The sequence below is a fragment of the Xenopus tropicalis genome, chromosome 2 (assembly GCF_000004195.4).
Source record: "Xenopus tropicalis strain Nigerian chromosome 2, UCB_Xtro_10.0, whole genome shotgun sequence".
In the NCBI taxonomy this organism is placed as follows: domain Eukaryota; kingdom Metazoa; phylum Chordata; class Amphibia; order Anura; family Pipidae; genus Xenopus; species Xenopus tropicalis.
Genome location: NC_030678.2, coordinates 160,059,787 through 160,174,882, shown reverse-complemented (window position 1 = coordinate 160,174,882; position 115,096 = coordinate 160,059,787). Strand labels below are relative to the sequence as shown.

The window sequence follows — 115,096 nt, the reverse complement described above, 5'->3', positions numbered from 1 at the left end:
TATTTTTACATTTTGTAGGCAATAATGTATATAATGTACACATCCAACAATTAAACTAAGTCAAGTACAGGTATGGGATCTTTATGGGAATCCAGAAACCTGTTATCCAGAAAGCTCCAAATTATGGCAAGACCATTTCACATAGATTCCATTATAAGCTAATAATTATAATATTTAAAAGTGATTTCCATTTTCTTTGTAATAATAAAACAATATCTTGTACTTTATCCCAACTAAGATATAATTACCCCTTATTGGGGGCAGAACAGCCCTATTGGGTTTATTTAATGGTTAAATGATTCCCTTTTCTCTGTAATTATAAAACAGTACCTGTACTTGATCCCAACTAAGATATAATTACCCCTTATTGGGGGCAGAACAGCCCTATTGGGTTTATTTAATGGTTAAATGATTCCCTTTTCTCTGTAATAATAAAACAGTACCTGTACTTGATCCCAACTAAGATATAATTACCCCTTATTGGGGGCAAAACAGCCCTATTGGGTTTATTTAATGGTTAAATGATTCCCTTTTCTCTGTAATAATAAAACAGTACCTGTACTTGATCCCAACTAAGATATAATTACCCCTTATTGGGGGCAGAACAGCCCTATTGGGTTTATTTAATGGTTAAATGATTCCCTTTTCTCTGTAATAATAAAACAGTACCTGTACTTGATCCCAACTAAGATATAATTACCCCTTATTGGGGCAGAACAGCCCTATTGGGATTATTTAATGGTTAAATGATTCCCTTTTCTCTGTAATTATAAAACAGTACCTGTACTTGATCCCAACTAAGATATAATTACCCCTTATTGGGGCAGAACAGCCCTATTGGGATTATTTAATGGTTAAATGATTCCCTTTTCTCTGTAATAATAAAACAGTACCTGTACTTGATCCCAACTAAGATATAATTACCCCTTATTGGGGCAGAACAGCCCTATTGGGTTTATTTCATGTTTAAATGTTTTTTCAGCAGAAATAAGGTATTGAGATCTAAAGTACAAAAGGTCCATCATCCAGAAAACCCCAGGTCCCACGCATTCTGGATAACAGGTCCCAAACCTGTATTTATATGCTTATTATGTGGCTACTTTGTGTAACCAAATGTACAAGGAAACTTTTGATGGGGAAAAAATCTCCAATACCATCATTAAGGACTAGTCTTCTGCACTGGTCTTCCCTTTTCTTTGCGATTGCTTAATAAATACTTCTTGTGTATTTGAATTTTGTATGGAACAGGTAGGCATACAGGTTTGCCAGTGTGTGCTTTAGGCCCAAACATCGAATGGGCCGGTGGAACACATCATGTTGAGTTGCAGCTGTGTTCAGCACTTTACATATACCTGTGTCAGTTCAGGCCGGTAACAAAGAATAGGCTGTATTTTGTGAAATCCGCCGCAGGGAAAACGCCCTTGTGTATGAGCCCTAACTGACCTTTTCCACCCACAAGAATGTTGCTGCTAGTTGGGGCTCAGACAAGTAAATTGTACATTTTCCCAAGATTTTTGATGGAGCACTGGGTACTCTATATATCTCTGTTCAACCTAAGCCCAATAATTATGGTTTGTATTGAAAATGAAACATATCAGAAATGATACCATGCATCCCTCCAATATGGGTGTAGCTGCGTTATTTGTATTTTTTAGTTTTTTTTTTTTTTTAAACAAAATGATCTGTTACTTAAAAGTTTTAAACTCATTCAAAATACCAGTCCATATTTCAATCTAGAATATAGTTAGGACTCGAGAAAATATAGTTTTTAACACTTGCATATTTCGCCTTGTAAAGGCAAAGCTGAATTAGTGTTATTGATCAGTGTATTATGAATCACTGCAAGGATTCCGTCAAAAAGGGTCAGAAAAAAGAAGTTGGTTTGTTAACGTTTCTATGAACCATTTTATTACTTTCATTAAAGAGTATTTTGCAATTGATTGTCAGTTGTTATTGGTGCCCCAGACAGTTCATGCATCGGGTCACACAGTTATTAAAAAAAAAAACATTCTAGCAATTTCCCCTGGGCAGTAGATTATATTCTATATGTTATGGAGTTGTATTAGTTTGTTCCAGCACTTAAATCCTTATCTCCTCTGTGCAGGGATGCCTTCTTCATTTCTCTTGGAACTTCTTGTCGTATGGAATCTGGTCATTTCATTTCTTTGCCTTCTGTAAAGGTGCCAAGAACATCTTGCACTGTTAAATGTAATATAAAATGTGGTCGTTATTTTATTTCTGTTAGGGTCTTCCTGCCTTCTGTAATGCAGCTTGCACACTCGGCATAGTTCGGTAGCAGTTATTTTATTTTTTTTGTTGATACACAAAAGCTATGAATACCAGTAAAATATGTCTGTAGTAGTTGTAGTGCTTATTGGTGAAACTTTTGCCACAGGGTTTACTAAAATTTGGATATTCGGAATAGCTGGTGTTCCACATGTAAGATGTGTCTCTCCAAGGCATTTTATAGCCCCCCAGCCTGCTCATAAAATACACAGAATTTTTTTTGTGACATAATTTAAATGGATATAGACTTTACGTATGTGGTACGTCAGATGATCTGTACACAAAACAAAGAGAAATCACGAGTGCTTCGATAGCTAGCTGTTATTTTCACCAACTGAGGCATTAGTATTACATTTTGACCAAAATGTGTAAACCCACAAGCCATGTCAAGGCCCCTCATTTTATGTGAGTCCTACACTTCCTACTGTGTACTAAACATTGAAGTGCATTTAAAAACTTTAAACCCCTAGCAGCATGTGCATTATATGTGGCTAGTTAGTGTGATCGTGTTAATTTGCCTTTTATACTTGGAAACTATAGTCTGGGCCAGTGATCCCCAACCAGTGGCTCATGAGCAACATGTTGCTCCCCAACCCCTTGGATGTTGCTCCCTGTGGCCTCAAAGCAGGTGCTTATTTTTGAGTTTTTGGTAAGGAGGAAAGTTTTGGTTGTGTAAAAACCAAGTATAATGCCAAACAGAGACTCATGTAGGCTGCCAGTCCACAAAGGGGCTATTAAGTAGCCAAATAAAGCCCTTAATACTATCCCCAGGAATCTTTTTCATGCTCGTGTTCCTCCCCAACACTGAGTTGCGAGTATAAAAGGTTGGGGATCCCTGGTCTGTCAAATAATCTTCCTGCTGCATGATGGACAAAACTACTATTGAGGATATCAAAAATAAGTTCCAGGACTTCTATAAAAGCACTCAGTAGGCAGTGTGGTGCCTTGGTATGGTCATCGGTTTCCTTAATTTTTCAAAAGAGGAAAATAGTGCACATTGGCATGGGCAGTTATTTTAAAGGAGAAGGAAAGGTAAAAACTTAGTAAGCTTTATCAGAAAGGTCTATGTAAATACAGCCATAAGCACTCACAGAAACACTGCAGTCCTCTATCAAAAGAAACACAGGATTTCTTGTCTCCTTTTTTGGGAACATGTTCTTTGGTATCAGACTTCCTCTCTTTTAGGGCTCCTTCAGGTTTGGGGCTTGAGTCTGCTCAGTTCTCTCCTCTCTCCTGCTCCCCCTCCCATAAGAATGCATAAGAACTCATTCCCCCTCCCTTAGGAACGTGTGATCTGAGATTCCAACGGCTATACAGTGGCTTGCAAAAGTATTCGGCCCCCTTGAACTTTTCCACATTTTGTCACATTACAGCCACAAACATGAATCAATTTTATTGGAATTCCACGTGAAAGACCAATACAAAGTGGTGTAGACGTGAGAAGTGGAACGAAAATCATACATGATTCCAAACATTTTTTTACAAATAAATAACTGCAAAGTGGGGTGTGCGTAATTATTCAGCCCCCTGAGTCAATACTTTGTAGAACCACCTTTTGCTGCAATTACAGCTGCCAGGCTTTTAGGGTATGTCTCTACCAGCTTTGCCCATCTACAGACTGAAATCCTTGCCCATTCTTCTTTGCAAAACAGCTCCAGCTCAGTCAGATTAGATGGACAGCGTTTGGGAACAGCAGTTTTCAGATCTTGCCACAGATTCTCAATTGGATTTAGATCTGGACTTTGACTGGGCCATTCTAACACATGAATATGTTTTGTTTTAAACCATTCCATTGTTGCCCTGGCTTTATGTTTAGGGTCGTTGTCCTGCTGGAAGGTGAACCTTCGCCCCAGTCTCAAGTCTTTTGCAGACTCCAAGAGGTTTTCTTCCAAGATTGCCCTGTATTTGGCTCCATCCATCTTCCCATCAACTCTGACCAGCTTCCCTGTCCCTGCTGAAGAGAAGCCCCCCCAGAGCATGATGCTGCCACCACCATATGTGACAGTGGGGATGGTGTGTTCAGAGTGATGTGCAGTGTTACACATAGCGTTTTGCATTTTGGCCAAAAAGTTCCATTTTGGTCTCATCTGACCAGAGCACCTTCTTCCACACGTTTGCTGTGTCCCCCACATGGCTTGTGGCAAACTACAAACGGGACTTCTTATGGTTTTCTGTTAACAATGGCTTTCTTCTTGCCACTCTTCCATAAAGGCCAACTTTGTGCAGTGCACGACTAATAGTTGTCCTATGGACAGATTCCCCCACCTGAGCTGTAGATCTCTGCAGCTCCCCCAGAGTCACCATGGGCCTCTTGGCTGCATTTCTGATCAGCGCTCTCCTTGTTCGGCCTGTGAGTTTAGGGGGACGGCCTTGTCTTGGTAGGTTTACAGTTGTGCCATACTCCTTCCATTTCTGAATTGCTCCGTGGGATGTTCAAGGCTTTGGAAATCTTTTTGTAGCCTAAGCCTGCTTAAAATTTCTCAATAACTTTATCCCTGACCTGTCTGGTGTGTTCTTTGGACTTCATGGTGTTGTTGCTCCCAATATTCTCTTAGACAACCTCTGAGGCCGTCACAGAGCAGCTGTATTTGTACTGACATTAGATTACACACAAGGGCACTCTATTTAGTCATTAGCACTCATCAGGCAATGTCTATGGGCAACTGACTGCACTCAGACCAAAGGGGGCTGAATAATTACGCACACCCCACTTTGCAGTTATTTATTTGTAAAAAATGTTTGGAATCATGTATGATTTTCGTTCCACTTCTCACGTGTACCCCACTTTGTATTGGTCTTTCACGTGGAATTCCAATAAAATTGATTCATGTTTGTGGCTGTAATGTGACAAAATGTGGAAAAGTTCAAGGGGGCCACTCGGATGAGTGGTGAAACGTTTTCAAGAAAACTCAGAAAAGTCCAGTTGTTTTAGACTTAAAGGAAAAAGAAAGGTAAAGTCACTTGGGGGTGCCAAAATGTTAGGCACCCCCAAGTGACTTTAACCGCCTACCTTTTACCCCGGGCTGGTGCCGCTGTCAGGAGAAAACAGCACCAGCCCGGGGTAGCTGCCGGCGCTTCCTCCTTCCGGCTTCGCTGCGCGCGCATGCGCAGTAGAGTGAAAAGCCGAACTTAAACATTTAAGTCGGCTTTTTCGCTCTACTGTGCATGCCCGGCCACCGGCAGTTTAGGAAGTGGAAGGCGGAAGGAGGAAGTGCTGCGCTCCAGGTACCCCGGGCTGGTGCTATTTTCTCCTAACAGGGGCACCAGCCCGGGGTACAAGGTAAGCGATTAAAGTCACTTGGGGGTGCCTAACATTTTGGCACCCCCAAGTGACTTTGCCTTTCCTTCCCCTTTAATTCTACTAGATACTGTATATCATGACCTGGATGAATGAGAATCTTCATAGACATAAGGGGGCCGAATACTTTTGCAAGCCACTGTAACTGCAGCAGGAAGCTACCAAGACCAAGCTAAAATGGCAGCTGCTATCAGAGGGAGCTTCTAGGGCTCTTTACTCAGGTATAGTAATGCTTTCTGCAGAATAAATATAGGGTTCTAGGTGGCACTAATGTGGCAAATCTATTGGCAGTAAAATGCCAAAATGACTTTCCTTCTCCTTTAATGTTCAGCAGAAAGGAAAGTATCTGGTTTTGGTCTCCATACAGGAGCTTAGAACAAAAGTACAATTATGCTACAAACCTATTTATAAATTGGTGGAGCTGGCTTCCGTTGCAAAGACATGATGAGAAATAGCTTTCTCCTTAGGTCACATTATTTTTGAATACCAGAAGCTCCATATGGAACCAGCAACATCTCCCATATGCAATTTTGCCAAATCTATAAACAAGAACAATGTTATACAATTATATATAGCAAATAAATTGCTCTCTTGCATGAAAAAATGTACTACCTTTCGGGGATAACCATTTTGATCCCAGTTAAGGCCTCACCGTGAGTATGCAGTACAGGTTTTGGCTCCAATGCTTAAGAAACATTAATGAGCTGGAGAGAGTACAGAGACGTGCAACTAACTGGGGAAAGGAACAGAGCAGTTAAACTATGACAAAAGACTTTCAAGGTCCAGAGAAAACTTGCTTGTAAGGGGATATGATTACTCTGCACAATAAAGAACTTTATAGACAGGCAGAATCTTTTTTTCATATAGAAAATAAGCTAGAGGCCACCCCTTTGGACAGGAGGAACTGTACTTCCATTTTTAACAGTGAAAATGGTTCTTCACAGTGAGGGCAGTCAGGTTGTGAAATGCCTTGCCGTGTGGGGATCTGACAGCCATTAATGCCTTTAAAGGGAAACGATGAATATTTAACCAACAGATACTTTAAAATGTCACTTTATATCAAATAAACTATCTGGAATATATATTAGTAAATATTGCCCTTTTACTTTTATTGCCCTTGAGCTGCCATTTAGTGATGGGCTGGGTGCTCCCTCAGAGATCAGCTGACAGGAAATAATGCAGCTCTGACTGTAACAGGAAGTAGTGTGGGAGCAAAGGCAGAACTCTGTCCATTCATTGGCTGATGGGGCCTAGCATGTATGTGTGCCCTTGGCTTGTTTGTGTGCACTGTGAACTGTACGGTCCCAGGGGGCAGACATTAGTTTTTAAATTGGTGATTTTCTATTTAGGATTATCCAATGGCACATACTACTAAAAAGAAAGTATATTTTTATGAAAATGGTTTATTTAGAAAAAGCTATATTTTTATAGAGACCTACATTGTAGGGTGGGGGTATAGTTTTCCTTTAAAGGAGAAGGAAAGGCTAGTAAAGAGTTAATCTCAAGCTGCAGGCATATCCTCAGTTGTCTCAATAGTGCCCTTAAGTCTCCCCATATTTCTCCCGTTCAGATGATCAGAAGCCTCAAAGGATAAAAAAACGCTGAACTCTGGAAAGAAAGTTCCCATAATGCCTTGCTCCTGCACCAAGACCCCTGTACATGCCCAGTTTGTAAGACTATGAGTTCTTATCATTCTTGAGGGGGGGGGGCAGGAGAGAGCTGCGCAGACTCTGGCACAGGAAAATAAACAGAGAACAAATCCTGTTTCTTTTGACAGAGAAGTCAGTGCAGGGTTTCTGTAAGTGCTTATGGCTGTATTTACATAGACCTTTCTGATAAAGCTTACTTAGTTTTTACCTTCCCTTCTCCTTTAAGAGAGACTTGGACAATTATAATATCCAAGGCTATTGTGAACTCAAGATCAACAGTTAGTTTATTATAGGTAAAGGTGTGTATATATTTTTATGTATGTGAGAATTGGTGGGTCTGTATAGGTGTATATATACTGGATATATATGCATTGGATGGTCATTTGGTATTTTGTTAACCTAAATTAACTCTGTAACTGGATACCAGTCTAATACCTTACCCATGTTCAGCTAAGCAGAAAATTTTGTGACAATTGAATTTTATGAAATTCTTGAAAGTCATCTCAAAGTTTGCTATTTATCCCATAATATGCCCCACATTAAATAATGTACCCAGCTTAAAACATTCTATATATGAATGCCACGGGTCTACTGAACAGTTTGATGCCCAGTGTGCATACTGTACATTTAGCAAACCGTTTGGCACGTCACCTAAATGAAAATATAGCACACACAATTTTTTAATCAGCAGTCAGAATCTCAGTTTGAATAATTTCACTCAGCCAATAAGGTTTTACAGGCACAAACAAGCAATAAAATGGCTAAAAATACCACAAACGAACCATTATCTACACAATCTTTGCCAGCAGAACGCTCCTAGCCAGGAACTGGAAAAAATGTACACTACCAAATAATGAGGACATCCACACTAAAGTGGAAAGTATCATAGTAACATAGTAAGTTAGGTTGAAAAAAGTTAGAATGCTATATTTATTTTGTAGAAAGCTTTACCATACTTGAGTAAACAGACCTAGAAGCACTCTCTGTTTGTTTGAATTAGCAGCTGCCATTTTAGCTTGATCTGACTTCAATTTCCTGCCTGCACACACTGCTCCTGAAACAGCTCTAAGCTCAGATTACACAGCAGAGAGGGGAGGGGGAGAGAGGAGAGATGGGGTGAAGAGAAGGGAGGGGGAAAGAGAAGCAAACTGAGCAGACTTGTGCCGTGCTCTAATTTCTGAGAGCAGGAAGTCTGGCACAGAAGATCATGTGTACAGAATTGAAGGAAAGAAATGCGGTGTTTCTTTTCACCTAGGACAGCATTTCTGTAAGTGTTTATGGCTGTATTTACGTAACAGACTAATAGTTAACTTTAAAAAGGAAAAGTACAGAAACATTGGTGTCTAGTGGTCCTTTAAGTGCCACAAAAAGTGCAATAAGTGAATTGGAAGCAGTGGCTTAATAGGAAGATATTAGAACAGAGTTCCTCAACCTAATCTGGTAGCAACTGCTGCTTCTTCAGACCCACGCCAACGTTTGCATTCGGATGAAACTCTTCGACAATCTTTAATTCTGTTCCTAATATAGAACATTTCATTTCATTTTGGCAATGCTGTTTGTTTACCTTACATAAAACCTTGCTTCAGTGGATCCCACAAAGTGTGAGGCCCAGAGCATTCACCTGTTCTCGCTGTGAATGTAATAGCTGTAAGCCTAGTCAGCCTCCCGGAGTCCAGCAGTTGTTACATTGCTTAGACTACTACTGAATACTGAGAGCTTCCCGCACTGCTGGAATTATTGACAAAGTTGCTTGAAGGTGACTGCGCTAAAGGTGTCGATGTGCCGAGGAGGAACGAGGAGAAGAATAGATCACAGACATTATGATGCCAGACTGAAACAAGAACTGAAAGGTAATGAAATTCTCCCATAGAAAAATCACTGAGCTTGTTCATCAGGTCGTGATAAGCTCCATTTGTGAAGCTCACAATACCAGCCAGGTTTCATTGTGCTCCAACAGCTGTGGCGGAACATTGTACAATAACCTGAGATTTCCATTCCCCTCTGTAATGTTCTCATTAGCGGCACCGTAACAGGCCTGCTACATGTTGGATTAATTAGTATTCTTTGCAAAGCTGGGTCTCTCTATATTCCAAGCGTGTATAAGTACGATCAATGTCTCTATCTCTCAAGTGGGAATCTCATTATTGTCTTAAATACTCCATGAAATAGCCTCATGTAGCAAAACTCTTGACTTACTGGCCAGATGTTCCCTTAGTTATTAAATAACAGAATCAACAAAACTAAAGCTGGCTATAAACAGGTAAACAACAGAGAAGATATATTTGCATTGTACAATTTGTTTAACCCTTTCACTGACAGCCGTTTTGGACAAAGTGGAACTTCTACTGCCAGACAGTTTTTGACACTTTAGGGGCATTTCCTCGGGGGGACTTTTAGTTTACCCAGGAAAACAATATATTGTTTTTTTCACAGTGCTGGGCCAAGTAGAGAGGGTGCCCAAACGATTGACCTTAACCCCCCATTCACATAACATTTCCTGCACTCCACAGTCCTTTAGCTACTATTGGGTTATAGAGGGGCCCAAGCCAAAAAGTTCTAGGTAGACAACTACGTGCTTGGTGTGTCCCCACCATTCCGACCTAGGCACGTGCCTTTTCTGCCTACCCCTAGTTTTGACTCTGGGTAACCTAGATTTAGGCTCAACAAGTGGTGTGATTGTGCTATAAAGCACTTGTGTTTTTGTTCTTATGGACTTTTGAAGTAAGTAGGTTTTAGAATACCACTGTCTACATCATGGTTATCTAGCTGAGGTCCCCTAGCCTCCGCAGTGTTGGACTGGGATGCCAGGGGCCCATCAGAAAACCTTAGACCAGGGGTCCCCAACCTTTTTACTCATGAGCCACAGTCAAATGACATGGAGAGCAACACAAGCACCATAAAAGTTCATGGAGGAGCCAAATAAGGGCTGTGATTGGCTATTAGGGGCCTCTATGCACCCTATCAGCTTACAGGGGGCTTTATTTGGTAGGAAATCTTGTTTTTATTCAACCAAAACTTGCCCCCAAGTCAGGAATTCAAAAATAACTCCCTGCTTTGAGGCCACTGAGAGCAACATCCAAGGGGTTGGGGAGCAACATGTTGCCCCCGAGCCACTGGTTTGGGATCACTGCCTAAGACCATGGCCCCACTCTCCAAACTATTTTTCATTCACTTCTTACTCAACCTCTATATTTTCCTAGTTTTTTTCTTTACATACTATAATCTATTCTTCTTTATAGTTAGTCGATTTGTTCCCATAGAGAAATAGAGAATGACCATGAATTGAGCCAAATGGCTAGAAGCAGGAGGGCCCACTGACACCTGGGCCCACGGGAGTTTTCCTGGTATCCCTGTGGGCCAGTCCAACGCCGAGCCCCCGGAATACCCAACAGTGTATCTTAAGCTAAAGAATATGCCTTATATAGGTTTCTTCCAAATAGACTGTCTTCCTTTGAAAGTGATATGAACGTATTTTCTTCAAAAACCATTGGATTATATTTGTACCTCATTCCTTTTGCGCCTTGTTTTCCCTCTGTATAATTGAGCCATTTGTGCACCTTCTCGCCGAATCACAGCTGAAATACTATGTGCCCAGATAAAGGACATTTAGTCTTAATACATCACTTTTACGACTGCCTCTAAAATATGTCCCACACAATCAATAATGCCTTCACCCCTGAGAGACTCTTTATTCCACATGATATCACTCTCTGGTTTTCTTCTCCCTCTGGATATGTCTGACAGAAACCTATGAAAAGAAACTAAATGAAACAGTTGGGCAAAATTGTCTATTTCTTAAGCTATAATAGGTAACGTGGAGGATGCCATCCAGAAACATTGCCTTCACTCCATGGAGGCCATACAGAACTAGAGAAAATGACAGATGATAGGAACATTGTATTTTTATTATCCATTTAGATTGTTGATCTTTTAACCCTCCAGTGAAAAAGACACTCCTGGCTCCAAGAGGAATCTAATGGAGTGTGACGGACTTCTATGCAAAAAATAAATATTATAACACTTGTTGACCGGACTGCTAAGTAAATTACAACAAATTACAAATTACAAAGAGCCCCACACAACACAGAAACCCCAAATATAGCTATAACTGTAATCTGTTCCTTTAAACAGTAGGAATAAATACCATTTTTAAATGCTGAAATCCAGCTGCAAAACAGCTTTTTTGCCTTACAGATTAAACCCTACCAAATTTTACTGGGACATATCCATCTTCCTGCACATAAAAGCAGTGTTAGACTGGGGTGTTCTGGGCCCATTGGGCCAGCCTCCAACACCCTGTCCCCCCATACGCTGTACCTTATACCTCCTACCTGTGGCTGCTATCAGGGGTGGGGATGGAGCGGGGAGAGAGTCTGGGTTGGCCGGGTCCACAAAGGTGCCAGTGAGCCTAGGTTAATGGGGCACACAAGGGCCAGGGCCCAACAGGTTTTTTCCTGGTGTCCCACTGGCCCAGTCCGACCCTGTTTAGATGTTGATCCTGGAGGGAAGGATTATTCCTAAAGGTAAGTATTTAGGCACTTTTACTTCTGATAAACTTCTCTTATAAAAGAAAACTTCATTCCAGTGGTTAGATAGCTGTTGAAAACCATAGGAATGGGCCAATCTTCTGGTCAGTTATAGACTAAATTAAATTGCTAAAGTTGAATCAGCTATTGAAACCTTCTACTGCCTCATGCTCGTGTATCTCTTCTAAAGAGCAGATATGGAGAGGGCTGCCATCAGAAATCAGGGGGGCTCCATACTACAACATTTTATGGGATAGCACCCCCCAACCCTGCCCACTCCTCCCCCCACAGTGCCAAAGGTCACACAGACATGAGTGCTAAAAAAGTTGGCCAAAGGACTATTAAGCCTGCCACCACGTCAAGGTAGACTCTCTGACCAGGTACCTACTGTAACCTAAATCCCACGTAGTATTAGAATGTTTCTGCATTTCTAATATGTAAATAAAAGCCATTTGTGTAATCACTTGATCAAAATGTAAGCAGTTGTTATAAGTACGCTGGCAAATGAGGAATTGTGTTTCCCACAGTAAACCTGCACTACCTTCCCTTTCTCAGGGGCCCTAATACTGGTGTCCAATGGAGTTTACCTTTAAAGTCCAGAGAGCAAATTCCTTCTATGGCAGAAGGTTCTCTCCCTCTATCTCTGGGCAGCTCTCTTCCTTCATCGCTGGGTGGCTGCCATCCTCACTTGGTGGGCCGTTACTGCAGGCTCCTTCATTGGTGAGTGGCTCCTAACAGCGCCCGGCTCCCACAGTGGTTCACGGCCTTCTGCAGTCTTGTCAGGTTGTGTCTAGTGCCTACTGACATTATACATATGCACAGGACACAACCAATAGAATTAGCCACTGGCCACCAATAATCAACAGGCATATTAGCTAATCTGACGTGCAGCCCGGCGGGGCCCCTGTGAGAATCCCAATCCACCGGTCCCAGGACGACTGCTATTCTAAGCACTTTTGCAACTTACCATAATTCTGTCATGGGAAAACATGTTTTATTCAAACCCATCAGTTAATAGAGCTTCCTCAGCAGAATCCTGCATTGTATTCTGTTTTTCACATGGGGCTAGCCATATTCTTCATTTCTCAGGGTGTCACAGCCGAGTGACCTGTGCTCTGATAAACTTCAGTCACACTTTACTGTTGCGCTGCAAGTTGGAGTGATATCCCCCCCCCCTCCCAGCAGCGAATCAGCACAACAGTGGGAAGGGAGCAAGATAGCAGCTCCCACTAGGTATGAGATTAGCACTCAATAGTAAGAAATCCAAGTCCGGCTTGGGACTCCTCCAGTTACATGGGAGTAGGAGAAACAATAGGTTACCTGAAAGCAGTTCTAATGTGTAGTGCTGGCTCCTTCTGAAAGCTCAGACTCAGGCACAATGCACTGAGATGGCGCCTACTCACCAATATTACAGCTAGAAACAATACATCTGTTGGTTCAGGAATAACATTTTAAATGGTGAATTATGTGCTATGTAAACAGTGTCATTTAGAAATAAAAAGTACACTATAAAAGTCATGACAGAATCCCTTTAATACAAAGATACTAAGGGTTAAAATACTGTTACTGTTCGCCACTACGTCATGTTTGGAAAGTGACCAGCAGGCAGCGCTGTTGTAACAAAATGCATTCATATTATCAGTACTTTAACCCTTCATATCTTGGAATTAAAAGAAAATAAATAATGAATGTTAATTGCAAAAGCGCTTAGAATAGCACTCTCATCAATTTTACACCAACTTATTTTAAAGGTTTACTCTAAAGGTCCCCATACACCTTCAGACATCGCCAAGCAAGCGGATCTTCTCCTGATATCCCCACCTATGGGTGGGCGATATCGGGAGAATCCAGGCAATTATAATGGCGGGCATAGGCAAAGTCGGTCCGGGGACCGCATCAACGGCCAATGTGGTCCCCGATCCAACTAGATTTTCTAACCTGCCCGGTCGATATCTGCCCGATTTCAGGCCAGACATTGGTCGGCAGCCCGTTGGTAGTGCCCATACACAGGCTGATAGGCTGCCGAATCTGTCTAAGGGACCAATATCGGCAGCTACAATCGGCCCATGTATGGGGACCTTAGGGCAAGAGAATGTTCAGATGTTTTAGCTGTCACTGAATTATGGGGCAATAAAAATCATGGCTGGAACATAACTATTCCTGGGTATTAGGTCTTCAGAAAATGCAGAATTTAGGAAGGAAAGAGCCCCGATAGGTTGGGGCACTGTTTGCATCAGCTAATGAGTGACTGTTTACAGAAACTGCAGCCGGGGGATAGTATCTTTGGGAAAAACAAGCCAGCAAACACTAAGGGTGAAGACACACTGAGCTACTTGTAGCAGCTACTAAACACCAGAAAATCCCCTGCCATAAACAATACTGAGAATTGCCTCTGGTAAAACACATAGAGAGACAATTATCAGTAATTGATCAGAATTGTCTGTTTTAGTAGCCACGACAAGTAGCTGCTACTAGTAGCTCTGTGTGTCTTCACCCTTAGGGGCAGAAAAGTTCCAAAAATCATATACTATGTAGGCAAATGTGCGGGAATCACGTCTTTTATTTGTGCAAGGTTTGCTGCTCAGCAATTTGCAATTCAAGTTTCAAATTCTGCAATTTTTCGTGATTTAATAAACAACAAACTCAAAACGATTAGAACTTTCATCTCACCGGCTCTGATCTACTGAGATGCCATAGAAATCAGCGGGAAGTGGATATTATGAATTTTGGCATGAGGATGATAGAGGGAGTTTCTCTTGAAAACTGCTGTCTCCCAACTCATCAAATGGCTTAAAAAAATGCCCAGGAAGCATTTATTCATCAACATGACCAAGGCACTTGGGTCTGAACGGTATTAACCCATTGTTGAACACAATTTCAAGCAACTTTGCAATATACATCTGTTAAAAAATATGCAGCTTTCATGATGTTTAATGTAATAATATGGTTTGGAACAGTTCCCTAAGCCCCGCCCCCTTTTCCCCTGCTGATCTGGCTGACTACTTTGGGACTCAAATAAAATGTAACAGTAGTCACCTGTCCTCAGCTTGCCTTCAGCCTGCATCCTCCCAATCCCACAATTCCCTGCACACGTGATGTCAATAAGGAAAGGATCATAGTGCAATGCATTATGGGTTATATAGTTCCTGCATGATGTCTGTAAGCTGTGCAGAAATTGTTACAATTTGTAACATCAGTGTTTTAGTCGCTCCTCCCCTGCCAGGATTTCAAATGATGCAGAAAGAACTGTTTTGCAGCTGGATTTCAGCATATAAAAATGGTATTTATTCTTACGACTATGAAGATTTTCATACATCCAGGTCATGGTATAGCTAGTACAAATAAATCTAAAGCAACTGGACTGAACAAGCTGCTCGGATGAGTAGTGAAACGTCTTCAATGATATGTATTCTTACATTTTGAAGGAACAGTTTACAGTGATAGGTATATTAGGGGTTTCTGAGTTGTGTGGGTCAGATTTGCAGGAATGTTGGGTCATCATTGCCGTTGCCATGGAGGATAATTGTAGTTATTTCATTTTTGTGACTGTGTGATTTTTGCTAAATGTGCCCTTAGACACATGGTGCAGATCTCAGCAATGGCCTAGTCACAACTGCTGGGTAAATAGGTGCAACTTTACACCCCTCAGTGCTCAGCTGAGTCTTGGGTTCAATTCTCACCAGAGCACTATCTGTATTGGCTTTGGCTATTTTACATTGCTATACTGGTAGGTTCATTGGTTCTGTTAATACGGACATGTATGTGTTTGTGATAGGGACCCCAGACTACAAGCTCCCCTGGGCCAGGAACTGCTGAAGAGTCACGCTCTCGCCCTAATGTATACCAACTGCATTTAACCTCCTTACAAGAACTTTCCGCAGCAGGCAGGCCCATCGGCATTGCACGGCACAGCATTTGTCAGATCGGATGTGTGCATGGCCGTCAGCACCCAGTATGCTAAGCACATTGTCATGCGTGTGTCAGTCATGCCCAGTCACTTATAGGATATTTCATACTGCTGGCAACTCAGACATTGCAGTTGTCAGGAACCTGCTGATGCGTGACCGGAACCATCTCCCTTCTATCTTCCCTTCTGCACCATCACAGTGGCTGGAATGACATTTGGTCACACTGAATACAAACATTTGCATAACAATATATATTATATATATCACCTATACTCCTTGTATTCCCAATGAAACATGGCAGCTCTTGCAGTGACATATAGAGAATAGGGGAGGACTCTGGGCACCCTAAGCAGAAATCCGACGCTGGGCAAGAGGAGGAATGTCTAAGGATGTCACTGTTGTTTGGAGACTTAAAGGAAACTAAACACTAAAAAATGAATACGGCTAGAAATGCCATATTTTATAAACTGAACTTATTGAAGCAGCCTAAAGGTTCAGCATCTGTAGTAATAATGATCCAGGCCTTCAGAGTTGTCACAGGGGGTACTTGAATCTGTTAGAAGTGTCAGTGACACTCTGGGCTGAGCTTAGGGGTCCTCGCAAATTATTAAGCAGAAAATGGTTGTTCTGATGCAACGACTGATTATTTAATTCTGATGCTAATTGCACTGGTTTCATAGCTGCCATGTAGTAATTATCTATATTAATTACTAATCAGCCTTATATTGTGACATTTATATTCTATATATACAGTATAGTGTGCCATTTATATTCTATATATACAGTATAGTGTGCCATTTATACTCTATATATACAGTATAGTGTGCCATTTATACTCTATATATACAGTATAGTGTGCCATTTATATTCAATATATACAGTATAGTGTGCCATTTATATTCTATATATACAGTATAGTGTGCCATTTATATTCTGTATATACAGTATAGTGTGACATTTATACTCTATATATACAGTATAGTGTGACATTTATACTCTATATATACAGTATAGTGTGCCATTTATACTCTATATATACAGTATAGTGTGCCATTTATATTCAATATATACAGTATAGTGTGCCATTTATATTCTATATATACAGTATAGTGAGACATTTATATTCAATATATACAGTATAGTGTGCCATTTATACTCTATATATACAGTATAGTGTGACATTTATATTCTATATATACAGTATAGTGTGCCATTTATATTCTATATATACAGTATAGTGAGACATTTATATTCAATATATACAGTATAGTGTGCCATTTATATTCTATATATACAGTATAGTGTGACATTTATATTCTATATATACAGTATAGTGTGCCATTTATATTCTATATATACAGTATAGTGTGCCATTTATATTCTATATATACAGTATAGTGTGCCATTTATATTCTATATATACAGTATAGTGTGACATTTATATTCTATATATACAGTATAGTGAGACATTTATATTCTATATATACAGTATAGTGTGAGTGGGCCCCTAAGCTCAGGTAAGTGACAGCAGGCACAGAGCATGGGCAGGGAATCAGCAGAAAAGAAGATGGGGGGCTACTGGGGCATCTTTGGGGGCACAGACCTTCCCTGCTAAAGGGCTGTGGGTGCCTTGGGCTGGTACAGAAGCCCAAAACATAATGTACAGCATTTCTGCCCTACTTCTTAGTTTGGGTTTAGTTCTCCATTAATATGTAGCTATACAGCATGGCCCCAGCCGGCAGCATGCAATCCGAGCCTGCAGAGGTCACTCAGATCCCGGCAGCCTTCCCCCATCTTTGTATGACTTCACCAGAGAGAGAATGACAGGTTGTGCCAGTGGGTTTAGCAGGGAATTACATGAGATTACGCTGTGCTTGATATTGTACAGAGTCAAGTCCATTTAGATGTTAGAGAGGAGGGCGAGCGGGAGTTCCGGGGAAGATCAATAAATGGCGGAGGATTTCATATAGTGGACTCTTGTGGTGCTGGAAGAAGAAACACTGCTGTTTTTTTCGATATTTAATAATAATAAAATAATAGAAACCATTGATGTTTTAGCATGTGTCCAGCTGATGCGAGCTCCGTACAATTTGTGTTTGCAAGTCTTAATATCCAAATTGGGGTTTGGATTGAGTTTGGTAATCAAAAAAATGATGGATTCACTACATACCTAAAATAAACTGCCAAATGATACAGAATGGCTGCTTGTGGTTTCAGGTAAAGGTATGGGACCTGTTATCTGGAAATCCGTTATCCAGAAAGTTCAGAATTACAGAAAAACATCTCCCTTATATTCCATTTTAATCAAATAATGATTTTTTTTTTTTTTTTTAATGACTCCCTTATTTGCGGTGGAAGCCGCGACTCAGTCCTATTGTTCAATACACTTCCCTACCAGACCTGTCTCTATAGGAAAATGAAACATTTCTCTGGTTTGTGCTTCTCTCTAAGTGATTCCTCTCCAGAATTCCATGTTTCTGCAGTCACATGAAAGCCACTGGGGCAGCTCCGCCTACTGCGCCCTGCTTGGCATCTGTAACATAAGAGCCAATAAAGCTGGGCATACATATACAGGTATAGGACCCATTATCCAGAATGCTCGGGACCAAGGGTATTCCGGATAAGGGGTCTTTACATAATTTGGATCTCCATACCTTAAGTCTACTAAAAAATCAATAAAATATAAATTAAACCCAATATGATTATTTTGCATACAATAAGGATTAATTATATCTTAGTTGGGATCAAGTACAGGTACTGTTTTATTATTACAGAGAAAAGGGAATCATTTAACCATGAAATAAACCCAATAGGGCTGTTCTGCCCCAATAAGGGGTAATTATATCTTAGTTGTGATCATATACAAACCACTGTTTTATTTTTACAGAGAAAAAGGGAATCAATTGAAAAAATCTGAATTATTTGATTAAAATGGAGTCTATGGGAGACAGTCTTTCCGTAATTCGGAGCTTTCTAGATATCAGGTTTCCGGATAAGGGATCCCATACCTGTACCGATAAAATCGTACAAAACCTAGTTTGATACGATTTTCAGACCATGCGTGGGCTCAGAATTATCATTCCAATAATTTATGTACCATAGTGATCAGTGGTTTACTCGATCGGCCAGGTTACAAAATTTTGGTCGCATAACGATAAAATCTGCTTTCATACAACTGGTGTCCGCAACTATTTCATGTTCAGAGCATCCTCCGATTTGTATTTTTAGGGCTTTAGTATACAATTTCAGTCTGAATGTTAGTCTTAGATCGTTTCATTTAAAGGTACGACCGATATCCAAACATTTGTCGGAAGAAGACTAAAATCTGAACATGTATGGCCGGTTTGAGACTTCACAGGATCATGCCAGACCAAACTGGCATGGTTACAGCTTTTATATACGATAGATAGACAGATGTGAGATAGATGCCATAGATAGATATTAGATAGATACATAGATGACACATAGATAGGTTGATGACAGATTGATGATAGATATCTAACTATGGATTTTTTTTTTCTCTCCAGTGAAATCTTGCCACCTACTGTGCAAAATATACAGTACAATATGACAACAGCAATGTCCAACTCTGGCATTCAGATATACAAGCTCCATGATCATAAGCCAGCCTGATAGGGGCACCCCAGGTATCTGGTACCCCAGCTTTATTGAATAAGTGGTGTTCACTGCATTGCTGTAATGCTTTATTAATGGTGCAAGAACTGAAAAAAAGAGATCTAAACAAGATAAATTACTAAAACATTGCCAAACTTATCTAGGCCACCTGTCATTGACTATAAAGGGGGTTGTTCACCTCTGAATTAGCTTTCAGTATGATGTAGAGAGTAATATTCTGAGAACAATTACAACTGGTCTTCATTTTTTATTATTTTTGGTTTGTAATTATTTTACTTTTTGTTCATTAACTCTCCAGTTTGGAGTTTCAGTTATCTGGTTGTTAGGGTTCAATCTACCTTAGAAACCAGGGAGTGGTTTGAATAATATATAAATAGGAAAATAAAGATAAGTAATAAAAAGTAACAATAACATTGTAGCCTCAGTAATAGTTTTTGGCTACTGGGATCAGTGACCCTCATTTGAAAGTTGAAAAGCATCAGAAGAAAAAGGCAAATAATTAAAAACCTATAAAAAATAAATAATAAAAACCAATTGTAAAGTTGCTTAGAATTGGCCATTTCATAACATACTAAAAGAGGGGGGGGTGTGGGGGCCCCTGGGGAAGCAGTCCCAATGGGTCTTGCACACCCCAGTCCGACCCTGCCTTGCTTTATTGCGATACATATCTCTGCTCTAACTGGGACTATAAACTCCCTATTTACTGCGCCTGAAAACACAGGCAGCACAGAGGAACCGGAAGATCTCCATTATACCACCTTGCACTGGGAGTACGATTATAAATAAGCTGCTACCTCTGCACCCGGTGACTCCCCACATTCACCAGTGAGGATGAAATTAAAAAAACAAATAGTTCATGCTCCATGACCAGTTAAAATAAATACCTACGGATCGGTGTTCATTAAAACAATGATCACTGTCAATGGATAACTGGGCCGCAATGGGATTTTAGAGCTTTTCCAGGATGACGCACCAGTTTCCCTGATCATGGTAACTGTGCTGGACCGCAACGTTGCTCAGTCGGTTGCACATAGCTTCCAGCTCCCCCTCACAGAAAACATGATAAAAGCGGTGATAGACAGAATCAGGTCCGTGTTCCTTCTCGTTCTGTTCCTTATTCTCAGGTGTGACTTTACTCTTATTGGTCGGTTTCAGGTGCCAGGGAACCAAGAGATCCTGGGAATGAAAGGACGTCCTGTTAGTGTGAATAGGCAAAGGGGCTTTCACTGCAAGATTAGTTCCCAGCGCATCAGAGCTCGGCCCTTGGCTGGTTTTGCTTTCCTTTAGGTACTTGGATTTGTTTTTCTTGTACTCCTGCTCCAGGGCCCAAACATAAATGAGCGCTTTGCCTCCTTTCCTGAGCAGCCGGATCAGTTCCTGCAGCGCAGCAATTCTTCTCTCCTTTGCAAAGAGAGGCAACAATTATACACATGAATCTCTATCCTCATATATACAATTTCATTCATTTCACAAGGCAAAGTTAATTGGGGTGCCAATTAGACAGTCACCCCCCAGTTACTATAATCACTGACCCCACTGCCCAGGCTGGAGCCAAGCTGAGATAGTTTATTGCAGGGTGGGAAGCTGCCACCTTCCTCTTCACTCCAAGCAATTGTCTTTAGCAGGTCAGGCTTCATGCGTGTAAAGACATGATCCAAGCCTTACCTGGTGCAGAGGATTGCTGAGAGTAAGGAGGAAGAAGATGGCAGCACCCCGGCCAGAGGCCTTTCCAATTTGTTAAAGAAGTGGTGTGCCAGCCCACGGTATGGGGTAAACAACTGAATTCACCAGGGGGTGGCAAAAAAATTTGCACCTCTCCAGTGACTAGATTGTTCCTTGTCCTCTAAATACAATTCACAGAAAGGACATATTTCCATCTAAATAAGAGCATATTCAGAATACCAGAGTGTTTCTGTGACTCCATTCCTCTTCCTTTCCACTGCCATGGCTATGTGATCATTTTTGGAACCAACAGGAGTTTTCAAGGCCTACACTACACAGAGCAATTGCAGGGCATTTTAAATGGTACAGTTCTGGTCACAAAGATGCAAAATTGGCCAGAGTGCACTTTTAAGCACTTTTCCACTTTGTATTCTAGTTTTCAAGATATTAACAGTTTTTACACTGCTAATATAATGTAAGTGAAACAACAGTGCCACCTGCTGTTCAATCCAGACAGCCGGGAGAAATTTTCAGAAGCAGAGGAATGTAATTCCATGTTGCTTTAGTATCTAAAAGTGTATAACTACAGGACTTGTTGAATAATCATAAAAACGTTTCTTCATTCACCTGAGTGAAGCCAGTAAATGCTGCATGTAATCACCTTGAGGAATGAAAACGTTTATGTTCATCCTTAAAACCTCTAATCCAAGTGGGGAAAGGTTACCAGGATGACTCCGAAGTCCAATTGCTTTAGACTAGATAGGTCCCATGGGAAATACTAATGGCTCTCCTAGGAAGCCACTATACAAAAGGAAAGAACTTACTTCTGTGGCAAAATGGTGAATGACAGCTATGGAAATACATGCGTCAAACGCGCCGGCGCGGAAAGGGACTGATAGAGCGTCACAGACAAAGGCTTCAAATGTTCTCTCTCTACAGATGTCCACAAGGTTCTTGCTGCGATCACAGCCAATCTGTCGGTGGGGTGAAATAAACAAGAAATGTCAGCCAGATATGCACAGTAGCACAGGTATCTGAACAGCATTTCATAGTGCAGTTTTGGACACAAATTGGAATTATTTTCTTTTTACCCACAAAGCAGCGTTCTTCCCCAAATTTCCAGTGCAAGAGATGCTAAGTTGAGTTGCCCCAGCTCGAGCATGATGCAGTAATTCTAATTCATTTATTTACACAACCTTTAAAGGACAAGTCAAGTCATATTCACTGGGGGGTTTCCAATGTGCTATGAACCCTCAATGTATATAACTGCTAACCTGCTGTCTGTTGAAAAGTGCACCGGCCTGCGGTACTATCCATGTGTGCTGCCATCATTCCTTGACGCCCAGAGATCCTCTTGATGTTCTGCTTGGGCACATATGGAGTAGAGTAAAAATAGCAGCGTGGCCCTCAAGAAATAGTACTCCAAGCTGAGTGCCGAGGTATAAAGTAAGCAATTAGATTGACTGGGGGGGGTTCCTAATACATTGGCACCCCCAGTGAATATGACCTGACATATTCCTTTATAACTCATGTCGATTGCAGGGCAAGTGGCCATATTAACAGAGTTTGCTATTTTCTGCTACATTAAAGGCTCAGATGTCAAATAGTTTCAAAACTCAAGTATTGCAAGTATTTAAAAAGACATCACTTTTACCTGTGATAAAATATTTTTTCAAGTGTGTACTACAGTATTAAACATTGTCCTCGACAAGCAATACTGTTGGGACCCAACTCAGGTAACCCATTTTAGAGACTTAGTATTGGACTGGGTTGTCCGGGGGCCCATCAAGGCTGCCACCTCGGCCCCACCTCAGCCGTAAAGTCAGCCGGCCCACCCCTCTTGTGCAGCCTATAGGTGGAATGCCAAAAATCTGGTACGGACTGGGTCTGCAGGCCCCACCGGGTTTTTGTTTTTTTTACCAGTGTCCCACCAGCCCAATCCTTGTATAGACCTTGTATAGACTTATTTATACTATTGCAAATGAAACAGCTGTAGCTGCCCTTCTCCAAACACACGTCTGCCTGGGCAATAATCATTTAAACTGTATGTTCATGAGGATGTCTTCGTTAAGCAAATCATAACCGTGTACAGCATTTACTTGAAACTCGTGTAGAAAATGTTCCTATTATGTGAGCCAAACAGAGGAAAAGGAATGACCTTGAGGCTGATCTTAACACACTGAGAAATGTTAATGAATTGTAAACTAATTGAAAGGTACAAAGCATATTAGCTTGTAATTTGCATCTAAATTGCATGGAATAAAATTCAGGCCAAGCAAGATTTCCGTTTCTTTTTTTTTTCTGTATTCGGATAGAGGCTAAAGAAATAAAGATAATGATACAACGGGAGGGGGGTGGAGTTATAGGCCTCAATTAGAGTTCACCGGAGCTGTTAATTATAGGTTAGTGGCTATCATTTCTCTGCCACTCACAAAAACACATGGCCCTCGCCCTTATTTATTCTGAAATTACATTCAAAATTATTCTGAAAAGGTGGCGAGGAAACGGATGGGGAAAAATACAGACGTTATTTGCGGCATAGTGAGCATGGTTTGTCTTAAAGGAGAAGGAACATAATTTTGGCATTTTACTGCCAATAGATTTGCCATTTTAGTGCCACTTAGAACAATATTTATTCTGCAGAAACCATTAAACAGCTTTAGAAGCTTTCTCCGTTTGCTTAAGATAGCAGCTGCCATTTTATGTAGCTTCCTGCCTGCAGTCTAGCCATAGCTCAGATCACACATTCCTAAGGGAGGGGGGAGGGAGTTTTTAGCACTCTCCTGGGGGGGGGGGGGGAGCTGCACAGACTCTGGACACGGGAATTAAGGATGTTTCTGGGAGAGGAAGTCATGTTTACAAAAAAAAGAGACAAGAAATCCTGTGTTTCTTCTGATAGAGGACTCAATGCAGCGTTTCTGTGAGTGCTTATGGCTGTATTTACATAGACCTTTCTGATAAAGCTTACTTAGTTTTTACCTTTCCTTCTCCTCTAATGGTAGATGGATAAGGTTATGTTTTGTTCATAAACTAGTACTGCTCTTCCGAACACTTTTGCAATTTACAATATTTTTCTAGTTTTCAAGATTTTTTTACACTGCTAATATAATGAACTTGAAACAATAGGGCCATCTGATGTTCATTTCAGGTTAGCATCAGTCAAAAGAAAATGAAGTTAGCGAGAAAAAGAAAGCCTTGCAATGACACTAGAGTCCTGCATTGGGTTAGGTACCCATGGGCACCGACAGAATTCCCTGCAAAATGGATCAGAAAGACCCCGGGTACCCTGCCTGGGTACTCAGCCAAATTGCAGGTTTGCATTTCCCCACCTCCCAAAGTTAAAAGGATTTTTTCCCCTATGACCTGGTTGATCCACCTCCAGAGTGATGTAATTTCCGCTCACCAGTGCCATCACTTCCGGTTTATGTGGGTCCCCAAGTTGGGATGAAGGTTCAGGTAGTGTGGGTAGGGTTGGGGAGCAGGGACAGGGGCATGTGCTAGCAAGTAAGATGACGCTCTGCACAGAAAATTAAGTCATCTGACGTGAAGATTAGAAAAGCGCTTTGAAAAGTGTGGGGTGAAGAGTGGCTGCACCTTCCAGGGTCCCCCCCAAAGTTTTTCTTTGCAGGGGAGCCCGGCACAAGTTATGGCACGGTTTCTAGCTCTACAAACAGACGGGTTAAGCAGGTTGCGGAGTCATTAGTACTTACCATGCACAGATCTTTGTTTACACCAAGGTACTTCCCATTGCCGCAGCCTACATCTGCCACTAGAGACCCTTTGGGCAGACTCGCGAGGAAGTCTCCAATTTTGGGCCAGGGTGTATGCCTGGTGCTGCTGAAATGGCCAGCGATATCATCATAGACCTTGTGTACGTATTCTCTTTCCAAGGTTGAAGCTCCCAACTCTCCCACCGTCGGAGGTGACTTTTCTTTCTGCGTTTGTTGGCTGTCGCATTCTGACGGGAAGGCTGAGGGTAGGTAAAAATTTAAACTTTCTGTAAATACTGCCCTACTGTATGGCAATTTACTACTGTATCCAACATATATATATAATAGCTTAATGCTCTAAATTTATTCTTTAATTAATGAATCAGGTGATCAGGGATGTCAACCCAGTTAAAAGGGTGGTTCATCTTTACATCAACTTTTAGTATGTTATAGAATGGCCAATTCTAAGCAAGTTTTCAATTGGTCTTCATTGTTTATTATTTCTAGTTTTTAACTAATTTGCCTTTTTCTTCGCTCTCCAACTTTTAAAAATGGAGGTCACTGACCCCGGCAGCCAAAAACTATTGCTCTGTGAGGCTACAATTTTCAGTTATTGTTAGTTTTTATTACTTATTTTTCTATTCTGTTTCTCTCCTATAAACATATTAGCCTCTCACTCAGACCACTCCCTGGTTGCTAATTTGAACTCTAGCAACCATATAACTTGTGATATTCCAAACTGGCTATTTGCTGAACAATAAGTGAAATAATGAAAGCACCACAAATAATAAAAAATGAAGACTAATTGCAAATTATCTCAGAATATTACACTCTACTGTACATTGTACAAAAAGCCAACTTAAAGATATACAACCACTTTAAGTTAAATAGCAGGTGCATGAATGGCCACTTTGCCCCTGACCACTCTCACATCTATGCCTAGACCACACCCCTGACTGTGCCCTTCGCTTTGCCTGTTTCTGAGAATTAGGGGTAAGCTGACACCTTTAACATAGAACACTCTATATTTAACTATAGCTAGAGACTTTATCCAAAACCACAAGTGGACTATCATCAGTGCCAGTAGGAGCCTACACGAAAGGGTGTTTGATCTGTTTTTCTCCATGGACTTCTAAAAATTGCCCACAAATTGCCAAATGTTTCAAATTGTCTTGCCCCCCCTAGGGCAGCAGATGTTTCATATAGAACAGTGTTTGTGCAATGACATAATGATATCCCCTTGAAAGAATTCAGTTGGCTTTGCGGCCAAGCACCTTGGGGCCATTACCTTAGATTTCTGTTCAACAACACAGTTTAGTGCAGACAATAACGTAAAGTTCTAAATACCCTGCAGTTGGTCACTTACCACAATCACACGGGCTATGCCTTACTTTCCTGAAGGTGAAGGATGTCCTTGTACTCCTCTTGCTCAACGTTAATTCCCCAGAATTTCCACTAATTGTTCCGACTGTCTGCCCTTCCGATACCTGAATCACATCGAACTTCCTTGGCGTGATCCTATGAAAAAATCCATTGCTTGGCATTTGGTACAAAGTGATATGGGGAAGGTTTGGGCTGTTGACCTTTAATACTGTATGATGGGAATTTCTAATTAAAGGGTTGTTCACATTTAAAGGAGAAGGAAAGGTAAAAACTAAGTAAGCTTTATCAGAAAGGTCTATGTAAATACCAGAATTCTCCTCCTCTCATCCAGGAGAATTCAGGCCCTTCCCCTGCTAAAGGCCTTATCATGGCTTCCTGTTAAACAAAGAATAGTTTACAAACTCCTTCTCTTAACCTTCAAAGCCCTCCATTCCTCTGCTCCTCACTACATCTCTTCCCTTGTGTCTCCGTACGTTCCTAGCCGACTCCTTCGTTCCTCGCAGAGCAACCGTTTGGTTGCGCCCCCCACTACTACTGCGGTTTCCCGCCTTAAACCTTTCTGCCTGGCTGCCCCTTACATTTGGAATTCCCTCCCTGATGTCCTCCGGAGAGAATCCTCCCTCAGTCTTTTTAAAAGTAAACTTAAAGACTACCTTATGGAGCACTCGCCCAGCACCTGATCTGGAAACTGGCACTTATACTGTAATGTCACCCACTGTGACCTATAGCACTTATATTTGCCTATTTGTGTCTGTTAGTTACCCCTCCCATATAGATTGTAAGCTCTACGGGGCAGGGACCTCCTTCATCTTGTGTTTCTGACTCTTATTGCAACTGCACTTTGTATTTATTGTATTTATTGTTGTACTTTGTATTTATCCATTATATTTAACCCCCTGTTTGTATTAATGAATTCTACTGTACAGCGCTGCGTACATAAGTAGAGCTTTATAAATAAAGATATACATACATACATACAGCCACAAGCACTCACAAGACAGAGTCCTCTATCAAAAGAAACATAGGATTTCTTGTCTACTTTTTTGTAAACATATTCCAAACCAATTAAATAAATAAATAAAATCCCGGGTGACCCAATGCTGACCTTACAACCTGAACCCTAAAATCTCTACCCTTTGACCTAGAAGGTAATCACCTGTGGATACTGTGTCATGGTCTATCTTGGTTACTGTAAAACAGAACTTTCCCTGTGATACATACCCATGTGTCCAGAGGTACCTAGATTCTCCGCTCATGATCAGTAGGCTCCTTTGAGGAAGCATCACGGGCACAACAGAACCATTGGGGTGTTTGAAATCCATCACAATCTGAAATATTTATTCAAAAAGAAACTGTTAAGAGATTTCCATGGCAATTCAAACTTACAAACTGCAACAAATCCAAAAGCAAAAATACTCCATCTAAAACCTGCTGAGATCATGTAGGAGCCAATGGCAGAGGGGCCTTGGATATAGGTCATCTCGTCAATTAGGTGCCGTTGAAGGTGCCTGAGCAAAAGCATGCATTTAGGGCTGAATGGTCCGATAGGGGTAGAATTCCCATTTTTTCTAGCCCCATATCAGACGATTCAGCTCTGAAGGTTAGTGGAGGGTAAGAGTGATGGTCGCAGCAAAAAAGATCCTAATTGTGTATGGCCACCTTTAATGTGATCCAAGTCTGTTGTTTTTCCCTAATCTAAAACACAATGTTCTATATCCAGTAAATGAAAGACAAATCAATTGTCGCACTCACTGAAACAGAATAAAAGCAATGGGTTTCTGGTAACAGTTGACTTTGATGTTATTTTCATTATGATGAGGAGAACTACTCCACTTTCCTTTAGCTGCTCTAACTGCTTTTTGAGATGTTAGAAAAAACACTAATTAGCCCTTACCCCTTTATGTAATAAAAGGCACTAAGTTTGCCCCCTTAATAGTCCTGCGCTTAAGGGCAAATGCCCATACCTGGTGCACTCTTACCTTACCCAATTTGTGCCTGTATGTTACCCAACCACTTAGACTGTAAGCTCTACGGGGCAGGTACCTCCTTCCTACTGTGTCTCATACCACATGGCACTTACTCCCTGTGCATTTATATATATTTATTGTATTTATTTATTTATTTATTATAGACTGTACAGCGCTGGGTACCCTTGTGGCGCTTTATAAATAAAGTTATACATACATATTATATATATATATATATATATATATATATATATATATATATATATATATATATATATATATATATATATATATATATATACTCTCTGTGAGAAATCCTTCCAAACTTCAGTCAATAGGGATTGAATTTAAAGGAAAAAATGCACTAACAGACTTGTGGGTTTTTTTTATTTCTTTAAACTGACAGTTATTTATGAAGGCCTGGCTTTGTGTACTCGTGACGTCTTTGCCTTTATACAAACTGTATAGGAGTGGGAACATAATATTTCCCTTGGCTCACACATTCTGTTTGAACAGCCTATTATGACCATTGAAAATCTGATCTGTAGATAACAGAAAATCAAACATTGTAAATTTACAGAACAATAGTTTTTTGGCTGCCAAAAAATGTAGACGAGGAAGGCAATGAAGACTAATTGCAAAGTGGCTAAGTATAGGACATCAGCTGACCATCCATATGGGCCAATGGAGGCACTAACCCAGCAGATTTACAGCAGCCTTAAAGGGGCAATGAACTTCTATCTGATTAGGCCTTCACATAAACATAACTATTGTTCTGATTACAAAACTATCACAATGATCCCCTAATTTATTTTCCATACTGTGGTTCCGTTACCTAATTCGAGACAAAGCCACTGCTATAAATTTGATTGCAAAGTCAATTAAAACAGTCATTATCACGACGAAGGTTTCCATGGCAGCTGCCGATGAATTCTCCGATTAGTTTTACTGCGAAGGGAAGAATTACCCAGGGGGTTAATGATTGCAGGTTTCATGGTGCCGGATACTGAGGGATTTGTATTATTAGGATTATCTGATAAGATGCAAATAATTAGTCTTGTGATGTCTGCTTGCAGAGAGCAACGAGGAAAACATCCATTAAATACAATGGGAAGCCATTTATATTTGGAGATTGAGATCATAATGGTAACATACCAATAAATTCCATACAATAATGGTCTGATAGGAGCAAACCTCCAGACTATTTAGAAAGTAACATCTCTTATTACTAAGGCAAAGTCAGGGTTGCACAAGGGCTCCCCCCAGTTCATGCCAAGCACTAACATTATTATACTCAAACAATCCTAATGGTGGGTGGCACAAGCAAGGCATAGACAATACTTTGCAAGCTTCTCTTAACTCTAAACAACACTCTATCCTACTCTCTGTATTTTCTCTTTCTCTTTTGTTTTCCTGCTTCTACATCTTCTGTACTTACCCCTGTCATACCCTATCCTTCCCAGTCACTGAAGCCTCATTAATTGCAGCCACTTGTACACTCTCTACTCTCTCTAACCCCATGAACTCTCTTTCTGCCCCCAACATCTGTGCTCTCTTCCTCCCTCTCAATTTTGCATGTCTAAAGCTGGCCATACACGCACCGATGATATCGTACGAAACACCGCTTTGTACGATATTCGGTGCATGTATGGCGGCTTGACGAGGCGACCGATATCGCAAAAGGCTGCGGATATCGGTCGAGTCATCAATCAGGTGGGTTAAAAGATTTTGATTGGGTGCCATTGAAGGCGCCCAAGCAAAATCTACGTTACATAGGGTTGAAAAAAGACCAGAGTCCATCAAGTTCAACCCTTCCAAGTAAACCCAGTACACACAACCTATACTATCAAAATACATAATCTATATATACACAACCACTAATACTAACTGTAGATATTAATATCACAATATCCTTGGATATTCTGATTGCTCAAGATCTCATCCAGGCCCCTCTTATAGGCATTAACAGAATCTGCCATTACCCCATCACTAGGAAGGGCATTCCCCAACCTCACTGCCCTCACCGTGAAAAACCCCCTACGCTGCTTGAAATGGAAGCTCCGTTCCTCTTATCTAAAGGGGGGGCCTCTGGTACATTGATTGCTTTTATGGGAAAACACATCACCCCCTATCTGCCTATAATCCCCTCTAATGTACTTGTACATAGTAATCATGTCCCCTCGCAAGCGCCTCGATCAGGGGCTGAATCAGCAGAAGGAGGTGGAATTCCTAATGTTTCTACCTCCATATCTGACAATTTAGCCCTGAACCTCTATGGAGGGTGGGAACGATCTTTCATGCAACCAATGGTCGCACAAAAGATCAAAAATCGCTACATGTATATACCACTTACCAGTTAAGTTTCCTACCACAGGCGCCCAAATACACATTTAGGTTTAGTAAGACAATGTCAAGTACCCTAAGAGGGGCTCAAAGGTAGAGTTTTTGCAGACATTCTAACTGCAGATAATGGAATAGAATTTACTAAAGAGAAAGCAGCCAAAGCCTCACAGTCATTGAAAAAAGCTTTGTGGTTACTTAAAATTTCAATCCCCAAATATAGAGGATATAACATTGTCAGGGTGGCCAAAACGTAGCTGGCTTATTAGCGAAGACTGTGTTTTTTTGGAAAACACTACCTCTGGGACAGAAAATAAACTGCCCGATTCTTCTTGGTGGCACTATTTATGTTATTATACTGGGAGTATATGTTAATATACTGGTCCCAAAAGCATAAGGCCACATAGCTAACAGAATTACAGCAGACATTGACGTCAAGGCTCATCTGAAATGAGATTTTATGATTGAATTCTCCTCGCTAAAGTCTGGCGGATCCCCTCAGAGCTGATTTGGATCCTTGCTATTTTCTGACAAGCACCAAACGCTGCATTGTGTTCAAACACGCACACTGGCCAAAGGGAACGGAGCTCCCTGAGAAGCAGGCCTCCATACGCAGCCCCCTGATAACTGACATCATCGGCACGCTTGGCCTGATTCATTCATGCTAAGTATTCAAGGAAGAAAGGCTCTCGGGGACGCTGAACAAAATTATACACGCTGTCAGTTCGGCTCCTTTTTTTAGAAACACTGAATTTTACATCAAAGAACCACATGGGTCATGTAAGTGAGCTATTTTAACTCGACAGAAAGCTCAAGAATATGTCCCAGCAATGATAATGGCAGAAGCTGTATAACCACCTGCAGCAAAACAAATCACCAGGACATCGAAAAGCCCTTTATATAAACAAACCCCTCGCTTCCCCCAGTTCCAACAGACAGAGGTCTTATCAGTGGACTGCTAATTTGTTCTGAATGTGCTCATACAAACCAGGAAGTAGAGCGTGAATTTAGTTTTTGCCCCTTTTTAGTTCAAGAAATAACAGATTCATAATTTAAAAAATAGGCAAAAAAGTATATTTAGCACAAGCACTATCATTTGAACAAATAAAGAAAAAGGGTGGTATACTGGTTTTAAGAAGAACTGTGATCTCTAGACTGGCACATATGTTGTAAAGAATAGGAGGAAAAGAATTTATATATAAATTAGTCCTAGTATGCCAGCACAAAATCCTCAAAATTCTGTGGTGCACAACCAAAATACATGTACAGGTATGGGATCCCTTATCCAGAAACCCATTATCCAGAAAGTTCCGAATTACGGGAAGGTCATCTCCCATAGACTCAATTTTAATCAAATAATTCAGATTTTTAAAAATGATTTGCTTTTTCTCTGTAATAATAAAACAGTACCTGTACTTGATCCCAACTAAGATATAATTACCCCTTATTGGGGGCAGAACAGCCCTATTGGGTTTATTTAATGGTTAAATGATTCCCTTTTCTCTGTAATAATAAAACAGTACCTGTACTTGATCCCAACTAAGATATAATTACCCCTTATTGGGGCAGAACAGCCCTATTGGGTTTATTTAATGGTTAAATGATTCCCTTTTCTCTGTAATAATAAAACAGTACCTGTACTTGATCCCAACTAAGATATAATTACCCCTTATTGGAGGCAAAACAATCCTATTGGGTTTATTAAATTTTTCAATTATTTTTTTAGTAGACTTAAGGTATGGAGATCCAAATTACGCAAAGACCCCTTATCCAGAAAACCACAGGTCCCAAGCATTCTGGATAACGGGTCCCATACCTGTAGTTAATTGCTATGAATTGTTGATCCATCACAATTAACTATATAAATATATATATATATTATATATTTGCTTTTCATGCATACATAATCACAGAACGACACAGCATTATTTAAACCTGTGCTTATGACTAAACAGACATAAAAAAAAGATTATTTTAGTAACAATGCTGATACACAGGATTTCTGCAGTACATCTAACCCAGTTATATAAATTAGCTAGTTAACGAAGCATTCATTTCCAATTCACATTTTGGCAATATACACAATGCACTTACCAGGGCATAACAATTGATTCAAGTGAAAAAGGGCACAGAGCAAAGAAAATCTTGTTGTCGATTCAACTCTATTTCATGCTAAGAAAATCATAAAAATGGCAACAACCCTAAATAAACAACATGTGTTTTACGGAGGCCAAAATACTGCCCCATGCTCATCTAAAAATGCACCCTTTCCCAAACTGTCTATAGGTCATCTTGTTAAAGGGCTTTTTTTTGTAGGGGGCTTCCTAATGCTTCTAATGGTAGTAAGCAAGTTGCGAGTTTCATAGATCTCTACGGTCCAGGGCTGTCCAAATGGAGGCCAGTGTGGCTGGATGTGGCCCTCCAAAGGATTTTATAGCCCCCAGTCTGCTCAAAGGCTACCAAGAATCTTAGAGCAGGGTGTAACCATCATTTGCATCCTACCTCTGCACCCAAGCTGAGGGATAGGATCTCATCTTCAAAGGCAGAATGGGTATCAACGTGAGGCGGGATTCCTGCAGAACACAAAGAAATGGAGAACAATTTTAATAATGTACAGTATAACCCCAAACAAATAAATAAAAAAGCAAAAGAATGGATATTACCATCTATTAAGAAGAACTACAAGATAGCACCTAGACCAGTAAAACAAAGACTGGGGTACATCCATAAAGAAAAATTGAATATGTGGGCTCCCTGGAAGTAAAGAGTCAAAGTAAGTAGAAATTACTTTATTAGGGCAAAGGTTAAGCCTAAAGCATTTTGAGCCTGCTGAGGCCCTTATTTATAGGCTAATGGACATGGGTTCAATATGGGTTCACTAAGTTACCCACAATCCAACCTGAATCCCGTCAAAGTGATGGGCCCAATAGATACCGAAAGATCGGATCAATCACCCACCTCACCGTGAGCATATCGGGGAAAGATCCGCTTGTCTGGTGACCTTGCCAAGTGAGCGGATCATTCAGTATACGGCCAGCTTAAGTTACAGCCCCATTAGGGGCGGGCCAAGCCGATCGGGCGCCCTAGGCAACTCGGTCGGCCACCTTGTCCCTGCACCTGTGCTATGCGCAGTTCGCGCAGGGGGGCGGGTGTTTGCGAAGCGATGGTTCATTGCCCCCGCCGAGTAATCACAAGCGGCGGGGGCCAATGAAAACGGAGTGCACAGACTAGGGGTAGGCAAGATAGGCTTCTACCTGGCGCCCCCTAATCGTTGCGCCCTAGGCAGCTGCCTCTGCTGCCTCTTCTGCCTACCCGTAGTTCCGGCCCTGAGCCCCATTCCATTTAAATGAACAGAATATGCTTTTTGCACATTGTTTCAATTAAGAAATATGCATGAATATTGTTTTATCTTGCATTTAACGGGGTGAAATCTCTAAGTAAAGCCTTTACACTATAAATTCTATGAATTTGAAACAAGAATACCATTTGCTGTTTAATTCAGCCGACTGGACACAGTTGGCTGAAAATTACGTTAATGAGAAAAGGAAAGTGAATGAGCATAAAAGAGTCATCTGACGTTTCTATGGTCAGTTGTAAGCAGAGTAATATCACAGGACTCACTTACAGATTGGTCAGCATCCAATTCTGTCACAAATCACCCACGTGAATGAGAAGGTAGCCAGCTTAGGCAAAATGGCCACATATGTTGATCACTAAAATGCACTGATCTATGTTGCAAAGCAAGGTGGGAAGCTAGAAATGATAGGATAGCCAATGAATTGAACTAAACTGTCCCTGCTCCTGTACACATACTGATATATTAACACTCCTTATAAAATATATGATTTAAGTACATTGTCTGTACATTTTTTGATACTTTTTACATTTAAAATCAAAGAATCTTGTCTCTATAGACACCAATGTAACAAAGCCCAATATGATACATACCTTGGCCAGGCTCATATTGGTTGATAGTCAGTTGATCAGGGTCGTGCTTTATGAGTCCTATCTGCACACATTTTCTTAGTGCTTCAGTACAAAAGTCAGGGAGACCTGTGTGCACCAACAGCAAATTGTGTTATGTGCAATTTTGACATTCAACCACGAGAGACCTCCATTCTGTCGGACCTGCCACTTCTGAGATATGTGGGAGAAGCGGTGGCACCACCAATGAAACCTACGGCTTTAGCTTTGGGTGTTACATAAAAGCTACCATCACTGTAATGGGAGTCTGTACCCCTTAATAAAATGTTTGAATCCACCAGGGAGTGGTCTGAATGAGAGACTGGTATATGTATAGGAGAGAAAGACAAAAATGGAGTGTGCAGTGCAGTGTGCAAGAGTGTAAATTCAACATGGGCCATTGGATTTGAGTTGCGCCTACTGACACTTGGCCCCGATTCATCAGAATAGACTGGACGGGCACAATGGTGCTTGCCATAAATATGCTCAAGTATAAGGAAACTGTTTAGTACATTTAATGAAATGTGTCAATAGGCACAATGATTACATCAATTTTTAGCAATAATGAGCTGATCTCTATTAACTGCTCTTTTCCTATACAAGGTAATTTCATCTATTAACAGAAGAGTAAATAGAAAATCACCAACCTCCTGGTAATGGTTTGTCCTTATCCACATTGTTGTTGTCATATCGGAACTCGTAGCCATAATGCTTCACTCGTCGGTGCTTTAATGATTTCTGACCTGCAAGGAAAACAGGTAAATTTGTTATTTATAGGCTTCCAGAAGCCATATTGCTGGGGAGTTTTAACAGCATGGTGCAGTGGTTGTTGGGCTTTTGCGGTTCAAGCCCACCGGTAGGATAATCTCAGTAAGGGCTTCCCATTGTTAATAACAAGGTTAGAGATATAGGGAAACATTAGTGTATCAGCCATAGCCTCAAAATGCCTAGGATAAGTTTTCACCCTAAATCTCATTAAATCTAATTTACCTTCAAGCTGGCCTTTCAGGGATATTCCAGAGAGCAAATTCCCCCAAAATATTACCCTAACTGGCCTTCAGGTTGAAACCCCCTTCTGTGTGTAAACAGATCTCAAGTAAGCCTATAGAGACTGAGCTCACATATTTTCAACCCCCTATTGGCTGATCTGAACATGATACCATATAATGTAATAAGAAACATGCTTCTGTATACAGATCTATATTTCAATGGTTTGTACAATCTGCTTCAGTTTTCACAAAAAAACACCTATTTTGTACATAAACATAGATTCAGCTTATGCTTTTGGCTTATGGAATATACTTACTGGATGTTTCAGAGTCCCAGTCAATGCTTTCTAGCATGGTTCTTTCCTGCTCAGGAGAGACAAAGTCTTCTACAATGATTAGCCCAGGGGGTAAAGAAGGTGACAGCACCTCTTTAACAACAACTGTGGAAACAAATGTACCATTAGCCCTTTGTGTTGGATGCTAAAGCAATTTCTATCTGTATGTAGCTGTATGTACGCTCCCCCAGCACTGCCTAGCTGTATGTACGCTCCCCCAGCACTGCCTAGCTGTATGTACGCTCCCCCAGCACTGCCTAGCTGTATGTACGCTCCCCCAGCACTGCCTAGCTGTATGTACGCTCCCCCAGCACTGCCTAGCTGTATGTACGCTCCCCCAGCACTGCCTAGCTGTATGTACGCTCCACCAGCACTGCCTAGCTGTATGTACGCTCCCCCAGCACTGCCTAGCTGTATGTACACTCCACCAGCACTGCCCAGTACTTTTTATACAATGTTTAGTGTGTGCTGAATACCTGTATAAATTATATATAGAATATGCCCAAAGAAACTGGCCAATCAAAGCATTCCAACTAGAAAGAGGTTATCATAATCATAAGTAAAAGTATTTATACATAATGAATGCCCCCTGGATATGCTTTAAACCAAGTCATTAGTCAGTGCCTGACAGCCTCAGTGAGAATATGCAAATGTCACCTTGGAGAAGACAAGTGAAAAATATGAGGGGAGGAAAAAAAATCGCACTTCTTAATTAAATTCAGCCCAAGTCGAGTGAACAGGTGTTTTGTGTTGGATGATTGAGGGAAGTTCAGCTTTTGTCTTGCTAAAAAGCAGCTAATTTTGCAGCTGACGGAACAGTTATTCCGTGCTGATTTAAACAGACCGTGCCTCGCTGTGCGTCTATTTCCTGCGGGAAGCCCCACAAAATGGCAATTGGCAGAATAGAAACAGCCACAAAAACATTAAAACTCTCTGCTATGAATAAAGTTGTCCTATGCCTTACAGTTACATATTAATGCAGTGATGTATTAGAGGGCATTGGCGGAGAACTAAATGGAGCAAAACCGTGCACTTTTTTTGGACTATTTGTGGCCCATATAAGGAAAAAATATGCACAAAATATATATAGATACATAAATATATAGGGGATGGAGAAATAAATATAGATAGTGTTTAAATACTGCTGTAGCCCCCAAGAAAGTAATACCTTTCTCAACAAAACTCAAGTAAAGAGTTATTGGCTGTTCTGCGTCTTCACCACAGAGCTCTTGCCCACTCAGTGAACTGTAAGCTTTGATGGCCTCCTCTGCACTGCTGTAAGTAACAAAAGCGTAGGGTTTGTTTGGGGGCATCAGAAGGGTTTCCACTTTCCCACACCTCTCTAGTACGGCCAGCAGCTGCTGCCTGCTCACTCCGTTCCCAAGTCCTCCATTGGCAACCACCAGGCTCTAAATGGAAACAACAGTTGGATATAGACTGGTCCAATTATAAAGGCTCTATTGGTGCAGAATGGACAACACTAGGGTTGGTTAGAACATCAGTGGGGGGGGGGCAAATGGACAAATAAAAGGTTACAGGGAGCTGGCACTCACATTGTATGAGTACAGGTAAATGGGGAGCCGGGGAGCACTCATCAGGCTGTCAGTGGTACAGAAAGGGTGCAGAGGGTGGGAAGCCCTGGTCTAGACTTGCCTGGGATAGATGCAACACAGTCTCAATTCCTTCATGTTTCAGCAGAATGTGCTTGGCCTTGGCTTGTTTCTTCAGAAGCTTTTTGTTGTCTTTGCTCAGCTTCGGCCTCGTTCCATCAATGCTGCCCATGTTCTGCCGGCACAAGAACATGTAACAAAAATTTAAATTTTGCATCCAGTCAATTAGAATGCATTTGTGGAATTAAAGATGGGAGGCTGGGCTGCTACTGGAAGATACCCCAGGAAAGCCCAATTGGGCCACTAACACAGCAGGAACAAAGCCCAACGTTCTGTATTTTCACTCAATCCTCAGTGCACCCTCAGGTGACACTACATAGAGCTGTATGTATCCACTATTGGCACTAGAGCTGCCTAACTCTGGGCAGGTAATATGATGGTGTGGCATCATAACCAGCTTTCTGTAGGCAGCATTAACAGTAACAACCTTCTCATTTTTATCTATAATCTATAAAGGAGATACTATGCCCAAAGCAAGGACCTAAGTAGACAAGAAAGCTTGCTTTTATTAAAGCAGGGTGCCTTATTTTTACTTAAGATTTTATTTAGTCAATCAAAATTATCACTAGAGAAAAACTAAACTTAGAAAAAAAATGAACTTGCTGCCACAGGGTGGTGCTACAGGACCAAAGAACACAAATCTGACTTCAAACCTGATAAATTTGCTTCTCTCTGCTACCGTATTTTATACAAGGGCAGGGGAGATATATAACTATATATATAATTAGTACGAGGCATATTTTGCACAGGCAAACTCTCTTCTTTTTATTTCATATTTTCATGCTGCCCAGAGTTTGATTCTGTCCTGGGAAAGGAGTCTGTATGTGTCCTGGTTATGCTGACTGCTGCTCAGAAGTCTAGGCAGGAATCACTACCCATATTGCCCCTCTTATATAAATGAAAGCCATCTGCAGACAGGAAAGGGGAGACTGACCAACCGGATTCTCTGTCTGTGCTGATCAGAACACCATGTGCTATAAGTATTGGAAATTAAGGCTGATGCCACACGTGGCGTTTTTACGCCGCGTATTTTCTAATTCTCTCGGCAGCTGAAAAACGCACGATATCATCATCCATAGAAATAACTTGAAAAGACTCGAAGCAAACCACACAAAGCGTAAATACGCTAGAAAACGCCTTAGCACGGATTTTTCAAGCGTTGGCTGAAATACGCCAGGATTCCTATGTATACACAAAGGCAGCTGCCAGACCTTGCGGAAATACGCAGCGTTTTTTACTATTTTGCACTATTAGCACCATGGAAACGGGATTTGCTACGTCACCAGTACTAGGCTGAAAAACTCCATAGTCAGGGGCTGTGTGGCTTGTGCGGCGTTTTGAGGCTGAGAAAATACACAGCGTAAGAACGCCACATGTGGCATCAGCCATAAACAAAGTAGAGGCAGCAGAAGGCAGAGCAGGGTGGTAAGGTGGGACTATGCCAGTTCCTTGTATAGCCAGTATGTTTGTAGCCTATAGCGCCCCCTAGGCCGCTGCCACCATCACTCATCTATAAATTCATATATATTAAAGCCCTGACTTATAAATGACATTTAGTCATTCAACAAACACTGTTAATGACCACTAGTGACCACTATAAAGAACTTGCCCTGTGCCCTCAGGCTTCTCCTCTGCTACTATTTTTTTGATATTTTATTCTACCTATGTTTCAGTTATGTATTAGTTTCCCATTAACCCCCCCAAACAAATATATCTTCACCTTATAGGTGCAGCTGCTGGTAATGACAACTCAGAGCCATGCATTAACCTACATATCCCAGCTGTAGCACAATGTGCATTGCTATTATACACAACGCGTCTAGCACTGCTCCCACCCACACCACACACTTGCACACACGTTACCTCACTGCAGGCAGCCATTACGAGGAAGTCGCCCCACGTACTACATTTCCCATAATGCGCTGCTCGCTAGTAGCGTTCCACTTCCGCCATTTCTCGCAGACGCCGAACTTGCCCACAAGAGGGCAGCATTAGACAGCGTTCCCGCCAATCCCAGTTGGTGTGAGGCGGTGTTTACCAATAATGAGCTTTCACCTAACTCGTTTGCCCTATTTCACTAAAAATATTGTAATAAAAAAGTGTCTTATAATGGGCCAGTACGGGAAAGTCTAGCTTGAGAGGCCAATAAAATATGTTGTGACAAAGTACTTATTTTCTCCAGCAACAACATGGAAAATGTTGATACTGCGGATTTATACATTTTTTTATTTTAGTAAATAAGGCCAGGGCTTAGCTACAGTGCAGAAAGGCACCATATTCCCCCACACTCACCCTCTCTTGGCCTTGAGCCTATGCTACCAACTACAGTACAAACCCTGAGCTGTATCTGATAGCACAGGCTCAAGGCCACCTTTTGTGGAAAGAGATACTGACCATCCTATATTTTTTATCTTTTATTTCCGTATTAATAACATTGGTCTCAGCCATTAATTTTATTCAGGGGTGGGTCTGCGCCCCTAACTGCCCTAAGCAGCGGACTTTCTGATTCCTTCCCCTCCACCCTCAACATCTACCACATACTGTACTTCCCAACATTTTGAAAATGGAAAGAGGGACAAAAACATATGGCGCGTGCAGCGCGGCAATTTTTTTTTTACTACGTCCATCATTTTTGCAACTACACCCCTAAATAAGACACCCATTTGACTAAATTTGGCAGGTTCTGTAAAATTTGAACACATTTCTGGGGGTTTTGGGGTCCTGTTTTATGTGTTATTACAGTTTTCCTGAAATTGCCCTTTACGCTGCTAGTTTCAGTTCCCCCAAGAGACCTGTTTAGCTTATTAGTTACAATGTATCTAAATACAGTGGGGCTTGTTAAGTTTTTCTGGGCTCTCTGCCAAAAGCTACTTATTTAATTAAATGTGAGAAACAATGTATTTAAGTGCAGGTGACGCTAGTTAAGACTTCTAAGCTACTTTTTAAGTAAATTTGTATCTTTTTTAGCATTCAGTGCAGGAGATCAAAGAGAAATGAAGGACTTTTCAGTAAGAATCCGGGACTGCGGGTTGAGATGTCAAAAGAGGGACTGTCCCGCGAAAATCAGGATAGTTGGGAGGTATGCTACCAGGGTGCTGCATTGCTAGCGGGGGGCCCGGCAAGTTACCAGGGACGCCAAAAACATTCCGCTCCTGCTAACTTAAAGAGCCGAAATTCCAATTTGTAGATTGGAATTTTGGCTCTTCTAGTGCAGAGAGTGCTGCAGCGCCCCTATTTTTACTAGGGTTGCCAGGTTTATGCCTGGCTGGGGGGATGTTTGCAAGGGGGCAGGCCATGAAGAACGTGTCATGAATGAAGGAAATGGCAGAGGATTTGGTCATACCTCCCAACATTTGAAAAATGTAAAGAGGGACAAAAAGAACTGGTTTAAAAATGTTTTGCCCACGCCCATTTTTGTTAGCACACCCCCTAAATACCACTCCCATTTTACAAAATTTGGCAGGTTATTTAAAATTTAAAGTTATGCTAACAAAGGGAAATTGCCATTTAAGCTGCAAGTCTCAGTTCCCCCAAGACACCTGTTTAGCTTATTAGTTACAATTGTATCTAAGTGCAGCTGTCGCTTGTTAATCTAGGCTCTCTGCCAAAAGGTATATTTTTATTTAAGTTTGAGAAACATTGTATCTAAGTGTAGGTGTTGCTTGTTAAGATTTCTGGGCTCTCTGCCAAAAGGATTTTTTTTATTTTAGTTTGAGAAACATTGTATCTAAGTGCAGGTGTAGTTTGTTGATTTCTGGGCTCTCTGCCAAAGGTTACCTATTTAATTAAGTTTGAGAAACATTGTGTCTTTTTTAGCATTCAGTGCAGGAGATCAAAGGCAAATGAGGGACTTTTCAGTAGAATACGGGACTGCGGGCAGAGCTGTTAAATGAGGGACTGTCCCGCGAAAATCAGGACAGTGGGGAGGTATGGATTTGGTAAGTATAGGAGCTAATATAAGAAAAAAGGGGTTAATCGGAGGTGGGCCAGGGGCAGAATAACTAGTTATTACAAATTTACCAGCCAGTACATTGCTGGTAAATTTGTAATACCGGTAATACTGATACTTTACCAGCAGGACTGGCAAAATACTGCCCACATATCTTCCAACACTGGGGGAAAAGGGGGCAAAATATTTAGTCCTGCCACTAAATACCACTTTTGTTTAACAAAAACATATCCTTTTGTTATATGGTTGTGACAGCAATATTACAAGTAAAGAAGCGCAAGGTGCACCAGCATTTTATGACAGACACTGTGGCCCTCACCATGAAGTTTTGTGCCTCCATCATTTCATGACACACTAAGTCCTCTGCATTTCATTAATAACACAATGTGTGGCCCAAACTATTATCACAGACACAGTATGGCACTGGCATTTCATGGCACAGTGTGGCACTGGCATTTCACGACAGACTCCCTTCACTCCCACCCCAGAGCTCACTCCACCCCATGCCAATAGCTGCTCATCTCCAGGCATCCGCAGGTTTTCAGCACTTTATATAAAATAAAATATGAAATAGCATCTCAATCTCATTCGATAAGACTCTCTGAGGAAGCTTGCAAGGAAGGGGAACTACTGAGACTGCAGGATGGTGGCTGAATATTGGGCACTGGGGTATTTTCCTAAAAAATGAAAAAAAATTGCCAATTTACTAAAAGGAGAGTATGACAAGTTTTGGTGAATAAACTTCACATGGGTCATCTTTTTTGCAAGTAATATTTCTCCAGTGATTATTTGCCAAGTTACCAAGAGTACAAGAATACATTTTTGCCAAGAGCAATTTCTCAGGTTCAGGCTGATTAGCTGCCATTAGAAAGATAGAGCAACCATTTTTGTGCATCTCATTATCTAATGCATCTCCTCCTGGCTAATATCCCACATACAGTACATTACTTCTTTGTGACGTAAATTCTCTAGCGAATTCTCCGCACTACAATTGTAGGGGGAAAATATACAGGTAAAGTTCCAAAGAATTCACATTTCTCTCTGAACAGCGTGCTTACGATTTTTAGTAAATATAAGATTTTGGTGAAAATACGCCAGAAAAATAGAAGTGACCTAAAGTAATAAATAGTGGGTTAAACATGGTGCCTATAAAACATGCCATATATTGTGATTCTAATTAGAACCCACTCCATTACAAGGCAATAAATAAAGCAGACAGTGGTTTAAAAATACAAAAAAGAATCCACTCTCCCATTGCCAAATCTCTATGGCTACAAAATGCTACAAATAAACATGTTGGATATAAACCCTGGGCCTAGATTTGGTTAGCAGCCAAATGTAACAACAGCGAGCCACTTTCACCCACATTTCTATTGCCCTTAACAATATATTATAGTGCGGAAGGAACCTGGCAGGTTATTATATATCCAAAACTTTAAATAACAATGCTAAAAAGATACATAAAGGAAGGCACAGATTGACTCACATTCCTTGGTTTGTTGGTAAGACTTTCTCTGTATATGAATATATCTTAAGGAACAGTGGTATTTATAGGCAAGTGTATGATTATAAATTGCCAAGCCACCATTCTCATCAAGGCAATGGTGCTATTTATCTTGGGCAATATGTTTCATAGGCTCTGAGCGGTTGCATTAATATAGAAAAAATGTGTGTTGCCAATGGATTGATCCTATAGGCTGACCCTTTCTCCTTGTGGCATTTTTTAAAGGTAAGAAACCACACACACAAAGTAAAAACATTTTAGGTCAATGGAACACAGAAAATGCTTCGGCATGAAATTGCCCCCAATGCCTGCTGTAGCAATTGACCAAAGGTGCCACCCCCACCTTCACAAAATCATAGGTCTCCAGTTACACGCTCAAAATTCATGATTTTGCTTGCATCATGGGTCACCCACAGCCCCCCCTACATAATTGGCCCCCTGTATAAAGAAAGCAGACTCAGTCCCCGCTTGGCCACAGGGTATGCCTCTTCTATAGTTACGCCACCATCTTCTGCCAAGTGCTTTCATGTGATTGCTACAGCAGGTATGGCGGCAATTTGGCATGTATTTACCTAAAAATCATTATTTCCAAAGTGCCCAGCACTCAGGAATTTGGGGCAGGATGGGAACAACAGGCCTGCAAATACATTGCTGGTAAATTTGTAATACCAGCCTTCTTAGCCCTGACCAGCTGGCAACCCTGCATGTACAACCAGACAGAATATAATTGAATCAATTAGTTGATGCATTTAGGTGTGTTTAAAACTGAAACACACATTAGTCGTACAACACCTATGACCTCATATTGTTTCACCACCAGAGGTGGAGGCCTAGAGCTGATGGGGTTATTTTTTTTCCAAGTTAAACTATTGTTTCCCCCAACTGGAGTGCAGGATAGGTGCCTTTTAAGAGCAAGAGAAAAAGACATCATAGCCAATTTGTTATTATATAGTGAAAATAAATGATTTATTATCTGACTGTTGGTAAGGTATTTGCATAGTATTGTACTACAGAGACCTTATCCGCACACCCTAGTACTCCAAAATTATATGCCCGGTGCACACTGCTGGAGGGATCGGCACCCTCCAAAACCAGTACAACCACAAAAAAAAAAAAGCAAATGGCACTCAGGGCTATAAACAAGGGAAAAACCCTTAGAATTTTATTGCGGAGGTGCACCTCCGCAATAAAATTCTAAAGGTATTTGCATAGACCATCTGGGCCTCAGCTTGTTGGCGAATTAATGTAATGGCAGGAATTGCCCATGGTAAGGAGAATAGCATATTTATATCCATCGTAGAAGGGGAGAGTTTACATATACACCTCATTAATAATGGGGAGCTGGATTGGGTTGCTTGAAACACTAGCCTGCGTTCTACCTGATAGGCACCTGGTCGGAACATGAGCCCTCAGTGAGTAATTATTTGCATTCGGTTTGGGGCATAGCAGAAGGGCAATGTGGCTCACAGGCAGCTCTTGTTAAATGACAAATACTTTTATCCTCTGACCCCAGATGATTTTACTCATAGCAGTATTTAAGAATTCATTGCTATTTTATCCCTTGTTGTTGCAATTTGGAGAAACACTGTTGCCTACGTATGAAGAACTGAAAAGTGATACTGAACTTCAGTAAAAAGGAAACGAAATGGCCCTGGGGTAATGTTACCCAATATTATTACTCTGCATCCGAGGATACAGCAGTGTGCGAGTGTGTGTTTGAGTATGCAAAAGATGCCTGCGCACACCAAAGGAGATAAACATTTCCATGCAGGATTCAACATTGTATGTAAATAAAAATATTTCTTATAGTGCTATTGTTTCTTTAAAGGGTATGTAAACCCTTAAAACAAATGAAAGTAAACCTAACTGCTCAGAGCTCTCTTCTAAGCACTTTTTGCAATGTACCTCCCCCCCGTAATTTCAAGTAGTTACACCACTTGCTGCTCATTTCGACCGACTGGCTAGAGTTGGCAAAAAATTAAAGGGGAACTCCACCCAAAATAACTCAACTTTGCAGTATACATTAGTTAAAAAAATATGCAGCCTTTTCATGATTTTTAAAGTAATAATATGGTTTGGAACAGTTACCTAAGCCCCGCCCCCTGTTTCTCTGCTGATCTGGCTAAATACTTTGTAACAGTAGGTGACTGTCAATGATGTCAATAAGGAAAGGAACATCACAGTGCAATGCATTGTGGGTTATGTAGTTCCTGCATGCTGTCTGTAAGCTGTGGGAAGAAGTTGTTACAATTTGTAACATCAATGTTTTAGTCCCTCCTCCCCTGCCAGGATTTCAGATGAAGCAGAAAGAAAATAGCTGTTTTGCAGCTGGATTTCAGCATATAAAAATTGCATTTATTCATAGTTTTTGAAGGAACAGATTACAGTGATAGTTATTAGCTATTTCTGTGTTGCCTGTGGCTCTTTTACAAATTTTGGTTCAGAAGCCAGAGTTCCCCATTAAGTTTATCAGAAAGGAAACATTGCTCTGCTTCCGTTCAGTTTCTAAGCACAGTAACATCACATATTTTTTTAATTGAATATTCACCAACTTTAGTGCCAGTTGTCCAAAATGAACAGCAGGTGGCTCTTGTTTCAGAATTTAATGTAAAAACTGGCAATATCATAATAATTAGGGCCTAGTCGAGAGCAATTTTACATTTATTTGTTATGAGAGTTTACATTGCCTTTAAATGCTATCAGTCTTGCTGAGGGTTTTGCTGTGCTGACACACACTACAGAAAGGCTTTGTGTCTGTTTGTTTGTTTGTTTTTACTGTGCTGTTGCCGGGTAAATAGTAACAAGGGTGACAGAATAAGACAATACTGAAGCTAGTAAGTAGTAATAGGCACATCAGCTGTGCCACAGATCGAAAAGTTCTCATTTTGCTAAGGGCAAGGTCACACGAGGCAGACTGTCAGCCTGCAGAAAAGCGCGGCCAACAATCTGCCCATATGCTTAAAAATTCTTCTAAGGGTTGTGACACACGGGGAGATTAGTTGCGCCGCGACAAATCTCCGTTGTCGAAGATGACTAATCTCCCTGCAATGCCATCCCACCAGCTAGAATGTAAATCGCCGGTGGGATGGTATACGCGGAAGTTGCCTTGAGAGGAAATTTTGGGTGACTTAGGCAAATCGCAATCCCACCGGCGATTTAAATTCTATCTGGTGGGATGGCATTGCAGGGAGATTTGTTGCGGTGCAACTAATCTCCCCGTGTGTCACAGCCCTTAGAAGAATCTCCCCATGTACCCCTGCCCTAAAATTCAATGCTTCCAGATGCACAAATAGAAGAATTTTTATGCTACTGGGGGTACCTGCTGAGGCCCAGATCTTCCGTGCAAAAAGGCTGTCGTGACTTTAGGTTGGTAAAAAAAAATCCCAAAACATAATGTTCAGTATTAAGAACCTACTTATTTATTTACTCAATATGACAGAAAAAGTTGAACTGGGGAACTAGGCCCACTGGCAAAACTAACCCCAAGAACCCCTGCCGTGGACCCCTTCATCACCACACAGAACCACCTGATGCTGGCAGACCTGCCTCCCCAGTTACAACTGCCACCTAATGCTTAACCCCCCCCCCCAAAAGCCACTACTCTGCACACCTACACAACCCCCCTCCTTACAATGGGCTCAGGGTGGTGGGGTCCAAAATAGGTCTTGAATTTCAAGTACACAGAGGCACAAACAGCCCCCACTAGTCCACTAAATAGTGCCTTAGTATGTCATGTTTACAGCAGCCCCCCTGGTATTTGCCAGATTCCCAGTCCAGGCCTGCCCACCAGAACCGAAGGGCAGACTGACTGCCTGAAAGGCCCAAATTGGATTTTGCACACTTTGCTTGTGTGTTTGCCTCTGAGTTATAAATTAAAGGAATAATCATTTCTCCTCGGATAAATCTGGGATGGCAGGACCCACAAAGTCCAGGGCTCATCTCCAGAATTTCTTTCTGTGTCCCAATCCAACCCTGGAAATACTGGGGGCAGAAGGCCTCATACACAGGATAGGTAGATCAATGCTGGACACACGTCTTTCTTCTGGTGATGGATAGTGAATAAATCACACACCAATTAATCTGGCCTCCTTGTGCGCCTCGTGTGATTGGTCATGAGAAAGCCTTGCTGTACTGTGCTGTTATTCATATTAAGACTTGCACCTAAATCACATGAATACATCATTTTAATGCTGTATGCTGAAAATGATATAATTCCCGCTGACAATTTCCAACACCATTGCATCTGATTCATCAACATTGCATGCCCTTTAACACATCATAATTCAGGTGGGGAGGAACTCTGCATTGCGGGAACAAATTTTTCGAATTGCATCCAAAATTGCACTTTCCCACACTGCATTTGGGTTCACAAATGAAACTATTATGTTACATAGTTACATAGGGTTGAAAAAAGACCAGTGTCCATCAAGTTCAACCCATCCAAGTAAACCCAGCACACTTAACCCACACCTACCAATCTATACACTCACATACATACACTATATATACAACCACTAGTACTAACTGTAGATATTAGTATCACAATAGCCTTGGATATTCTGATTGATCAAGAACTCATCCAGGCCCCTCTTAAAGGCATTAACAGAATCTGCCATTACCACATCACTAGGAAGGGCATTCCATAACCTCACTGCCCTCACCGTGAAAAACCACCTACGCTGCTTCAAATGGAAGTTCTGTTCCTCTAATCTAAAGGGGTGACCTCTGGTGCGCTGATTGTTTTTATGGGAAAAAAGAACATCCCCCAACTGCCTATAATCCCCTCTAATGTACTTGTACAGAGTAATCATGTCCCCTCGCAAGCGCCTCTTTTTCAGAGAAAACAACCCCAACCTCGACAGTCTCACCTCATAGTTTAAATCTTCCATCCCCTTAACCAGTTTAGTTGCACGTCTCTGCACTTTCTCCAGCTCATTAATATCCTTCTTAAGGACTGGAGCCCAAAACTGCACTGCATACTCAAGGTGAGGCCTTACCAGGGACCTATAAAGGGGCAAAATTATGTTCTCATCCCTTGAGTCAATGCCCTTTTTTATACAAGACAGCACGTTATTTGCTTTAGTAACCACAGAATGACACTGCCTGGCATTAGACAACTTGTTATCAACAAAAACCCCTAGATCATTCTCCATTAAGGATACCCCCAACACACTACCATTCAGTAGATAGTTTGCGTTTATATTATTTCTACCAAAGTGCATAACTTTGCACTTATCAACATTGAACCTCATTTTCCAGTTTGCTGCCCAGTTATCTAATTTTGTCAAATCGCTCTGCAAAGCAGCAGCATCCTGCATGGAACTTATAGTTTTGCACAATTTAGTGTCATCAGCAAAAATAGAAACAGTACTGTCTATGCCCACCTCCAGGTCATTAATAAACAAGTTAAAAAGCAAAGGCCCAAGGACTGACCCCTGCGGTACTCCACTAACCACATTGGTCCAATTAGAAAATGTTCCATTTACAACCACTCTTTGTACTCTATCCTTCAGCCAGTTCTCTATCCAATTACAAATATTATGTTCTAGGCCAATATTCCTTAATTTGATCATTAAGCTTCTGTGAGGTACTGTATCAAACGCTTTAGCAAAGTCCAAGTAGATGACATCAACTGCCATTCCAGCATCAAGGTTCCTGCTCACCTCCTCATAAAAGGCAACTAAATTAGTCTGGCAAGATCTGTTACGCATAAAACCATGCTGGCACAAACTAATAGTATTGTGAACTGTATTCAAGTACCCTATCCCTTATTACCCCTTCCAAAAGTTTTCCTACTACTGATGTCAGACTAACAGGCCTATAGTTTTCAGGCTGAGAACGAGATCCCTTTTTAAATAACGGCACCACATTAGCAATCCGCCAGTCTCTTGGCACCATGCCAGACCTCAATGAATCCTGAAAAATTAAGTGAAGAGGTTTGGCAATCACAGCGCTCAGTTCATTTAATACCCTGGGATGAATCCCATCCGGCCCTGGACCTTTGTTTACCTTTACATGTTCAAGTCTCTTTTGAATTTCCTCCCGAGTGACCCACGCGCCAGTAGCTAAATTACTAGAACTGGGCATATTACAAGGGAAGCCTTCATTATCTGGCTCCTCAGATGTATAGACAGATGAAAAATAAGAGTTCAAAATTTCAGCTTTTTCCCCATTCTCATCAACCAACTTACCCCCCCGTGATAATAAAGTTCCCACCCCTTCTTGCTTCATTTTTTTACTATTCACATAATTAAAAAATAATTTAGGATTCTTTTTACTCCTAGCAGCAATATCCCTTTCCATTTCTATTTTAGCTTGCTTGATAGCTTTTTTGCATGCTTTATTTGCTTCCTTGTACCTGATGAAAGTTTCCGCTGTCCCAGCTAACTTGAATGCCCTAAAAGCACGTTTTTTATTACCAACCTCGACAATAACACTTTTATTCAGCCATAAAGGTTTTGCTTTGCGATGCCTCTCCTTGCTTACAAGGGGGATATACTGTTGTGTATACCTACAAAGCAATGTTTTAAAGATGTTCCATTTTCCTTCTGTGTCTAACCCCATGAAAAGCCTTTCCCAGTTGACACATTGCAGAGATGCCCTTATACTGGCAAAGTCTGCACGTCTAAAATTGAGCGTATTAGTTACTCCCTTTAGTCTATTAAGGTGGCCAAAATAGCACAAAATATCAGCACAACAGGATTTGTTTTAGCGGGATAAACCCTGCTGATTTTAATAGTAGCAAACCATGTAACGTTTCGGGGCACGCCCCTTCGTCAGACATGCGTCATGTCTGACGAAGGGGCGTGCCCCGAAACGTTACATGGTTTGCTACTATTAAAATCAGCAGGGTTTATCCCGCTAAAACAAATCCTGTTGTGCCGGTATTTTGTGCTATTTTGGATCGTGGTGGAGAGTGCCGACGTCTCTAAAAGTACTGTGCACCAGGTGGAACAGAGTGGAAAGGTCAGGGTGTGCAGGTGAGTGTGGATTGGCATATATATTAAGGTGGCCATACACAGGCAGATTTTAGCTGCCGATTTGGCTCCTACAGTCTTTTCGGCAGGACTCAGATTCGGCTGAATCCACGCTCCTGGCCTGAACTGAATCCAAATCCTTAAAATCACATGACTTTTTGTCATGCCTATGATTAAGTGCGCATGCGCACAAAACGCATCAGGCGTTCTGGTTTTAGGAGATGAATAAAGGTTACGTTTTTATGATACCCCATGGCTGGTGTGCATTTGAAGCTGAGTATGATTGAATTGGGTTCGCTCCCTTAGGCTATGGGTTCGGGGCTTTAAGCACCCGGACCATGCATGAGTTTTCCCTCTCTAACAATTTGTTGCGGGTTGGCTGTGGACGTTAAAGCGACGGGCCCGGGGTATGCACACCTTAGGCCAACACAAACTTTAGGTATTGTGTTTTGGGCTTTACTTATTCATTGATCCCCCCTTTCTTTCTAACATTGATAGTATTTATGCCAACTCAGGAAGATAATACATGATTCTTTTTGGTTCCAATTGGGATTCATTTTGACTTTTTGTCATGTAAACATGGAAGTTGTAAATTTTTTGGCTGAATCCGATTCAGTGCATCCCTATGCGCCATCAGGAGGGCAGGGGGACAGTTGTCCCGGGCCCGGGCGTTTAAAGGGGACCCGGCAGTGCTAGAGTTTTTTTTTTTACCTCGGGCCCCCTTCACTCAACTCCGGGCCCTGTTACTTCCATTGCCGGCGTCCGCTGTTATGTCCCGAGCTCCCCGCTACATGTGTGCTTTTATAAAGTTGCGCCTTGTGCGTACTGACGTCACACGCACGGGGCGCAACCCTATAAAAGCGCACATGTAGCGGGGAGCTCGGGACATAGTGGAAGATACAAATGAAGCAGGAGCTGACACAGGTGAGGAGCAGAAGGGTGCTGGCGGCAGTAGAGGACTGGAGGATACTTGGGGGGGGCTCTGGGGAAGGTGGAGGATGCTTGGGGGGCCTTGGGGGAAGGTGGAGGATGCTTGGGGGGACCCTTTGGGAAGGTGGAGGATGCTTGGGGGGACCCTTTGGGAAGGTGGAGGATGCTTGGGGGGACCCTTTGGGAAGGTGGAGGATGTTTGGGGGGACCCTGGGGGAAGGTGGAGGATGCTTGGGGGGACCCTTTGGGAAGGTGGAGGATGCTTGGGGGGCCTTGGGGGAAGGTGGAGGATGCTTGGGGGGACCCTTTGGGAAGGTGGAGGATGCTTGGGGGACCCTTTGGGAAGGTGGAGGATGCTTGGGGGGACCCTGGGGGAAGGTGGAGGATGTTTGGGGGGACCCTGGGGGAAGGTGGAGGATGCTTGGGGGGACCCTTTGGGAAGGTGGAGGATGCTTGGGGGGACCCTGGGGGAAGGTGGAGGATGCTTGGGGGGCCCTGGGGGAAGGTGGAGGATGCTTGGGGGGCCCTGGGGGAAGGTGGAGGATGCTTGGGGGCCCTGTGGGAAGGTGGAGGATGCTTGGGGGGCCCTGGGGGAAGGTGGAGGATGCTTGGGGGGACCCTGGGGGAAGGTGGAGGATGCTTGGGGGCCCTGGGGGAAGGTGGAGGATGCTTGGGGGGGCCCTGGGGGAAGGTGGAGGATGCTTGGGGGGGGGCTTGGAAGAAGCAGCAGGATGTTGGGTGGGGGGAGCTGAAGGATGCTTAGGGGGCCCTGGAAGAAGCAGGAGGATTCTGGGGGGGGAGCGTCAAGAAGCAGCGGAGAGCGGGCCATTGTATGGGGACACTGGGGGAGGACCACAATGTTTTAGGGGGCCCTGGGCTGGCACTAATGCAAAACGTAACCCTTGGCCACAAATGTTTTAGGGGGGCCCTTGCTACCAATGCTTGTGTATCCCTTGTATTGATGGGAGGGCCGATGGGAGGGCCAGTGGGAGGGTGGGGCCCAGAAAATTTTGTTGTGAGGGGCCCCGTGATTTCTGATGGCAGCCCTGTCCCTATGTGCCATTCAGCTGGCCATGGTATGAGGGTGCAATGCATTTAGGTAATGGCCTGACAATGGCACCTGTAGCCGCTGCTCACTGTGCTTTTCACCCTCACATTAATGGGTGCAATGGGTGCACTCACACTTATTTGTGGCTAACGCTGTGCCCTCTAATAGTAAATTCACACATACATATATATACATATATCCCCTTAGAAAGGAAACCAAATAAGATGTATTGCCTTTTATAGCCCACCCCCCCTTAAATCATATATAAGTGCTTTATATATTGAGGTGATATAGTTGGGCGCTTAGAAATGCTACACAGAGCACCAGCTCTGCATCCCAGCACCCAGCCCTTGCCCTGAGCACCTTATTTACACCCAGCAGGAGAAGGTGCTGAGTGGGCGGGGCTTGGCAAGCGCTGTTAGATCGGCCGCAGGTCGCGGGAGCGCGCTTATGTTGTTCTACCAAAGGCGCGTCCCCGTGTAGCTGAGCCGCTCGGATGCAGTGACAGCAGCGATAGATTCACCATGGGACCCAGGGAGTGAGAGCGGAGCCCGGGCAACAAGGGTATCGCACCTCCTGCAGGTGAGATGGGGGGGGGGTACAGCTGTGCATTCCCCTGTATGTCGGCACACTGTAGCACAAAATCCTTACTGTAGGTACCAGGGGCTCCACTATAGTGGCCCTGCCATTCCATCAAGCTGCGTTACACTGCCAATTACACTGCCACATCGAGCGTATGGTGCTCAGGGCACGATGGGAGTTGTAGTGCGGCGGCTGCCATACTGAGATCCCTAGCCTGGGTACAGCGACCTCTAATCATTTCCATCGCTAGTTTAATAGATAGGGCTATCAGCTTCTATTACACACGCTGCTGTCATAGTCTCTGATTAATGGATGTAGTTAAAGGTTGTTAGAGGATCATGGGAGCTTAGGAGCCTGATGGCTACAGGCTGTGTATATTAATGGAACTGTATATTGTAATGATTTGCTTATTGGGCTGCTGCTGTGCTTGTCTGGCGCAAGGCTGGATGGGTAAATATTCAGGTAGGTGCCCAGGCCAGTGTGGGAATTTCTGCTTTTGCTCCGGGGGTGCATAGTAATGCCAAGTGCTGTTTATAAGGATAATGGCCAGTGCCAGATCTTGTTGGGCACTATCCCCTGCCTGGCCAGTATGTGTATTATACAGGACTCAGTACAGACTGGCAACATTCATATTCAGGTGTCACTAAACCCATAATAACATTATTGGCTGAGTGAATATGAATGTCTCAGAATGGCAGTGGTATATTGGCAGACATGGCAACAAGTAGCACTAGCATTGCCCTCTGGCTGTTTGTTTGTATAGAGTACATACCACTCTGTTGTGCTTAAAACCCTTCGGCCTGTATTCACTGGCTGGGAATCGTTCACTCTTTTATCATACGGAAACAAGACAAGGTAAAATGAAGTGCCATGAGTGCTGGGATGCCATGACACCCTTTGGATGCCCCTGAATACCAATGCCCCATTCGTTGTATCTTATTTAGAACATATGACACTAAGAACCCCGGGCTTTACATGGATTCTACCTGTCGCCATTTTAATGGGAAGCGGTTGGCACTCTAATGGCACATGATCCCTTTATTCACTTTAGCCCTTCTTTATTTCAGCAAATGTGATGGTTAGTAGGACATGTTCTCATGCCCCAGTGATTAAAATCAATGACTAGCCCACAACGGACCTGTGCTCCAATTCTGTTAAAATGCACTGACCCTGGATATTTTATTGCCATGGCTAAACTTGCCCAGGTATCCCTTGTCCTTATATAAGCTCGGTGCAGTACAGTGAAATCCAATAAAGTACAGTAATATGGATGCACCTATCCAAGGAGATGCAAGGGACAACTGGACAAGTCTCTACGAACCGGCCAGGCAGAATTGCCCTTGAGTCTCCTTTACCAGCCCAGTAAATTCCAGCCTTTTGCCATGATCTCACTAGTTAGACTGACTGACAGCGGTAGGGTTCCCCTCAGTCCCCATTTCCCGGGGACAGGCACTGTTTCAGGACCTTGGTCCCCATAAAAAGTTGTCCTCATATTGGCTCAAAAATGTCCTTGTTGTATTGGCTGATGCACCCCATTATTGTGCTGTAGGGAAGCTGCATTTTCGTTTACAGTAGTGGCAGTGTGACATTTTATTAAATGGAACTTTATTGCCGTGACCTGGAGTATGTGTGGTCAAAGTGGCGTAATCAAAAATAGTCTTGACCTAAGTAGAATTAATCACCACAGGCTTCATTTACAGGAATGGTGTAGGTGTCCCCAGACAAATCGGCTATTCACTGAAGTTCCTCGAGCTGGTGTGTTATATAAAGAGGAGCCCTTCGTTGGGAGGTTACTGCTTAGAGTCATAGGGGGACGCCCAACAAATTGTCACCCACAGTGATTCATTCTCCTTAAAAATCATGTGACTGGTAGCAGTTATGCAACCAAGGTGCTTGCTGTGCTATTATGAACCTGCTGAGCAGCCAAACAGCACTGGTTCTGTGTTCGGATTGGAGGTGATTTATGGGATTTTAGTTCAGTGACAACTAAGTAAGCACAAAATATATTCTGTGACACAGGCAGCCTCTAGGCCATGTGACCAGCGAGGTAGGAGGACATGAGCTGATATATCACAAAGCAATTCCCATGAGATTGGGAAGGCTGTCAGACACTGGAAGTCAGCTGCAAATAAGTTATTTTATTTTAGTTTTATTGTTTATTTTTTCTTCTGTACAAAATATGTCACGTTTTCATAAAATGTCACATTTGTGGTCTTATGCGGAGTTATTGGTGTTCCATTGCTAAGCTTCCTTATCTTAGCTTCTCTGCTAATTAGGTCTGTAATATGGGCACCCAGTACTGCCGTGATGCAGGTAGGATCTTTCAATGCTGTGTCATGCCGGGCTGGAACTAGGGGTAAGTAGAAGAGGCAGCTGCCTAGGGGGCAACCATTAGGGGGCACCAGGCAAGAGCCCATCCTGCCTACCCCTAGTCCTCCTTCTTTTCCATTGCCCCCCCCCCCCGCTTGTCATTAGCCCCCTGGTGCCCCCCCCCCCCCCCCGGTATCATGTATATACAGGCCACTAAAATCTCAGCCATAAAGCTTGGCAGAACAGCTGCTTTGTGAATGAAAAGAAGGAGGTGCGGGATTATAGCTGTCTTGTGATGTTGCTCTGCTTACAGCTGACTATGCCTGGCACCTCTTCTCTGCTCACTAACTTCATTTTGTGACCAGTGCAACATCACTTTCCTCTCTTCACAAACTGAATTTTCTGCTGACCGTGGCTGGCCAACTGGAAGTGCTGTTGTTTCAGATGCAGATTTATTTTGTTTATCTTGTACAAGCTGCTGAACTGCAGCTCTTTCACTGACTTCCTTGTCTAGCATGAAGCTCCGCCCTTTTGCTTTCTGAGCCCTCCTCTGTTTCCAACTATGACAACCTCAAAGAGGTGCCTACTCACCATGCTCACTGCCACTGCGCCAATTAGTCAAATCAGCATGCTCAGTAGGCACCGCTTTGAGGTCATTATAGTTGGAGAGAGAAGGAGTGCTCAGAAAGCAAAAGGGGGTAAAGCATTATACTAGACAAGGAAGTCAGTAAAAGAGCTGTAGTTGAACTGGCTGTAATAGAGAAATGAAATAAATATGGATGGAGGGAGAAAGGTATGTTATTCTGGGGCTGTGCAGAGTAATTTTAGAGATTTTTTTTTTTTTTTTGAAAAAAGGTTTACTTTTGCTTATAGAGATCTCTGAGCAATTTGACATTAATTTGTTTCGAGGGCTTATATACCCATTGTAAAAATCTACTAAACTTCAGAGAATGCTTAACGCATCTGTTAAACCATTAGGTATTATTACATTTTCTCACAGTTGTTTAAATGTTTAACAATTTCTGGGTGAGTTGCTCAGCCTAACCCTTATTCCTGGCTGCAGCCAAACACAGTGATGCTGTCAGTCACTGACAGATGTCTCCTCTTCTAATTGGATGATTTCCAGGCACGAAGCAGAAACTTGCAATGTGCTACTGACACAATGGTTGGGAGGTCTAAAGTGTGAAAAAAATATTTTGGGCTGAGACAAAATAATAGAAAATCATTTACTAATCAGTTTTTACAGTTTTTGTTTATTTATGCTAGTGTCCATCTTAATAAATATCTGTGTGGCAACCTTCTTTTCTGTGGTACACCCAGCCTGCGCTGCTACTGATCACACTCAGCGTGAGGTAGGATTCCAGGTAAATCAGCCAGGAATGAGCAGAAAGCTGGTAAGCACAGATGTTTATGGGATGTTAAATGAAATGGTGCGGGAAAGGAATGGCATGTATTCACTGATGCAGGAGCATTTGCAATAATACGTTCCACTGGTAATGGCTGATACTGCTCGCTCTTAAAGAGACAGGGAAATATACGGGTGTAGTGAGATTTTTCGACATACCTGCTTAATGCATAAAAGCTCACCCATGTTCGACACGTTCCTATGGGGTTTTTAGAAGCATATTTATCAATGAGTGAATGAGTTCACTATTTGATAAATACATTTCTAAAAATCTCATAGGAATGAATAGAATGTGGGTGAGTTTTTATGTATAAAACATAAAAATATTAAATATTGAACATTTTGACAAATCTGTCCCTTAGGGGCACATTTATCAAAGTACGATTGTTTCAGAATACGAAAAATTCATATTTTATTCTAATATATATATCAATTTTATTCTATTCTAAGTTTTCGTACTGTGCGTATTTTCTGTGGTTTTTTTTGTTAATTTGCGCAACTTTTTCATACTTTGCGTCAAATTTTATGCAACAAATTCATATTTTTCACAACGAGTATGAAAGTTTGGGATTCATTCAAGCATTGGTATCATGACTTTCCTTGGGCCAGGCTGGAGCTGCAGAGTGCCATTGAGCCCTATGGGAGACTTTCCTTGGGCCGGGTTGGAGCTGCAGAGTGCCATTGAGCCCTATGGGAGACTTTCCTTGGGCCGAGTTGGAGCTGCAGAGTGCCATTGAGCCCTATGGGAGACTTTCCTTGGGCCGGGTTGGAGCTGCAGAGTGCCATTGAGCCCTATGGGAGACATTCCTTGGGCCAGGTTGGAGCTGCAGAGTGCCATTGAGCCCTATGGGAGACTTTCCTTGGGCCGGGTTGGAGCTGCAGAGTGCCATTGAGCCCTATGGGAGACTTTCCTTGGGCCGGGTTGGAGCTGCAGAGTGCACTGAGCCCTATGGGAGACATTCCTTGGGCCAGGTTGGAGCTGCAGAGTGCCATTGAGCCCTATGGGAGACTTTCCTTGGGCCGGGTTGGAGCTGCAGAGTGCCATTGAGCCCTATGGGAGACTTTCCTTGGGCCAGGTTGGAGCTGCAGATTGCCATTGAGCCCTATGGGAGACTTTCCTTGGGCCGGTTGAGCTGCAGAGGCATGAGCCTATGGGAGACTTTCCTTGGGCCGTGTTGGAACTGCAGAGTGCCATTGAGCCCTATGGGAGACTTTCCTTGGGCCGGGTTGGAGCTGCAAGAGTGCCATTGAGTCCTATGGGAGACTTTCCTTGGGCTGGGGTTGGAGCTGCAGAGTGCCATTGGCCTATGGGAGACTTTCCTTGGGCCGGGTTGGAGCTGCAGAGTGCCATTGAGCCCTATGGGAGACTTTCCTTGGGCCGGGTTGGAGCTGCAGAGTGCCATTGAGCCCTATGGGAGACTTTCCTTGGGCCGGGTTGGAGCTGCAGAGTGCCATTGAGCCCTATGGGAGACTTTCCTTGGGCCAGGTTGGAGCTGCAGAGTGCCATTGAGCCCTATGGGAGACTTTCCTTGGGCCGGGTTGGAGCTGCAGAGTGCCATTGAGCCCTATGGGAGACTTTCCTTGGGCAGGGTTGGAGCTGCAGAGTGCCATTGAGCCCTATGGGAGACTTTCCTTGGGCCAGGTTGGAGCTGCAGAGTGCCATTGAGCCCTATGGGAGACTTTCCTTGGCCCGGGTTGGAGCTGTAGAGTGCCATTGAGCCCTATGGGAGACTTTCCTTGGGCCGGGTTGGAGCTGCAGAGTGCCATTGAGCCCTATGGGAGACTTTCCTTGGGCCGGGTTGGAGCTGCAGAGTGCCATTGAGCCCTATGGGAGACTTTCCTTGGGCCGGGTTGGAGCTGCAGAGTGCCATTGAGCCCTATGGGAGGCTTTCCTTGGGCCGGGTTGGAGCTGCAGAGTGCCATTGAGCCCTATGGGAGACTTTCCTTGGGCCGGGTTGGAGCTGTAGCGTGCCATTGAGCCCCATGGGAGACTTTCCTTGGGCCGGGTTGGAGCTGCAGAGTGCCATTGAGCCCTATGGGAGACTTTCCTTGGGCCGGGTTGGAGCTGCAGAGTGCCATTGAGTCCTATGGGAGGCTTCCAAAAACATGCACAGAAGGATCAAAGTCACAAAGGTTTTCCTGCCGTTTACGATCATTCGGATACTAAAATTTTGTGACTTTTGGATCGCCAATACCATATTATCGTGACTATTACGATTTTTTCATAAGCATTTTTGTGACATGTCTGATCATCAGAAATTATCATATCTAATCCGAATTTTACCTGTTTCGGTATTCAAACTCGTACTTTGATGAATTAAGTGTAAGAGATAGAATTGTTTAACTTATGGACCCTCCTTTGTTGTTGAAGTATTGTATCCAGAACCTGTTGGGGTCATTTATAAACACTGGGCAAATTTGCACCCATGGCAACCAATCAAAAGGCTGCTGTGTTATATCTGCAACTGGCTGGAAAAAAAGAGCATTTGCTTAGGGCAAGGGTGCTTGTCTTCTGCAATAAGTATATAAACCAGAATCTGGGATTTAGCTGTCAGAGGGGTGTATTTTATATTAAAATCTGCCATCTTATTGTATCTAGAAGAATTAAGTCTAAAACAACTGGACTTTTCTGAGTTTTTCTTGAAAATGTTTCACCACTCATCCAAGTGGCTTCTTCAGTTCAAATGACTGGTAGGGAATTCCCCGGCATTTAAACTCTTGATGGTAGTACAGTCACAGGCATCCAATCACAATGGTTCCACTGAACTTGTTCAGTTAGGTGTTAGCTGAAACTGACAGGTGTAAGAAGGTATGATCCAATCACAATGGTACCAAGATTCTCATTAGTGAAGGTGTTAATCCTTCAAAGTACATGACTGGAAGTTTGAACTGTTGTCAAACCGCTGGGGTAAGGATGTCAACGCGCCATTGTATGTTGGTTACAAGCGGTGACTCAGGCCCCCTCCTCTGTTCAGGGATGGTTTTGCCAGGCTGGCAAAACCATCCCTGAACAGAGGAGGGGGCCTGAGACTAAAGTTGTTTTAGACTTAATTCTTCTAGATACTGTATATCATGACCTTCATAGACATACTGCCATCTTATTGTAGAATTTTCTCTCCTGAGGTACCCCATGTAGAGGTGACTTGTGAGGTTCTTTTTGGAAGTTCCAGAGTTAAAAAGATCTGTTGAAGCCTCCAAGTTGTTTTTATTCTCCGTGCCAGGCCCAGACTGGGATTCAAAATAGGCCCTGGCATTTCAAGTACACAGAGGCGCACATAGCCCCCCAACAGCCTGTCAAGGAGTAACTGTCTATGGCACCTTACAGCAGCCCCTCTGGCATTTCCCAGAACCCACAGATTGCCAGTCCGGACCTGCCCCCTGCCTGTTGTATAATCTACAGAATTATGGGGCAACTGGGGTCTGATTGGAGTGACTGGTACAGTTCACACTTTTTTTTGCCAGTAAAACTGCCAGGTTAAGTCTGCTCTGGGTAATGCCTCAGCACAAGACAGACTAGGGAAATAGATCTTTCCTACCATATTTGTCAACTGCAATAAAAGGCAAATCATAGCGGCTGCTGCTTTATCAGTCTGCTAATAGAACTTAGATGCAGAGCTCATTTAGCGGTGAATCACTTCCCCGGGAGCTGCCAAGCGCGGCATTGCAGCAGAGCTGTGTGTGCCCGGGTCACTGGGTACAAAGCTTTAATGGAACAGCATTCCTAAAAGTACTTGGTGCCACCTTATGGCAGCCACTCTGCTGCATACCATATCCAGTGAAACAGAGGTATATGTGGGGGGCATACTGTAGTGCTGGGTACTGACTTCCCTTCAGGAAATCAGATCATAACCTCTTATAACTATGGTTGGCTGTTTAGTTGCTCTGGGTGGGTATCCTCATTCTAGTAACATTTATTGGGCACATGCAGAAAAGTTATTGGTACAGTGTTTTATTCTTCTGCCCTCCCCCTACCCCCCTTCTATGGTACTGGCTATACATATATGTCAGAAGTTGGGGGTCTGGGTTTGGTGGACTATGTTTTTCACCAGGGGGCCGTACATTTGGCATATCAAGGGTATGAGTGCAGTCATGTGGGTGCTTTGTGTATTGTGCTATATTGTATTAAAATATACTAGCTTAAAGCAATACTGTCATCGGAAAACACGTTTTTTTCAAAACCCATCAGTTAATAGAGCTTCTCCAGCAGAATCCTGCATTGTAATCTGTTTTTCAAAAGCACAAACAGATTGTTTTATATTTAATTTTGAAATTTCACATGGGGCTAGCCATATTCTTCATTTCCCGGGTGTCACAGCCATGTGACCTGTGCTCTGATAAACTTCAGTCACACTTTACTGCTGCGCTGCAAGTTGGAGTGATATCCCCCCCTCCCAGCAGCTGATCAGCAGAAGAAAGGGAAGGGAGCATGATAGCAGCTCCCAGTAGGTATCAGCATAGCACTCAATAATAAGAAATCCAAGTCCGGCTTGGGACTCCTCCAGTTACATGGGAGTAGGAGAAACAATAGGTTACCTGAAAGCAGTTCTAATGTGTAGCGCTGGCTCCTTCTGAAAGCTCAGACTCAGGCACAATGCACTGAGATGGCACCTACACACCAATATTACAGCTTAAAAAATACATTTGTTGGCTCAAGAATAAAAGTTTAAATGGTAGAGTGAATTATTTGCTATGTAAACAGTGTAATTTAGAATAAAAAGTGACCCATAAAAATCATAACAGAATCCCTTTAATCATAGGGGATCTCTTATGTGCCGATTGTGTGTTAATATTTTAAATATATTGATTTGTAATTAAACATTTATTTAACATTTAATTCAAAGTATTTCATAAAAAAAAACTTTGGTGTGTTCTTATTTTATGTATGCTTCTTACCTATGGATTCCATAGCAGGTTCTGTATTTTACAATATGCGCAGTATTCCTATACATGGGTGCACAACATTAGGTAAATACTAGGTGTTTCCATTGGAGGAGGTGCAGATACATGTAAATTTTGGCTCCAAAATACACGGGGGAGCAAACCCTTGGTGTTCCATGTATCATAAGGAGGCATTTACTTATGTTCGTATTTTTTTTTTCATGATTTGTGTTTTTTTGAGCTTAAACTCATTTAAAACTGAACTGCATGCCCTGGCGCTCCCACCTGATAGCAGAGGGGGGTACATGGCGCTGGAGGGAAGGGGATAGTAGGAGCTTGTGACTGGGGTGGGGGGCTCCCAGGCAGTAGCTAGGGTTGCCAACTTTCTTACCAAAAATTACCGTCCAGGGAATAGGGAAGGGTGTGGGTCAGTAAGGGGCAGGGTTATCATGGAAAAATAAGGCAGGGTTGTGATACAAAAGGGGCAGGGAGATAACATGGAAGGGGCGGTGTGGGACGGACTGGGCTAAATTTGGTGGGTTTGTGAGGAGATCGGTATTGGAAGGAGAGGGACAGAAATTGGGGTTGGGATGGAGGCAGAACAGGCAATGACAAATTGACTGTCAAATACATTGCCAGTAGATTTGTGGCCACAGCTCTGGCCCTGGCTGGTATTTTACTGGCAAAACCCACCCCCAGTGGGTGCCTGACACCCAAGTCCAACACTGCCGAAGGGGGTCAGTCACTATTATTGAGCCCTGGCTTATACATCCTGCCTGACTTTAGGGCTATTCAGGAACCTATATATAATAAATATGTATAAAATACACACACAATGACCACAAATCCATTTATGATGCTACATAATCTTGAACTTAAAAGCGACACTTGTTTGTTTTTGCATTATACTTCTCAGCCATCATTCAGTGATTCCTTTATTTTGGCCGTTACGTGTGCATGAAGAATATATTGTGATTCTGTGAGCAGCTGGTTGCACCCTGAGCTCCCTTCTCTTCCTTTCATTTCCCTTACATGTGGCCTGAGCTTACGTCGCTAAGCGACAGGGAATCAATTAAACATATACCGCCAACGGAGCAAATTATAGGGGGGGAGGCAAACACGGGGAGACCGTGTAGTTGCATGTGTGTATGCCAGTGTTGAACATAGGTACATGGAACAGAGAGGGGTCTGCATGGAAGGGAGGGAATGATCATTATTGCTGGGGGTGCCTCGTGAATGCAGAGAAGTAGGCGATGCAGGCTACCATTCCTTTGAGGAGAATTATGCACTGTCTTTCCATGCTTAATTCTGATGCATTTCTCTACGTATTCTGGTTTGGGGCTGCTGCACATACCAAGCATTGATAATTACCTTCAGAGAGACAAAGAAGGGCTCCATGGGAACAGGACATACTCCATCAAACTGTCAGCCTGCTCCTGCCAGTCCCAAGTCTCCCTGCAATGGCCCCAAACCCCCCACTCTGATAGATACAAATAGAAGGGAATAGCATTCCTCTGAAGGTGTATATTAAATTTCCATTTAAATGCTATTTTTTTAAACCCTAAATATTAAACAGTAGATAGATAGTAAATTATGATGAATATCACAATATGTTATCAAAATTATGTGAGCTAGCTCTGTAAGCCTAAGTCTGTAGTCTGACAACTAAGCTCTGATATTTGTTCCTGAACAATTATCTTAATTCCTTGGCCATATATATATATAGATATATTTAGTGCTGTACTTTCTGTTTAGGCACTGAAGGGCCTGTGCCCAGGGTGGCTGCTTTAGGAGTGTGGCCATCCAGGGCCTATATAGTGAAAAAACACTTTATGAAAATACCCCTAGCCTGCCACTGAACATTTTGGCTAAATCTGGTGGTAGAGCTAAGGGGCTTTCTTTAGGATCAGTGCTTGTGCAGACTGTACTGTGGGACCACCAATTCAGTGAAGTAACTAGAGGTCGGGGGCTACTTGCAGACAAACAAGGTGGGCCCTCTCCCCCTCAAAGGACTAATAAAGTACACTCTGGCTAGAAGAGTTATACCTCCCAAAATGTAAAATAAATAAGCAAGGGTCAAATAATGGTTTACCACATGTAGCATGGTGAAAGATTTTAGGTCACACCCACTTTGTGGCCACAAACACCACAGCTATTTTACAAAAACACCCCCATTCGCGTGTTTGGAATGGCAGCACGAAGTGCACTAAAAAACAAAGTGGCCCCGCCATTTCATGACATATGGTGGCCCTAAGCATTCCACAACATACTGCGGCACACCATTAACCCCAGACTTGCCAGCAAGTTCACTGCAGAAGTGGTCAAGGAACACTCCATTAACCCTAGACTTGCTAATAAGTTCACTGCAGAAATGGTCAGTCAGCGCTTCATTAACCCCAGTCCTGCAATTACAATAATTAATTAAATGGATAGATTGAGCATTACCTCACCCACGTAGAATACCACAAACACTGCTTGTTTTTCTCTGCCTCTCTGAAACAGTAAAAAAAATCAAAGATGGTTGTGCATTACACAGTGGAACACACAACCATCTTTACTTTATTACAGTTGATGCAAGAGCTGCAAGAAGTTCCCCACAGGCTTCAGTGGCAGCAGGGTCCCTCTTTACCTGGGCCCCCTGCATTGCGGGGTCTTCAGGGGCTTTATTTACACCTCTGCACCAATTGATGATGGGAAAGATGCTGGCTGAGGTCAGATGCCTAGGGCAGCACTGGACCTAAATACAGCCCAATATATATGCTTCTAGCCCAGCAGACCAGAAAAAAGAGTGTGCCTCTGCAGAGGCCATTATGTACACAATGGGGCACAATGTTATTATGGAGACTTGTTAAAAAAAGTTATTCTATCTGGGCTTTCCCTTAGATTTTTGCTATGATGAACAGGTGAACTTGCCTGGCCCATCATGTGCAAATCCCAGCGAAAGAGATTTCCCTTCTTAACATTCATATGGTGCCACCATTATTCAACCAGTAGGAAACGGTTGATGATTACATACAGTGGCGTAACTTGGTCGTGCCGGGCCCCCCTGCAGAAAAATCTTTTGAGAGGGCCCGGTGTGACCAGTCCCGCCTCCAAGGCCCCGACCACACCACTGTATTTAAGGTACAAATGGGGCCAGGCCTGTCTGCGACAGTTGTATATATACTTACACCTCTGATCTCATAAGTGCTTGAATAGCAATATGGTACATTATTATTTTATTTTTTCAGTAATATCAAGAAAGAAAATAGCCACGCTAGCTTGTTATCACTAGCACGTGACTAGAACAAGCTTTACATGTACCTGCCACCTGTGATTATGTTTCAGTTCTTCATCAGCGCTGTGTGTCTCCCAGGAGTGAACAACCTACATAATTAATGGGTACCCTAGGGTTTCACTCTCAGCTATGCTGCATGTGATGATATTTTTCTAGGCTGCTGTAAAAAAGCCCTGTATAAGAAGCCGTTTGCCGCAAATTCCACAAATAGTGTTTGTCCCAGTTTTACAGTACCAGTGAACCGCATGAAGATTTTAATGCGACAGTAAAGGGTATTTACTAATTTATTATTTTACAACACTGTACATTGCTGTAAATGACCAGTCAACAATACATCTGTTGAACTTAGCAGGTTTTAAAGGAGAAGGAAAGGGTAATAAAGAGTTAATCTCAAGCTGCAGGCATACCTTCAGTTCTCTCAATAGTGCCCTTAAGTCTCCCCATGTTTATCCCATTCAGATGATCAGAAGCCTCATAGGAAAAAAAAAATGCTGAGCTCTGTAAAGAAAGTTCCCATAATGCCTCACTCCTGCACCAAGTCCAGTGTACATGCTCAGTGTTTAAGACTATGAGGAAGCTTCCTGCTGATTGGCTCAGATCCACATTCCTAAGGGGGAGGGAGTGAGTTTTTAGCATTCTTGAGGGAGGGGCGAGCAGGAGAGAGGAGAGAGCTGCGTGTCTCTGGCACAGGAAAACATAGACAACAAATCTTTTGACAGAGGACTCAGTGCAGCGTTTCTGTGAGTGCTTATGGCTGTATTTACATATACCTTTCCTTCTTCTTTAAAATCCTCTTATGGGTTTTTGGTGTTCTCTCTATTTGCTTTGGTGGTCGTTTGCATCCCCTCATTGAAGGTCCTGGGTAGAGGAGTTGCCCTAACAAATACCAACATTTCTTAGAAAAGCTTTTCTTTTAAAGGAAAACTATACCCCTAAAATGAATACTTAACCAACAGATAGTTTATATCATAATAAATAGCCTATTAAAGAATTTTATACACTGTATATGTCATGGAACTCCTCAAACACTTATAATATCTCTATATTTTACAAAACGGGGTATTTTTATATATATATATATATTGAGAGAGAGAGAGAGAGAGAGATCACTACTTTCTTTTATTTGTAACCATTTATATATTACATATTGTTTTTCACGAGAACAAAGTTTGAGTTTATTAAAGGGGATTAAGCCCTGAAAACAGATGGCCCGGGGAACCATTTTAGGTCCCAAGCCACAGGTTTCACAGTGTGAATAGCATCCTTCCGCATGTTTAAGACTGTTAGCTTTAAGAGCGTCTGTATTGGGGCTAAGTTTATATGTTCAGACAGATGAGTCCTGCTCATCTCTCGCCAACCGTCACTCTTGTGGTGCAGTAGGAATCAGGTCCTTGTGTTCATCTTTCTTTGTCACTTCAATTACATCCAGTGAGGAGCACATTCAGTAGAGCAGCATTGGCGTGTAATGTATATAAATAATGTCTTGTCCATGGAGCCAGATGAACAGAAACAAACTGTCCCTGACCATCATATTCTTGTTCCTGTACCATGTGTGTGCAAATGTGATGCCTGGTAACTAGTACTAGTGTTAGTAATACACTTGTTATAGTTACAAGAAGTTATACTTACAAGAATGATCATTAAAGGCTATCTACCAAGGGTAAAATGGGCAAAGGATTCATCATTTATTTATATAGCACCAGCAAGTTATGCAGTGCTGCGATATAGGTTCTTTTACCTGTGTCAGATATTCCAGATCATTCTGCTCTGCTATTGTCTGCCAGGGCATCATTGGCTGCTTCTTGCTTCCTTGTGACATGACAATAAACAAGAAGCACAAAGGAATCAAAGCTATAGTGATGGAGGTAGAGATCTTAACCTTGGTTAAGGTGGGTCCGGGTGCTCATGCTCCAGGCCTTCAGCCGAAGCAGCCAATTTAGGATATCACATGGGGCTAGCCATATTCTTCATTTCCCTGAGAGCCACAGCCATGTGACCTGTTCTCTGATAAACTTCAGTGGCACTTTACTGCTGAGCTGCTGATATCTCCCCCTCCCAGCAGCTGATCAGCAGAACAATGGTAAGGGAGCAAGATAGCAGCTCCCAGTAGGTATCAGAATAGCACTCAATAGTAAGAAATCCAAGTCCTGCTTGGGACTCCTCCAGTTACATGGGAGTAGGAGAAACAATAGGTTAGCTGAAAGCAGTTCTAATGTGTAGCGCTGGCTCCTTCTGAAAGCTCAGACTCAGGCACAATGCACTGAGATGGCGCCAACACACCAATATTACAGCTACAAATACATTTGTTGGTTCAAGAATTTAATAAAAAAAAGTATACCATAAAAATCATGACAGTATCCTTTTAATTAGGAAATCTGTATAGTAACAATTATTTGACATAATTTGTAAAAATGTGGCATACTAAACATTCAGTTCCCCTTTTATATAACAAAACGTGCATGGGTTTTTCTAATCTTCAGGTCATTTTTATTCCGATAAATAATGCCTTTGGCACTGAACAGAAATCACAGTCATTTAGAAGCAATTCACCATATCTGAGTAGGACAGTGTCTGCGTCCGTTGAGAATTTGCATGGAAAATGTTCGTCCTAATCTAAATCTGTCCAGTTAATGTCACAGAGCAGTTGTTATTGCGTGACAGCCCCTTGGGATGGAAATTGGGTCACCTGAGGTAATTGCACAGAAAAAACGTTTTCATCCTGACATTCTGATTGTTAGAGTTTTTGCAATTCTAATTGTTTTATAGCTTTTGCATTTTGCCTAATTTTTCAGGCTGGCCACCAGGGAATCTATAATGGCAATGTATATATGTAAGATACAAATATATGTAACGTGTAGATAATCTGTAAAACAAGTCAATTTGGTGCCAGTACTTTTGTACCACAATCTTAAAGAAATACAATCATTTTCTGCTGCAAACCTGCTCTTTGTAAAAGGAACAGTGCCTGATTTTTTCCACCTATACCTTGTTGTATACCATACCATTTAGTTTGGATTACGCTTCATCATTCTGATTTTCCCTCAGAGTTCTTACCTAGGACTTTTACCTATTAGTAGAGACACTGGTGTACATGATAGCTATAAAGCTAATAGGAATAATCCTTAAAGGAACAGTTCAGTGTAAAAATGAAACTGTGTAAAATAGACAGCGCAGACTAAAAAACATTTGTAATGTTGTTAGTTAGGCAAAAATGTAATCTATAAAGGCTGGATTGGGCAGATGTTTAACATAATAGCCAGAACACTACTTCCTGCTTTTAGCTCTCTAACCTCTTAGTTAGTTAGTTACTTTAGGGGGGCCACATGGGACAGAATCAAATGCAAACTAACTGACAGTTATGTCCCATATGGTCCCCCCTCAAGTCACTGATTGGTTACTGACCGCTAACAGCTTAGAAAACTGTAAAGGAGGAAGCAGAGTTCTGCCCGTTATGTTAGACATCCACTCACTCCAGCCTTTATAGATTACATTTTTGCCTAACTATATTACAAATATTTTTTATTTTGCGCTGTCTATTGTACCCAGTTTCATTTTTACACTGAACTGTTCCGTTAAAGAAAAATGATACCCGCATAAAACATATGTAAAACCCTGCTTCATCTAAATAAACCATTTTCATATACATATACTTTTTTAGTAGTATGTGCCATTGGGTAATCCTGTTGTACCACCTAAAGCCTTGGCAAACATAAACTATTGGCTGCACAAAAATAAATATTATGCACAGCTGGGGTGTCTGTATTCTTGAAACCCCAGAAGAGAAAAAACTTTGCAGATTTGTCTTCTTTATATTTGAAAGGAAATAAGCAGAACCGCAGGGAAGTGCAGCTGGTAAGAATGAATTGGCAGCCCTTGGTCCCAAGAGCAAGTGCAAAACCTTTTACGCTCTACATGTAAGAAAAGATCTAAACATGTTTTCTAATGTGAACTGACTGATTTGATCTAAACTGACTGGTGATTCAGTTATTTCCATTAGTAAAACAGAACATGGAGGAACCAATCAACGTGAAAGGCTCCTAAGTCCACAACCAAAAGTTTATGGCAAAGCAACATGTATTTCTTCACACAATGGGTCATTCTTAAGGTCCCCATACACCTGGGGCCAAACGACCGGATTATGTAGGCGGCAATGGGGCAGTCGGTTCGGGGACCGCATCAACAAGCCGATGCGGTCCCCGATCCGACTGGATTTTCTAACCTGGCCGATCGATATCTGGCCAATTTCAGGCCAGATATCGGTCGGCCAGCCCGCTCGTTTCTGCCCCTACACGGGCAGATAAGCTGCCGAGTCGGTCCAAGGGACCGATAGCAGCTTCTATCGGCCCGTGTATGGGGGCCTTTAGTCTCTAAAACTGAACCTAATGTACTTATCACATCCACCATACTGAGGTCTGAGTGAAACTTAAAGGGGACCTGTCACCCTAAGAAATAATTCCAAATTGTTTTCGGTTTTGTTTTTCAAGTAAAATAAACTTTACTTACAATAGATAAGTTATTTACATTTTGTGTCCTCCAGTCTTGGAATTCACAATCACAGCAGGCAGGCAGGTGCCATTTTGTGGACTCTCTTATTAAGGCAAGTTTTGCATTGTGCCAAAATCTTGTTTATGTGCCAGAATGGGGGACCTTGCCCATGCACCGGTTACACAATTAGATGGTTAAGAGGAAGAGAAAATGTGAGGAGTGCAGTGACATCTAGGAAGTACTGAATAGAAAGTGAAAGTAATTGCCTGCCCCTCCTCTATGCCTGCATAGAGGTGGGGCAAAAGCATGAAGGCATAGAGGTGGGACAGGCAATATAAGATTGACAGCTGGGATTTGTAAATGCCCTTATAATGGGTATGAATGTGTTTATAAAAAAAAAAGGAATTTGGGTTTTATGTTTAATTTGAAAAGGACTTTTATTATACAGGTTTTTATACAGGTCTAGGTGACAGGTCCCTCTTAAATGTATAGTGCTCAGCCGTATTTGCCTTCTATTTCAAAATATTTATATGGACGCTGGTTTCATGAGTCCTTTTTATATTGCTTTAAAATGGAACAAAATTATTTTTTGATGGACTTTGGTGGATTTTTAGAAGACATTAAAATTAAAGAAATGTAAAACAGCAGTCAGTTTCAGAACAAAGAAAAAAGCAAAAACGTTGCTGAAATCTCAGTCATTTTTGGTAACTATGGTAACATTTTTGACACGTAGGAAATGAGAGAGCCTTCGGCCTCCCATAAGGAATATTGTCCAGACTGGCCGTGCATGTACAAGTGGGGATATGGAAAATTCAGAAGAATAATCTTTTTTTCCCAATTAAAAATGTGAAAGTTTATAACTAGGGCCCTATATGTTATTCAAAGAACAAGAAAAATTATTGTGATATATTTTAGTTCAAAGTGGCACACAATTCCCCTTCCCCAACTGCCCAAAACCTATAAAAATGTTGCCTTTGGTTACTCAGTTTCCCCAGGTTGCAGCCTCCATCTTGATAAAGATGCACTTGCTGCCCACCTCACCAGCATGTCACATAGAGATGCAATGTTGAATATACCACAAAATGTATTTTTGGGGAATTTTAAAACTTTATTTCTCTCTCAGCTCTCATTTTAGGTTCTGTTGGGACAAATTTGTTACTGTTACAGTCACTGAATATTCTCTGCTTGGATCATTAACGAACCAAAAATGAAGCACTTCATGCGGTGAGTAACCTACTGTGTGTTCATGGTGTAAAGAGACATTGGACATACCCACTGCCTCAGTGAGAGAATGATCCAGCCCGGGCTTTACAAAGCCACTGAAGGCTATTTATTCTTTGGTATAGCTCTATTATAGGCCTTTACATTCCACTTATCCTGTGATCTGAGAATATTAGCCTTTAACTCTGAGCATGCTATAGTTATTTACTCTGAGCATGTAAGCCCTTTATTCAAAGCTTCTGCCGGGGATGCATATTAAAGGCACAGTACATGGGTGGAATGTAGGTTTTCCTTGGCATGTCCTTTAGGATGTGAGAGGCAGAAGTGTCAAGGAAGTGCAAGGGAACTTTGTGTCTACCAAATGCTATGGGCAGCAAAGAAAAAGACATGAGGTATCAAAGAAAGCAACTTTCTCAGCATTCTTGCCACTCCCCTTACATAATCCATATAATAGTTTGGAGTAGATTGCCTCCAGCATGACGGGAACTAGGGGTAAACAGCAGAGGCACCTAGGGCACAACCCTTTGGGGAAGAGGGAGGGGGGCAGTATAGTTTATTGCAGTTCTGTTGTCTCAATCAAATAAATCAATAACTACTAATGGTTTCTCCTCACCTCTTCTGTGTAAGTTGGGGTAATAATGTATTAGTACCACAGCAGGGAAAACAGTTTGGGTGCCAAAGCTCCTTGGCATGGCTCTGGTCTCCAGGAGTCTAAGATGATAATAGACAGGTAGGAGCAATATAGCATGTTACTAAAGCAGACCCATGTCCCTTTAATTCGATCAGTCTGTATTGGTTTTCTCAGTTCCCCCCCGCTTGACATTTTCAACGCAGAACTTTGATCAATCGGCCTCCTGCCAATTCAGCGCCAGTGCCTAGTTAGAGTCAGGGAGCTATGTTCAGCCTACACAGTGATTTCTCTTTGAGATAAATTATAAATCGCAGGACTTAGTGCCTCAGGCAGACTTCTTTCATGGCTTTCCCAAAATAAGGCAATTAGGAGTAAGGGAAAGCCAATGAATAAGGGGTTTCTTTTTGCTTAGCAATTTGCAGAGTACAAAGATCCAGTCGAGTGGGTTCTGCAGAGCATTAAATGGCTGAGAGAAGAGGGATGCTGCGCATTATGTACAGAAAGGGCTTTGGTCAAATGATTTGTGCATGTTCAATGCCTGCCACTGCCCATATTCCATTATAATTATGATGCCTTTCACTGAAATACAAAGCAGTGCCAGTTACAAATATGCATTAAAAAAATATTACAAAAAATAAGGAGAATGCACTTTGTTAATAAAATAAATAGTCTTATGCTCAGTAACTATCATCTGTATGTGTGTAATAAAGGTTAGTGCTGGAATTTGTGTGTTATAGAGGCCAGTGCCTGCATGTGTGTGTGTTATAGAGGCTAGTGCCTGCATGTGTGTGTGTTATAGAGGCTAGTGCCTGCATGTGTGTGTGTTATAGAGGCTAGTGCCTGCATGTGTGTGTGTTATAGAGGCTAGTGCCTGCATGTGTGTGTGTTATAGAGGCTAGTGCCTGCATGTGTGTGTGTTATAGAGGCTAGTGCCTGCATGTGTGTGTGATATAGGATAGTGCCTGCATGTGTGTGTGTGATATAGGCTAATGCCTGCATGTGTGTGTGTCTGAGATATAGGCCGCATCCAAATGTAAAAACTGTTGGGGAGTCACACAAGCAAGAAAAAAGATATTTGATAATATCAAAGAAGGGCTGTGATAGCCAAAATTTAAAGATGGACACATATTTGGGGCCACTGTGAGCAACATCTATGGAGGCTGTTGTGAACAGCCACTGGTTGGAGATCACTGTTAATTGTGCTATCCAGCGCCCCCAGGAGGCAAAAGATAGATACAGCCACCCTGTGACACTTAATGACCAAGTGGTCAAAAAGCTTTTGTATTAACATTAACATTTATTTATAAAGCGCCAACATATTCCGCAGCGCTGTACAATATGTGGGTTACATACATTGGACATACAGAGTAACATATAAAGCAATCAGTAACCGATACAAGAGGTGAAGAGGGCCCTGCCCAAAAGAGCTTTCAATTTACAAAAGCTTCCTTTTCATTTAGAAAAAATAAATAAAGGTAGATTAAGAAAGAGAATCTATAAGTTATATCCCACTGATAGATCCTAAATTAGTATATGAACAAGCAATTACATATTTAATTGAAATAAACAACCATTTATTGGCTCAAAATTAAACAGAAAATTCAAAAAAACAAACATATCCTAAGGAGAGTGGGTACCATGAGGCACTGGAATGCACCTATCCATTGTTTGGTATAGTATGTTTAATATGTTTTTTGTTTTTTTTTTTAATTTTCTGTTTAATTGTGAGCCAATAAATGGTTGTTTATTTCACTGAAATATGTTATTGCTTTTCATTTAGAAAAGGAAACTATAGACATTTTTTTTGTTGCCTCTTTCCAATTATCCTGCATAAGACAACATGGAGCAGAATATCCTGGGCTAAGTGAATAGTAGGGGCTGTCTGTCTTTAAGCAGCGCTATATTCATGGATACCCCGAGCTTGTGCATTATTCACACATCCTAGATAGGGATCGCCAGCATATCCAAGGTGCTATGGAGCCCTGTACTTACCACCAACCTATAGCAGGTATCAAGGACAAGGCTACCTTGCGCCTGACTAAATGCCAGATTTTTAATCCAGCGCAGAATGTAGAAGCCATTGCCCTGGGCACAGCCGGTAAGCAATGGTAATTACTCTATAACATATTATTGCTCTAATAATGCACCTAAATAATATTACCATCTCTTTCCAATCCAGTAAGAACGATTGCATTATTTATTGTGAGATTCAGATATACCCTAATATAGCAAAATCAGTTTTATGTATTGCTGGCGAGGCTTTTTTGCAGGTGGATAGAAGGGCAGATGCCGTTGAGCACCATGGAGCTCCTACCTTTATGTCCATTAGATAAAGATAGCAGCTCGGAATCCGAGTGGGAGGAAGGGGGCATGAAATGGATGTTGCCATGGAGATGTACCTTGCAGATTTCGGAGGTGAGAGATGGTGTGATACAGCCAAACCCTCCCAAAGCAGCAGCAGCAGCACGAAATTGAGACACAAAGCTGGATATAATAATTCACAGCTGTATTAAATCTGCTCCGATCCCATTAGATGGAAAGCGAAATTCAGTTTGAAATATTTATATGTTGGATATGTGGGATATTGCTACGGCAAATCAAACCACTGGGTGCTAACCAGAAGTACACCAAACAGTGAAAGGGAAAAAGAGTCTTTACTTCATCAGGGACACAATAGCACGGGCATTAACTGTTTCAATCCTCTGGGGACATCCTGACTTCGGTCATCGAAATGTGTCGATGTCTGTGCAATTGTGTACTTGATGGAATAAAGACTCTCCTTTTCATAGGACCATTAGCACTTTCTCTATTTCTTGTTATATATGTATAAAGAGAATATATATATATTTAAGGCCAGGATTTTCCTTGAATTATTTTGCTTTTAAGTCTGTGAAACCCAGAGATCTGTTGTAAGCTTCCAGTGACAGCAAAAATAATGCAGAGCCAGGAGCCTATTGTTAAGAATGCTGTTTATATAGAACAGGGAATATAACCAAGGTGCATTTCTGATTGATTAGACATGCAAGAGCTTGGGGCTGAGATAGGATGTGATTAGTTGTTAAGCCCAGAGGGAAGAGGATGGAAAGGAGGACAATTTTCATTTGGATTTGGGTTGCTGATTCAGGCCTAACCTCGGTATGCCCCCAAGAAGCATCTAGATTCAGGTTTATCTTTTATATATAAGCTGCCCTACTCTTCTGTCAATATCATTCCATTACTCATTTGCCAACAGGGCTAGTGCACAGATTCAGTGATCTCCATCATGGCTAGTGGCAGCCATGCCTGGACTGGCAATCTGTGGATTCTGGCAAATTCCAGAAGGGCTGCTGTGAGATGCCATAGACAAGGGATCCCAAGCCTTTTTTTATTTGTGAGCCACACGCGGATATAAAAATTGTTGGCAAGCCACACAAGCCTCCAAGCTAAATGTACAACTTCTTTGAGACTAATGGGAGCAACATTCAAGAAGTTGGTAAGCAACATGTTTCTCACAAGCCACTGGTTGTGGATCACTGCCATAGACAGTCACTATTTATTGGGCCCATGGGGGTTGTTTGGGCTGTTGAGACACTCACTTATGACGGGTCAGTTCTGCATAAAGGGACACATAAAATCCCCCAGTGTCCCCTATAAAGACAACCCAAGGCAGGTGAGGTAGGAGATAAAGGTATATAAATACTATATATGCAAGGTATAAAGTAGAATATAAAAGTCAAATATACCATCTTATAAAATCACAAGGGCCAGACATGATAATGCTGACTAGTTAAGACCCTACATGCACTTTGCTATTTGCACAGCTGGTACCACAGAGCACACAGACAGTTGTAAAAGGGGTATCATATACTTTTTAGATAAGGTATGTCATCCTCTATAAAAGGCTAAGACCTTCAGGGTCTCATTTGAAGCTGTTAGTGACACATTTCAGTTGCTGTTCTGTGTTGCTGAAAGCTTCCACAAGACTCTGTCTTTGATTAATGAATAAAGCATAATTTATGCTGAGAACTTTGTCTCAGGGTCTTGTTGTATAATAAGGTTCTGGTCGGTTAAAATTACCAACAGGGCCTCTGTGTTCTTTAAATGCCAGGGCATATTTTGAATACTAGTCTGGACCTAGAATATACATGGAGAAGCTTTAGTGGTAATTCATTTTATGTAAATTCTCATCCTTATGGTGCCACTATAAATTAATATATGTAATAAAAAGTGACAGTACAAACCTGAAGTAGCAATAAGATTCCCTGTTCCCAAAAGTATCCCCTTCCTACCCTTCCACCCATGGCAGTCAAATGCTTTATTTTGTCAGACATAGATAAGTGAAATATGAAGGTATGGCTTATGGAGCAGGAATATACATATATATACACCCATATATACATATATGAAATCATTGATACAGAATGTCAGTAGAAGAGTAAAACTGCTGCAAGTGACTTGTGCTTTATAAAGTAGATATTGGTTTATTTTGCTTATACACACGTCTGCTTAAAATATCAACTTTATGGGCAACAAAATGGGCAATCTCCACTTACTCAGCACTTACTGGACCTACTTAACAGGTAAACCACTACATCTATCTTTTGACTGGGCCCTTGTCAGCAAACTACTTCAATTTATCCTACTCACCAAATCAGAAAGAGCTCTAGCTGAACGCTTAGCTGCAGCCGCAAACAAGACACTTACTTATTACACCCAAAACTGCATAAGTCTACTTCTCAGTATTGTACTCATCTATACAGTCATGAAAATTGTTTCAATAAACACATTAAACCAAAAAAAGTGTATTTATAATGGAAAAAGATAGCCACTTGTTCGAAATTTCCCTCACATCTGCTTAGATACATAATCAAGTTGTATTTAACTTTTGCTTGTCCAGCAGGTCTCCGGTTCCAGAGGTTCCAGGTAATTAAGTAGGTTAGCATACCTGTGCTTAATGGTAATCAACTGTAGGCTACGTACAATTAAAATTAATTACTTTAATGATCATTTTTTTCCATAGAGTGCTGACTTCGTGCATTTTTGATGCAAACAACCATAGACCAAGAGAGACAGTACAATAACTTACAGGTAACATTAGGTAGTGAGCTTCTCTCCTGACCCTCACGCTAACACTCTCTGCTCTTCTAAAAAGGATTCTTCCCTCAAAATTTCTAATTTGATCCAAGATGTATTTGCTATACTGACAATCCTTGTTTAACCTATTGAATTGCCTCTCTCTTTACATAGAGTCTGTTAGAGTGAATATGGTAAAAAGTACAGAGCCCTTAGTGCTTTTCTTTAACTAAGTTTGCTCTAGCCCAGTGAAAATAAAGCTACCAATATCCCTGTATATCTCCCTAATGCTCTTAGCTGTCATTCTGTGGGCCTGGAGTAGTGGCTAGGGGGGGCTCAGTGTGAAGAGCAGTTAGAGAGAGATTCAGTGCACTTCTCTGCCTTTTGGCTAAGATCAAGGGGCTGATTTACTAACCCACGAATTCGAATCCGAATTGGAAAAATTCCGATTGGAAAACGAACATTTTGCGACTTTTTCGTATTTTTTGCGATTTTTTCGGCGCCTTTACGACTTTTTGGAAATTATTGCGACTTTTTCGTTACCAATACGATTTGCGCGAAAAAACGTGAGTTTTTCGTAGCCATTCCGAAAGTTGCGATTTTTTCGTAGCGTTAAAACTTGCGCGAAAAGTTGCGCATTTTTCGTAGCGTTAAAACTTAAAAGGCGCAACGTTTTGCGCAAGTTTTAACACTACGAAAAAATCGCAACCTTTTGCGCAAGTTTTAACGCTACGAAAAAATCGCAACTTTCGGAATGGCTCCGAAAAACTCGCGTTTTTCCGCAAAAAATCGTATTGGTAACGAAAAAGTCGCGATAATTTTCCGAAAAAATCGCAAAATACCGATCATTACGAAAAAAACGCAATCGGACGCATTCGGCCCGTTCGTGAGTAAGTAAATGGGCCCCCAAGTGTAGTATCAAAATGAGAAACACTTGGTCCTCTGGCCTTTAGGTTGTCAGGCTTGATGAAAGCGGAGGAGCTGTGTTCCCATAATGAAGAGCTGCTGGCTAATTTTTAGTCGGGGGCTTTGCACATGCTCCTTCTGCCTAATCATGCTTCACTTCCTTTGCCCCAGTTATTAGGCGGGCGGGAGGTATTTTTCTTTTCGCTTTCCAGCCTCCAGCTGGAGCCTTTCCAAGGCAATCAGTGGCATTGCACCCGCACACTTCAGCACACAACACTTTTGTTTGATTTGTGCACCCTGGATGGGTGTCATAGTCTTCCGGGCTTGTCACCAGGCCAAGACTTGGTGGGTCTCACCCTAGCTTCGGCGAAGGTGGATCTGTCCGCACATGCTGTTCATTGGCGAAAGCCTTGGACACATGAGCATCGGAGCCCATGCCTTCGGGTAGGACGATGATTCAATATCATCTTGTTAAGGAGAAGACATTTTGGCTCATCTAGGGCCTCCTAGAAACTAAGGATGGAGGTCAAATAGAGTGGGACTTGAGGGTAAGCACTTATTTGTAGCTCTATATATTCTTGGTACATTGGCTTAGGAGCAGATACAACAGAGCTTTCGTATATTTGCATTCTTGTTATGCTCTAAGGAGGGCTCTAACCAAATTTTCAGCCACCAAAGGAGGACTTGTAAAGTCCAGATAACGCCAGACATGGAAAAATAGAAGGATACCTGTGCTGGTATATATTTATTGTATCTGTCATTACAGATTATAAAACCATCTAAGGAGAAGTCCCCAGTATGGAATTTGTCATTTTTATTCTTGTTTGGTTGGCCATGCTCAGTTGCATTGTGTCAAGCCAGATAGACTTCTAGGTCATGTTGACTTTATGGTTTCTTACAATTGGGTTATTAAAGGGAAATTATATCACCTTAATTTGAGATTTATTTATTTTTGTTACACAAACAAATCTGATTCCAGAGATTGAAATGAAACCCTAATTATCTGCCTATTCTGCAGGTACCAGTTCTTAGCTCCCTTTTTACAGAGTGGTCCAACCCCTCCCAGGCCTTTTTCAATCGTAAAGTGATGAAGTCTGGAAAATTAAATTCCTCTGCTGTACTTGGTGGGTGAAGCTTTTCTGTGGAAAACAGAGGGATTTTAAGTACTGGTTTCGGACCCCTTATCTGGAAACCCATTATCCAGAAAGCTCCGAATTACGGAAAGCCCATGTCCCATAGACTCCATTTTAATCAAATAATTGACGTTTTTTTTGAAAATGGTTTCCTTTTCCTTTTTCTCTATAATGATAAAACAGTACCTGTACTTGATCCCAGCTAAGATATAATTACCCCTTATTGGGGGCAGAACAGCCCTATTGGGTTTATTTAATGGTTAAATGATTCCCTTTTCTCTGTAATAATAAAACAGTATCTGTACTTGATCCCAACTAAGATATAATTACCCCTTATTGGGGGCAGAACAGTCCTATTGGGTTTATTTAATGGTTAAATGATTCCCTTTTCTCTGTAATAATAAAACAGTACCTGTACTTGATCCCAACTAAGATATAATTACCCCTTATTGGGGGCAGAACAGCCCTATTGGGTTTATTTAATGGTTAAATGATTCCCTTTTCTCTGTAATAATAAAACAGTACCTGTACTTGATCCCAACTAAGATAGAATTCATCCTTATTGGAGCCAAAACAATCCTAGTTGATTTAATTACTGTTTAAATAATTTTTTTAGCAAACTTAAGGTAGGAGATATGAATTACAGAAAGACCCCTTATCCGGAAAACCCAAGGTCCCGAGCATTCTGGATAATGGGTCCCACACCTGTACCAGAATCCATCACTTTACAATTGAACAGAGACAGTAACTGTTAAGTCAGTAATTCTTTCACACTTTGGGAAAATAAAGCAAATGTACGTTTGGCTCTTAAAATCTCCTTTTGAATAGTGGCCCTTTAAAACATAAAGCATTGGATCAGAGTACCCTGATCTCCCCAAATAAGTTCTGTGCTTTTGAGATATTTTACACCCTATGTAACATGGCCCTATAGCAGATTTTAGTGGTTGGAGGACACATTAAAACAACCCCATTGAGTCTATAAGGTATGGACCCATAGTGGCTTTTAATACAGCCAGCACGAGGAAGCCATTGGCCAGTGTCTGTAACATGGGTTTGTCCCTTTAAGTTTGAATGTGCCATTATTCCCAAGGAATTTTACAGTAAATCCCACAAACCATTACGTAAGCTAGAGCCTACTTTCTTCTATTTAAGCAATGCAAGATTACAAAAGTAAATATTTTAAGCCAGTTTAATAGAACTTTCACTGTTCTCTTAGAAGCCATTGTTCCAGTTGCTGTACAAGTCCCTGGGAGCCCTTCCTTTTGTAGATTTCAATAAGTGAATTATCTTCTTTTCCTCTCTGAATTCCTACTATTTCTGCATCCTCTCTCCACTTATCAACTCAGCCGGGGGAACACAGAATATAAAAAGCACAGATTAAAACACAGTATTAGCCATGAAACTATGCAGTAACGTGTAGAAAGTGAAAATATGACCTAAGCCAACAGAGTGGCATTATCATTTGCTAATATACATAATTATGGAGAACTGGAAACACTTCTTTGAATGGGAAAAAAAGGATGGGCAAGGGTTGCAATTTCACTGGCCAGGGCACTCTGGGAGTTGCAGTTCTGCTGTAGGTGGTAGTCAGGTATTTAATTATGGTTCTTCAATATATTTTGGGATATACAGTAGATAAGCAATAAATATGGTCTGTTTTATTGCACAGAGCCCAGTTCTTACTGTTTAACTTCAGGTTAGACCTCTTCTTTTAGCTTTTAATTGGAGCTTTTGATTTAAACCCTTGACATATGTAGACAAGTGCGGCCTATGATGATCTCTTGACTTGAACAAGAAGGTCCAACACAAGTTCTCCAGGGTATGGAGTTTAATATTATTGGCCTTATCCCAAATGGTGAATTTGTCTCCCCCCCCCCCACCAGATAATCACCACTGGGAGAAATGTAAGGGTTTTGTTGAATTGGTTCTGCATTATTTAGGTTAACATGGATAGAGAAAGAAACTAATTAGAAGGCTGATTTTAACGTTTTGAGCAGGAGTGACAGTAAATAAGATTCTCCTCCTGATATTCCAGTAGGAATGGTGGTTAAGCCAGTCTTATTGATCTGTTCTGCCATTTTGTCCATGCATTGGCGATGACATATCTAGGGCATGAAATTACAGTGCCATAAAGGCCAGAGAGGTTGCAGTGCAGCACCTCATTAAATACTTCGGTCATTTTAGTTGTTACATAGAACTGCAAACATCACCAGAGCTAATCCTAGATTCATTAGTTGTATTAGATATCGAGGTCACCCAATGTGTGGCTTGTAACATTTATGTGATCTTGGAGCAGATATTCTACTATTGTGAGATGCAGGTGGGTTTCCTTTTTGAATCTAAGCTACAGAATCAGGGTATCCTGGCTGAACACTTACTTGGGGGTCAGAGCCTGAGACAGCTCTATTGGTACCAGTATTAGCTATTACTACAATATCAGATGGAAGAAATAGGGGTACTGGTGCTGTTTCTCTATGGCTCAGCGGCTTCTTAATACTCAAACATGTTAAGTTGGCCATACACGCACCAATAATATCATACAAGACCTAGTTTCGTACGATATTCGGTGTGTGTATAGTAAGTCGGTGAGTCGACCGATATCGCAGGAAGCTGCTGATATCGGTCGACTCGCCGATCGGCCAGGTTAAAAGATTTTGATTGGGCGCCATAGAAGGAGCTTGATCAAAATCTGCCTTCTGGGCTGAATCGGCAGAAGGAGGTAGAAATCCTATTGTTTCTACCTCCTTATCTGCCGTTTCAGCCCTGAAGGTTAGTGGCCGATTGTACGATTTTTCGTGCGACCGATGGTCACACGAAAGATCGGAAATCGCCACGTGTGTGGCCACCATTAATGTAATAAGACCTATATAGTTTGCCCAGGTCTTTTAACCAATAACAACCAGGCTTTTTTTTCCAATAAAGCTGCCTGCTGATTGGTTGTTATGGGTTACTAGACCAGTAGCAAACCTTAACCCTAATTCACCAAGATATTGTAGGTGCAGTTCATGACCGGTGCAATTATTTATAGCAACCAATTATCATAAAGCTTTGAATGGTCTGGGGCAGTATTAGTAAATAACTGCTTTAATGGTTTCCTTGGTTACAGCTCTAGCGCATCCTTCTCATTGACTTTCTGATTCCCTGTCTAAGTTGAATACTAAAGAAATTGCTTAAGTCTTTATATCTTAATGCCATAATTAATATTGTAATATTGGCACAGTTTTGTCATTTTTATAAGGTTTATGATTAGGAAATATTGTATATCTCCTACAGAATGGTGGTTAAGGTGTGGATATACTTCTACTGCATTTGTCTGTGGCGTTTCTTGAAATTTATCTTGCGGAAGCTGACGGGACGCTGCGAGCTGCAGAGAATCTGTTACAAAAATAAGCCCGGTGCTGGCCGAACGCTAAAGATAGGTAAGTGCCACCTTTCTGGGGTATTTGTGTAATGGGCAACATCAATTTGCACACAGTGCACCTGTGTCAGGAACTTATTTTGCACCCTAGAGTGGTGGACCCAAGTGCAAAGTTTTATATACAGGTATGGGACCTTTCCATAATTTAGATCTCTATCTACTAAAAACACTAAATAAACCCAATAGGATTGTTTTTCACACAATAAGACATGTTTTGCACACATACATTGAAACTGCACATCATGTTCCCTATCTACGCCTGAGACTCCCAGCAGCCTTAGCTTTGCTTCACCAAGTTTTTGTGCAAGCTGATTCTAGTGTGTATTTTCCCTCCACACCCCTGCCCTACACTTTCTATAGTCTTAATGTAGAGAATAAGGAGATTTGTTATAACACAGAGACACGTTGATATATCCTGATTATCTCCATCATTTTCATTGACACACAAATTGTTTTTGCAGAATCTTCCCTGAAGTCTTCAAAGAGCAAGGTAAGTGATATTCTGCTTCTGTATTGCAACAGTAACTGCACCTCACTAATGGCTGATTGTGACATTGTCATCTCATTTGCAAATAATGTTATCATCAAGGCAGCGTTTGCAAGTGTATTGTGTTAGTGCATGAATTTGTGCCATCTTCAAAATGGTTGATCTGGTAGCATCACTGCTGTTAGTTTTATTTAGGGAAAATAGTGAAAGGCTGAGAATATATTGAAACAGTTGGGATTTCTGTGCACATAGACCAGAGACTGGCTTGAAATAATTCAGTCTGAGAGAGTCACATGCCAACAATACTACTAAAAACATGTCACCACACACAGTGGCACCTGATCTTTGCACTAAATGGTAAGTTGTACAGAGAGGAACCGTCACATCACAACATAAGGAAGGCACTAGTGGAGCACATCAGGGCAGTCCGGGACTGGCAATCTACAAGCTCTGGCAAATGCCAAAAGAGCTTCTGTAAGATGCCATAGTCACTATTTATTGTGGGGGAGGGTGTTTGGGCCTCTGTGTCTTTAAAATACCTGGACCTATTTTGAATCTGGACCTACACCAGGGGTAGTTGGCATACCCCCTAAACAATGGTTAACAAAACCAAAAATGATTCAAAGGTGACATTTATTAGAAATAACTAAGTCAACAAAGAAAATAATAGAGGCCATATACTAACTGCTGCAGTGTGCAAATTGAGACACAATCGCCATGTTTTTTTTAACCAAAATACAGTTTCCGTTCCATAATCCAGTGGGCAAATGCATCAAAACTGATGCAACTGCTGCTGTGTTTTGACACATCAGAGGCAATGGCGCTGGAAATGTCTTTTAGGTGTCATTTTGGCATTTCATAGGAAAGTGACATGCACCTAATTCTTTAGACACGTTAACAAAGGCCGCAGAAGGGAACCCTGTGGAAGCTGCCATCTGGTTTTGGAGGTGGTGGTAGTTTTAGGGTTCCCCTGCATCAATAGGCACAAGTGGGCCAAATTCGGAACAAGAGGCAGACAGTGGCACAGAGCCCAAATATATAGAAGTGGAAAGAGCGCGGATCGATGCAAGTACAGGTATGGGACCTGTTATCCAGAATGCTCGGGACCTGGGGTTTTCTGGATAAGGGATCTTTCCGTAATTTAAATCTCCATAACTTAAGTCTACTAAAAATCATTTAAATATTGAATAAACCCAATAGGCTTGTTTTACCTCCAATAAGGATTAATTATTTGTTAGTATGCATCAAGTACAAGGTGTTGTTTTATAATTACAGAGAAAAAGGAAATCATTTTTAAAAATTAGAATTATTTGCTTATAATGGAGCCTATGGGAGATGGCCTTTCCATAATTCGGAACTTTCTGGATAACAGGTTTCTGGATAAGGGATCCTATACCTGTACCTATAGTGAATCGAATATTTCATACACTGACTGCAACTGTGCTTGAGGTCATTAATGACCCATAATGCCTTATTGTGGACGTGTTCTCTGTAAACCTGTCCGAAACAGATTAGTGGTACAGTCCACGTGGCACCCTAGAGAACAGCAGGAGCAGGAAAGGGAATGGGGAGGGAGGATCTTTAAGGAATATATAACAAATGCTTTCAGTCTATAGAAGCCTCCCATTCAAACAAACCAGCAGGATCCATGGGATATCATGTGCTAACAACTTCAATCTTCATATGATACATTTATATAGGGAACTTTGTTAGCATTTAGTAATTGTATGGAAACTTTATCCCCCCAAAATGCCTCCCAGTTTTCCCCTTAGCTAATCAGCCTAAATACCAAACAATGCACACTCTGTTGTTTGTTTTTTTGGACCATTTCTTTTTTTACATTTCAACCAGCTTTCCTAAATTATTGCAAGGTTAAAAAAAATAAATTCTAATCTTCTGAATTTACAGCACAGGAAAGAGGATTATCCTCTGGTGACACGGGGAAGTGGCTTAGGAAAGGGAAGCAGCGCGGCTGAGAAAGAACCGACAGCTATAGCTAAAGGGCAGCTCCCTCAGTGTGCGGGGCGCTTTGTGCGGAGGCAGCTCATTTACTGTATACCCTGCACTGCCCCTGGTGGTTGAGTGACTGTAGGTCACATGGAGGCTAATTAAAGGAAAACTATACCCACAAACAAAGTAGATCTCCATAAAAATATATTGCATAAACTAAGGTTAAAGATGCATAAATTAAGGTTAAAGATGTAAAAGGGCAATATTTACTGATATTAATGTTCCAGTTTGGTAAGATTCTTTAATAGGCCACTTAATATGATATACACTATGTGCTGGTTACATATTCATTGTGAGAGTATAGTTTTTCCTTTAAAGTACAGGTTTGGGACTTGTTATCCATAATGCGTGGGTCCCGGGGTTTTGCAGAAATGGGATCCAATAAGGATTAAATATACAGGTATGGGATCCGTTAGTTCCGAATTACGGAAAGGCCATCTCCCATAGACTTCATTATTAGCAAATAATTAAAATTTTTGGAAATTGTTTCCTTTTTCTCTGTAATAATAAAACAGTACCTGTACTTGATCCCAACTTAGATATAATTACCCCTTATTGGGGGCAGAACAGCCCTATTGGGTTTATTTCATGGTTAAATGATTCCCTTTTCTCTGTAATAATAAAACAGTACCTGTACTTGATCCCAACTAAGATATAATTACCCCTTATTGGGGGGCAGAACAATCCTATTGGGTTTATTTCATGGTTAAATGATTCCCTTTTCTCTGTAATAATAAAACAGTACCTGTACTTGATCCCAACTAAGATATAATTACCCCTTATTGGGGGCAGAACAGCCCTATTGGGTTTATTTAATGGTTAAATGATTCCCTTTTCTCTGTAATAATAAAACAGTACCTGTACTTGATCCCAACTAAGATATAATTACCCCTTATTGGGGGCAGAACAGCCCTATTGGGTTTATTTCATGGTTAAATGATTCCCTTTTCTCTGTAATAATAAAACAGTACCTGTACTTGATCCCAACTAAGATATAATTAATCCTTATTGGAGGCAAAACAAGCCTATTGGGTTTAATTCATATTTAAATGATTTTTTAGCAGACTCAAGGTATGGAGATCCAAATTATGGAAAGACCCCTTATCCAGAAAGCCTCAGGTCCCAAGCATTCTGGATAACAGGTCCCATACCTGTATCTTAGTTGGCTTCAAGCACAAGCTGCTGTGTTATTATTACAGAGATTATTATTATACCTCTATGTTAATGGGAATCCCAAGCAGATACACTTTCCTTTAAAAAAAAACAAAAAAAAAACCCTATATATTCACCTATTCACCTTAAAAGTTTTGCTCCGAATAAATCTTTGGATTCTAGCAAATGCCAGAGGGGCTGCTGTAAGATGCCATAGACAGTTACTATTTATTGGGCTGTGTGGGCTGTTTTGGGCCTCTGTGTACTTTAAATGCCAGGGCCTATTTTTATTCCCAGTCTGGGCCTTCCATGCACCATGTTTTATTAACAAGTAAATTTAGTTTTAAAAATGGAGACATGGCATTACTGTTCTACACGTGTAGCTTCTACTGCATTGATCATGGTACAGTTTCTGCTCTGCTCTTCATTGCTTCTGTCATATGTTTCATCATATTGTTCATAGTTTCTATCCTATTGTGCATTGCCTCTTTTGTGTTCCCTATAGCTTCTGCAGAATGCCCCGGCTGCCCATCCTGATGCCATTGAGAAAACTATAGAAGACATTCTGACTTTGAAGAAAGTGAATCTTGACACAAATCCGCAGTGAGCTTCCCCTTATTTCTTTGCATTGTATTGTTAGCCCTAAATGCTGGCACAGTATGGAAGCCCTTTGCCGAGGTTTTCTCTAGGAATGCTAATTGAAAGCTCCGGTATATGGGTAGGATACGTTGTCTCTTCAATGTTATATTAAAGGGATTACAGAGTTCTGTGAAAGTGAGGAAATGATTAGTGTTTTGCATTATTATTCTCCATAAGAAGCATTGATTGTGATTGTGTATTGTGCTGAGAGTTTAATAGCATTAGCCAGTATTTGTCACATTTGCAGCATAAGCACATGGATTTAGTAAAAATGATGTGATAAAATGTAACTATTCCAGCATGCGGAGGAAGGTGAATATTATTCACACCTACTTCTTTTAGCACTGCAATAAAAGCTGTATAGAGATATGTACTGTAAAAGAAATTGTAAGGGAACACAGCACAATGCAAGATACACTACATGAAGCAAGGTAGACTCAGATACACAATATGAAGAAAACTAGGCTTAGATACACAACACATAGCAAGGTAGGCTCAGATACACAATATGAAGAAAACTACGCTTAGATACACAACACATAGCAAGGTAGGCTCAGACACACACCATGAAGAAAACTAGGCTCAGATACACAACATGAAGAAAACTAGGCTCAGATACACAACATATGGCAAGGTATGTTCAGATACACAACATGAAGAAAACTAGGCTCAGATACACAACACATGGCAAGGTAGGCTCAGATGCACAACATGAAGAAAACTAGGCTCAGATACACAACATGAAGAAAACTAGGCTCAGATACACAACATGAAGAAAACTAGGCTCAGATACACAACATGAAGAAAACTAGGCTCAGATACACAACATGAAGAAAACTAGGCTCAGATACACAACACATGGCAAGGTAGGCTCAGATACACAACATGAAGAAAACTAGGCTCAGATACACAACATGAAGAAAACTAGGCTCAGATACACAACATGAAGAAAAACTAGGCTCAGATACACAACATGAAGAAAACTAGGCTCAGATACACAACATGAAGAAAACTAGGCTCAGATACACAACATGAAGAAAACTAGGCTCAGATACACAACATGAAGAAAACTAGGCTCAGATACACAATACAGCAAGGTAGGCTCAGATACACAACATGAAGAAAACTAGGCTCAGATACACAACATGAAGAAAAACTAGGCTCAGATACACAACATGAAGAAAACTAGGCTCAGATACACAATACAGCAAGGTAGGCTCAGATACACAACATGAAGAAAACTAGGCTCAGATACACAACATGAAGAAAACTAGGCTCAGATACACAACACATAGCAAGGTAGGCTCAGATACACAAGATGAAGAAAACTAGGCTCAGATACACAACACATAGCAAGGTAGGCTCAGATACACAAGATGAAGAAAACTAGGCTTAGATACACAACACATAGCAAGGTAGGCTCAGATACACAAGATGAAGAAAACTAGGCTCAGATACACAACACAGCAAGGTAGGCTCAGATACACAACATGAAGAAAACAAGGCTTAGATACACAACACATAGTAAGGTAGGCTCAGATACACAACACATAGCAAGGTAGGCTCAAATACACAACACATAGCAAGGTAGGCTCAGATACACAACATAGCAAAGTAGGCTCAGATACATTACATGAAGCAAGGTAGGCCCAGATATACAACATGAAGAAAACTAGGCTCAGATACATAACACATAGCAAGGTAGGCCCAGATATACAACATGAAGAAAACAAGGCTCAGATACATAACACATAGCAAGGTAGGCTCAGATACACAACATGAAGAAAACAAGCAAGGCAGGCTCAGAGTAGGCTTTGGGAGAGAAAACGGGACATTTGCTCTTATCATTCACCTCATTCACAGACACTTTATTAGAGTGGTATGGGATTTGTTATTGATGGACTTAATGCAACTATGGTCTGTGTCCAGTGACTGCACGGAGAGCTGAGCAGGTAATCAGTCCACAATTAACCCTCTTATCTATAAACCTGAGATATAGGCTGCAGCTGATGAAAGGAGGGGTCTTGTTTATACAGAGCTTGTTATCAAAGTGTAAATAAATTCTCCTTATTATCCTTTTTCTCCTTATCCTTTTGCCTCGAGAGGAAACTTGCCACCGCGTATGCCATCCCACCGGCGATTTACATTTTCGTTATCCGGGGAGATTAGTCGCATGAAACACGGGAGAATTGTCGCGGGCGACTAATCTCCCTGTGTGCCAGAGCCCTAACAGGAGTAGAGTAGGGTAGCCATTAAGGGTAAGAACAAGACAGTGATTCATTAAAGGCATAGGTTACATTTTTAAAAGGTGTGTGTGTATACCTAAACTGCCCCTTTTTAAAGCTAAAATCAGGGGCTTTTGGGGGTAGATATAAGTTATTAATATAATCCTTTCCATGTGACTAGGTTGGCTGTGTCTCTCCAAGCCTGCCTCTTGCAGATCGTTGGCTACAGAAACCTTACAGTGGAAATTGAAAAGCTGCGTCGGGAGGCATTCGATTCAGAGGACCCGCAACATGAAGAAATGCTTTTAAAGGTCAGAAGGTCTAATCATTAAAACTCTTTGCAATCAGGGATCATCCAACACAAAACCTGCAGCTGGATTGGGGTTACTGTACAGTTATATAACCCACATCTTAAGCAATAACTATATAAGAGTTACCATTTACAGCAGTATTTGCCCTAAGTGCTACAGGTCCCCATGGCAGCTCCAGCCGATCCTTAAAGTCACACACCAAAAACTGTTGGGGTAATTTATTAATGCAAATGCAAATCACCCTGTATTTTTTTACTTATAATGTAGCATTTCTTCCATAATTAAAACAAAATTGCAATCACACTCTGCATCGCACTTGTGTTTTAATGCTAATTGTGTGCAAGTTGCTTCTAGCACTTTAATAGGATTGTGTAATAGTAGGCACTAAGTTTGCCCAGGAGCAGTAACCCATAGCAACCAATCAGCAGGTAGCATTTACACCTGGTCACCTGTTTGAAAGCAATCATCTTACTGGTTTCTATAGGTTATTGCTCCTGGGCAAACTTAGTGGCTTTTATTACATACGGGGGTAAGAGGGGGTTGCATCACTTCCAGAGCTCCCATTCATAATAACATAGGAACATAGTAAGTTAGGTTGAAAAAAGACTTACGTCCATCACGTTCAACCATAAAAACAACCATTTGAAACAGCTCAATTCAAGCAACCCACTGTGGGAACCCTTGTTGGTGGGGTTTGCTTGTTCACTATTCAAGAGGTAGGATAGGCTCATTGGCAGCCATATGGAAAGCAGACGTGTGTTAGGACTCAGGTAACTATCCATTTTACAGCAGGAACATTTGTAATCATTTCCTTATCTTAGGTTGATGCCAGACGTGGCGTAGGGCTGATATTTTCGGCAAGCGGAAAAACGGTTGGCGAAAATTCAGCCCTACGCCTGCTACTTGTGCCTGCACCCGAATGAATGGGATACGCTCAGGTGCAGGCACATGTAGCCGATATATGCATGAAAAAGCCAGACTGTATTCTCTCACGTTTTCATGCGTATATCGGCTACATGTGCCTGCACCTGAGCGTATCCCATTCATTCGGGTGCAGGCACAAGTAGCAGGCGTAGGGCTGAATTTTCGCCAACCGTTTTTCCGCTTGCTGAAAATATCAGCCCTACGTCGCGTGTGGCATCAGCCTTAAGCACAAGAGATAACACTGCTAGTTGGATACTTATTTTTTTTCCTCCACATTTCTGTAAATTTTAGTTAAATTAATTAGTTAAATGATGTCTCAGCTATCTAGTTATTGCATTTGAATCTGGAATGTCTACTCATTTAAGTCCCAAGATATTTCCTTTCTGTTACTGCAGTACGTTTCTACTTATTATTGTGGTCACAAACTGTCTGTCTCTTATAATCAAGATCTATAACGTTATGTACATGCATGGAATAGAAATAACAAAATCATCTGCACTGAAGGAGCTGTAAACCAAATGTACTGTTTTATGTAGTTCACTGTTTTCATTTTGGAGAGAAGTAACTTCTCCACGGGATTACAGCAGTGCTTACTAACTCTCCAATGTGCCCTCCATACGAAATGCTATGAGATCCTGCACAAACGTGGGTTTCTGTTTCACAGCTTTGGAAGGCGCTGAAACCCAACGTTCCCCTGGAAGCTCGGATTTCTAAGCAGTGGTGTGAAATTGGTTTCCAAGGCGATGACCCAAAAACAGATTTCCGAGGAATGGGCCTTCTCGGACTGTACAATTTGGTGTAAGTATCAGAGTATGGGGCTGCAACATACAGTACATAGGTGCAGTACAAAAGTGTGCCCGTTGTGTGCCACCATAGAATACCAATCACAACATGTCTGGCTGAGCAAGGCAGTACTTTAAGATACCGTTCATCGTTTATTATCTCACCTTTTCTGATGTAGGGGGTTACTATAACTTTGGCCAACATATGGCTGGGCAAGCTGGGTGCTCATTTACACATCCATACTTGCTATAATCTGCTCCACTGTTGAAGATCGGGGGCCCCCCGATGGTGCAACAACAAAGCCTTGTGGTATAGAATGGTGCTATTGTCACTATGCTGGGAACTGTAACGGAGCCGCACACACATATATATGCAGTCGGGGAGTTTACCCCATTTATTATGACCACCTTGATCAGATTATGATGGAAAAACACTGATACGCAGTTTCATATTACATGAGCTGCACCATTTTCAGTGGGCTGAAGGCATACAGAAACTATGAATTCCATGGTGCGAGAGGTAGGTACTTCTTACCTCACAATATATTATCTTTATTTCCAGATATTTTGCCGAGAAAGATCCAACCTCAGCTCTTCAAATCCTCTCCGACTCCCTTCAACCCAAATCCAGGTAACTGTGAAATTTTACATTTTACTTTGTTTCTCTTTTTTTTCAATGGGGATTCAGATTGGGGCGTCAGCTGAAAAATCTTAAAGGGCAATTCCACCCAAACACAACTTTTTGAAAAGTAAACATAATTTCAAGCAATTTTGCAATATACATTGATTAAACAGTATGCAGCCTTTTCATGATATTTTGCGTCAAAAGTATCAGCTTTTGACGCATGCGTAATTTTTTTAGTATGTGCGTCATTCCTTTGACGCACACATCATAGAAAGCGACGCCCGCATCAAAGGAAGCGATGCAATTCGCCGCACACCCATCCCTAGTTGTTACAATTTAAAACATCAGTGTTTTAGTCCCTCCTTCCCTTCCAAGATTTCAAATGATGCAGAAAGAGAAGAACTGTTTTGCAGCTGGATTTCAGCAGATAAAAATGGTATTTATTCATACTTTTTGAAGGAACAGATTACAGTGATAGGTATATTAGGGGTTTCTATGTTATGTGAGGCTCTTTACCAGATTTTGGTTTGGAAGCCGGAGTCCCCCTTTACAGGTAAAGGAAATAACTGATTATAAACTCATTTTACAAAATTTACAGCAAAATATAAGGATATTCCTTATATGGCAATAAGGCCATTATTGGATAAAAATGCATGTTAGGTAGTCAAGCTGTGTTAGTGTTACTTTTCATATCATACCTTTATACTGTACTTACAGTTTCAATAGCCACTTTACCCTACAATTTTCCTACAGAATTTTGCTTAGTACAGGGGAATCCCAAAGAAATGTAGGCTATAAACAAACAATGGGGGCTGTTATTGCCAGTTACTGGCCAATGTTAGCCAGACTGCCTCTGATATTATCAGCCCATGCCCACAGCGGCTTACCACATTAAGACATTCTGCACATTAAGGTACCAAAAATCCCCTTCCCTTTAAAGGAAAAGGAAAGTCATTTTGGCATTTTACTGCCAATAGATTTGCCACATTAGTGCCACCTAGAACACTGCAGAAACCATTACCATATTTGAGTAAACAGCTTTAGAATCTTTCTCCATTTGCTTAAGATAGCAGCTGCCATTTTAAGCAGCTTCCTTCCTGCAGTCTAGCAGTTATAGCTCAGATCACACGTTCCCAAGGGAGCAGGGAGAGAGTTCTTAGCATTCTGGTGGGAGGGGGAGCAGGAGAGGGGAGAGAGGAGAGAACTGCACAGACTCTGGCCCCGGGAATTAAGGATGTTTCTGAGAGAGTAAGTCAGACACTGGAACTTCATGTTTACAAAAAAATAGACAAGAAATCCTTTGTTTGTTTTGATAGAGGACAGCATTACTGTGAGTGCTTATGGCTTATATACATAGGCCTTTCTGATAAAGCTTACTTAGTTTTTACCTTTTCTTCTCCTTTAAGCAAAGCAGCAATTGTTTGTCCATATATTGCAATATATTCAAGCTGCCCAACTACGTCAAAATCAACCCTGGTCTGGCCAGTCCTACACAAGTAAGTTGCAGGTAAAACTCAGTTCCTGTGTAAAATGTATATTGAAGCAGTAGAATTCTTAATAAATCAGATAAAAGCGAGTGTGGGATTGGCCAGACCAGGGGTGACTGTGACGTAGTTGGCCAGCTTGAATATATTGCAATGTATGGACAAACAATCCCTGTTTTGCTTGAGGGGGGAGGCATTGCTTGGTACAGTGGCTTGCAAAAGTATTCGGCCCCCTTGAACTTTTCCACATTTTGTCACATTACAGCCACAAACATGAATCAATTTTATTGGAATTCCACGTGAAAGACCAATACAAAGTGGTGTACTTGTGAGAAGTGGAACGAAAATCATACATGATTCCAAACATTTTTTACAAATAAATAACTGCAAAGTGGGGTGTGCGTAATTATTCAGCCCCCTTTGGTCTGAGTGCAGTCAGTTGCCCATAGACATTGCCTGATGAGTGCTAATGACTAAATTAGCCCTTGTGTGTAATCTAATGTCAGTACAAATACAGCTGCTCTGTGATGGCCTCAGAGTTTGTCTAAGAGAATATTGGGAGCAACAACACCATGAAGTCCAAAGAACACACCAGACAGGTCAGGGATAAAGTTATTGAGAAATTTAAACAGGCTTAGGCTACAAAAAGATTTCCAAAGCCTTGAACATCCCACGGAGCACTGTTCCACCGATCATTCAGAAATGGAAGGAGTATGGCACAACTGTAAACCTACCGAGACAAGGCCGTCCCCCTAAACTCACAGGCCGAACAAGGAGAGCGCTGATCAGAAATGCAGCCAAGAGGCCCATGGTGACTCTGGGGGAGCTGCAGAGATCTACAGCTCAGGTGGGGGAATCTGTCCATAGGACAACTATTAGTCGTGCACTGCACAAAGTTGGCCTTTATGGAAGAGTGGCAAGAAGAAAGCCATTGTTAACTGAAAACCATAAGAAGTCCCGTTTGTAGTTTGCCACAAGCCATGTGGGGGACACAGCAAACATGTGGAAGAAGGTGCTCTGGTCAGATGAGACCAAAATGGAACTTTTTGGCCAAAATGCAAAACGCTATGTGTGGCGGAAAACTAACACTGCACATCACTCTGAACACACCATCCCCACTGCCACATATGGGGGGGCAGCATCATGCTCTGGGGGTGCTTCTCTTCAGCAGGGACAGGGAAGCTGGTCAGAGTTGATGGGAAGATGGATGGAGCCAAATACAGGGCAATCTTGGAAGAAAACCTCTTGGAGTCTGCAAAAGACTTGAGACTGGGGCGGAGGTTCACCTTCCAGCAGGACAACGACCCTAAACATAAAGCCAGGGCAACAATGGAATGGTTTAAAACAAAACATATCCATGTGTTAGAATGGCCCAGTCACAGTCCAGATCTAAATCCAATGGAGAATCTGTGGCAAGATCTGAAAACTGCTGTTCACAAACGCTGTCCATCTAATCTGACTGAGCTGGAGCTGTTTTGCAAAGAAGAATGGGCAAGGATTTCAGTCTGTAGATGTGCAAAGCTGGTAGAGACATACCCTAAAAGCCTGGCAGCTGGAATTGCAGCAAAAGGGGGTTCCACAAAGTATTGACTCAGGGGGCTGAATAATTACGCACACCCCACTTTGCAGTTATTTATTTGTAAAAAATGTTTGGAATCATGTATGATTTTCGTTCCACTTCTCACGTGTACACCACTTTGTACTGGTCTTTCACGTGGAATTCCAATAAAATTGATTCATGTTTGTGGCTGTAATGTGACAAAATGTGTAAAAGTTTAAGGGGGCCGAATACTTTTGCAAGCCACTGTAGCTTATTGCACAGAATGTCCTTTATAAATACAGTATAATGAGTGCAGAGGACCTCTTGATGCCATCTGCTTTGTAATTTTATTGGCTGTTGCATTGCCATGGGCATTTTATACATACATACATAGCATGTCTTTGGTTCTTTTCCTTTATTTCTTTTATGTTTCACATTACAAGGGATGCCAATAAGGAGGAATTCAGGTATTCTGTTTCTTTATGTTGTGTTCTTTGTATTTTTGCTTTAAAAGATGTACTCCCATTCAGCTAGGTCTGCACTAGGAATAGTAACTTTTACTTTTTTTTTCTTCTAAAATTTCATGTTTGCAAAAGCGCAGCACTTAGTGCTCATTTAAAGAGCACTTCCATTGGGGGTCCGGCTGCACTGGCGCTGGATATATATTGCAGCAAGAGATGCAGAGCACAGCACAGGTGCTCCCTAACTTGCATGACTGAATGAAGGGCAAGAAGGGGGTCCAACTACCTACCTGATACGCCACTTGTGAATACAGCTGTGCTGAACCAGACGGTGCTGTATACATTAGGGGAATGTAGGAGCATAGAGTCCTGAAACAATTCATCACCTTGCCCTGCACATACTAAATGACCCTGAGTGACCTGATTAGCAGAAAAGGCCATGCTATATATACAATAAAATTGTATATTTTTCAATTGTCAAAGCAGCAATAGAGAATAATTTCCCTTTTGTGAAAGTCCAAGTATTTTACTCTGAACAGGAGTGCATCTTTTCATGAGCTTTTTGTGCGGTGTGTTTGTTGCAACTGTAGCTTTCTGTTCAGTTGCTACTAAAGTGACCATTTCAGACAGTAGGATAAACAAAGTCGCCAATATAAAGAGATGGCGAATAAAGGTACAGTACGCTGTGGCGGTGGGGTGAGCAGCATGACATGGTGGGACAATTATAAAGTGTGGTATAATGGGATGCAGTGTATTTCCATCTGTGTGCTGTTTATGTTCCCAACACAACGCTGAGAGAAGTCATTGCAAATTATAGGCCCATTATTGCTTTTTCTTCTTCTTTTTTATATTTAATTGTGTCCCTTGCGAACAAACTCACAGCTGAAATGCTTTTCTGATGGGAACATGATGATCTAGATGGGTAGCAACTTTAGATTCGTGCATATATTGTTGAAAGCCCCAGGTACCATAGAACTATTCTTGTATTACTGACTCATTTTCAGTGCCAGAATTAAAAACCACAATACATGCCTAGATTCCTTCCCACCAGCAGTATAGAAATCGCCAGTGGAATAAACATTTGTGTCTGTTTCTGAAGTTGCTGTGCAAGAAAACTTCATTCTACTTTGTGCCGCATATATCTTTCCATATATAAGGGCCATTTTGTATTTATCAGTAGCACCCATCTGTAGCTTCCATGCAGCTGAGCGCACACGGGGTCTGACATTTCAAACTTGGTACAGGAGGGGTTGTATGTTTTTGCTTTGTTAATAAAGAAGGACTTTGGGCACTGAAATCATTTCATTCATTTTATCTCTTTTTACAGCAAGATGAGCAAAACAGAATGGGAGATGAAGAAGTTTGACAAAGCAATAGGGTATGTTCATTTATGCTGTACTGATAGCCTCTGCTACTTTATGTAGGATGGCAGGTAGGTGGATACTAATAGTTATACAGTATTGTCAATATAAGTATTTCACCTTTATTAGATGCCTCAGTTGTTCCTAGAGTTTTTTACATTGTACCTATTGCCCTTTATCCCATAGCTAGGATTTATACAGGTCCATTCATTCATTCTTGACTTATTGGGTTTCTGGATAGCAAATTAATGGTATAGCAGTCCTTGTTTACACAAAACAAGTCTGCCCTGAGCCTGGCTTCCCTATGCAACCCCCCCCGCAAATTCTGCACTACAAGAGTCCACCAAATTTTGGTTTAATAACGGCATTTTGGCTCCTAAAGTTACCACTTTTTGCTATCCCTGGTTACTTGCAGGGTGCTGCCCCCTGAGACAAGGTTCGTAGTAGCAGTGTCCCTGGGTGCCAAAGAACTTACAGTTTGCTTCTAGCATCTATTACCTACAGGACCGCCTTGTACCTTGCAGGAATGGACTCCTTTTATTGGATTTGTAATCTATTGTGAGCTTCTGAATACAGCAATGTCCTGGTTTTGCGCCACTTGCTCTTAAACTTGCCACTATGGTATTGGTAAATGACTATTAACACAAACAGTTGGTATAAATAATGCAGGAATAATTTAACATAAGAATATCAAAATAAGAGTATAATTTTCTTTACTGATTTCAGATCTTATTAGAATCAAACCAAGAACCATGCCTAAGCAGATACATATCTGTATGTTCACAAATTAACAGGTCTGCCTCTTGCAAAAGATCCCCCTGGGGATAAAATTGGCTACTAACCAGCCATCTAAGAAGGGAGCCGGCTTTACTCCTGTCTGTAATGAAAATTGCATCGTCAATAACTAATTAAGTAGATTCGGAGCATGAGAAATTGATGACTTAAAAAACTTTTCATTAAGGCAGTGAGAATCTGTAATACAAGAGAAATCAGAGCAGCAAATGTATTTTTAAAGGGCAACCACAGCATCGTGTTTAAGTTTTCCCATTCTGTTTGTGGAAGGGAATCTATAATCCTTTCATTCTGATTTCTCAAAGTCTTAATACCAATGTATTCCCTATCACTTTGTCTCTCTAGCTCTTTATTATTATTTCAGGGGAAAGTCAGAAAGGTTAATTTAATTTAAGTTAACATTAACAGACTTGAAGTCTGGGTATGGGTAGAGTTGCTAGATGAGACATGCACTGCCTACTACAGTATTAACATTAAGAAACATTATCATGCCTTCTGCAAAAGGGGAATAGGTAGGTATGGCTTTAATAAGCCTTCTGTGGGAGAATAAGTCCCTGCCCCACCTAGCAGATATTACCACTGAAGGTGACTGTAAAAAATGTATTGTGCTTAGGAGCAATTTCCAAATTTTACCTAGGATTCGGGTATCTGCCTTTAGAGCACACATTCCCCAAACACCAATCCAACTTATGTTTTACTAATAAATCCTAACCCACAACACTGGATGAGGTTAAAAAAAAAATGGTCAGAGAACATCCTGAGCTGACTGAAGTGATGTGGGGAAAGGCTCTGGACCTGGTACCTCAAGTGACAATCTCAGGCAGAGACCGATATATTGGGACATATTTATTAGCCCCCCCCCCATAAACTTGCAAATATTTACAATAACCGCAACATATAGTCCTGCAACAGCTTGGGTACCCAGGTATAGATGCGGGTCACAGGTCGGTGGTCTTATATATTTCTTAATTTATATTGTATTATCAATATTTTACTCTTTAAACATCTTTTTTTAACTTCGTTCTATCCCCGCCCATTTCTGATGATGTCAGGTTTTTAGCATCAGCACTTACTGTTTAATGGTGGTCAGCGGATTGGGTAGCGGGTCGGATAGTGGATCCAAGTGGGTAGAAATGCAGGTTGCAGGTCCGGGTTTCAAAAATTGGTTCCTCGCAGGACCTATGTCCTGAATGTCGAAATGAGGTGGGCACATGCTACCATGTATTTTGGGAATGCCCCCTGATTCAGGGACTCTGGTGGGAGATACTCCCATATATACAGTGCACTCTCAACCTCCCCAGTAGTCTTTCCCCTAGCCTGTGCCTTTTAGTAATCACAGGAACGGTACCAATGCGCAGCCAGGATAAACTAGGCTATACTTCAACTGTTCTTTTATTCTAACAAAGCAACATTACTCCGGTGGAAGTCAGTAGCTCCCTCTTCATTGTCTTTCTGGAAGAAGCTCATAAATGAATCCCTTCCTAAAAAAAAACTGGTATATCTGGCACGGGGATGCCCTGACAACTATGAACAGATCTGGGGAGCCTGGCTGAATCAAAACCCCCCACAGGCAGTATGGCTCCCATCAGCAAGATAAACTGTTCACCTACTGGGCTGAACTGGGGCAAATGGAATCATCTTTTTCTTACTACTGTTCTTTTGTATGTTAACATTGAAAAATGTTAAATAAAAACGTATTGAAAAAAAGAAATATCGTGTTTATAGGTCATAGGGGTCATTTACGATGCCCCACGCAGTGTGCAAAGCGAAAAAAAGCCACAGTCGCCCATTTTTTTGCACACTGCATAGGACGTTTAAAGGATGGCTGCAGACCTCTGCACTTTGTTGTGTATAGGGTTGCCACCTTTTTCTTTGACTAATACCGGTCTTGGGGTTTGGGGGTGGGATGTGACTTCATTTGGGACAGTGGTGCAAAGGGTGGGGAAATGGGGACGCTGGCCGGGGGAAAGGTGGATGGGGCTGGTAAATGGTGGACTGGACAGGGTTTAGGCGGAGCAGGTGGTCCCATAGTTATAATGTGCAAGAGAGTCAGGGAAATACAAATTTACTGGCAAGTACATTGCAGGTAGATTTATAATACCAGTGCTGGCCCTAGCCAGGGATTTACCAGCTAGACCAATCAAATACTGGCCACGTGGCAACCCTACTTGTATATGTTAGGTGATCTTTAAGACTTTCTAGAAATCATTAGGGGCTCACAGACTTTTTAGGCTGCATATGGATGATGTTTCCTATCTTGAATTCATATACATGGCAGAGTGCTTGTATAAGCCAGAGAACAATGCAAAAAATTGCATATAGTGAGTTGAAATGTGATTAAGACCTTAGATTGTAAGCTCCACTGGGGCAGGGACTAATGGGGATGATAGGTATAATCTCGGTACAGCGGAATGGGTCTTTATAACTAAAGGCCAACAATAATGACTCCTCTGTGCAACTGCTGCGTGTATTGTTCGGGGAAGCATTCCTAGGTCTTAGACAGAGAACCCTGTTGTTTTATTCCAGTCCCACCAGCTGTCATTTGTGAAATTGGATCCATCATGTAGAGATCATTAAGAAAATGCATTCATTGGCTTCTATTGAGTAGAATGTGAGTTCGGCTAATTCAGGTTGACTCAGAGCAAGCTAACATGTGGGCCATTTAGAAAAAGACGAAAGAAACTACATTGAAATTGTGAAGTGGAATTCTGGGTAATTTTTCCACCCCCGCTAGTAACAGCCACAAACGAATGAAACAATGAATAGGCAAAGAGTGTATAATGAGTATGTACTTCACAGAACAATACCCGAAATAGACGTGTCATTGTGAGCAGCAACAAATGTGTCAGAAAAGGTTTGGTGTGAAATTTCCCGGCAACGGTGAATTTAGAGTTTATAGGAACACGGTGAGAGTTTTCCCTAGACAATAAACACATTTTCTAAGACTTAAAGGAGAATTAAACCCTATAAATGAAAATGGTTAAAAATGCCATATTTTATATAGTGTACTTACTGCAACAGCCTAAAGGTTCAACACCTCAATAGCAGCAATGATCTAGGACTTGTCACAGGGGGTTACCATCTTGGAAAGTGTCAGTGACACTGACATGCTCAGTGGGCTCGGAGCAGCTGTTGGGAAGCTGAGCTTAGGGGTTGTAGAAAATTAAGCAGAAAATGAGGCTGGCCTGTCATATAATCTGATGCTACAGGGCTGATTATTAAATTCTGGTGTTAATTGCACTGGTTTCTGAGCTGCCACGTAATGAGAATCTGAATAAATTACTAGTCAGCCTTACATTCTGATGTTTATTTTCTGTATATACAGTATAGTGTGACATTTATATTCTATATATACAGTATAGTGTGACATTTATATTCTATATACACATTATAGTATGAGTGGGTCCCTAAGCTCAGGTAAGTGACAGCAGCACAGAGTATGGGCAGGGAATCAGCAGAAAAGAAGATGGGGGGCTACTGGGGCATCTTTGGGGGCACAGATCTTCCCTGCTAAAGGGCTGTGGGTGCCTTGGCTGGTACAGAAGCCCAAAACATAATCTTATATAATTTAGTTAGGCCTATAAATGCCAGAGGAGCACATCAAAAAATGAACCTTATTCTTTGCAACTTCTGTGCTTTGTGTGCAGAACATTGAAGAAATCTTACTTTTCAGAGTGTCCCCTCCCCCAGACCCACACTCAACCCACACATAAACAGTTTTAAGCATATTAAACCGTGGCCTTTGATGGGGAGGGGTCTGTGGTCATTTATCGTCCAATAAGGAACCAAAACCATTATCTTCATCCCTGTTAGAGGTCTAGAAAGTATTAATTTGGATTGAAACACCAGTTATTTATTTCTGTTCATGGAAATGTTTTCTATGGAGCAAAAGTCATGCTGTTGTTGTCCATCTTTTATTCCTTATTGTCCTGGGTCTTCTGGTACATTCCTGGGTCTCATAATCCCAGTATGCTGTTGACCCTAACCCTTTTGCCTATCAGTCTTGTTTTGGTGCCTTCCTTTCCCTTTATGTTGGATTATTGTCACCTGATCCTTGCCAAAGCTGGCTTCTGGTCTGTTCAAACCTTCTGCTGGTTTCTCTGGTTTTTGACGATTGCCTGACCTGGTTTTCCACTCTGCCCAACTTTAACTTTAATTCCATCTCATCCCTATCTGTACCTTGCTGTAAACCTTGTCTGATCTCTGAAGTGGAGTAGCTTTTCTGCCAGTAGGCCACAGAAGGGTCCAGGGCACCAAAAGAAGCCAGCAGATCTTCCCTGCTTCATGGAAGTATTTCACGACCACTAGCTACCCTTTCGGGTTCATATTACAGAAACTGAATAGTTACCTTAACAAACTATTTTATTCCTATATTTACATTGCTATATGCAATCTATATATATTCTGTATGTTGTGGGTCAGAAAGTCCTACAAAACAAAACTCAGGTAATAGATGTAATACTCTTTATAGAACGTATAGAAAATTGTTACACAAAACACAGAAAGAAATCGCCAGCGCTCGGTCTAACCCACGCTGTAGTGTTGACCAGCTGCTAGAAACACACTATTGTGCCAGCGCTCAGTCTAACCTACAATCTGGAGTTGACCAGCTGCTATAAACGATAAAAAACCATTACCTATACACAAAGAAGAAGAAAGTTTGCCAGCGCTTAGTTTGCCTTTAAGAATAATTTTTACAAAAAATGAGGTGTTAGTACCACACTTTGGCCAAAATATGTAAGCTCACGTGCCACGTCAAGGCCCCTCATTATACGTGAGTCCTACACTGTCTAATGACTTTGAGTCTGTGATGCAATTAAAATAAAGTCCCCCAGAAAGCAATGTGACTGAGTATTAAGACCCACTGCACCTACCTTCAGCTCAAAAAGGCTCTAGTGAAAAAGCAGGGAGCTTTTGAGCCCCAGCTCATTAGTACACACATGAAAGTGATTCATTGATTCAAGGCCACATAGCAGCTAGAAGCAAAATTTGGCTACAATTTGTACACAAAACACAGAAAGAAATCGCCAGCGCTCGGTCTAACCCACGCTGTAGTGTTGACCAGCTGCTAGAAACACACTATTGTGCCAGTGCTCAGTCTAACCTACAATCTGGAGTTGACCAGCTGCTATAAACGATAAAAAACCATTACCTATACACAAAGAAGAAGAAAGTTTGCCAGCGCTTAGTTTGCCTTTAAGAATAATTTTTACAAGGCAAACTAAGCGCTGGCAAACTTTCTTCTTCTTTGTGTATAGAAAATTGTTGTCAGTGAAGATGAAGTAAACACTGCCCCTTGTAAAACTCTAGTTTACATTTATTTTGTTGTGGTTTGCAGCTACCTATCAATGTTTTTGTGTATGCATGCTCTTCAGTTGTCATTTTTCTAATCAGTCATTTCTGTTTTGTTCCAGGTACTCATTTGCCATTGTTGGAATCAATATTACTGACCTTGCCTACAACCTGCTGATAAGTGGGGCACTTAAAACCCATCTCTACAATGTGGCCCCAGAAGCCCCCACATTGCACCATTTCCAGCAGACCTTCTGTAAGTATCCTAGCCATGATGGCATTTATATGACGCCTATAGAAGTACAGTACCCTAATTGTGTTCTGTAGATCATTCAGGTCTGGTTTTCCCTTCTCTCATGTTAGAAAATGGACCTTATGTTTGGTTGTTTCAACCCGACAGGTTTCCTGATGCACGAGTTTCATAAGTTCTGGATTGAAGAAGACCCTTTGGACATCATGGAGTTCAATCGCGTCCGTAATAAGTTCCACAAGCACATCTTGAAGCAGCTCCAGAACACAGATATGGCGTTGTGTCCTCACTTTGCTGCCTCAGAGAGCTTAATCAACCTGTAAGGATCCACATCCTCGATTCCAAATCACTGCCTCACTATTGTGTTTAAACCACGGCTTCGATCATGGCTCATGCTGTACGACCACAGCGATTGTATGCATGCTTTTCAGTATTCATCACTCTTTTTCTTACACGACGATCCCTCGACACTTGGCGCTCCGTGGGATTGCGTTCATTTAGTGGGTGCACATAGTGCCATTTGCACAGTGTTCTATTTTCATCCGACATGAGAGGTTTCTATTTTTTTAGATTTTTCTCACAGTTGAAGAGTTGAAAAGTTGTATTTGTCAAGTTTAGATTGATGTTCCAAGCGGCCAGCTCTTGTATTGTAGACATTTTATGATCTTCGGTGTGTTCTTGGGTCCTTACTAAGGTCTCGGGGGTTAAATGTATTTTTGGTAATTTTTCTTAAATTCCATTGCTAGATGATGTCTCAAATACAAACATTTTAAAGTCTTTGGGAAGAACACACTATAGTAAGATTCAGTACTTTCTTACTGTATAATGTACAAAATGCTCTTAGCAGCAATGTGTCCAAGGGTGGGATTGATATTGGCTTGATTCTGATAGGTTTAAAACTGAAACGACCCTTTATATTTAACAGAATGTTAAAAAAAGACAATTTTTTATAAATATTGCTGTTTTGGAACGTAACCTCTTTTACTAAAATGTTGTAAGATCCGTACAACTTAGATAATGATTATATCTAGGTATCTTGCTAAATGGTCACCCATAACGTTTAATTTTAAATGAAGACATGGATACCACCCAAGACCCAACAGGACTTTCTATGGTCTGTCAGAAAGTGGCACAAAGAATTGTGGGATCTGTAGATGTATTGACTCGGATAGATGTGGATTCTTCTATATGATAGGTCCCTAACCTGTAGGCTTGTCTCACTCTGGCATTTCTAACCATAGAATAGGGGTGGAGTTTGTCATGAATAGTAATTTAAACTTTTGGAAGCAAAACAGGAAGACTGCTTTTTATATCTGTTACTCTGTTATGAGTCGAGGGAGCCTATCACATGTGTGGCTTTAAAATGGAGCAAAAACCCATAGGCATGCCCCTCTGAGCATCAAACTACTTGTTGGACTTGAGAACCTGACGAGACCCTTTGACGCCACACAGGAAGAAGTATCAGCTGTAACTGATCAAGAAAGGAAAGGAAAAGTTTCAGGCAGTGCCATTGGGATGGTGGTGGGCTAAGAAAGTGTTTTGCAAATAGGCTTCTATTTTACTGGTTCCGTTAAGGCAGGGGTTTTGAAACTGTGGAGCTGCCCCCCTAGGGAAGGCAGTGACTGGGAGGCCCCAGGCTGAAGGTTACTTAGGGTAACATTTGGGGAGAATGTCTATTTACTCTCCTAGAAGCCCATATTAATGCATAATTATGTTGAAATCTGGGACAAAGACTTATTTGCTATCCTAAATATTCTTGGAAATATGGCTTAATGCCTGATAGAATAGACATTTGGGAAGGACAGACCTAATTTCTGGATTTCACCATTGGTATAATTTGCATTTAAATATATATATGCTGTCAGTCTCCGGGTTGAATGTGAGCATGAAGCCACTCTGGATACAAGTCAACCTCCAATCTAGGGTGCCCAGTGAATGAGTCTTTGGGCATTTCCCCTTACATTGAACCTACATAAAAATGGGTCAGGATTTTTTGACATCTTTGTCTTAACAAAACTCACATTAAGTATGTGGTGGACTTAATTGTACTTTGGTTTTGTTTTGTCAAGTATTTATTAGAACTGTAGTATATTCTGCTCCATTCCAGCCAGCCATTTAACCTGGTATCAAGTTCCCAGAATCAGTGCCCTTGGCTTTATAAAGCAGATTTTAATGAGTTACTTTTTTCCTCTCTCCATGTTGGTTATTCTGCCAAAGGATTTCCTTCAGAACATTAATTTATATTTAAAATATAAAATAAGGACCAAACCCAACAACATGCTTAATGTTGATTTTTTAATGGACAAGGAAAGTTAAAAACACTATGGGTGCCGGCACCCTCGCCCGGAGAGCAAAATCACCAGCTGTCTTCTATAAAAAGTGAACCAGCCAGGGGTACTATTAAGCAGAGTGCAGCGGTGCCATTTTTTCCTGCTCCTGGGTTTTCTTTGCATGGACTTGGGCTGGGCACAGGCATAGCAATTTTTAAAGTTGGCGGTTCTGCACATGGGCCACAAGTAACACATAGGAGCAGAGATAAAATGGGGCCACTGCACTTAGTTTTTTATAGAAGACGTCCATTAGCCTTGAGCAAAGGGTTAGAGGTTTTGCTTATTGGGAGGGTGGCCAACAAACTGGCACCTAGACAAAAAGGAGACCTTCCTCGCACACCCTAGCTCTCCAAAAAATTGAAAAGCTAGGTGCACAATGCTGGAGGGATCGGCACCCTCCCAAAAATTACAAATAGTAAAAACCCAATGGCACTCAGAGCTATAAATGGGACAAGCCCTTAGATATTTATATTGCGGAAATGCACCTCTGCAATAAAGATTTCGAAGAGTTTCCCCCGTTTATAGGTCTGAGTGCCATTGCATTTTTACTATCAACAAACTGGCACCCCCAGTGTTTTTAAACTTTCCTTGCCTTTTAACATATCTTGTAATAAGGTACCCTGGCTTAAAATACCTTGTCATTCTGATAGCAGTGACCATTATGAAGCCTGGGTATATGTGCCTCTCCTGTATATAGCCCTGAACTGTTCTGATGGTGAGTGCATTCTCTTGCATCGTAGGTGTGGGAATAGCAACATGGTCCAAGCTATTCGATACTAATGTTTGAAAGGTATGTTTTATTTATCACATGATTCAGAATTTCTAACATAACCCAGCAGATCCAGTAATTAAATATCATTGGCAGGATAAAAGTTTGTACAATATGGACCTTTTCCAACCATGTTGAATATATACCTTGGATGGGAACTGGACTCAAAAACCAAAATGTTTGCTTCTCTGACACTGGGATCTGATTTAGAAGTCATACATGCGTTTTTATTGAACAACCATCAATCGGAAACCGCCATCATTATGCTGTGTATAATCTCATAATACTAGAAGTCATTATTTGAATTTCGATCTACTGTGAAATCACTTGAATAAATTTCATGACATTCCAGAAAATCTGGTGTTTGTCCTTTTTAGTGAAGTAACAAAGTTCCAAAAGATTTGTTTTATGTTGTCCATCTGTTATAATGTCAAATGACCCCTCCTGCCCACCGTCCCTGTTGCTCACTGCTCCTGGTGTCCCCTTCCTGTGGTCCTTGTCTGGCATATTCCAACTCCAAACCTTTACTGCACTAATAAAGCAATACCTGGAGTATTAGGCTCTGGGATTTGATATACATTGGCATATATCTATGGAGCAGAAATAAGCCACACCCAAAACAGCTGTCATTGATCTGATTGGCTGGCACAATTCTTTGGGTGTGTCCTTGGAGAAAAGTAGTACAGGTATGGGACCTGCTATCCAGAATGCTTGGGACCTCGGGTTTGCCTAATAAGCGATCTTTCCGTAATTTGGATCTCCATAACTTTTCTGCTAAAAATCATTTAAATATTGAATAAACCCAATAGAATTGTTCTGCCTCCAATAAGGATTAATTATATCTTAGTTGGGATCAAGTACAGGTACTGTTTTATTATTATAGAGAACAGGGAATCATTTAACCATTAAATAAACCCAATAGGGCTGTTCTGCCCCCAATAAGGGTTAATTATATCTTAGTTGGGATCAAGTACAGGTACCGTTTTATTATTACAGAGAAAAGGGACTCATTTAACCATGAAATAAACCCAATAGGGCTGTTCTGCCCCCAATAAGGGGTAATTATATCTTAGTTGGGATCAAGTACAGGTACTGTTTTATTATTACAGAGAAAAGGGAATCATTTAACCATTAAATAAACCCAATAGGGCTGTTCTGCCCCCAATAAGGGGTAATTATATCTTAGTTGGGATCAAGTACAGGTACTGTTTTATTGTTACAGAGAAAAGGGAATCATTTAACCATGAAATAAACCCAATAGGACTGTTCTGCCCCCAATAAGGGGTAATTATATCTTAGTTGGGATCAAGTACAGGCACTGTTTTATTATTACAGAGAAAAGGGAATCATTTTTAAAAAATGTGAATTATTTGCTTATAATGGAGTCTATGGGAGATGGGCTTTCAGTAATTCAGTAAAACTTTCTGGATAACTGGATTCCGGATAAGGCATCCCATACCTGTATAGGTAACACTTGGGGGCTGATTTACTTACCCACGAACGGGTCGAATGGAGTCCGATTGCGTTTTTTTCGTAATGATCGGTACTTTGCGATTTTTTCGTATGTTTTGCGATTTTTTCGGATTCTTTACGAATTTTTCGGATCCAATACGATTTTTGCGTAAAAACGCGAGTTTTCCTATCCATTACGAAAGTTGCGTAAAAAGTTGCGCATTTTGCGTAGCGTTAAAACTTACGCGAAAAGTTGCGCATTTTTCGTAGCGTTAAGTTTTAACGCTACGAAAAATGCGCAACTTTTCGCGTAAGTTTTAACGCTACGCAAAATGCGCAACTTTTTACGCAACTTTCGTAATGGATACGAAAAACTCGCGTTTTTACGCAAAAATCGTATTGGATCCGAAAAATTCGTACAGAATCCGAAAAAATCGCAAAACATACGAAAAAGTCGCAAAATATTCGCTTTCAAGTCGGAACTTTTCCAATTCGGGTCGGATTCGTGGGTTAGTAAATCAGCCCCTTGGTCTAATGGTATTTTGTATATATGAAGAGGAATTTAAATAGGTTGGTGGTACCTTCCTTATCTCCATTTCCATTCACCTCCCTCTGGGCCAGCTCTGCTTCTTTAATGTTTTTGATGGGAAATTAGATCCCCCGCTATCTGCTATAACCTACTTTAACCTGCGCTCAATACACATTACAGCTCTCACCCAAGTGTCTGACTTATTGTATCAGGTACCTCAATGTCAGCAAATAACTAGAAACTTGTTATATTCAACCAAACAGAGTAATAAGAGGAAAACTGTTGCTTTTATCTGGACACAATTTGACACATTTTAATTGTATTTCACAGAAATTGAATGTGCTAGAGCGGTGCTGTAGGGAACCGACACTGAGAGTAATAAGCAGGCACACAGCGCGTGGGAGACTCACTGGTATCTGCCATGTGTTATATGGATCTTGAAAAGACTATTGGGGGGCTTTGGAAGGGGGTTGCATTCAATGGACTTTTGTATTTTTAAACCCCAATTAAAGGGAAACTTCCAAACCAAAATTTGTTAAAGAGCCCCACACAACACAGAAATCCTTAATATATCTTTCACTGTAATCTGTTCCTTCCAAATGTATAAGTAAATACCATTTGTATATGCTGAAATCCAGCTGCAAAACAGTTCTTCTCCTCCTTCATCATTTGAAATCCTGGCAGGGGAGGAGGGGCTAAAACACTGATGTTACAAATTATAATGGAGAAATCATGAAAGGCTGCATATTTTTTAATTAATATCTATTACAAAATTGCTTGTAATTATGTTTACTTTTCAAAAAGCCTAAGTTGTGTTTAGGTGGAGTTAACTGCGTAACATTTCTATTTCATTTTGGGTACAGGCCAGAGAAGCAGTAAAGCACATAGAGAGAACTGATAGTAGGGTGGGAAATTAAAAAATGTCAAAAAATCATATATGTACCCAAGATGCAATATTCTCTTTCCACATTCCTAATACAAAGTGGCACAGTTTGAGAGAATGTAAATAAATGTTGTATTACCTATGCCCCCTGTGTGTGCCTGGCAAAGACATTGCCCCCAAGCAAGAAACACATATTTTAAATCATAATAATTGTTAATAAGTATATTTTTCTTTGTGTGTTTTTAGTGGTTTTGCTTGGGAGACAGCTAAGGAAACAGAGAGCTGCAGGGAATAAGGATTTCACTAGACAGTGGCTTAATGGGAAGTTGCTTTGCTGTGGGATATCCAGAATGTTTGGGAAGATGATTGCTATTATATGAGCTATGGCACTGGATATCAGTGAGGAGCCCAACTGAGCCCTCAGATCCTCTGTTTCTATTATTAGAAAAATATAATACAGTTGTATATTTAAAATGTATAAATTGTATAATTGTAGTTATGCTGGTAATAGTTATTCCATAATCTGTATGTTGGCTGTATGCAACCTTCTGTTGTGCAGCACTGCAGAGTATGTTGGTAATTTGTACATAAATAAGTTAATGTTAATAATATTATGTTCCCACTAGATGGCAGCATACTCCAATTTATATGAATTGTATGCTCAGGCTTTACCTGCTGATGCCTCATTTATATTGCATATGAGGCCTTAAGAAGTTGGGGGGCTGATTCATAGTCTTGAAAATGGAGATCAGGCTGGAATTATGCAGGATTCTGGTTTTATTTGCTGCAATGCTGCATGGACTATGGACTGTGAGTACATTTGTAACACACATAGTGAATGGTGGTGTGCTGTGTACTGTGTGTGCCTGTGTGTGTCAGCATACAAGAGTATGGCACATACAGGCAGCATAGGGCAGACAGAACATGGCACACACAGGCAGCATAGGGCAGGCAGAGTATGGCACACACAGGCAGGGTAGGGCAGGCAGAGTATGGCACACACAGGCAGGGTAGGGCAGGCAGAGTATGGCACACACAGGCAGAATAGGGCAGTCAGAGTATGGCACACACAGGTAGCATAGGGCAGGCAGAGTATGGTACACACAGGCAGGGTAGGGCAGGCAAAAAGAATGGCACACACAGGCAGAATAGGGCAGGCAGAGTATGGCACACACAGGCAGGGTAGGGCAGGCAGAGTATGGCAAACACAGGCAGCATAGGGCAGGCAGAGTATGGCACACACAGGCTGATTAGGGCAGGCAGAGTATGGCACACACAGGTAGCATAGGGCAGGCAGAGTATGGCACACACAAGCAGCATAGGGCAGGTAGAGTATGGCACACACAGACAGCATAGGGCAGGCAGAGTATGGCACACACAGGCAGGGTAGGGCAGGCAGAGTATGGCACACACAAGCAGCATAGGGCAGGCAGAGTATGGCACACACAGGCAGCATAGGACAGAGTATGGCACACACAGGGGGCATAGGGCAGGCAGAGTGTGGCACACACAGGGGGCATAGAGCAGGCAGAGTATGGCACACACAGGCAGTATAGGACAAAGTATGGCACACACGGGGCATAGGGCTGGCAGAGTATGGCACACACAGGCAGCATAGGACAGAGTATGGCACACACAGGGGACATAGGGCAAGCAGAGTATGGCACACACAGGGGGCATAGGGCAGGCAGAGTATGGCACACACAGGCACACCCAGTCACTGATGGGAGGAAGTGACCTTACTCAGGCAGGGGACCCACATACTTCCTACTTGGTCAAGGAGTCAGGGACTTTACTAATCATGGGGCAGGGTTTGTGCCTGTTTTTGGCACTTTGCACATTGCCTCACACGTTGTAAATGAGTCCAAATATCAATAAATAAGAATAAAGTTTCCTTTACTGTGTGTTTATTTTAATCAGTATATTTGGCAAGGTATGGCTACTTATCATATTAATTAAGAAAGTACACATTGGATCAGTATTTCAGTAGAAATATTTATTAGCACGGAATCTGCAGAGACGTAAAAGATTCCATTCTGCTTCCAATCAAACCATTACACGTATGGTTAGTTTGTGATGAAACAGAAGTTCCATTCTTCACTCACTATTCACAAACATAGCTTTTCTATTTAAATATCATCAAAGTAACTCTCATTCACTGATCCATAGACACCCTCACACACATAGCATTACAGGGAATTGTCAGAGCACACAGAATAAAGGACGAGCAGGTAAAAGTTGATCTTGATGTTGATGGTGCAGGTGAAGGACACAAGGGCCTACAAGCCTGGAGAAGGTAAGCATCTTGCTACCGTGCAGAAAATACTCTCCGGTGCTTGCAGAGACTCTCCCACTAACTTTCATCCATGTCGGTAGGGACGTTCTTTAGCTTTGATAAGACTTGACAATAACCCACATTAGGAGGACAGTGATCAAGACAACCATGAAGTTGAGGAACAGCTCCTGTGTTGAACGCTCCATCCCGCAGAAGGAGAGTCAGACCTTGGGCTACTGGACAGGAATCTTTCTCAGTAGAGTTCAGAGTCAGCTGGGTGGTCCCTTTAAATCTGAAAGCAGAATAAATGTTCATGAAGATGGGGCTAAAAATCACTTTTGTTTGGCACCTCGGCCACCATTTGCTGGTTCTAATAGGTATTAGTTGTGGATGAAAAAATACATCAGTAAAGTTCAGCCCTTGAAGCTGCCAGTAGATTTATGGAAAGGGATAAAACACCCAAATCACATTTGTAGTTTTTACTAATTGTATTAATTTGTATATTTTAAACACAATGCATAACTTATATATATTTATATTAACAGAGTTGGGCACTTGGGGCAGCAAGCAGGAGAACCCAACAGCGGCAAAACCACAACTGAATCTTTGGAAAGATTTGGACATTAATGAAACTAGCCCACTATGAATTGATATCTCTCCCTTATATGTAAACCGCAATAGCTATGAATATTTGGTGGTTACTCACTGAAATTGCTGCTTTCTGTTAATATAACACGTTATAACTTAGTTGTTGAATTAAAAAATGTGAAATTTTTACTTGGCTGTACAGGTATGGAATCTGTTATCCAGAAAGTCCAAATTATGGTAGACTCGTAACAAATAACTCACATTTCTTTAAAATGTTGTAAGTAAAATAATAATAATAATACAAAATAATAAAACAGTACCTGTACTTGATCCCAACTAAGATATAATTACCCCTTATTGGGGGCAGAACAGCCCTATTGGGTTTATTTCATGGTTAAATGATTCCCTTTTCTCTGTAATAATAAAACAGTACCTGTACTTGATCCCAACTAAGATATAATTACCCCTTATTGGGGGCAGAACAGCCCTATTGGGTTTATTTCATGGTTAAATGATTCCCTTTTCTCTGTAATAATAAAACAGTACCTGTACTTGATCCCAACTAAGATATAATTACCCCTTATTGGGGGCAGAACAGCCCTATTGGGTTTATTTCATGGTTAAATGATTCCATTTTCTCTCTAATAATAAAACAGTACCTGTACTTGATCCCAGCTAAGATATAATTACCCCTTATTGGGGCAGAACAGCCCTATTGGGTTTATTTAATGGTTAAATGATTCCCTTTTCTCTGTAATAATAAAACAGTACCTGTACTTGATCCCAACTAAGATATAATTACCCCTTATTGGGGGCAGAACAGTCCTATTGGGTTTATTTCATGGTTAAATGATTCCCTTTTCTCTGTAATAATAAAACAGTACCTGTACTTGATCCCAACTTAAGCTGGCCATACACGTGGCGATCTCACGATGTTTCGTACGACCGTCGGTCGCACGAAACATCGTCAGATCCGCCACACACCATTCAGGGCTGAATCGGCAGGTAAGGAGGTAGAAACAATAGGATTTCTACCTCCTTCTGCCGATTCAGCTCTGAAGGGAGAATTTTGGTCAGGCGCCTTCTATGGCGCCCGATCAAAATTTTCTAACTTGGCCGATCGGCGAGCCGACCGATTTCAGCAGCTTCCTGCGATATCGGTCGGCTCGCTGACATGCCATACACGCACCGATTATCGTACGAAACGAGGTTTCGTACGATAATATCGGTGCGTGTATGGCCACCTTAAGATATAATTACCCCTTATTGGAGGCAGAACAGCCCTATTGGGTTTATTTAATGGTTAAATGATTCCCTTTTCTCTGTAATAATAAAACAGTACCTGTACTTGATCCCAACTAAGATGTAATTACCCCTTATTGGGGCAGAACAGCCCTATTGGGTTTATTTAATGGTTAAATGATTCCCTTTTCTCTGTAATAATAAAACAGTATCTGTACTTGATCCCAACTAAGATATAATTACCTCTTATTGGGGGCAGAACAATCCTATTGGGTTTATTTAATTATTTTTTATAGACGTAATGTATGGTGAGCTAAATTACGAAACAATCCCTTATCTGAAAAACCCCAGGTCCCATGCATTCTAGATAACAGTTCCTGTATATGGACTGTATGGGGAATTGCTATTGAAAGTAATCTGGCTAAAAAAAACCTGTGAAACAGAATGCACAGCATCATGGGAAACTGAGTCTAGGCTGAGGGAAAGCTGACTTCCATAACTTGTTTCAGACGTCAGAACCAGTAGTGCACAAAGGACTGCTTTTAATGGCAATTAAAGTAACTTTAAAACTACTATTATATTTTAATGAATGTATATTGGAAAGTTAGTTAGAGTTATATTTTCTTTTATTGGGCAAAGTGTTGTTTTAGAGTTGACATCTACTTTAAAGGAAAACTATACCTCGAACAACGTAGGTCTCTATGAAAATAAATAAATTGCACAAAACAGCTCATATGTAAGACCCTGCTTCATCAAAATAAACTATTTTCATATAAATATACTTTTAGTAGTATGTGCCATTGGGTAATCCTAAATAGAAAACTCCCATTTTAAGTACTGGGATCATACGATTCTGGCTGCACACAAACAAACTAAGGCACACATACATGCTAGGCCCAATTAATGGGCAAAGTTCTGCCTTTTACTCCCACACTACTTCCTGTTACAGTTAGAGCTGCATTATTTCCTGTCAGCTGATCACTGAGGGAGCGCCCAGCCCATCACTAAATGGCAGCTCAAGGGAAAGGATGTAAAAGGGCAATATTTACTGATATATATATTCCAGTTTGGCGAGATTCTTTAATAGGTCACTTAACATAATATGAACTATCTGTTGGTTTTCAAGTATTCATTCTGGGGTATAGTTTGCCTTTAAAGGGCAGCTATGCTGGCATAGTGTGCCTTTATAGGGTCACAGAATTATTTGGTCATTTCTCATAATCCCAGCAGTGTAGTTGGTGAATGCTGGAAGCTGAGATTCGGAAATGTGTCTAATTAATGGGAGCCGTATCAGTTCCAGACACAAAAATAAAATGCAAAAGTGAGATGTAAGGCTGATGCCACACCAGGCGTAGGGCTGATTTTTTCGGCAAGCGGAAAAACGCTTGCCGAAAATTCAGCCCTACGCCTGCTACTTGTGCCTGCACCCGAATGAATGGGATACGCTCGGGTGCAGGCACATGTAGCCGATATATGCATGAAAACGCGAGACTTTGCATTCTCACGCGTTTTCATGCGTATATCGGCTACTTGTGCCTTCACCCGAGCGTATCCCATTCATTCGGGTGCAGGCACAAGTAGCAGGCGTAGGGCTGAATTTTCGGCAAGCGTTTTTCCGCTTGCCGAAAAAATCAGCCCTACGCCTGGTGTGGCATCAGCCTAAAGGCACAAATGCTGCAGTGAGAGCCATTAGAGAGGTATGGGCCCCTATCAGTTGGCCGTGGGTAGGAGGATGTGTGTGCAGCTGTTTTATCTCACGGGAGCCTCGCTGCTCGTCCTACGGTATTTCCCAGATGCCTTGTGCATGGTGATGAGTGAGCGCTGACCCAGCGGCGCATTGTTCTTCTCGCTAAGTGGCTGAGTGAGGGGACTTACACATGTCTGGGGGGGGTGTTGTGATAGCAGAACACAGAAGGGCTGTATCATCTTTCCTTTACACAAGTGATATGATATCAGAGTAGGGCGGCTGCTCCTCTATTTATACACTGGCGTGACCATCAAAGTGCCACACGAAATATCCTTTTTAATAATGTTAAGTGAAATGCCAAGGTCAACAACAAAAAATCCTTTAGCAGTAGGTGCCGCAGGTTGGATGCCTGTTACAAATGCTGAAAATAACTATACGTTACCCAATATGGCACTTTTAGTAATATTTCCACCTGAAGGAGAAGCGCTAGACCTATCTGATTGGCAGGGCACTTATTGGGGGGTATGGATGGTACAAGTAAAGCGGTGCTCCATTAATGGAGGGTCAAAAAAAACAAATTGTTTAAATCAGAAGTGGGCCCAAACTTTTTGCACAAGATAAAAGCAGGTCTCTGATGGTGGCTCTGTTGAGTGGCTGCTTTGAGTCACTGAACTGTCATTAAATTCCAATGGGATAAATCATTTACACCACTAGTATAAAGCTTTGCCCTGTAAGTATTAGCTGGCATAGCATGTATTTTTAAAGGAAAGTATCCAATAAATTGCAGGCAGTCCTGACTGACAAGCATTTTTCCTTTAAAGAGGTTGTCCACCTTTTAGTTACCCTTAGTATGTGACGTAAAGTGTAATATTCTCAACCTTATGGACTCCCCAGAACAACAAAGAAGATTCTATTCGCAATCAGATTCCCACCTCTACTAACACAAACCAGCTCCTCCTTCCTCAGCCCCTTCTGCATGTCTTATCTCTTTCCATCCTGTCTCTGAAAGTCTCTTGGCTTCTCTTGTCAACTCCGCTCACCACTTGCTCTCATAACCCTATGCCTTCTTCCCTCTGGGCCCGTCCTGGGCCCGTCCTGTCTCTCTAATTTTTGTCCTGTCTCCCTTCTACAACCTGCCTCTAAAATCCTAGAATGTATTGTGTTCTCCCATGTTGCTAACTTCCTACACACCAATAATCATGTTTCATAATCATAATGTTGGACCCACAGCAATTCTGCTGCACACTCTACTGAGCAGCGGTGTAACTTGGTCGCACTGGGCCCCCATGCAAAAAAATCTTTGGAGAGGGCCCCTTGGGGTCCTCCCCCGTCCCCCATCCTGACCGCATTGCATCTCCCCTTCTGGCCCTGACCACAACCTCTATATTTTGAGTAGAAGAGGGGCTGGGGAGGGGGGGACTAAGGTACAAGAGAACCTGCAGTCCAGGCCCCCCTGCCCGGGCCCCCACCCCACGTCTACGGGTCTACTGTATATATATTCAGGCCCAGATCTGTGGCGGCACATCTAGGGCGGCACAAACTTAGGAGTGGAATGCCGTCCAAGCCGCACTGAAATTGTGCTCACATACGGAGCAATGGGGACCTCTCCCCACTGTTCCGTATGTGAGTTTAAATGGAAGCGCAAATGCACAAGCGCATGGGGGGGTGAGACTGGGGGCAGCCTCGGGGTGCCCTGATAACAAATCCAGCACTGTATATATTTACGCCAATGCTACTGAAACAGAGTTACACATGATATTCAGGTACCAAAGCCAAAGTTCACCTCTCTATACTAATACTCCTCAACCTTTCTGCTGTATTTGATATGTTTGACCACTTTCTCCTGGCGCAAATTCTGCATTCGATTGGTATCCATAATCAGGTTGCATCCTGGATCCCTTCCCCTAGGATGGATGGTATTCACAGAGCAGTGTTGTCATTATGCTGCCCATGCATTTTTATAAGCACTAGAGAGTGT

At 41.6% G+C, this 115,096-nt stretch overlaps 3 protein-coding genes across 10 annotated transcripts in view; 1 reads left to right on the top strand and 2 right to left on the bottom strand.

Moving 5' to 3' along the window:
- Positions 1-19,556: 19,556 nt before the first annotated feature.
- On the bottom strand, positions 19,557-39,292 carry alkbh8 (alkB homolog 8, tRNA methyltransferase). 5 transcript variants are annotated; one of them, NM_001017297.3, is given in 12 exon segments: positions 19,557-20,704; positions 21,790-21,939; positions 24,676-24,935; positions 26,042-26,193; positions 27,280-27,386; positions 32,868-32,938; positions 34,314-34,418; positions 34,976-35,071; positions 35,635-35,757; positions 36,821-37,061; positions 37,306-37,437; positions 39,186-39,196. In NM_001017297.3, coding segments are annotated over 11 exon segments (1,887 nt in total). In that variant the 5' UTR covers positions 37,435-37,437; positions 39,186-39,196; the 3' UTR covers positions 19,557-20,251.
- A 12,891-nt stretch (positions 39,293-52,183) lies between these two features.
- elmod1 (ELMO/CED-12 domain containing 1) lies at positions 52,184-104,818 on the top strand. Of its 4 annotated transcripts, none has more exons than XM_012957253.3 (13): positions 52,184-52,312; positions 69,791-69,891; positions 75,519-75,586; positions 80,884-81,029; positions 81,490-81,518; positions 85,183-85,280; positions 87,723-87,852; positions 89,441-89,574; positions 90,121-90,189; positions 93,651-93,674; positions 94,996-95,046; positions 101,236-101,369; positions 101,514-104,818. In XM_012957253.3, exons 4-13 carry the CDS (start codon positions 80,885-80,887, stop codon positions 101,684-101,686), a joined length of 987 nt encoding a protein of 328 aa, XP_012812707.1. In that variant the 5' UTR covers positions 52,184-52,312; positions 69,791-69,891; positions 75,519-75,586; position 80,884; the 3' UTR covers positions 101,687-104,818.
- A 4,398-nt stretch (positions 104,819-109,216) lies between these two features.
- LOC100492723 (sarcolipin) overlaps positions 109,217-115,096 on the bottom strand; it is a 10,354-nt gene continuing 4,474 nt past the window's right edge. The window contains exon 2 of the mRNA XM_012958324.2: positions 109,217-109,893. Within this exon, the coding sequence (XP_012813778.1) occupies positions 109,712-109,807 (96 nt within the window). The 5' untranslated portion in view covers positions 109,808-109,893 and the 3' untranslated portion in view covers positions 109,217-109,711. The remainder of the gene's footprint in view (positions 109,894-115,096) is intronic.

Bases quoted from the DNA above. Each gene is read 5' to 3' on its own strand.
- elmod1 (XM_012957252.3), top strand. The intron at 87,853-89,440 runs GTCAGAAGGTCT...TCTGTTTCACAG, and splicing joins ATGAAGAAATGCTTTTAAAG to CTTTGGAAGGCGCTGAAACC. The intron at 101,370-101,513 runs GTAAGTATCCTA...TCAACCCGACAG, and splicing joins CCATTTCCAGCAGACCTTCT to GTTTCCTGATGCACGAGTTT.
- alkbh8 (XM_012957058.3), bottom strand. The intron at 34,419-34,975 runs GTTGGTGATTTT...TGGTGCACACAG, and splicing joins GGACAAACCATTACCAGGAG to GTCTCCCTGACTTTTGTACT. The intron at 27,387-32,867 runs GTAGGATGCAAA...TAAATATTTCAG, and splicing joins CCCTCAGCTTGGGTGCAGAG to ATTGTGATGGATTTCAAACA.